At 40.5% G+C, this 144,179-nt stretch overlaps 1 protein-coding gene across 2 annotated transcripts; it reads right to left on the bottom strand.

Annotated features, from left to right (window-relative positions):
• Positions 1 to 25,145: 25,145 nt before the first annotated feature.
• gata4 (GATA binding protein 4) lies at positions 25,146 to 136,157 on the bottom strand. Of its 2 annotated transcripts, XM_041250658.1 has the most exons (8): positions 136,039 to 136,157; positions 134,838 to 135,867; positions 118,748 to 118,858; positions 61,734 to 61,900; positions 48,830 to 48,955; positions 30,047 to 30,131; positions 29,164 to 29,279; positions 25,146 to 27,638 (listed from the first exon to the last, which is right to left on the bottom strand). In XM_041250658.1, the coding sequence occupies exons 2-8, from the start codon at positions 135,373 to 135,375 to the stop codon at positions 27,606 to 27,608; spliced, it is 1,176 nt and encodes a 391-aa protein (XP_041106592.1). In that variant the 5' UTR covers positions 135,376 to 135,867; positions 136,039 to 136,157; the 3' UTR covers positions 25,146 to 27,605. The 2 variants fall into 2 exon arrangements, with proteins under 2 accessions (XP_041106592.1, XP_041106593.1); XM_041250659.1 differs by lacking the exon at positions 118,748 to 118,858.
• Positions 136,158 to 144,179: the final 8,022 nt, after the last annotated feature.

The following is a 144,179-nucleotide window of genomic DNA, read 5'->3' as shown; positions in this document are numbered from 1 at the left end:
ACACAGAACTGGGTCAGCCACCACCGTCCCACCATGCCGTATGCAGCGGTCCGATTGGCTGAAGGGTTTGAGGATGCACTGCCTGCCCATCCAGTAGTTACTACACCTGCTCCTGCCTCCAACCAGCCATGATTGGCGGTACCACCACAGCGTTTCACCCCCGCTACCCACGGACCAGCACTGCAACGTCACCCTATGGGCGGTCTCCCTCTAATACAATGGAGATCGAGGGCAACCCCCAGCTGGTAGAGGGGTGGTTCTTTTTGTTTGTTTAATAAAAACAAAGTCAGCGGGGGCATGGCAAGCAGACATAGCCGCTAGGTATACATTCAATGTGGAAGGTAATCTACCAGCCTCAACCAGATCCTGCAGAAACTTCAAGATGACAGGCATGAGGCATGATATGGGGTCATGGCTTCTAGCCAGACATCCAACCTGGAAATACCTCCACTTATAGGTGTACAAGGACCTAGTGGAGTCTGCCCTAGCAATCTGCAAGGTACCCACGACCGCGTCCGATAGCCCTAAGGCAGACCAGCGGTCCCTTTCAGGGGCCAGACCCACAGCTGGAGCCTGCCCGGTTCCGTGTGCCAAAGTGTGCCTCTTCTGACTGAAGAGATCCAGGTGAAGCAGGATCCACTTGGGGGCCACTACAAGAACTGGCGCTTTCTCTAACCAGACTTTTTCATGAATAGCCGGGAACAGCAGTATAGGCAGGAAAGCATACAAAAATGCTTTGCGCCACTCGTGGGCACACATTTATGTTTATATAGTTACGCATTTATGGACCCCACCAGGGTCTGCGAACTCCTCTACCTGCCCAGACCACCCCCTCCAACCAGAGTTGGGTACATCTGTCATCACCAATTGACAGTTGTGTATCACTCCTATCCTTGCACCTTCGCTCAGGTGAGAGGCTTGCCTCCACCAGCGTAGAGCTTCCCAGCATAGGCGAGACATGGTCAGCCGATGGTGTCTGTCGTGCTTGGGGTGCAGCCAAAGGCACTGAGCCACACTTGGATCGGGCGCTTGTGGAGTAACCTTAGTTGGGTGGGTGATGAAGCCATGGCCATCAGACTGAATAGTTTTTAACACAACACCAATTGTGCTGTGAACCCCTGTTGAACAGGGCCAGAAAGTTGCAAATGTCAGCTACTCTGTCATCCGACAGGTATGTTTGCATTGTAAGGGAATCCAGATGGAGACTCAAGTAGACTGTATTTTGCACTGGTATTAAGTGGCTCTAGCATCGTTGAAGGTGAGACCCAGCCTCAAACAGATGCTGTACTGATGCTCAGGACGCTTCCCTGTAAGGTGGAGCGGAGATACTTCCTGTTAAATAAACAAAAAGAACCACCCCTCTACCAGCAATGGTATCGGGGGGAACATGGCTGGTTTGCAGACCAAAACAAAATAATACTCCAGAATAATCCTCACTCCAACAGTCCCATGTACGAAAGTGTTCTTTTAATCTGCAGGGTGGTGCTGGTGTCGTGTGGTGAGGGTAGTGCTCTGGTGATGCGGGCTGGCTCCGTGGCTGCAGCCGCTGGCTCCGTACTCCTCCTCTCCAACAAAAAAAAATAAACTGCATGTAACAAAAGAAAACACAATACTCCGGCCGGTGATTACGTTCTCAGCGCAAGGCATTGTACCGACGTAGCTGCTTCCCCTTTGTATCCATACACTCCTCTCTGCAAACAACCTGTCGCCATGGTTTCTCCAATAGAGGACTGTCCCACAGCTGCTTGCAATGGAGTCGTTCCTGGTATTTGCAACTACGCGCCCCTCCTAATATAGTCGCCTTCCAGTTTCCAGCTACCATCAAGGCAGTCCATGTAGGACCACTGTCCTAGATTGACTGTCCTATACCACTGTCCTTACACTGCGTCCTTTCTCATTGGGAGGGAGATTTGTAACATCGATTTTTTCTCTCTCTATCACATATCTCACCCCTCAGACTGATGCCGAAGGAACACTCAGCTAATTCTACATTCCCCAAAAAACTTTCCCTTGAAAAAAAATTGCATTGGGATGTTCCTTACCCACACGATGTTTCACAGTATAGTAGAAGGGTTGCAGTGCCAGATACCACCAAGTTATCCTGGCGTTATTGTCCTTCATTGTGTGTAACCACCTTAAAGGAGCATGATCAGTGATAAGAGAGAAAGAACGCCCCAACCAGTAATAGCGAAGAGCGTGAGTAGCTCATTTGATGGCTAAACACTCCTTCTCAATGACAGAGTAAGTAATCTCCCTAGGAGCCATTTTCTTGCTCCTAGATAAATAATATGGTGTTCTACCCCATAAACTTGCTGGGACAGGACTGCCCCCAGACCAATGTGGGAGGCATCAGTCTGAAGGATGAACTCTTTGCTGAAATCTGGTGAAATCAGAGCGAGGGCTTGACAAAGTCACTTCTTAATCATATCAAATGCCTCCTAACACTGCCCTGTCCATTTAACTAATTTTGAAGCAGTCTTTCAAGTGAATTCTACCAGGGGGTTGACTGTGGTGGCATACTCTGGGATAAAACGGCAAGAATAGCCGGCTAACCCCAATAGTGATCTTACCTGTGACTTGGTTCTTGGGATTGCCATCTCCACCAGCGCCTGGACTTTGGAGGTGTTCGGCTTTACCCAACCATTACCCATAATGTAGCCAAGATATTGGGGCTCTTGTTTTCCAAATACACACTTGCCCATCTTGGCTGTTAACCCTGCCTCCCTTAGGGACTGTAGGATGGCTGAAAGTCTAATAATATGCTCCTCCCAGGTGGAGCTAAAAATCACCACATCATCAATATACGTGGCTGCGTACTGATGATGGGGAGCTAAGACCTGGTCCATCAGTCTCTGAAAGGTGGCAGGAGCTCCATGCAACCCGAAGGTAATGGAACAAGCCATCTAGGGAAGAGAAACAGTTTTCTCTCGAGCTCTGAGTGAGCGGAATCTGCCAGTATCCCTTCGTCAGATCCAGGGTCAAGATTAAACGCGCCTTACCCAGACAGTCGAGGAGTTCATCCACTCGGGGTATTGGATACACATCGAACTTGGGATGGCATGAGCCTTTTGAAAGTCCACACAGAACCTTGTGGTGTAATAATATCATATGAAATAACATTGGTTCTGCTGGGCAAGTCAGAAAAAACATCATTAAACCTTTGTGATCCGGAAGTAACTGTTCCCCCATCGGAATATTAGTTGTAGCCGGTGGATTGACAGTGGGACCAAAATCACCAGCTACAAATATGGCCCCCCTTTCATTCCAGGATTTTAGCAAATTAATTTGATAAATTTGGGTTTTATTTCGGCGATCAGGTTGTCTGATTTCATAATTTACATTACCAATTCCCTGTATCACCTCATATGGCCCCTGCCACTTAGCATACAACTTAGATTCCGAAGTGGGAAGTATCAACAGTGCTTTATCACCTGGCCGAAAAGTCTGAATTCGTGCTTGTTTGTTGCACTGTTGTTCCTGGCAATGCTGAACTAGTTTTAAATTTTCTTGTGCCAAACGATCAACCAATTCCAGGCAGTATCTTTACATAATTACATACTTGACTATGTTTTCAGAAGTTTTTGTTTGCTTCTCCCACCCTTCTTTCACAACATTAAGGATACCTTGGGGTTGCCGCCCATACAGCAGCTCAAAGGGAGAGAACCCGGTCAAGCTCTGAGGCACCTCTCTCACTGCAAACATCAGGTAGGGGAGGAGTTTAGCCCAATATTTCTGCTCTTGGTTGACAAATCGCTTCAGCATCTGTTTTAAAGTCTGATTAAAATGTTCCACCAAACCGTCCGTTTGCAGGTGATAAACAGAGGTTTGAATGGACTTAATTTGCAACAATTTATATAATTATTTTAAACACTGTATAATTGACATAAAGTTTGATCCGTGATCAGTGAGGATTTCTTTTGGAATCCCTACTCTCACTGTAACATGTACTAGGTTTCGAGCAATTGCTGCAGCACTAGTGGATCTCAATGGTACTGCCTCTGGATATCTGGTCGCGTAGTCCACCACTACTACAATATGCGTATATCCAGAGTCAGACTGATTCAATGGACCCACTATATCCACAGCAATGCTTTCAAAGGGAACTGAGATCAGGGGAAGTGGGACCAGCGGGGCTGGGAGAACCCACCCCAGCACTACTTGCTGGCATTCTGGACTCCACATATCGCATCACCTCACTAAAAACTCCCATCCAATAAAACCGAGCCAATATTCGTTCCAGAGTCTTATCGCTACCTAAATGGCCCAAACATTGGACATCGTGATCCAACCGCATGATCTTACGTTGAAAAGACTGGGGAACAAGTAATTGTGTTACAATATGACTTGTGCTCGTGGCTTGGGATACTCTGTACAGTAAGTGCCCGACAATAATGTGGTGAGGATATGTCAGTGGCCGGTTATCCTCTACATCCTTCCCCTCGATAGATCGAACCTGCCCCCAGATGTGTGCCAGCGAAGGGTCGTTCTTTTACTCCAACGCTAGGTCCACATCTCGGTCCCAGAATTTCGGGATATCGAGCGGATCTAAAGTAGCTTCAGCACTGGGGGCCTCAGTAACCCACCCCTGCAGGTCACACTGAATCCCGATCACCTTTCCCTTACATTTGACCGACTCTGAAGTTTCCCCCACCAAACCCCAGCCTTGTTTTATTAACATTCCTTCCCATTTTTCAACCCTTCGCTCTCTTTTTGTTTTTCTTCAGCAAAATCGGAAATGGAACAAATCAGTGTGCAGCGGTGCATTGCTGGTCCGTGGGTAGTGGGGGTGAGGCGTTGGGGTGGTCCCGCCAGTCGGGGCTTGTTGGAGGCAGGAGCAGATGTGGCAACCACTGGAGGGGTGGGCAGGGCATCCTCGAACCCTTCAGCCAATCTGACAGCTGCATTCAGCATGGTTGGACAGTGATGGCTGACCCAGTTCTGGGTGTCTGGCCCCAGCACCTTTATAAACTGTTCAATTGCTATTAGCTCTGTGATTTTCTCGGCTTTGTTGATGCCGGGGCAGAGCCACCGGGTCATGTGGTCCACGAGTTGTTGCGCCACCACACAAGGTCGCAGTCCTGGGGGTTGCTGGTATTCACGGAATCGGCAACGGTGTGTCTCCTCCGTGTTGACTAGTCGCTGGAGCATGGCCTGCTTCACCTGGTCATAATCGAGAGTGTCTTCGTTGGTCAGGGCTTGGTAGGCTGCTTGAGCTTCCCTGATCAAATTGGGTCCCAGCTGGATAGTCCACCACTCCTGAAGCCACTGTGCTGCAGTTGCCTGCCTCGCAAAGGCTACCAAATAGACCTCGGGATCATCCTCCAGCGACATTTTTACCACCTTTACCTTCAGAAAGGGCACCGTTGGTTTCCCTTCCTCGATTGGCTTTTAGGAATATGTGTGCATCCGCTCCATCGTGGTCACCATCCCCTCCTGGTGTCTTCACTCCTGTGCCTCCAACATCGATCCCAATGTGGCCGAGTCCATCCTGGATCCCATTTCTAAAACCAACTGTGATATGTGCGAGTGGTGTGGTGAATAAAGCAATTGTCCAAACAGTTACGTTCCCAAAAATATCTGTGGTTTTAATAAATAAACAAAAAGAATCACCCCTCTACCAGCAGTGGTATCGGGGGGAACACGGCTGGTTTGCAGACCAAAACAAAATAACACTCCAGAATAATCCCCAGTTCAACAGTCCCGTGCAAGTGTGCTTTTAATCCGCAGGGTGGTGCTGTTGTCGTGTGGTGAGGGTAGTGCTCTGGTGATGCGGGCTGGCTCCGTGGCTGCAGCCTCTGGCTGCGTACTCCTCCTCTGCAACAAAAAAACAAACAGCACGTAACAAAAGAAAACAAAATACTCCGGCCGGTGATTACATTCTCAGCGCAAGGCAGCGTACCGACGTAGCTGCTTCCCCTTTGTAGCCATACACTCCTCCCTGCAAACAACCCGTCACATGGTTTCTCCAATAGAGGGCCGTCCCGCAGCTGCTTCAAATGGAGTCGTTCATATACTGGGGTGGATACACAGGCTCGAGTGGCTGCTGTAGGCAATCAGGAGAGCATTACAGAAGTGCGCATGGTGCTGCAGCATGGTGCAGAGCGGAAATAACCTGGTCCTGGACCGTGTGCAGTCACACAACGTGGCAGCACATAACGTATGCCAGAGTGGAGCACAGACTCAAGGATGTTAGACAGGAATAAAAGTGTACTGCTTTTTTTTTTTTATTGCAAAGGCAGTAATAGGAAAAAATACAAGTTTATACACATTCAGCTGTGGAAGAAACACATTCACCATGCCAGGCAGGTGACCAAGCACACCAAGTAGGCGGGCTAAAATAAGCCTGCTGATTCAACTCAACAGCGGGACCCTGCATAGCTGGGTCAAGCTGCTATTACTTTTTAAACTGCAAGGCAGTAAAGAAAAACACATACACACACACACACACAACATCAAATTTTGAGGGTAAAATAGCAGTCACAACAGCAGCCCATGTGACTGTTTTTTTTTTTTTTTTCAAACAGCGCACCCAGTAGGCGGGCTGAAACAAGCCGGCAGTTTCAACTCAACAACGGGACACAGCAGAGCTGGGTTCCCGTGGAAGAATCACGCTTAATATTTACTTATTTCTAACTGCAAGGCAGTAACAAAACAAATAGACACACACACACACACACCACAGCAAGCTGTGCCGGTAAAAAGTCACCACGATGTAACACAACAGCGGGGAGCAGCAGAGCTGGGTCCCGGTGGAAATCAGACTACATGTTATTTTTAAACTGCAAGGCAGTAAAGAAAAACACATGAACACACACACACACGCACAACAGCAAGGTTGTGAGAGTAAAATAGCAGTCATCATGGCAGCGCGTGTAACTGTTTTTTTTTTTTGTTGTTTTTAACAGCGTGCCGAGTAGGTGTGCTAAAACAAGCCTCAACAGCGGAGCCAGCAGAGCTGGGTCGCGGTGGAAGAATCACGCTTGTATTATTTTTATTTCTAAACTGCAAAGCAATAAAGAAACGAATACATACACACTCCACAGCAAGCTGTGCGGGTAAAAATAACAGTTACTACGGCAACGCGGGTAAATTATTTTGTTTTGTTTTTACCAGCCCACCTAGTAAGCGGGCTGAAACAAGCCGGCATAAGAAACTCAACAGCGGGGTGCCGCAGAGCTGTGAGGGTAATACAACAGACACCATGGCAATGCCAGTGAACTGAAATTTCTAAGCGCACCGAGAGGAGAGGGCGGGCTAAGGCATTCCAGCAGAGTCAACTCCACAGCGGGGTCCGGTGGAGTATCACGCGTCTCTTTTTCTTTTTAAACTGCAATAGCAGAGGAAAACACAAAACGCTGTAAGGTTTTAAGCAGACTGCAATCGCAAAGCGATGTAGGCTGTTACACAGAAAAAGAGTAAACACAGCTTAGTAACTGGACAGGGGTGTCTATATTGGACTATGTGCAGTCACACGACCGGGGCAGTGCTTAACCTGCAGCGGAGTGGAGCACCGTCTACAGGCAGAGGGCAACGAGGCACCTCGTGCACCAAGCACCCGACGACGCTATGCGTACTGACGTACTAGACACCTGCCTACCGAGCACCCTGTGCACAGAGTACCATAAGTACTACGCGCAGTGTGTACTGTGCAGCACCATGCGCTCTTGCACTAGCTCTGTAGCAGTGAGTACCACTGTGCACAACATGAGCTGTTGCGCTAGGTCTGAAGTAGGGGCCAAGCGCCATGTACACCCCGCGCACCGTGCGACCCGAGTGCCAGTCGCAGTGTGCAGAGTACCATGCACTATGTGCAATGCGTACAGTGCAGCACTTTACATTCCCACACTAGCGCTGTACCAAGTACCATGGTTACCGAGTGCACTAAGCATCGAGCAACGGGTACCGAGTACAGAGTACAGCGAAACGCCGCACACTACCTGTACCAGGTACTGTGAGTCAATGAGCACCATGTGCGCCATTGTACCGAAGTAGCACATGCTGAGCACGTGCCGCGGTATTTAAAAAACACCGGGGGCTGCTATGCAACGGTGCTTACCCTAACTGCATGGTCACCAGCGTGTAGCATACAACAGGGGGACACAAGGGCCGAAGCCGTGTTGGGCGATTGACAGCAATACACTTAATATACAGTTAATATACAGTACAATAAAATACAGATGGGTGAGAGCACACTGTCTGTTTGACTGTAAGGCTCAACACATATGGTTGTGAGCCAACGCAGCTGGCAATTTTTTTTTGTTTTCAACTCAGCAACAGGGCTGGCCTCAGTGAGGAAATACACGGCTGGTTCAAGCTGTAAGCAGCTGTGCTGCAGCTAGTTCTCTGTGCAACCCAACGTGAGGATGTTCAGCAACAATCAAAACACAAGGCCCTGACCGGCGGCACAGCCGCGGTGGAGTAACAGCGCTCTCCCAAGTACAAAGGGTGAAAGGACACACACTCACTCCTTTAAAATCAATACTGCACAGGCAGCCGACTCACAGACGACAGATACTAAAGGCAAAGCAGCCTGCAATGCCAGCGAGCTGGCCGCTTAAAGGTACAGTTAATAGAAAAAGAAGAAAGGTCTATGAGCTACTGATTCCGTGAAAACGGCAAGCCAGCTTTCAGCACAAAGTGCAAGGGAACTAGTAGCAAGCTCTCCGCAGCGCTTTTAAATAATAAAAAGGGCTCAATGCAACACAGATGGTCTTACCTTACCAACTGAGAAGCGAAAAGAGATCAATCCTTCCCTGAGTGACGGTTTTATCCCCTTGGTAGGCGGGACTGAGGAGGTCATCGGGGGAAGGCGGCCTATCAGCAGCTTTGATAGTAAGAGCTCAGTGACACCTACCAATAGGCAGGCGTATATCTCATAAACGATGTTTGGTGGCCATCTCGGTAGGGTAGCACCACTGCAGCTGCTTGAGTACTGGATTGCAACAGAAAAGAAAATACCTTTATGAACAGAGCTTTCAGGATTCTGTGAACATGTCTGGAAATGCAGACAAAGGAAGATTTATCTAGTGGTCAGAATACTAGATACAGCAGCAGCAGCAGGATCGAGTACTGTACCGCTACGGCTGATATGGAAGGTCTGCATTGAGCATTGAGCGGAGTTGAAGAGTCGCTATGTTGGTAGGATAAAACAGAATACTGGGTGGATTTCTTTAGCCATTTCATGTACTGGATTTGGATAGAGGGGACGGCATCATCAGAGATTTGTTGATTCTTGAAAGGTAATTGCTGCGGGTGAGTTTTCTTCAGTATTCCAAATAATCGATTTAGATGTGGGTCTGTAGTGTTACAAGAAACGAAAAAATTCAGGACAACTACGTGTAGGTGGCTAAGCATCAAATAGAGTAGAATTAATTGAAGGAAGAAGAGGATAGGGCACAGCTAGCCTAGCTCCGCCCCCGAACCAGACTAACATTATTTATGTGAATTTATTCAGATTTATTCGAATTTATTCTTACACACCCCAACATAACTTAGAACACATTTCTTAACATCACCCCCCCTCAACACATTGAATAAGTGTTGATCTGCCTCCACCCATTTGACAGCATGTGAATCACTTCAATTCCTTTCCCCCAGTGTGAAGATTTATATAGTGATTACTGGCGCACATCCACAACAACGGAATCGACTGAAACTGCATGGTGTTTGCAGCAGAACACTAGACCATGCTGTTTACTCTCAACAACCCCCCCCCCCCCCCCCCCAAAAAAAAAAAAAAAAACAAACCTTCAATTTAATTTACAGAGGTTTTAAAACAGCTACCTGTTACAGTTTCCAGACTCGCACTTTTACATCTGTCGCTGCACCTCAAAACCAACCAACTCCATTAGAGACATTTTATTCAGCTGTCAACAATCAATTCTCCATTATGCCCTTATGTTTCCATGTCAAAGTACATTTCCGTCAAGATCCCTTTCTCCCATCAGATTCGCTGTTCATAGACTCCTCCCGCTCAATCATATCGCAACATTGGTTTTCATCATACTTAGCCACTTTTGTTTCCAGAGCAGGTCTTTTGCCACAATTCTATACCCTCCATTCTCCAGAATCTGCATAGCCACTTCAACAACCAGTGCTAACATCAATATCCATCTAATAAAAAATATGGGGCGCTGGACCTGATCAGCATTTGACACTTATATTTGCTCATCTCCTACTGACCTTGCTACAGCCCATCAAAAAAATGCCCCGCAAATTTCATTGATTTATCAGTGTGATGGCTAATCATTTTCAGACAGTTTGAAAAAATGGTCAAACCAAGATGAGGAAAATAACAAATTACTTTCATGTGATTGGAGAGGTTTCAAAAGAAAACCGTGATAAAAAAAAAATCAGATGTGTGTCTTTACAAAAAATGAGCAATGAAGGTATGTCATTCGAGAATGGAAATGGTGTTAGTAGCAAAAGAACATACAAATAAAACCAGCAGTGGCTAAGTGATTTTCCCTGGCATGAGTATGCAGGGGAACTGGTGGTAGGCAAAATTGCATTTTTAACAGGGAGCCAAACGTGAAAATATATTAACACAGTGCTTCAAAACGCCATGCAATGTGCAGAGAGGCATACATCCAGAAACGTCAGCCAGACCATCTCACTACCATAAACAGGCAAGATTATGATTACCATTACATGAGAGTAGATGTTGAACTTCATGCTGATTTGAACTCGGCTCTCGCCAAGATAAGCACCAACTAAAACGTAGCTTTGCAGTAAACTAATGTGATCCATCCACATCTCCATCCATTTGCGTTGCTTTCCATCTGATGATGTAGATATCCTTCTGTCTGGTGTTGATTGCTGAAATGTAATGCTAGCTCCAGGGATCAGCTCATTTTGCCTACCCAGCGCATCAGCACACACAACGGCTACGATGCTGGCTCCGGGGATCAACCCAGTGCGGTCTCCCCAGCACATCAGCATGACAACCGTCTGGATTGAGCCAAGTAGGGTACATCTCTGGGGTCTTCAAGTAGGCACCTTCCATCCTCTGTGTTTCGTTGACTAGCCCACGACACCTCAAGAGGGCTCAACAGTGATTCTGGCCTCTCAGCATCACCCCCCTCCACCCCCCCACTCAGCTCAGCCCAGCTTACTTACCTGTACATCAGCGTTGCTTTCTTTCTATTGTGCTTGAGATCCCCAATCCACAATCCGTCTCAACCACAGCCAATTGCTGCTCCTTTCTGCTGTTTCAGATAAGTTCTTCATTGTGCAGCGCAACTCTTGGCCACTGAACCCGACATCTCTGAGAAACCGGGTTGTAGAGTGTGCCACAAATCCTCGACAACCAACCGCCACTGGGTAAACTCGGACTCTCCATCCTTGCTATTCCGCTTCAGCATCTAGTTGAGTATACCAAAGTTTCTTCCTCTCATACGCCTCATCCACAGCATCTCTACCAGATAAACAAGGCATGCTGATCACATTCTGAGGAAGATGCTACCAGGCAGTTAAAAATCATTCAAGTTGGGAAAAAAAGTTGTTCATTATAATTTTGTTGATGCATCAGTATTGAACTGCACACGTGTTATGTAAGAAAAGTAGGGAAAAAAAACTGTAGATATTCAACAAAAAATTTGAGCAAAATTGTATTTTTTTTTTTGTGTGCCCCTACATTTTTCAGTGTGTGCCTACATTTGTTAACTTAGGCGCCTAAAAAAGTTAGTGTAGAGCCATGCCTACAGTTTTCAAGACTCAGATAAAAAATGCTGGTAAGTTTCAGTTTTATAATTACCTATGCTTACCATTAAAAATGCTTTGACTGCGCGTTTGTTACGTTTGTGTGGTTGTTTAATTTTATTATGGCTATCATACATATTGGACACTATTCTAAATCCCGTTAAAAATTGTTAGTCATAGCTTACTGGTGGATCATGGAGCCCATTCAGATCCACCAAAATGGATCTCAGTGTTTGGTGGTATTGGCCACCATTGCCATATCATATCCCTTATCTAATAGAAATAACACATTACACCAAATCCACATTAAATAATACTACTTGTAATAACTCAATCATTTTGAAAACAAAAAATTATACATGGAAAAAAAAAATGGGTGTGTGGGTGGGATCTCTGCTCCCCCCCCAAAAGTCCAAAAGTCCAGCACAAAGTCCTGGGCCAGGACCAGAGGCTTCAAGGGCCCACAGGTCGTGAGGCTGTCAGCAGCAATGCTGACAGCGGGGTGGCATACTCCTGCCAGGGTAGTCCTGGCAGCGGAAAGGCTCCTGACCTCCTGACCGCCCCCCTTCTTCGGAGCCGGCAGCTCCCCTTGGTGGGGCTTCGACCGCAGTAAAATTGCCAAAATGGTTTAATAGATCAATTAAAAAAAATATTCAGCGAAAAAAGGCACTTTACAGAGAATTAAAAAAGGACCAAAAAGAAAGTACGCAGAAAGAGTACACAAAACTGTAAACGCAAGTCAAAAAGAAAGTTATAAAGGCCAAGAGAGAACTAGAAATGAACATTGCTAAGGGAGCTAAAACCAATTCCAAAATGTTTTTCCAATATTACAACAGCAAGCGAACATTCAAAGAGGAGATTAAATGTTTAAGAGATACAAATGGCAAAATCGTAGATGAAGAAAAAAAAAATCAAACATATTAAATGATTACTTTTCACAAGTTTTTACAAAGGAAGATACTGACAACATGCCCCACATGTCATCCAGTTCCTATCCAGTTTTAAATAACTTTAGCATAACTGAGGCAGAAGTGTTAAAGGGACTAGGAGCTCTTAAAATAAACAAATCCCCTGGGCCGGATGAGATACTCCCAGTAGTACTCAAAGAAATGAAAGAAGTAATTTACAAACCGCTAACCAAGATCATGCAGCAGTCTCTTGACACAGGGGTGGTACCGACAGACTGGAAAATTGCAAACGTAATACCGATCCACAAAAAGGGAAACACAACTGAACCAGGTAACTACAGACCAGTAAGCCTGACTTCTATTATATGCAAACTTATGGAAACTATAATAAGATCCAAAATGGAAAATTACCTATATGGTAACAGGGTCCTGGGAGACAGTCAACATGGTTTTAGGAAAGGGAGATCGTGTCTAACTAACTTGCTTGATTTTTTTGAGGATGCAACATCGATAATGGATAATTGCAAAGCATATGACATGGTTTATTTAGATTTCCAGAAAGCTTTTGACAAAGTCCCGCACAAAAGATTAATTCTCAAACTGAACGCAGTTGGGATTCAAGGAAACACATGTACATGGATTAGGGAGTGGTTAACATGTAGAAAACAGAAAGTACTGATTAGAGGAAAAACCTCAGAATGGAGTGTGGTAACCAGTGGTGTACCACAAGGATCAGTATTAGGTCCTCTGCTATTCCTAATCTACATTAATGATTTAGATTCTGGTATAGTAAGCAAACTTGTTAAATTTGCAGATGATACAAAAGCAGGAGGAGTGGCAAACACTGTTGCAGCAGCAAAGGTCATTCAAAATGATCTAGACAAGATTCAGAACTGGGCAGACACATGGCAAATGACATTTAATAGAGAAAAGTGTAAGGTACTGCACGCAGGAAATAAAAATGTACATTATAAATATCATATGGGAGATACTGAAATTGGAGAAGGAATCTATGAAAAAGACCTAGGAGTTTTTGTTGACTCAGAAATGTCTTCATCTAGACAATGTGGGGAAGCTAGAAAAAAGGCTAACAAGATGCTCGGATACATTGTGAAAAGTGTTGAATTTAAATCAAGGGAAGTAATGTTAAAACTGTACAATGCACTAGTAAGACCTCATCTTGAATATTGTGTGCAGTTCTGGTCACCTCGCTATAAAAAAGATATTGCTGCTCTAGAAAGAGTGCAAAGAAGAGCGACCAGAATTATTCCGGGCTTAAAAGGCATGTCATATGCAGACAGGCTAAAAGAATTGAATCTGTTCAGTCTTGAACAAAGAAGACTACGTGGCGACCTAATTCAAGCATTCAAAATTCTAAAAGGTATTGACAGTGTCGACTCAAGGGACTTTTTCAGCCTGAAAAAAGAAACAAGGACCAGGGGTCACAAATGGAGTTTAGACAAAGGGGCATTCAGAACAGAAAATAGGAGGCACTTTTTTACACAGAGAACTGTGAGGGTCTGGAATCAACTCCCCAGTAATGTTGTTGAAGCTGACACCCTGGGATCCTTCAAGAAGCTGCTTGATGAGATTCTGGGATCAATAAGCTACTAACAACCAAACGAGCAAGATGGGCCGAATGGCCTCCTCTCGGTTGTAAACTTTCTTATGTTCGTATGTTCTTACTTCCGGCAGCAAAGAAACTGCAGTGGGAGAGGATCTACTGACCTCCCCCACGATCTCCAGCAGCGAAACTGCTGCAGTGGGAGCAGGTCTCCAGACCTCCCCCCCGATCTCCGGCAGCGAAACTGCTGCTGGGGTTGGTGGTCTCCAGACCTCCTCCCCCTTCTTCATGGCCGGCAGCGCCCCTTTGTGGGGATGCGGAGCAACAGGCAGCCGCAGGCGATGAGGAGCGGCTGACAACCCCAGGCGAAGCAGTCCCAGCGACCCCACGCGATGCAGAGCGGCGGGCAACCCCAGGCGATGCCAGGCAGGCATCCTTGGGCGAAGCGAGGCAGGCATCCTTGGGCGAAGCGAGGCAGGGAGTCAGGACAAGCTGATGTGCTGGCCCTCTTCGTAGCCGCTGCGGCCGGGCCATTTTTCCCCGTGCTCCCCTCAACAGACTATGCAGTGACTGCTGAGGAATGCCTGCATCAAGTCCTGGTACTGTTTCTTGTACAGGGAGAGGCAGCTCCCGCTACTCTCCCCCTGATGGTGATGGAGGCAGAGGCAGCTCCAGCTCCTCTCCTCTTGAGGGTGGGAGAAGTGATACCAGCAGGCATTCACCCTCTGCGGGTGGACGGGGACCCAGCAGGCATTCACCCTCTGCTGGTGGACGGGGACCCAGCAGGTATTCACCCTCTGCTGGTGGATGGGGACCCAGCAGGCATTCACCTTCTGCTGGTGGGCGGGAACCCAGCAGGCATTCACCTTCGCTGGTGAACAGGGACCCAGCAGGCTTTCACCTTCTGCTGGTGGAGGAAGCAGAGGCAGCTCCTGCTGCTCCTCTCCTGTCGATGGAGGTGGCAGAGGCATGTAGTCTCCTGTCGTTAAAGGTGGCGGAGGCGTGTAGTCGCCTGGCGGTGGAGGTGGGAGCGGCGTGTAGTCTCCTGGCGGCGGAGGTGGGAGTTGCGTGTAGTCTCCTGGCGGTGGAGTTGGGAGTGACGTGTAGTCTACCCTTATTATTACAGGGGACTGGTGCGGCTCTGCCTTTCTTGCAGGGGACTGGTGCGGCGCTGGAGAGAGCGGTGGGACCTCTCCCTCTGGCGCTGGAGACGGCTCCTCTCCCTCTGGAGGCAACACCAGCAGGCATTCTTCCCCTGCTGGTGGAGACTGAGGCGATGGATGCTCTGCTTTCCTCTTCCCCTTTCCTCTTCTCTGCCTTCCCCTCACCTTCCTCTCCTGGGCCAGTTCCTCCTCTCCATACTGCGTAGGGCATATGGCTAACATGTGCCCATATGCCCCACAGCCCGGACATAACTCTGCTGCGAGGTTCTTTAAAAAAACCTCCCAGCTGATGGTGGGGGAAGACTGAGGCGACCCCTGCTCTTCCTTCTCCTGATGGACAGGGCAGCAGACCACGTAGTGCTCACCTCCACAGATGGGGCATAGTTGGGGTAGCTGTCCAAGGGGGTACCGGGGGCAGTTGGTGCTAGATTGCCCCGGCTCAGCGCAGCAGTAACACCCGGGCTGTTTTCCTCCAGCAGGTGTTGTGGTTGCTGCCTTCTGTCGTCCTTTTCCATGTTTGTCTTTTTTTTTTTTTCCCCACAAAAACACCTCTCCTGGTCTGACGCTTGGAGGTGCTGTTATCCCACGCAGGACACCAAGTGTCACAGAGATGGTCGAAGTGGGCGGCGTCAGAACCAGGAAAAGGAATACACACAGACAGGACGGATGAAATGAAATGATGATGATGCCTGCTGGCGCCGGTTTATTGAAAAAGAAACAGTTTAAACAAACAGAAACAGAACACGGCACTCCACGCCAAAATAAATAGATACACAAAAATGGACTATACAGACAAACACGATGCACGGACAGACACACTAACAAACACGATGAGCAGATAAATAATCAAGTATCGTGCTGGTCCCACCAGCACGCAATAGCAATTGTTGACAAATTCTTTCTCCATCTCTCTCTCCCGTTCTACACTCACCGAACACCCAACCCCGAGTGAGTAAAACGTGCATCTGTATATACTGTTGTGCTGGGATTCAATTACTAATTAATTATTCACTTGAATCCCAGCACATGAATTAATTATGTGCAACCTCGTGCTCACATATTAACTACTTTAAATGTACATGAAGTGATGTACAATCCCTTACTTAAATACAAATATACATTTTAAACACTCGTGTTACACAGACCCATTTATATCCCACGTACCAATGACTATACACCAACATTTAACAAACCACACGCAACATAACAGACAGGGGCGGGCAGTTTGTCACAGTCAGGTAAACCGCTATTCTGCAAGTTAGTCAGAGACCTGCTTATGTTTAGTAAGCGCTTGGAAGAGCTAGGTGTTATTTTTGTTTTGTTTGATTTTGGTGTATTGTAACAAAAGTGCGCAATAAGCGCTGGAAACTAATTAAGTCTCTGGGTCACATTTTTATAGGGGCATGAGCCCAAAATACGGGTGTCTTGTTCACAATATATATAACAAGCTGGAACCAAATCACTCCCCCACTCCCCCCCTCCCCCCTCAGTTTCTGTTCGGTAACACACTACAATAAAGAGCTTGACCCTGTGCTTCGTACTTTGTTCCAAATCTTTTTTTCATTGCAATTGTTACTAAATTAGTACTGAGACAGTTTCGTACTAGCCAATCCGCAACTTAATACGCAGCCTGTACTAAATCTACAAGTTCTTGCAAATTAACCCAATGGGCCCAGATTTCACTAACAAGATGTAACATACTGTTAGGAATGATCATAAACATCTCAAAGCTGTAATAAAAGCAAAAGGACACATGAAACGCTAAAAGTTTGTGTGTACTGCAGAGATGCATGTGTTTCCAGCCGCTGGCAAAAACAACATTGAAATGGATAAGTGAATTACAGTTAATTTAATAGTTTAAATTGTTAATTGCTAAGGTAACCAGACTGCACTTAAAAAGAGTAATTTAGATTTCCTTTGTGTGCTGGGCTGTGTTGAATTGGGAGGCTGATTAGAAATGTGTGTAAAGTATAGGCCTCCAGGCCTACAGGATAGTATAAATTGGCAATCAGTGTCTTAGAATGCCAGCCGTCTAAAGGCCACACGTCCAAGGGCAGTCTGAGCTGTTGTAGTCTAAGGGCCACATGTCCAAGGGCAGTCTGAGCTGTTGCAGTCTAAGGGCCACATGTCCAAGGGCAGTTTGAGATGTGACAGTCAGAGCAAGGACAGATGGAGTGAAGACCTTTTTAAAATCCCTCCCAATGGCTACTAGAGGCCTCATTCCTACTTCCTAACGTCTGGATCACCTGGACACAGAGGGCTCACTAGTTCGCCACTCCCAGAATGAACACTGTTAAGTACCTGCCTCACATACTAACTCCTCCCCCTTCACTGCCTGCTACAAACTTGAAAATCTGCTTTTTCAATTGTTGCTCTCTGACTAACAAATCTCTGCTTCTAAGCGAACTTATAACTGATACCAATCTTGATTTTCTCTGTCTAGCTGAAACCTGGCACTCTGTAAATAACATACACTCACTGCATCTAGCCACCCCATAGGGCTATTCCCTTTTTGACCAAACTCGCCTCACTGGCAGAGGTGGGGGCACTGCTGCTATTGCGAATTCTGTGCTAGCTTCCTCAGTTCTTTTTTTGCCTGCATTTTCTTCATTTGAACATCTCACCATCAAGCTCCCCTCTCCAATGTCCCTCACCCTTGCTGTTATCTACTGTCCACCTAAGAGCAACTTTGCTTTTATTGCTGAGTTTTCAGAATTCCTCTCCCTCGTATGCACTTCTACTGACAAAATCCTATTCCTAGATGACTTCATTCTTGTTGACTTGCCTTCCTCTCCCCCTAGTGACTAACTTTAACACACTTCTGGACTGTCTTGGACTCTCTCAATTGGTCAACGTCCCCACTCCCACCCGAGGACATACCCAAGATCTGCTCATCACCAGGGGCCTTGATATTTCTCTGTCTGACCATTTCTTAATCAATGCTTATACTAATCTCCCTGCTCCTTCCTCCTCTACTGATACTGTTATCTCCTTCCATCCAAAGAATCTGCTGAATCCTCTGAAACTCTCAGAATGTGTCTCTCCATCCCCTCTAACTGGTACTCTCCCGTCCTCAGTTGATGATGCGGTGACCCTCTACAACACCACCCTTACTCATATCATCAACACTGTTGCCCTGCTTACAACCAGAACCATCAAGAAAGATCTTAACCTCCCATGGTACACCCTCGAACTTTGAGTTTTTAAGTCTGCCTGCCGCAAGCTTGAGTATAAGTGGAGGTCACCTGGACTAGTGGTTCAGAGAGATCTGAACCGAACATCTTGCAAGCTACAGGCATGCACTCGCTGTGGCCAGGGTGAAGTACTTCTCTGAAATCAACTATGGAACATGGTAAACCCAACGTTCTCTTTAAGACCATTGACCAAATCCTACATCCAGCCACTGACAGATACAGCTCCTCTTCTCTTACCTGTCATGATTCCTCCTCTTTCTTTTGGAACAAAATTGACACCATCTATTCTACACTCTCCCACCACAAACCCAGTTTACTACTTGAGCACTTTCGGTTGCACCTCCTGCCCTCTCCTTCTTCTCTCTCCATTGTTGATGTTTCTGGCTTACTGTTGAAATTAACTACTGACACGTGCCCTCTGGACCCCAACTAACCCTGTATTTATCTGTGCTTCTAATCTTGCTCCTTCCATTATGCACACTCTCAACCTGTCACTGGACTCTCACTTGGATCCTATTGCCCTTAAGCTTGCCCGAGTAATGCCAGTACTCAAAAATCCCTCCCTCAACCCAGCTGACTTACTTAACTTCTGTCCCATCTCCAATCTCCCTTTTCTCTCCAAAATTCTCGAAAGGGGTGTAGCCAGTCAGCAGATGAAACATCTCACGGATAACAATGTGTTGAATCTCTGTAGTCTGGCTTCTGGCCACATCACCGTACCAAAACTGTTCTACTCTGGGTTGTGAATGATCTCCTGCTTAATGCTGATGCTGGTGCTCCCTCTGTGTTTGTCCTCCTTGACCTAACAGCCGCTTTTAACACCATAGATCATGATATTCTTCTTGACCACTTTTAGAAGTATGCTGTGATCTCTGGAACCTGTCTCTCCTGGATGTCCTCTTACCTGTCCGGACACATGTAGTCTGTTTTCTATGTTGGATGCAGTAGTGTCGCAAACCCTTGAGCCCCGTCTCTTCAATATCTACATGCTTCCCTTGGGTCACCTCATCCGCCAACACAACCTCATGTTTCACTCCTATGCTGATGACACCCAGCTCTACTTAAAACTTGACCCTGGATGACCTTCTGCCATGGTCCAGCTCTCTATTGCATTCTAGACATCGAGGCCTGGAAGTCTGCCAATTTTCTTGAACACTAGCAAATCTAAACTGCTAGTAGGATCTAAAACATAACTTAAGAATCTCAATATAGCTGCTCTGAACCTCGGAAACTGTCTGCTACTGCCTTCCCTACAGTACGAAGCCTTGGTGTACTTCTTGACAGCAACCTCTCCTTTTGATGCCCACATCTACTCCATGGTCAAATTTTCCTTCTAACATCTCCAAAGTCCATCCCTACCTTGTCATACATTTGTCTCCTCTCGACTCGATTACTGCAACTTTCTATATGGTGGTCTCCCGGCATGCACCATAAACTGACTGCAGTTAGTTTAGAATGCCACTACCAGGATCCTTACCAGATGTAAAAAAAGTGATCACATCACCCTCTGTCTTGCCCAGCTGTTCTGGCTACCTATAAAGTTCAGGATTACTTTTAAAACTCTCCTGCTCACTTATAATGCCCTTCATCACATAGGTCCTGATTACCTCCTCAACTTGCTGAGCCACTATGTCCCTGCCTGCAAGCTGAGTTCCTCCAACTCTGGCCTGCTTGTAATCCCCAAAGCAAAAGTGCAGCACACTTGAAGAACTCTCGTTTAGCTTCATGGCTCCGACTCTTTGGAACTTTCTCCCATCTTTGGTGCGTGATGCTCCCACCGTCTCTGACTTTAAATCAGCTCTCAAGACCCATCTGTTCTCTCTTGCTTTCCATGCTCTTTAAGCCTGATATCTGCTAATAGCTGCTGTATAGCTGCTACTATTTCATGTGTTATGCCACTGTATAGAAAATATGGTGATCAGTCAATCAGCATGCATGTGTCAAGACAACAAGGCAATAAATATGAGTACCACAACTTTGTCTCTTCTCAGTCTTGCATAGTGTGCTACTTTGTGGAAAGACAGAAAACATTTAAGCTGTTGTAAGGAATTGTGTAATAGTTTTTGTAATATAACTGATTATATAATATGTTATTTTCTGTTGCAAATTGAACAAAGAAGCTGAGAGTGGTATTTTGTGTTTTTGAGTTCAGGACTGTAAGGAAATGTGATAGCCCAAACTCATTGTTAGAATATTTGGAATGTATAGTACTCTCAATGGAGAGATATTGAGCACAGAGTTATAGTTGGGTAGTTGACAAAACTAATATTGTTTATCAGTTTCATTATTTCTTACAGTGGCAAGCAAGCCAGGAGACGAGAATTGAAAATGCGAGCAAACTTTCAGTACTTCATAGAGGGAGTAGTAGGCCATGTGGTGAGGAGAGATACCATCAGGAGTCAGTTGTTTTCTACTTCTGAAAAATACTATTAATGGTGAGTATATTTAAAAGTGTTTTTCTGGTTTACAAAAGGAGAGAAATCAGGATGGCCCCGTATTAAGCAAACAAATCCACATGTCTACGTCAATTGTAAGACAAAGGAAAGTTAGTTAGGCAGATTTATTTTTGTTAAAAGAACTCGGAATCTAGGAGTTAATGAAACCATAGACAAGACTGAACGAGGCTGATCACCTCCAATATGGCTGAATTGAATAGAATAATTAGAGATTGATAATACTCTTGAATTGCAGTGTACATTGAGTGAGATGGATTGTAATCATTTGTTATGGATGTTGCATTTTATTTTCTTGCCTCATTTTTTTTAATCGAGCAGTTATTTTGTGGGTATAAATGATGTTTGTAGACTAAACCAGACGGTAGGTTGGAACGGCTGGAAAGTTGATTTTTAATTTACTGTAACCTCAGATGAAATTGGGTATTTGTGCAGAATTGTTTTCTTTTTGAACGAAACCAGGCTTGGTAGAACTGGATCATTATTTTTGTTTCCTACAAATCCCTAACATAATTGGGTAAGGCAAGACTAGTCTTGTTTCTCTATTTTTTTTAAATTTTTATTAAGCAGCCATTAGTTTAGGGAGTCGCTGTAACAAAAAATACTATTGTGAACTACTAGATGTTGTAATCAGAGTGGAAAAGGGAAGGGAGGTTTCAGTCGTACTTGCTTTGGTAACTGGGATGGGGCTTCTGTAAGTCTGTATTTTGGGGAAAAGAAAATGAAGTTTTTGCCATTCTTGATATAACTAGACTATAATCATTGTTACCTTTTTTTAAGTCTTGGTTCAAGGTTATGAGCGTTAAATGTGTAATTTAACAAATATTAGTCAAGGACATCGATGATAAGTACAGTTGTGAACACCTGAGAGAATGCTGTAGTTAGAGTGTTTAAAATGGATGAACTTGTGAAGAAGTTGATTGCAAAGCATGGACCGAGAGAAGACACCTTTGAAGGTATAGGAAAGCAGAAATACCCTATTACATGGGGCAAAAAATAGTTTGAAACTAGTGAAAGGGTACCCAAATAAAAAAAGCAGATTGACTACTATTTCATAAGGACAATAGGCTATAGGTCTGATGAACTTAAACAACGTGTTTGCTATAGGTAGGAAATAGCATTGGCTTTCATCAACCCATGATTTAAATGCATAGAATGCATGCAGTTTAAACAATTAGCTACACAGGGCAAAACACAGAACATATTGCAGGTGTAATATTTGGTTTCTAAAAGTGCAGAGTTTAAACAATGTTTTATTTTTAAGGAGCCTGTTTATTAATGATTGTTTAGTTCATGTTGAATTAAACAGGGAGATTACATTTTCTTTGAATGGAAAACACTTAGTTTAATAAAGCACCAATGTTGTTAGTATTAACTGGTTTTATTCTGATGTTGTTGTTTTATTCTGATAGAGTACACTACCACACACGAGTAGAAAAAAAAAAGTTGAATTGTTATGCATTGTGGCAGAGCAAAGCTCTGCCCTTTAAATTGGCAGGGATGGGGTTAACTTCCCCTACCTGCCTGGGTTTATTATGTTCAGGTGGCTGGGGTTGATTAGTTGATTAGGTTGATTAACGATCAATCAGCGCCCAGCCACCTGATATAAAAGGAGGCCTCTGCTTCTCATTTGGGGGAGAGGGAGCTGAGGAAGCAGGTTGGTGTTTGTTTTGTGGTTTTTGAATTTTCTAAATCCAGTGAAGGCATTGCCCAGCCTGGAAACTTTATTTTTGTGAGTTTTGTTTTTGCTTTATTTGTGTTTGAGTATCTGTTATTTTGCCCTTGTGCACTTTATTTTTGTTTATTTATAATAAAGAGTTATTTTTTTGAACTGCAGTCTGTCTCTGGGCCTCTATCCACTCGCCAGCCTGCCACATGCATAAACATAAAAATACAATTCAAATGGGAAAACTGGCCACATGATCGACATCAGAGTGATGGATTTCAACTCTGCTGAGGCATCACAATCCAGTGACGCAGAAAAGACAAAAGCAGTGTCCCTCAGAGCTATACGAGTGATGTGAAATGGGATGTTTGCACACATATGATATGTTTTGTTTATGTTGGTTACAAATAATATTTTACGGAGCTTCTTGCAGGAGAGGTGATCATAACTAGATTAATGTGATCATTGAAACATTAATAAATCGCGAATGACATGGGATTATTAATGGTGCAGTGGTGAACTGCATGTAAGGCAACTGTTTGTGTGAATAGAGTACGGAACTTTATTGTGGGAGTTTAGTGTATAATGGAGTGGACTAAAATATATTTAAACATCGTACAGAAAGGTTTTTATGCACAGCTGAAAACATTAGGTTATTACCATAACCCTGGTTCCCTGAAAGAGAATGACAACCATTACCGAATGGGAAGAGCCCTCTCTGACCGTCAATTACTGAGCATATATAAAAAAGCAGCCCTATCAGGGCCCTGCTGTGAGGGGGAAGGCCTTCCCACCTCCTGCTGAAGAGGGACGTCCTCACAGTAACATAATGTCATTTTCTTTCGAAATCAGAGGTCAACTGGGGACACAGCCTCGAAGGGGAATTTCAATGGAATGACAACCATTACCGAATGGGAAGCTGTACCAAAGCTGTCGTGGTTCCAGATTACCAACAGTACAGCCTCACGGCGATAGCCACAGAGCCCAAATGATGCCCAAGGGCATGCCGCCTGCAACACCCTAGAGCCCAGAGAGGTGGTAAAAACGCGCAAATATCTGACTACCTGTCCATGTAGCAGCATTGCATAGCTCATCTAAGGAGGTGCCATGAAGGAAAGCCCACCAAGTTGCCTGGCCTATGGTAAAATGGGCTATAATGTCCCCCAGTAAGGGGGAGTCTGTTTGTTCATATACCAAGCATATAGCTTCTGCCACCCAGTGCGCTAGACATTACTTCGATAGGGCCTGACCTCTAAGCGGGACACATAGCAGACAAACAGTTGGTTGGACTGTCTCCAGGATGCCATCCTATCTGCCATCCGCAGAGCCTGAACTGGGCAGAGTGTGTGCTGTCTATGGTCCTCTTCTGACTCGTGCGGGGGAGGTCTGAAAGTTTCCAAAACCACTGGTTGGTTAATATGGAATGGAGATACCACCTTTGGCAAAAAGGCTGGATTTGTTTTCATTCTTCTGTTCTCCCATATACAGTCTATTTAGTAATTAAAACAGCTGGGGGAGTTTAGTCCTTACAAAGAACTTATTAAGCAGCTTCATGATTTGAAGGAGTAGATTATTAAATTAGAGGGCAATGAGCCATCTGAAGGGGGGGGGGGGGCGTTCTGCATAACATATGGAAGATACTATTACACTTGAAGGGTTCAATGGTAAAGTATTTTGGGCAACAAAAATGCTGTTATAGTTTCAAATTGGCAATGATAATTTTAAAGAGATATGGATGGGTTCCACAAAAGATGGTAGGAGCATATTTGGTTGCAGTCTGAAATTGCATGTTGTGTCAACAACCAAAAGGAGGGAGTAATATGACTTTTGAAAATTAACTTTTGAGCTAATATATTGTATGTTTTGGTTGCTTGACAATTGTTTGGTGTGCTTACAAATTAAACTTTCATTAGTTTAGACAACTGGAAGAGCATTAGGAGTTTTTGTATTGTAAAATATTAATATATGGATTGCTATGGAGATGCAGTGGGATTAAAGTTTAGCTCATAAACAGATAAGGAGGAGATGTGTTGTGGGAGAGATTAAAAGCAACTGTGGGAGACAAGGATAATTGTTCAGCTGCAGAGAGGGTTAATAAATGTTAGAGAAAAAAATATGGAGGGTGTGATTGGACCAGGGTAATGAGAATAAGTGAAAGAGAATATTGTTACAGCAGAAATGCATCAATGGATTATGGAAAGGAAAAATGGTGCTGTAGTAGCTGTTGGGACACATACCTCTCTCTTGCTTATATTGGAATCCATGAGAACATTCCTTTGGTAAAGTTTGTGAACAAAGGCATAATACATGGTCTAAGTGGCTTGTGACTAATTGCTTCAGTGTTTGTTCTGAGTACTGAGTTCAGTGTAAGGGAACACAAGACACAATAGTACAGGGCTAATGAGTATTACATCATAGGAGAACCAGCTAACATGGTAAATACCTTGTAGCGAGGTGTGGAAGGGTGATGGACAATTCACTGACACGGACACAGGACTTTATTCGTAATGCCGCTCAGGCACACGGATTTATTTCAACCCACAGAGTGCGCTGTTGTCCGTGGCTTGAGTACCGGCAACGGTAAACAAGACCATGACTATACCAATACAGATACACAATACAATGCATGTGCACTTGCAGGTGCTCTGGAAATACAAATCATAAAGGACAAAAGGCGAAAGAAAAAGGAAAAATAAAACAGAGTAGTAAAACTACAAAATAAAGGTGCTGAACTCGGCAGGGTTACCCCGACTGTCGCTATCCTCACGGCCCAGGTCTCTGTCCTACACTGCGGTGTTCCCTCCACCTATACACACTCAGTGTCTGCCCAAAGATTCCCCGATCTCTATAATCTTTGTCTTTTCTTTTGGTTGTTTGTTTTTCCTTTCTCTTTTTAATTAATGATTTGTTTTGTTTTCTTTCTTTCATCCAGCCATGCTCGGTCCGGCGGTAGAGCTTCTGCCAAGTGGCTGGCTCGTTTCGACTCAGGGGTGTCAGACCTGAGGGAACCCCAGAGCATCATTTTATCGGTGCAGCAACCCCCCCAAAGCCAGCCCCTCAGCCACTCAGAGAGAGGGAAAGCCCACACACCGTCTTTCCCACCTGTCTGTGTCAATGCCGTGACTGACAGGCAGATATTGTAGGGCTGCTGCCCTCTCCCTGCAGCACTATCAATGCGCCTGGAGAGTCAGCGCAGGTCACCCCTGTTACACAAGGGTACATAGGGAATTGGTAAATGCTGTGTATACAATACATGTTATACACTGTCACTCAGTGGTGGTTCTTGGAACTGCAGGAAAAGCATTGTCAATTGTAGTTTAATGGGTGATGTTTTAATTACAGTAAGATATGTGTTTGTGTTGAGACAAAGGGAGGATCTGCACTTTATATGTTTCAATAGAGATCTTGCAAATTAATAATCATAATTATTACAATGAAACAAATCGTTGAAATAAAAGAAGCAACTATATTTCTGCATCATGTAGGCAGACATCACCAGGTGAAGCTAAAAGAGAATTCAAAGAGTGAATGACCCCATTGAAGGTTGAAATTAAAATCAGATGTTATCAAAAGAATTAATACTGCACTTCATTTTCTTCTAGGTTCTGGAAGTGGTTACCGATTCTGATGGACATGTTGGGGACACGGGTGGAGATAACAATGAAACAGAACTGATTTGTTTAATAAAAACTTCTGTTAAAGGATTTATGGAAATATTTTGTTAGCTACAACAATTTACTAGGCAATAATCCTGTATCATGATTGGCTGAAAAGTGCCCAAGGTTCCATTAGGTTTATAGTATTTTAAACCCTATAAAATGTCTGAGGTTCCCAACATTCTAATGATTATATCTGAACCCTCTCCCCTCCATGCACAATAAAAACAACCACAAAAATCAAATATATCCAAAATGATGAGACTGGTTGCAAAATGTTGTGTGTGACCGCTGTCAAACTAAATTAAAACTAGGTAGTCACATGAAAATGTAACAATTGTGCAACAGTGTATTCATTACAGTTTATGTTGAAACCTAAACCCTGTTCACAGTCAGCTGTGTATGATGGCGTTGATTCACGAAGAACTATGAACGCAATTGCTAATTTAAAATCAAAACATCATCACACAAATAAAAGGAATAAGGAAAACACTGATTCAACTGCATTTTTACTGTTAAACTTCCCAACTCTGCTGGAAGAATGAAGTCTGTTCATAAAGAAAAATATTGACCAGTTATAATGGACACAGAGGGTGAGAGACTGAGACCTCCCTCATGTTCTAGTCTGAACACCTCCAGGGATATCTGAACATCCCTGCACTGGTGAAAGTTGTATACCAAGGGGTCACTTGCAAGCTAGAAATCACCAGTCCTGAGACATACATCCCTACCCCAGAGAGGGCATCACAATGCACCCCAATCACTGCAATGCAGGTACAGAACCAGTACTCATGTCTGCTCTATGCAGAAAGTAAAGTAGTAAAGGGTAGGAAGGGGCTAGAGATTTGGGGAGAGGTTGAGGACTCACAGCAGATGGTTACGGTTAGGGTTATAAACACAAATCCACAAATCTATTGAAGATCTTTGCCGTGATGAAGAGACTGGAAAGGGTTGGTCTTTGTGAGGGGTTGAGAGCATTAAGAATACACAGAGAACTTTGGTGAGATGAAGACTTGGAAAGAAAATATGGAGACTTTTGGAACAGATCTAACTTTGATCCAGGCCAGTCCTGTGCTGTGCACTGCTCTGTTAGTTCAGGTGGGTGGCTATGATGGGACTCCTCTGCTTGTCAACAGTCAAGGTGCTTGCTGGGCTCAGTTACTTTGATCCGGTTTGGTCTGGAAAGTCAAACAAGGTTCTGGGATCTTCTACACCAGGACTATGTTGCTCCAAGGCTCAGGTTTGGAGTTGGGGGTCCCAGCATGGTTACCCGTTGCCAGTTTGTGAGAAGTGGGGCTGCGCTAGATAGTCATGTGACCAGGGTGAGAAGACGTCTGCAGGAGAGTAAAGTACACAAGAATACCAAACTATTATTCTTAGATACTATTTCACGGTCATTTTGCAGCATATCATGTTATTGTACATACTATACATTTCCTAAACTTTTGCATGGTTTACCATTTATTTACTTGCTTGCTGTTGCCATTCTTTCAATACTTTCATTTACATCGCCATACAGCCAGACTTTCATTTTTTTATGGAAAACTTTTTGGAAGAAGAATCCACCCACTAATCAACACATCATATCCAAGCGCCATAAAAGTGCTGGGTAGCTTTGTAGCAGGGCGGTAGGAAAGCCCTGCTTAAATGTTCAGATTTATTTTTAGAACGGGGTCTCCTCCTTGGCCCCCTGTGTTATTTTGGGGATTCTCCTTACTAAAAAAAGGAAGGTCAAATATATATTTTTACAGGGTTCGTTTTTCTTAGTTTTATTCACAAATAGCACTATCCCATAGCATAGCACCCCGCTATCACCAATTCAACTGAATAATGAACTTAAAAGTGCAATAACTCTGGCTTTACATTGTAGTTCCTTTTGTTGTTTAATTCTTCATACATCTTTTCAGACTATTTTGTACCATGATCACAACATCTAAGTAAATTCTACTTGCCACAACTTTAAGCTAGATTTTAAAACACAGACAACTGCAAAATTAACATTTAAACCACACTGAAAAATGTATTTACTCGACACAAGTAAGGTAGGACTCAGTCTGAGCTTTGTGCTTCAAAGGAAATTATGTTGGATTATACCATCACTAGGCTGGGGCAGACAAATCGGTAGTCTGGGCACCCGGGCACTGAAGCTAAACTGGACTCCTAAGGCCCCCACCATAATGCCGGGCCTGGGTAATATCTGGTAAATTAATGCAAATGATGCTGTCAAACATAACTCCTTACATTTTATATAACAAAACTATTAGCTTGACATTGTTTGGTAGAAACATTAACAAAAACTAGGTTGTTAGCAAACTTTGGCAGTATCTGGTTATTTATGGTAAAAAAAAAACAAAAGAAACAAACAAACAAACAAAACATGTTTTATTAGTGGCCCTCAGAAGTGATGTCGGATTTCTTTTTTTAACCTCACCACATTACAATTGTATCTGTCTACATTTGTTTAATGGTGAGTAGCGTTAAGTAACGTTTTGGTAGCCCATCGGTCTGCCACACGTAATAATGAGTTCTCCACCCCTGCTAGGTGACATCACATAACATAACACACACAATAGCATTGTACATCCATCACACCTACAGTGCAGTGGCAGGACATGGGCTTCACCAAAGTGATACCAAAGATATTTTTTTCCCCACATGGGATAAACACCAGTGCATACCATTGTATGGATATCACGTAATATGATAGAAAGAACAGGTTTATGAATTGTAGGTATTCAGATAAAATATAAAATGTAATTACCCACCACCCATATGTCTTTGTCTTGTCTGTATATTAATGTATCTATAGTAATGATGTACCCCTCCTCCCCCCAGCAAGCCTCTCTCTCTCCTTGGTACCTGCGATAGAGTGCTGTGCTGTGTATATTGGGGTGCGATGTCAGGCTCTGTTTTGATTTGCCGAAGCTCCTCGCTGCTGGGGTTGGGAGTGGTGCTGCAAGTGAGGCTGCCTGAGCCTGTCAATGAGAGTAACACCTGTTAGCACTGAGCACTATCACCCCTGTATCACCCTCCTCTCCACCCCACAATAACCCCATTTACATTAGCCCACTATATCACCTCTCAGTCCACTCATTCACTCTCATCCCCATGCCACTCATCGCTGCTCACCCCCTCCAGTTCTCTTGAATTTGAAGGTACAATACAATGAGCTGCCCTCTCACCCATGCTAATTTGGGTGCCTCGGAACCTATGTCCAACATTGCTTTCAGTATCTCTTTGCCCCGTAAAGAAAGCATGGGAGAATCCAGTACAGTTAGTGCAGATTGTGTGGTCCCATCAGGGAGTCTTAAACTTAAGTGTAGGTGTATTACAAATTAATATTGCACGATTGATAATGGTACTGAAGTGAATTAAAAAGATAGGGTAGGAAAATGGGTTTAAAAAAAAACTGCAAAATCACTTAAGAAACAGGAACATAAGATCCCTCAATTTTACTGTGTTTCTCAATGTGCCAAATGAAAAGGTACATCAATATTACTTTGCTAAAGAAAAGGTAGTAACTGTGTGCAATGAATGTCTATGCTATTTCTGGTTTAATCTAGTTGTGTCCACCGGACCATCATGAGAAGTTATTCAGTTACAGTAGCAGATTTAAAAGATATGGTAGATGCAGGTATTTTAGATCTTTTTTACAATATAGCATGTTATATACACAGTTGTAATTGCTGAGGATTTCACAGTGCTGTCTCTTATACTGAAGATGCAATAATACAGAAGCTACCTGCGAGTTTGGGTTTATTTAGGTTCTTGGGTTTCCTTTTGCGAGTCTGGATCCCTTCCTTTTTCATTGCTAGTGGTCGAGGTACCTGGATACACACAGTGGTTAATGTTATGTTATAAAGTAGACAAGCAGCAACAAAAGGTCCACGACTGAGTTAATCCCACTTTCATTCACAAAGGCACATCATACCTCAATTAAAGATTAGGGTTTTAGGTGTTGTGGTGGTCAAAAGTGGTGTTAGTATTTAGTAGTGGCATCTGAACAAGGCAACATTCTATCAGCTGACTTTGGAATTGGAAAAGTTAATATTTTGATTATCTTACAAAATATTTATCAAATGTATAACATTTACATAATACTGTATTCCTATTATGTTGCCTGATATGAATGGGCGTAAATAATTGGACAGCCATAAAATGACAAAGGTCTTCACTCTTCAGAATACTATACAATAAAAAATGTAAACAAAAACATGTTTATATTACCTAACAATACTTTGTTTTAGATTTTTTTTTGGATACAATTTCTATTTTCACTTCAGACATTATTACATCATACAAACCCAGACATGTACTTTAACGCATATGAGCCCGCAACCATACACACTGTGCATATCTTTGATTTGCAAAATGTTGTCTTCATAAGAGAACTCACATGCAGTAGGTACCTGCCGTTTTTACACATTAAAAAAAAAAAAAAAAATCCCAAATACGCAATCAATTTTAATTTAATGCGTAAAAATGCGCATAGCAATTCTGCTGTACAGCTCATCTGCCTCCCCTAAAACTTCCATTACAACTACATCACCCAGAATACAGTGTCTTCAGTTACTAGAAACTGCACAATAAAAATCCGCCCAGTAAAACATTATCCAATCTCTGGCTAGCCGTGTTGTCAACAATAAGAACGATTCGAAGCTACACAGGTTGAACAACCGCTAAAACAAGGTGCCTGTAATATTAAATTAACTGTTTTATAACTTATTCATGCATTTCGTTGTTTTATTTATCTGTATGGCTAACAAGTGTAAGTCGCCCTGGATATGGGAGTCTTTAAGAAATAAATAATTTAATGTTAAATAAAGAAAAGAAAGACACGCGTATATATCTATATATATTATATACTATATTAATAATATATATATATATATATATATATATATATATATATATATAATTATAATATATAGATTTGTGCATCAAATAAACACTGGATAGTTTTGAAACCTGACGACCAGATTTTACTGCTGGTAATAAAGCTTTTTTTAATGCTACTGACGAAAACAGACATGTTTTTTGAAAATCAGGAAAATACTGCCACAAAAAAACAAAAAAACAAAACACGTTGAGGGATATAAACTTACTAAAACTTTCAGTAAAAGCATAACTAGAAGAAAATAGGAAAATTACAGCAACTTGACAACATTACAGTATTCTGGGAAGGCAGGTATTTAACGTGACACAGATATGAAAGTTAAGTTTACTACGGTAACCAAACAGAGAAAAAGTTTAGTGGAAAACGAAAGCATTACAAAAAACAAGGGAAGGGAAATGGCCATATTTGCTACTTTTTCAAGCTACTGTAAATGGTTACAACTAAATTAGAACAACTAAAGTACATCAAAGTGTGCCACCAGAGTTTAATCTTTATATTATTATTAGGCTTCCTGGCCAGAATGGCTGGGAGGCCTATTGTTGTTGTAAGGACTTTTTATTATTACTATTTTTTTTTTTTTTTTTCCACCAACATTTTATTAAAATATTTCTGAAGCAGCCATTTTTCACTGGAGAACAGTTTCACTAACTCATGTAACATAAAACACAGTAATTACAGTGGAAAGGCTGATTTTACACATACACACAGTACAGTATACAAACGACACATACTGTAAATTCAGAAAACATTTTTGAAGCCCTGTTACAGCAGTATAGCATCCATAAGAAAAAAAAAAAACTGCATGATGCTTTTTAAACTAGAACACAATTGAAACAATAAAATGTACAATACATGAGCTTTACAAGTCACACGAGTAGTTTGTTTAAAAATCAGAATTAAGTTATGTTTACGAATGAACTGTGTTAAAACAACAATCACAGATCCTGAATGTGTTGAACTAATTATTTTAGATAATGAAAAGTATAGACAAAAGTAGTCACAATCACTTGCTCTATGAAATACAATTGTAACGGTGAACATCGCACAGTTATTTTTGTATAATTGGAGCTCAATGAAAAGCTTTTCTGTCGTGATGTTTCTCTTAACTGTGTGATCTCGGACTGTACAGAAAGAGTTTAACGCTGTTGCAGTTCAACAGAAGCCACTCAAAAATACTGCATCATGCTTTTTAAAACAGAAGACAATCGAAACAATACAATGAATACATGAGCTGTACAAGTCACATGAATACAATTTGTCAGTCAGCCTAGCTCTATCATAACTGCAGCTGTAATACAGTTTAACACAATAACACTAGATCTCGGTACAAAGTACAAGTAACTATGATAAGGAGTAACGCTGAAGTAAATCAATGCAATTTCTGAAGTGATGATCTTGTCTACATTTTTTTTTTTTTTTTTTTTTACAAATAACTTCTGAGCCTGAAAAGGCTGTTTAAATATTAACAGATGTTATTAATAGATGTTAAATACAATGGCACTATTAGTTGTGTGTCTGCAAAAAAAACCAAAATGAGTCAAAATGTACTCAAATTTGATTTGGGTTCTTCAATGTTACTAATGGATACCCCTAAATACGCAATGTTTACACATACATGCACGCATATATGTGGTTTAATTACCACTATATATCGTAACCCATATTTTACTGTAAAGGTTACACTGGCTCTCAAAAGTATTCATCCCCCTTGCACTTTTCCACATTTTATTGTGTTACAACATGGAATTAAAATGAATTTAATTAGGAGTTTTTGCCACACGTGAAAAATAAAATTCTAAATTAATTACAAATACAAAACAGAAAATAATTGATTGCATAAGTATCACCCCCTTCAGTCAATATTTGGTAGAAGCACCTTTGGCAGCAATTACAGCCATCAAAATGATCTAGACAAGATTCAGAACTGGGCAGACACATAGCAAATTATATTTAATAGAGAAAAGTGTAAGGTACTGCACGCAGGAAATAAAAATGTACATTATAAATATCATATGGGAGATATTGAAATTGGAGAAGGAATCTATGAAAAAGACCTAGGAGTTTTTGTTGACTCAGAAATGTCTTCATCTAGACAATGTGGGGAAGCTAGAAAAAAGGCTAACAAGATGCTCGGATACATTGTGAAAAGTGTTGAATTTAAATCAAGGGAAGTAATGTTAAAACTGTACAATGCACTAGTAAGACCTCATCTTGAATATTGTGTGCAGTTCTGGTCACCTCGCTATAAAAAAGATATTGCTGCTCTAGAAAGAGTGCAAAGAAGAGCGACCAGAATTATTCCGGGCTTAAAGGCATGTCATATGCAGACAGGCTAAAAGAATTGAATCTGTTCAGTCTTGAACAAAGAAGACTACGTGGCGACCTAATTCAAGCATTCAAAATTCTAAAAGGTATTGACAGTGTCGACCCAAGGGACTTTTTCAGCCTGAAAAAAGAAACAAGGACCAGGGGTCACAAATGGAGATTAGACAAAGGGGCATTCAGAACAGAAAATAGGAGGCACTTTTTTACACAGAGAATTGTGAGGGTCTGGAATCAACTCCCCAGTAATGTTGTTGAAGCTGACACCCTGGGATCCTTCAAGAAGCTGCTTGATGAGATTCTGGGATCAATAAGCTACTAACAACCAAACGAGCAAGATGGGCCGAATGGCCTCCTCTCATTTGTAAACTTTCTTATGTTCTTATGACTCTAATTGGATATGTCTCTACCAGCTTTGCACATCTGGACACTGCAATTTTTGCCCATTCTTCTTTGCAAAATTGCTCAAGCTCCATCAAGTTGGATGGGGACCTTTGGTGAACAGCAATTTTCCACATATTCTCAATTGGATTGAGGTCCGGGCTTTGACTGGGCCATAAGCCTCTTGGTGGCCTCCCTGACTAGTACCCTTCTTGCCCGAATACTCCATTTTTGAGGATGGCCTGTTCTAGACAGATTCACAGTTGTGCCATACATTCTCTGTTTTTTAATAATGGACTTTACTGTGCTCTGGGGAATATTCAATGCCAAAGTTCTTATATACTACCACGGATTGGTGCTTTTAAAGAACCTTATTCTGGATTTGCTATGAATGTTTCTTCGTCTTCATGATGTAGTTTTTGTCAGAGACAGGTGTATTTAACCTGAAATCTTGTGAAACACCTTAATTGAACACAGGTGAACTCCATTCAACTAATTATGTGACTTCTAAGGACAATTGGTCGCAACAGAGCTTATTTAGGTGTGTCATAACAAAGGAGGTGAATACTTATGCAATCAATTATTTTCTGTTTTATATTTGTAATTAGTTTAGAACAATTTGTAGATTTCATCACTTTGACATTATGGACTTTACATTTATAAAATACTGTTATCCTAAAAAAAGCACACACTATAAAATTATGCTTTCCAGTTAACAAAATGTTTGTATGATTTCCATATTCACAAGTCTGAAACCATATCTTATTTGCTGTGAATGCCTGGAAGCCTTAAAGTTGCTTGCAACTTCTAGTTATTATTGAGGTTTTATTATTTGAACTGCCTTTGTCGCGTGTTTATATACCATGCTTAGGGGATGGGTAATGATTAGTTTCAGTGATTGTGAGAAAAAAATGATTAGAAATGGAACTAGCATAAAATATTTGTGAGCTGATTTCCCCCCTAGTTTAAGTTTGTATTTCATATAGGGTTATTTGTAACTTTCATTGTAGTTGTGGACTATTTGTCTGTCACTGTAGTAGTTGCTGTCCTGTCTCGATGGCAGTGCACTGTGTTTTCATTTTTAGAAAGGGAAACTGATTGGCTGAAACACTTTACAGCATGTTGATGCAGAGTCGCTATCAGCATGAGACGGGATGTTGGTGTGGTTCAGTTGTGAGTACCATGTGAAATATTTCTGGCGGCGCTCCTGCTTTAAAGTAGATAACGAAATATTTTTTTCTCTGCCTTTTAATTTTTTTCTCCAGGAAACATGCTATACTTGAGATTCCTGGGTAATTTCATTTCAGTGTCTTCTGGGTCAAAGCATGTCAGTCAGGAGAAGAAGCAGCAGGTTTATTATTGACAGGAAAGAAACCATTTATCCTCCTGGGTGAAATGACCAATACAGTGCAACCCTATCTATAAGCACTGACATCAAACAGAGGGTTAGCAGCAGATACATGTTTTAAAAAAAAAAAAAAAAAAAAGGCAATTATATATATACTCAGTTGTGTCTGATGAGTTCCTTCAACAGGAAGTAAGTGTGCCCTTTTCATATAGGAAAAGGTGAGATCTAAGAAGCGATTGTAATTAAGCGACAGTGCCGTTGAAGGTTTGGCCACATGGGAGTAGAGCCTTCATCGAGAGGGCACTACCACTATTAAAAAAAAAAAAAAAAAAGATAGAGCCTTCATCAAGAGGGCACTGTCACTATTTAAAAAAAAAAAGATAGAGCCTTCATCAAGAGGGCACTGTCACTATTAAAAAAAAAAAAAAAAAAGATAGAGCCTTCATCGAGAGGGCACTATCACTGTTAAAAAAAAAAAAAAAAAAAAAAGATAGAGCCTTCGAGAGGGCACTACTACTATTAAAAAAAAAAAAAAAGATAGAGCCTTCATCGAGAGGGCACTATCACTATTTAAAAAAAAAAAGATAGAGCCTTCATCGAGAGGGCACTATCACTATTAAAAAAAAAAAAAAAGATAGAGCCTTCATCGAGAGGGCACTACCACTATTAAAAAAAAAAAAGATAGAGCCTTCATCAAGAGGGCACTATCACTATTAAAAAAAAAAAAAAAGATAGAGCCTTCATCGAGAGGGCACTATCACTATTTAAAAAAAAAGGGATCTAATTTTCTTTATTAAAAAAAAAAAAAAAAAACAATAATTTCAAAACCTACTTTTAACTTATGATTCGTCAAGTAACCTTATGCTGCGAGGTTTTAGGAAAATACTCCCAAAAAATGTTCATAAACAAATCACACACACAAAAATAAAAATAAATAAATAAATAAGCTATTACACAAATAATTGTCATGTCAGAGCTGCTTATAGTTTATTTGAACAGTGTCAGATATCTAAATGGAGATATATTACGTTGTCTCTGTTGTTGATAGATGCTGTCTGAGCGCCAGTCAAGCTGACAAACTGATTGGCAGTTGCAGGTATAGGATTGGTTGCTTTCATTGGTTGAAAGTAGTGGTTGGCTGGTTTTGGTGGATAACAAAATATGTTTGGACCAGTTGTGTCTTTGTTTAGTATTTACTATCCAATAGATGTGAACTAAGCTTAACAGTCAATCATAATAGTCATATCATACTGTGGTGCAAGCAAATATAGGCATTTATTCTATAGGCTCAAGTTTAACTAAGTTATTATTTTCACTGTAAAATGCTCAGTTGTTTTTTTTTTTATGTTATGGGGAAGTGGGTACAAACACTTTTATTGATACAGAGAATACTGTTTTTGACGTTTAATCAAGTCTACGTGTGGGAATATCTAAACCTGTTTTAATATATACAGAAAATGTATGAGTTTGTATTGAAAGATGGTGTTTTATGAGATATATAGATCGATCATTTGAGAAACGCACAAAACAATTGGCTTCTTATTCATATTTTCAGTAGTTCGGGACAAACAGCAATCATAAAATGTTTTAGTACTACTTTTTATTGTGGAGAATGTGGAGTATGCAATTTTACAGAGAATTATGTTGTATATACGCTTTCATTTGGCATTAAAACTAACTTGGTTTGTGGGCTCGCTGCCTAGCCAAATAGATGAGGCAGAGACCCCCAAAAAGAACAAGCCGGCCTCAATGCCACGAGTGGTAATGAATATAGCCCACTTGAAGGTTAAGCCAACCTTTAACAAATGATCATCAGCACGCAGAAGAGAAAAACAAAACCCATTTTTGGGAAATAGTCCTCTGGGAATCCATGTCTGATTCAATTGCCCTTCCTCCGGGCAGGCTACTAACACTCAAGAGTACTGTTAGGATGTGCCAAGTGGCCAAAGATGGTATTGCAGGGAAGCACACGGACAACAGAAGTTTTGTTTGCAAATTCTCTTTTTTTTCCTTTTAATTTTTCTAAGTTCCAGGAACTGAACAGAATGAAAGCATAACAAAACAATTAAGAAGAAAAAAAAACACTTTACAAAACAAAAGAAAAATAAATCCTAAGTGCAGGATGGTTAAACTTTTTTGGCAGGGAAATAGTAAAAAGGTATTTCTATAGTTTTGCTACAACTAGCCAGGACACTCAAACAGCACCCATCTCTCTAAACCCTATCTTCTTACTCTAAGCACAGCCTCCCTTTTATACCCAGTCTGAAATCACTCCTCCCCTTGGAAGAAACCAAAAATCAAACAATTAAATTTAAAATCCATTTTCATACCGTTAGCAGCTATTATATAAATATATCAAAGTTATATAAAATCACTAGGTTTTATATTACAATTCCATGTGAAACCATTTTCAATAAATGTGCAGTTGTATCTGCTCTTCAGTACACACCGGTAACAATTAATTTTGCTTGCGCATTGCAAATAGGCTTTACTATACAACTGAGGTATGATCTGCCCCTCACAAACATGGCGCCTCCTTGGCGCCTGGGTTGCACAAACATGGCGCCGCCCATGCACCACACATATGCTAACTAACGCCACTTACAAACAAAAAAGTATTTGCTTTTAATCTCTATTTTAATTTAGTTTTACTTGTATAAACAATTTAGGTTACCAAATAACAAACTACGTACTTCCCTGCGAATGTGCACCTTCACAGGGGAACACGCACTGAGCATTCAGCACCGCTTTAAAACTAACTTATTTGTGTTTGTCTTTCTTTTATTCTATCCTGGCATTCACCTGCGGTCTCCTCCAACCCCACAGGTAAGTGCAATACTTCATTCTGTATATACTTTAGTGCAATTGCTAAATTAAAACAATTCATATACATTTAAATAAACACAGTATCCAATATTATTGTTTTCATTGCAGTTATTAATAAGGAACAGTCCCGAGTCATTATACAAATGCGGTGGCACATGCTGTCACTCACCTTTATAGTAATTCAATTCAGATAAAAATGGCAAATAATCACATAATACCAAAATACTTAGTTCAAGGTCTTTTTCTATTTTCTACTCTTTTATCTGCAAAAGTTTAATTTATTTTACATTTCAAAGTCAGTGAGAGCATGAAAATTGGCCCTTCAATCATATTATGAGCAGAGATGTTATGACATTTTTCTAGAGTAAAAAATAAATTTTGATAGTTTTTAAACCTCATTTGTAAACAATTGTATTTAATTATGTGTTTAGATATATGGAGAAGTAGTAATCTTAAATAGTTATTTAAATATGTTTCATTAAAATTTGTCACGCAATTTAACATCAGTGGTGTTACCACAATGAAAATTCTCCATCACAATGAAATAAAAAGGCCTCAAGAAGTCCTTACTGTTGCATTGGAGGCGGGGCTTGTGTGATGAGCTCATGGTGAGTGAGGACACCCTTGCACTTTTCCATTAATTTGATAAAATATTAGATTATTTTGTGTGTCACACTTTAAAAGCATCAGTGGTGTTACCTCCTTTTATTGGTGGGAAAATGTAATTTCAGCAAAAATATCAAATACACTTAATACTTAACTGGTACATAAAGGGTAGATTAACTTTTTTTCTGGGAGGCTATAGTCTCCATCTTGGAAAATCTCTCATTCCTCAACTTGGTCAGTGGTGTTACCGGTCTTCCTGGTAACACCACTGACACTGGGGAACATCACTGGCTATTTGCGTCTTTTTAAGACATTATCCAGCTCCTAAACACATTATCCAGCTCCTAAACAAATGTTAAACATAAAAAGTATTTATTTTATTTATTTAATATTTATTACAGTGCCTTTAACCAAGGCGCTTTACAAGTTTTTAGAATTTGTATAATCTGAAAAAATGGGTAAAGAGGATAAGATTATTGGGGTAAGGTGATTAATAGCTATACGAAAGCAAGGGCCAGAGGCTAGGTCAGGATCGGGCAGGCAAAGTCATAACAGGAGGTCGGGGGCCAGGAGTAAGGGTAGGATTGGCTAGAGAAAAAGATGAGTTTTAGGAGGAGCAAAAACTGCGTAAAGTGGGTGACCTGTTTTATGATGAATGGAAGTTTATTCCAATGAAGGGGAGCAAGAAATGAGAAGGAACGGAAACGGGATTGAGCAAAGGGCGAGGGTGGGACAGAGAGGGACAGTAGTGATTGGGAGTTAAGGGACGAGGAGGAATATAATAGGAAGTAAGCACAGCCAGATAAGTTGGGGCAAGGCCATGGAGAGATTTATATATTAGTGTAAGGAATTTGAACAGGCAACGGTGGTAAACAGGGAGCCAGTGTAGCTGGAGGAAGAGAGGGGAAATGTGGAAGGAGTGGGGGAGGTTAAATATAATATGAGCAGCAGCATTTTGAATTTGTTGAAGTGGTGTAAAGACGTAGGAGGGGAGACCAAGGAGGAGGGAGTTACAATAATCAAGCTGGGTGAAAATGAGAGAGTGGACCAGGAGTTTGGTAGCAGAGAAGGAGATGGAGGGTTGTATTTTGCGGATGCTGAATAGGTGAAAATGGCAGGTGCGTGTTATGGCCAAGATATGGTCAAAAAGGGAGATGGTGGAATCGAATATGACCCCAAGGTTATGAGCAGAGAGGGTTGGAATGAGGGACAAGGGGGGAATGAAATGGTGGGGCAGGGTGGTGGAGACGAGGGGGAGGGGAAGAAAAGGATTCCGACCAGACAGGCTGATATACGGCGACCAGGTCAGGGGTAAAAGAGGGGAATGAAAAGAAAATCTGGGTGTCATCAGCAAAGAAATGGTGGGGGGAAGTTAAATGAGGAAATGATAGCTTCTAGGGGTGAGGTGTACAAGGAGAATAGTAAGGGTCCGAGGACTGAGCCCTGGGGGACACCAACAGTCAGGGGGAGGGGGGGGGGGGTATTGAAGGCAACGGCAGAGGTGCAGAAAAAATAGACATAACTGTAGCTAGGCAAGAGGTGTGCCAGAGATGCCAAGGCTAGAGAGTGGAGAGGAGGATGGGGTGGTTGACAGTGTCAAAAACAGAGGAAAGATCGAGAGGTATGAGGATAGAGAAAAGTCCAGCATGGGAGGAGTTGGCCAGAAGGTTGAGTAATATATATTTTCATTACTGTACTGCAATATCATAACCATATCTTATCACTTGACTTGTCAGGTATGGCGAAATTAAGTGCAGCAGAGAAACAAAAAAGATACAGGCAGAGTTGTTCCTTTAGAAAATGTATTCAAAATATATTAAATGATTGAGTTGTTAGAATAAAACATCTTTATTGATCATTTTCAATGTATTTTAAACTAATGTCAGCTTTCAAAATTTGATATATTTCTTAACAGTTCATAAATTAGTTAAAGTTAAAAAGTTTGTTGATATAACAATGTATCATTGTCATTGGTATTACACTGTGTCAGAGGTGTTACTGCAGGGAGGATTGATGTTCTGGTAACAAGACTGCCACAACCTAAATATTCATCATTTCAACATGCCTACTTGTAACGTTACTTGAAAGGCAACATGTTAAGGACATAGTTATGCAAGTTTGATGAAACATATTCAATTATTGTTTAAGTTAGAGGAAAAATGGGCCAGCTCAAATCAATAAATAGCATGCAAGGCAATTTTACACTTTTTTTTTAAAATTATAAAAATCATATTTTACAATTGTTAGAAGAGATTCCTTTCTTAAACATGTTGAGCAAAAAAATAAATAACAAATAAGATTGTGGTTAACCAATATTTGCATTTTATGTATGAGTAACACCACTGACAAAAGAGCAGCTTAACCACTATTTGATTAAAAATATTAAAATAACTGAAATTCATTAAGCTCTAAAATTACTTGTATAAGATAAGATGTTCACAAATGCATTACACAACTTTTTCTTAATGAATGGGGAGTTTCATTTCTAAGAAATTTTCAGATTCAAAAGCCACGCATTTGTAGAATGACCCTCCCGCTTTATTCCAGAATTCCTTTAAAACACGTTAGCTTGTTAAAAGTTACTGTTTATTTTATAAGGGATGGGACGTGAACCATCACAAGTACATTTTTGTAAAAGTATTTTTAGGATCCATAATTTGTTCTAATGTAAACTTGGTAAGCACTGAATGACCAACAACCTAACCATTTGATAAGGGAGCCTGGAACTCCGTGGCAAGACGCTGTGAATTTGGACCTGGAAAGAATCTGGCGAAGGTGAAAGAACTACCAATGGCGGGTGACTGTTGTTCCATTTTCGTTAATAAACAGCGGGTCTGTGGGTGATGCACCCTGAGAAAGACGGAGATGGATAAAAGAGAAAGGGGTCATATGGGCTAACATGGGAGTTTTATTTATAAATGAAATAGAAAGGGTACCCTAATCTTCCTGGACAGTTTTACTTCTTTTGAGCAAGGAGGAAAAGGTATCAGATGAGATAATTGTGAGGTCAGAGATACAGGGGTGAATTTGGTGGTTGAGTTTGAGAGAGATGTAGACTCTGGAGCACCTGAACCCAAGAAGGCTATGAGAAAAGGGCTTCAAGGTTTATCTAAGAACTGGGAGGATTAGCCGGAGCGGATGAGAGGCACCAAGAGAGTATGTTGATGGTGATAGGTAAGCAAGCAGTGGGAGAAAGAGATTCTGGTCATTGAAGCCCTTTCATGATTAGAGAAATGTGTGAGTTGCTGAGTGTAGAGCTGGGATGCCGAAAATGAGTTTGTAGAAAAACTAGATGCCGGAAATAGGAATATTGATGGAGGAAACTCTTATAGCTCCATTTTTAAGGGACATAATATAGGATGATACTACAGGAATTGAAAATGAAAGGAACGGAATGCAATTCCAAGATGACCAGTAAATTTGCAGTGAGCGGGGAGTGATGCTGAGAAGAGTTGTTTCTTGAGCCTGCAGAAATAGGGAATGCAGCGGGTGGCTCACATGAATATCGGGTCTGAAAAGGGAGGAAACTGAGTTGGCAGGAGGTTGTCTTCAGGAGCTAATGCTCTGAATCTCTGCACTTGGAAAGGAGAAAGAGAATCAGTGATTACATTCAGGTGGCCAAGAATGTGATGAACTCTGAAAATGAACTGATGAGTTAAAGGCAACCAAATAATCCTTCTGAATATTATCATTATATGGTGGGAGGATGAACTACCTTTGTTAATTTGGACTGTAGCTGAATTATCTGAGTGGAGAAGAATGGATATTTGGGCCCAGGAAGACCCCCAAAAGGAATGCGTCTACAGCAACTGGATACATTTCTTACAATGACGAGGAGTGATCTGGAATAGGAATGCTGATGAATTCTTTGGGCCATGGAGCAGAAAACCATTTTTCCTTGTCGTATCATTGTTTGGTAGGAGGGCGAATAGACAGAAAAGTGGAAATAGAAACTCTAAAAATAATGATTTGAGGATTGTTATTTTCTGGGCAGGGGAAGCATGTGAAAAATCAAATTGAAGAAAATCATCCAGGAGAGTCAGCACAAAAGGAATGTGGTAGTTATTAAGGAGGATCCAGCACAGCGCTTCTGACAGGGGATTGTCTGTGGACTGTCTATGGGCTGTTTTTGCAGCCAAATGTCAGGCGAACAGAAAAATAAAATTTGAAAAGCCATTGTACTCAGAAGATGTGCCTGAGGGCAGGCTCAATGGGCATGATTAAAAAATGTTTGATATATCGGCTTTAAACCTGTGGCTGGCTTTCCCAGCAATTCTGATTACGACTATGGGGTGGTAGATTTTTGCATATTGCAGGGAGAAATCTTCGAGAGGGGTGTGAAAGGGGTGTGGGTAATTCACTGACCAGGAGACAGACAGGTGTATTCGGGAAACACCACACAGGTGCCCAGTTTTATTTTAGACCGGTTATTTTTTTCTCTCCGGCAGAGGGCACTGTTGACCGTGGGCTGCCTATCAACGATGATAGACAGCACCACGGAAATACCACAGCTGGTACACGAACCGCAAATGCACTTGCAGGTGCTCAAAGAAATAATAATGAAAACAGAAGGCGAAAAGAACAAGGGAAAATAAAACAGTAATAAAACTACAAATAAAAGGTGCTGCACTCGGCAGCGTTATCCCGGTCGCCGCTACCCGCACGACCCGGATCACCGTCCTACTCTCTCGGCTATCTAGCCTGCTCTTTCACAATACGCCGGGGTCTGCCCAAGGGTTCCCCGCTCTCTCTCTCTCTGTCTCGCTGATTCCCGGTCCCGAATCAAAGCGTCCGCACCCTTAGCGCGTCTAAGTGGGCAGACCTGAGGAAACAACAGAGCGTTATTTTATAGGACCGACAATCACCCAAGACCCGCCTCTCGGCCATTCAGAGAGGGGGAAAGTCCACACTCACACTTTCCCACCTCCCCGTGTCACTGCCATGACTCACAGGCGGTTGTTGGGCGACTGCCGCCCTCTTCCTGCAGCCCGTGAACACGCCAGCAGAGTCAGCACAGATCTCTCCCTGTTACAAGGGGTTAAAACTATTGATGCTGGGTGTGGTGGAGTTATGGTGAGCGGAAATGAAGGAAGTTACAGGCGGAATAGTACAGGTTCCTTTGTCAAAGTTATTACAAATCTGACAGCCTCCAGAACATGCAGTATTGTAGACCTGATCGTCCTTTGATCTGGAGGGGATGAAAAGATGAAGAGGATTGCGAGGGAGGGACATGAGGGGACGGGGTGGAGGGTCAGTGGGGTGACCAGTTTAACCGCATGCAGAACATACAAGAAGCTGAAGACCTGTGAAAAACAGGAGAATATGTATTGGTCCAGTGCGCCCCAGTAGATGCTCTGGTTCCATTGTTGGAGATGGGCAGCGGCTTTGGCAGAAAATACTTTGTAGTATTCAAAGAAATGGGAACCTCCAAATCTAACTGAGAAGTCTACAATGATCACCATACAATTAACCAACTTGCACTGGCGACTGGGATAGAACTTGCATATGATGTCCCTGAAATGGTCGAGAGCTGGAATGAACTCAGAAATGTTAAGTGTTTTGAATAACTGCTGATGAGCTGAAAGAAAAAAAAAAGCATCTCACAGAGAAGGAGCCGCTGCAGTGAGGGGAGAGAAGCTGAAAGGTTATAGTTGGAGGAAAAGGGACCACCATGGGAGCCTGCTGGACACCTGCAGTGAGGAGGAACAGAAGGAAAAGCATTTAATGGAGAAAGGACCACCATGGGGGCCTGTTGGACGCCCATAATGGCCAAAGAGGTCACTGCGGGGGCCTGCTGGACGCCTGCAGTGAGGGGAGGTAACCTGAAAGGTTGTAGTTGGAACCAGAATGCTCAGTAACTGCTGAATGAGCCTTTGATTGACAGGCGCTGTGGTCCCGCCTTCAGAGTTTTCAGGATGTAGACGCACTTTGTGGAGAAGCAATCGTTGCAGGGCTAGGTGTTTCAAGTCCGCTTATGCGGAATTGGACTTGTTTCTTGAGTCACGGGTTGGAATTTGTAGAAACACCCATACTGGCATGGGTTGGGCTTGTTTTGTTGTGAGACTTGGCAACACTGGGAGCGAGCTGTAAAGCAACGATCTGTGCTTACATCGTAGCACCCGCGACGGGAATGATGCTGCAGATTGGAGAGAAGTAAATAAATTCTCCATATGTGCTGTAGATTTAAAAGTGATATTGTTGCTACCAAGAGAATGCTGGAGTCTGGGGATTGTCCAGTCTCTGATGTCAGGAGTTGCGGATGAACGAGTGGCCAGGCGGGAGCCACTGTACAATCGAAATATAACTGAGAGGAAAGTGAAGAGGGTATTTATAGCGCTAACAATCTTAATTAACTAATGTGTAAATTGAATGATTCAATTTGTGTCGCAAAGATTGGTGTCCCCCCCTCCCAAACTATAATTAAAAATATAAATTCATACGATCATACGAAGAAACACACGCAGACTTCATATACATGGACATGTATATACACACACCTGTACTAGTTTTAGATTTTGCGCCTTTTTTGGGGTGGGCCTGGGCAGTATGCATTATAGAGGGGAGGGGTTTATGACTTGACAGCTGTAATCTAATTGCACATAAAAATAAATCTTAATGCTTAATTGTTTCTGATATGTCGTAACCAATATACAGAATATCATATTTATCTCTCTTTAGGTAATATTTGTACTAAGAAACCCTATAATGTAAATATCCAGTTATTACAAACTTAAAATGACAACTCTGATGATGGTTTAAACTGGGAATGTTCAATAATAGATATTGTCATATTATTTAAAAAGTGTTATTATAACGATTTAACACAAATATAATTGCACAAAAATAATTTGCACGACCATGTCTTTGTAGTAGCTTAAAGGTAGCCACTATTAAATAAAATACAACATGATACAACAGTGTTATTAATATTATAATAGTGTGTTTTCGATTTTAACCACATATAACGTAGCTTTAATAAAGATCCTGACAACATTTTTAAAAGTAAAACAATTTTCTGAATTAAAGCTTACTGACAGAAAATGGAGACGGCTTAACCTTGCCCTTAACTTCTAAAATTTGAGCGTGCGCAGAAAGGCTCAAAAAGGCAAACGCTAACTTATTTCACGGCTAACTTATTTCCCGTGACACCGGTCACGGTACTTGCTGGATTGATTTTAAATTCCTTTCACAGATGATGATGTACCAGCGGCCAATAACTGTATCAATGCTGATGATATTGAATCGTTTTCCAATACATATTATTTTGATACTTTAAGATCAGCTTCATCTACTGTATTTATAGGGCTTAAAGTTTCCGGTTTTAACCATGAAAACCTATTTAGAATTGTTTTATTTAATTTTTTAAACCGATAAACTTGGGTTGTGGCAATATATTTTAAATAATGTCAATCATTCACTGCTCATTCAACATAAAGAAAACAGCTTTCAGAAGGTGGGCAGTGTGCAATGACATGGTTTCTGACAGTCAATTTTGTGGCCCTACGTATTATGCTAGGAAAGTCAATGCATCATTTGCTTAGCAACGGGCTTAATGACCACAAACCTGGTTGTAAACAAATCAGCAACATGGCATCGCAAGTAAGTTTTTATGGTGTATTTATTCACTGGTGAATCCAAAAATTTATTGTAAATATAAAACTGCTGTACAGGTATGCTTCTACCAATGCATATTAGTTTTTCTTGTGTATAACTGCCTAATGGTTATTATGATTAACATTATTTGATTTAGCTAAATCAGAGTACCATGAATGTTAATCTTATGAAAAAATGTAAATAACTTATTGTATGATGCCTGAGATTAATTACTACTGTATGCTACATTCATGCTGTGGTGGGCTGAAAAAACAAACAAACTAATCTGTAGTGTGATAGATACGCAAGTGGCAATGGGGTATAAAAGCTGTTACTTCTAACAATTTTGGGATTAAAAATACATCCAGAGTTATGCATTGCCTGAATACTAAATGGGAACATCCTCACTTTAACACAATAAGTTAACCTTTGTATAAGTGTGTGACAGAATACAATGATTCTTGGTGGTAAATCTCCCTCCTGATCTGTGAGGGCACCAAGCAGCGAGAACAGAGTACCTTGGACAGGTTGGCCTGACAGTTCTTTCCCAGGGTTAAAGGGAAGTTGGACAACTAAAAAGGGGGTGTAACTCCGATGCATTAACTCACTGACCCGGAAGGGAAATGATGTGGCAGTTGCGAATTGGAGGGGAGGCTGCACTCGTTTACCAAGGGGTCATGTGTGACGGCATAAAAGGGGATGGAGAGATGCAATCTGTTCTTTTGCTTTGATTTACGAATAGGAGCTGGAAAGACCTGTGAGAGAATCAGTGATAAAGCATTGTGAGTATTTGTTTGTTTTTGTCACTAACTATTGTTATTGTTATTAGTAGATGGCTAAATACCTTCCGGAGCTGTCGCCAAGGGCCAGCACAAAACCCGGAACAGCATTGCACTATTGTCACATATAAACCTGTATCGCCCACCACAAGCACTACTGCACGCACCCAGGACTGTTGACTGTGTTAATAAGAACATAAGAACATAAGAAAGTTTACAAACGAGAGGAGGCCATTCGGCCCATCTTGCTCGTTTGGTTGTTAGTAGCTTATTGATCCCAAAATCTCATCAAGCAGCTTCTTGAAGGATCCCAAGGTGTCAGCTTCAACCACATTAACCACATTCTCTGTGTAAAAAAGTGCCTCCTATTTTCTGTTCTGAATGCACCTTTGTCTAATCTCAATTTGTGACCCCTGGTCCTTGTTTCTTTTTTCAGGCTGAAAAAGTCCCTTGGGTCGACACTGTCAATACCTTTTAGATTTTTGAATGCTTGAATTAGGTCGCCACGTAGTCTTCTTTGTTCAAGACTGAACAGATTCAATTCTTTTAGCCTGTCTGCATATGACATGCCTTTTAAGCCCGGAATAATTCTGGTTGCTCTTCTTTGCACTCTTTCTAGAGCAGCAATATCTTTTTTATAGCGAGGTGACCAGAACTGCACACAATATTTAAGATGAGGTCTTACTGTGCATTGTACAGTTTTAACATTACTTCCCTTGATTTAAATTCAACACCACAATGAATCCGAGCATCTTGTTAGCCTTTTTTATAGCTTCCCCACATTGTCTAGATGAAGACATTTCTGAGTCAACAAAAACTCCTAGGTCTTTTTCATAGATTCCTTCTCCAATTTCAGTATCTCCCATATGATATTTATAATGTACATTTTTATTTCCTGCGTGCAGTACCTTAGACTTTTCTCTATTAAATGTCATTTGCCATGTGTCTGCCCAGTTCTAAATCTTGTCTAGATCATTTTGAATGACCTTTGCTGCTACAACAGTGTTTGCCACTCCTCCTACTTTTGTGTCGTCTGCAAATTTAACAAGTTTGCTTACTATACCAGAATCTAAATCATTAATGTAGATTAGGAATAGCAGAGGACCTAATACTGATCCCTGTGGTACACCACTGGTTACCACACTCCATTCTGAGGTTTTTCCTCTAATAAGTACTTTCTGTTTTCTACATGTTAACCACTCCCTAATCCATGTACATGTGTTTCCTTGAATCCCAACTGCATTCAGTTTGAGAATTAATTTTTTGTGCGGGACATTGTGTAGTACATTGTGTTGTACATTGTGGGGAAGGATACGCTCTTTATTATTTGGGATTGCAACCCAGTTATTTACTCTGTGCACTACACATTGTTGTTTATTGCCAGGAATTAATATTTGGTCACCAGACCTGGATTAAAAAAATAAACCGTTTTCCAACTGGATTATAACCTCTCTGTTGATTACTCACCGCATCACTCCTGCACAGTACACAATAAACAACTTTGCCACAAAGTGAAACTTCCATGAAATTTATTATACAAACTGAAAATGCATGCGTTTGAGTGGTGTTTATTTTTAATACCCGATTTTGTCAAATAATAAAACACAAATGATCAAAAGGTATACATATTTTTCCTTACAGTAACCAAACTTATTTAAAGATCCTTTGTAAGAGTCTTTGGTTATCAGTGGCATGGGCACATTCCATCCTGAATGCGATGATTTCCTTCAATTTCAATTAGAGGGGTAGTGTGGTGAGATAAGAGTCTCTTACCCCATGGAGCTTCATGTAGAGGCCACAGGCGTTACAGACGGGCTCCCCCTCTGCATTACGGCGCCACAGTGTGGTGGTGGTGGTGTGGCAGTTGGTACAAGACAGACCCACCCTCCGAGAGGCAGACTGAGGGAGAGAGCAAGAGAGAAACACTAACTAAAATCAAGCCTACTGTTAATTTGTATTTATCTTTTTTCAACATTGGTATTTTTGTCTTGCTTTATTTAAGAGCAGTTTAATACATTAGCCAATTGGCAGATTTGCAAATATTTTCATATCTTTGTTCATGGTTATTTCTAGTAACATATTGTATGTGTGGCTGCTGGAGGAAGTTTATTTCCAAAGATGTTTACCTGCCTTTGTAATTTTATATAACTTCATACTAAACCTATGCATAGCAGGAAGCAGAGAAGCTTTTTAATACAAATGTGTAAACATTACGTATGGGATAGGCTTGCCCATTGGGTATTGATGAGCTTTCTATACCAGAGCTGCCGATAGGCCCCTTCCTGGAATGATGCACTCAGTCTTGCCCACCAAGGGGATAAAACTCATCCAAAGTAAGCCATTTTTCTTTCCTTCAAACCTGTGAGGGTGACCGATATGACCTTTCATTTGGTGGTTGTCTTCTTTCAGGGAACCAGGGTTATGACAAGTAACCCAACGTTCCCTTTCAGTTCCAAGAAAACTTACATATGGGATAATAATGTATACCAGAGCCATCACAAGGAAGAAGGAACAGCAGTATATGAGGTACGCACAAACACGGTCTAACCCAGAGGTTAGCGGTGTGAACTCACACCCTCAAGGACCCTTGTGCCTAATGAACCTGGAGAATGTACGCGGCATAGCCCAGCTAGCTGCAGTACAAATATCAGACATCAGGGCACCTCTGAAGTGTAGTGTGCAGCTACCCTACCAGGTGGGGGCAAGCCAGCACCATTATATGCAGTCGAGACTATATCCACAACCCAGTGTGACAGACTCTACTTAGAGAGGGGCTGTCCTAGGGTCTGTGTCCTGTGACAGACGAAGAGCTCTTCTCCTATGCACGTACCATCTCAATGGGAGAACAGTCCTCTAGGAAGGCGTAATCGCGAGCGCCTTTAAGCAGCCAGGTAGCCAAAAAATGTGTGCCCAGAGACAATGAATCTACAGGGGCATGGCAAGCAGAGATAGCTGCTAAATACACATTCAAAGTAGAAGGTGACCTACCAGCAACAAGCAGTTCTTGCAGAAACTGTAAGATGTGTGGCATAGGGCATGATATGGGGTCGTGGCTTCTAGCCAGACACCCAGCCTGAAAATACCTCCACTTCTAGGTGTACAAGGACCTAGTGGAGTCTGTCCAAGCGCTCTGCAAAGTACTCACAACCGCATCCAATAGCCCTAGGGCTAGCCAGCGGTCCCTTTCAGGGGCCAGACCCATAGCCGGAACCTGCCCGGTTCCAGATGCCAAAGAAAGCCTTTCGTCTGACTGACTTTCGTCCATGTGTAGTGGAAAATCTCAGGGCAGGTCATCTAACATCTGGCACAGGGTCGAAAACCAGATTCTCCTGGGCCACTTGGGGGCCACTAGGAGAACTAAGGCTTCCTCTAACCAGACCTTTGAGAAATGTGGTTTAGGCGGGAAAGAGTACAAAAATGCTTTGGGCCACTCGTGGGCTGCTCTCAGCTCCCACGGATTTTTGTGCAGGGATGTCCAGCGATCCGACCAGGGTCTGCAAACTCCTCTGCCTGCCCAGACCGTCCTCTAACCAGAATTGGGTGCGTCTGTCATCAACAATTGATGATTGTTTATCATTCATATCCTTACATCTTTGCTCAGGTGAGAGGCTTGCCTCCACCAGTGTAGACCGTTCCACCACAGACGAGACACGGTCAGCCGATGGCATCTGTTGCTCTTGGGGTGCAGCCAAAGGCACTGAGCCACACTTGGATGAGGCTTATGTGGAGTAACCCTAGTTGGGTGGATGATGAAGCTGTGGCCAACAGACCCAATAGTTTTTAACACAACACCAATTGTACTGTGAACCCTTGTTGAACAGGGCCAGACAGTTGCGAATGGCAGATACTCTGTCATCTGACAGGTAGGCTTGCATTGCATGGGAATCCAGCCGGAAACTCAAGTAGACCGTATTTTACACAGGTATTAATTGGCTCTGGCATAATTTTGAGGGCAAGACCCAGCCTAAATAGATGCTTCATCACAAATCGCTGTGTGGGCCACTGCTCCTTCTGGGGCAGATCAAGCAGTCGTCCAGGTAGTTCATCACCCTGATCCCTTGCAGCTGCAAGGGAGCTAGGATGGCATCCATGCAGTTTGAAAACGTGTGGGTAGCTAAGGAGAGGCCGAATCACTGCACGAAAAACTCAAGGACGCTCCCATGTCAGGTGTAGTGGAGATGGACGAATAGGAACGTGGAATCCGCATTCTTTCGATCCAGTATGATAAATCCTTCACCCGGCCGGACAGACAGGTGAGTACGCCGGATGCCAGTATTTTGTTCTCTTCCTGCTGAGACACCTTGCATTCTTGGTCAGAGCGCTGCAGCATTTCCTCAACCACTAGTCCAAAGGAATGGTCAGAGGAGGTAGAAGGTTGCAGAAGTCAACACAGCAGTGAGTCCCGGTGGAAAAATCAAGCTTACTTATTTATTTCTAGTTGCAAGGCAGTAAAGAAACGAATACACACACATCACAGCAAGCTGCAATGGTAAAAATAAGTCACTATGGCAACACAGGTAACTGATTTTGTTTTGTTTTTACCAGCCCACCAAGTAGGCAGGTTGAAACAAGCCAGCGTATGCAACTCGCAGCAGTGCTGGGTCCTGATGGAGGAATCACGCTTGTATATTGGTTACTCTGTCACACACACACACACACACACACACACACACATATATACATATATATATATATATATATATATATATATATATATATATATATATATATATATATATATATATATATATTGTAAGGTACCAGGGAGGGGGTTAAAATCCTTCCCTGCTAAAAACCTTGTGAGAATGCACATTTGGGTGTTATGGGGTTTAATTGTAATTGTTTTAATGATTTAGTTAATCCTCGGCACCTGATCGTAATTATAAATTAGAGACAGGTGCAGGGTATTTGGGGGAGGCAGCCAGACTGATCGGGGCTGCTGAGTGAAGAGCCCGACTGCGTGTGTGTCCAGTCGTATTGAAGAGAGTGTTGAGAGAAGCCCGTTTGTGTTTTGGTGTTTGTCAGGTAAACGGCTTAGCCGTCCTGTGTGTGAGTCAGGGATCGGCTGGTGTATAGTGAGAGCTCCAAAACGGAGTTAGGTGTTTATTTCTGTTTTGTTTTATGTTTATTAAAAGTGCGCGTCAGCGCTAAAGCAATTTCGTTTCTGTGTCCTGGGTCTATTTTAAAGGGGCAACGAACTCCGTGAGTGCGAGGATCGTTTACAATATATATATATATATATATATATATATATATATATATATATATAGTGGCTCTCAAAAGTATTCACCCCCCTGGACTTTTCCACATTTTATTGTGTTACGACATGGAATCAAAATGGATTTAATTAGGAGTTTTTGCCACTGATCAACACAAAAAAGTCCATACTGTCAAAGTGAAAAATAAAATCTACAAATTGTTCTAAATTAATTACAAATATAAAAACAGAGAAATAAAGTTGGATGGGGACCTTTGGTGAACAGCAATTTTCAACTCTTTCCACATATTCTCAATTGGATTGAGGTCTGGGCTTTGATTGGGCTACTACAGGACATTGACCTTTTTGTTTTTAAGCCACTCCAGTGTGGCCTTGGCTGTATGTTTGGGGTCATTGTCCTGCTGGAAGATGAATCGTCTCCCAAGTCCTAGGTCTCTTGCAGACTTCAGCAGGTTTTCTCTCCAGAATTTCTCTGTACTTTGCTGCATCTATTTTGCCCTCTATTTTCACAAGCTTTCCAGGCCCTGACACAGAGAAGCATCTCCATAGCATGATGCTGCCACCACCATGCTTCATGATAGGGATGGTGTTCTCAGGATGATGTGCAGTGTTAGGCTTGCACCAAGCATAGTGCTTAGCGTGAGGCCAAAAAGCTCTATTTTGGTCTCATCAGACCATAGAATCTTCTTCCACTTGGTCTCAGAGTCTCCCAAATGCCTTCTGGCAAACTCCCAAATGCCTTCTGGCCGAGATTTTTCAACAATGTCTTTCTTTTTGCCACTCTCCCATAAAGGCCAGTTTTATGAAGCACCCGTCTATTGTTGCCGTATGCACAATGTCTCCCAGCTCAGCCGTGGAAGACTGTAACTCCTTTAGAGTTGCCATAGGCCTCTTAGTGGCCTCCCTGACTAGTGCCCTTCTCGCCCGGATACTCAGGTTTTGAGGACGGCCTGTACTAGACAGATTCACAGTTGTGCCATATTCTCTCCATTTCTTAATAATGGACTTTACTGTGCTCCGGGGGATATTCAATGCCTTGGAAATGTTCTTATTTCCTACACCTGAGTGGTGCTTTTGAAGAACCTAATTCCGGATTTGCTTTGAATGTTCCCTCATTTTCATGATGTAGTTTTTGTTAGGAAATGTACTAACCAACTGTGGGACCTCCCAGAGACAGGTATATTTAACCTGAAATCATGTGAAACACAGTAATTGCACACAGGAGGACTCCACTCAACTAATTATTGACTTCTAAAGACAATTGGTTGCACCACAGCTTATTTAGGTGTGTCATAGCAAAGGGGGTGAATACTTATGCAATCAATTATTTTCTGTTTTATATTTGTAATTCATTTAGAACAATTTGTAGAATTTATTTTTCATTTGTGGCAAAAACTCTTAATTAAGCTCATTTTGATTCCATGTTGTAAACAATAAAATGTGGAAAAGTCCAAGGGGGGGGGGGGGGGGGGGGAATACTTTTGAGAGCCAATTTATATATATATATATATATATATATATATATATATATATATATATATATATGAGGGATGAGGGTATTATGTGACAGCAGACACCATGGCACCGTGGGTGAACTGGAATTTTTAAGCGCACGCAGAGGGCAGTCTGAGACAATCCAGCAGTCAACTCCACACCGAAGCGCGGCAGAGCCCGGGTCCGGTGGAGGATAATGCGTCTTTTTTTTTATTTTTTAAACTGCAATAGCAGAGGACAACACAAAACAACGAACGCTGTAAGGTCAGAAAGCTGACTGTAATCGTAATGTGGTGTAGGCTTGTGCAAGGGTGTGGGTATTCACTGACACGGTGGACAGAAAAGTATATTTGGGAAACACCTCACAGGTGTCCAGTTTTATTTATTCCGTTTTTTTCGTAATGATTTCAGCCTCTACAGGAATACCAACACGGGTAGACAGTTCAGTGCTGGTACACTCACAGGCGCTCAAAAGAATAATGAAAACCAAAGGCAAAAGAGAAAGGGAAAATAAAACACAGTAATAAACCTAAAAAACAAAAGTGCTGCTTAGGCAGTGCCCCCACTGCCACTATGCCTGTCAGCTTGGGTCTCCGTCCTACACTTCGCTGTGCACTATACACTGGGGTGGCCAAGGTTTCCCTATTTCTACACATGTCCCCTTGGGTAGGTAATACTTTGTCTAAATTGTTATTTTATTTTTTTAAGGCGGGCTGCCTTCCTCAGCCGTGCTTGCCTGTTTTTGGTCGTTCGTTCCAACCACTGGCCTTCTCTGCTGGCGTCTCTGTGTATTCTCAATCACGGTAACCCGAATGCCTAACCAAGCGCAGCACTTATGAGCCGGGCAATCTCCCAAGGCCTGCCTCTCAGCCACTTCTGAGAATAACCTGCTAGTCCCAAGAGCGCACCTGGGTTTTGGTCGTAGGGACCAGTCAGTCATTGTTGCCAAGGCTTTTTTTTTCAGCCGATTCTTGATCATCAGTGGTTCAATCACAATAACCAGATACCGACCAATGACCCAAATGGTTTATGATAAGAACATAAGAACATAAGAAAGTTTACAAACTTCGGCCCATCTTGCTCGTTTGGTTGTTAGTAGCTTATTGATCCCACAATCTCATCAAGCAGCTTCTTGAAACAACATTACTGGGGAGTTGATTCCAGACCCTCACAATTCTCTGTGTAAAAAAGTGTCTCCTATTTTCTGTTCTGAATGCCCCTTTTTCTAAACTCCATTTGTGACCCCTGGTCCTTGTTTCTTTTTTCAGGCTGAAAAAGTCCCTTGGGTCGACACTGTCAATACCTTTTAGCCGCCACGTCTCTTCTTTGTTCAAGACTGAACAGATTCAATTCTTTTAGCCTGTCTGCATATGACATGCCTTTTAAACCCGGAATAATTCTGTGCACTCTTTCTAGAGCAGCAATATCTTTTTTATAGCAACCAGAACTGAACACAATATTCAAGATGAGGTCTTACAAATGCATTGTACAGTTTTAACATTACTCCCTTGATTTAAATTCAACACTTTTCACAATGTATCCGAGTATCTTGTTAGCCTTTTTTATAGCTTCCCCACATTGTCTAGATGAAGACATTTCTGAGTCAACAAAAACTCCTAGGTCTTTTTCATAGATTCCTTCTCCAATTTCAGTATCTCCCATATGATATTTATAATGTACATTTTTATTTCCTGCGTGCAGTACCTTACACTTTTCTCTATTAAATGTCATTTGCCAAGTATCTGCCCAGTTCTGAATCTTGTCTAGATCATTTTGAATGACCTTTGCTGCTGCAACAGTGTTTGCCACTCCTCCTATTTTTGTGTCGTCTGCAAATTTAACAAGTTTGCTTACTATACCAGAATCTAAATCATTAATGTAGATTAGGAATAGCAGAGGACCTAATACTGATCCCTGTGGTACACCGCTGGTTACCACACTCCATTCTGAGGTTTTTCCTCTAATCAGTACTTTTTGTTTTCTACATGTTAACCACTCCCTAATCCATGTACATGTGTTTCATTAATCCCAACTGCGTTCAGTTTGAGAATTAATCTTTTGTGCGGGACTTTGTCAAAAGCTTTCTGGAAATCTAAATAAACCATGTCATATACCAAATACTCCGACTTACTCTTCCCAATGCCACATTTCTTTGGGTTAGCAGTGAGCCCTGCCTCTCGCAAGTATTGCAGCACCGCCACTACCTTACACAGATGACTCGGCCAATCCTGTGGATAACCACATCATCTATGTAAGCAGTGGCGTGCTGCTGATGGGGTCGCAAAATGCGATCCATCATCTGCTGGAAAGTGGCTGGTGCTCCATGCAACCCAAAGGGTATGGTCCTAAATTGGTACAACCTGCAGGGAGCTGAAAACGTCGTCCTCTCTCTGGCTTCTGGGGTCAGGGGTATCTGCCAGTACCCCTTCGTTAAATCCAGTGTCGTCATAAAATGAGCGGTGCCTAGACACTCCAGCAACTCATTTATCCGGGGCATAGGATAGTGTCAAACTTCGATTTTTCAGTAACTCACCTGAAGTCAATGCAAAATCAAGTTGACCCGTCCCGCTTATTTACTAAAACTATAGGACTGATCCAGTCACTTTGGGACTCCTCTATTACACCTAGTCTGAGAATCTTGTCAATCTCCACCTTTACTACCTGCCTTTTGCGCACAGGTATACAGTACGGCCTCTGGCGAACGGACGCCCCCAGCTCAGTCTCAGTGTGATGGTGGGCTACTGGAGTTTGCCACAGGACGGGAGAAAACACATCACGAAACTGCGCTACCAGCACCCGAGCCTGACATTTCTGCGTTGGTGTCAGATTGTATTTGTATGCAGGCGGATGAAGCCGTCTGTGCTAATCATTATTATTGTGTTAATGTGAGGGTGGTCGAGCACCGTCCGTCTTATTATTCACGGTCTTGTAATGTGTAGTCAGTGGGGATGGGGTTAAAACCCCTTCTTTGGAAGAGATCAGCCAGCAAGCCAAAAAAAGCATGTTAAACACTACACTTTTTTAAAAAAAATATGCTCTAAAAGTGCACTCTTGTTATTTTTCACAAAAGCAAGTACGTTCAATTAGATTTTTTTTTTGTGTAACTAAAAAAAAAAATCTGTCCTTATTGCTTCAGCTCTCAGAAGTGTTCCAGAGGAGGGAGGAAGGAGATTCATAGGGAGTTTCAGAGGAGGGTGATTCGGAGGAGGGAGCACATAATGACTATTTTTTCTGTGATGTACTGAGATGTCCTAATAGGACACCGTACAAAACAAATCCTCAGCACTGAACACTCCGGGGTTCAAGTTGCAGGTTACTGTTCAAGTTGTTGTTTATTGTTGCTTCCCATTTCTTGCCAAGTCTTGAAATTAAGAAACAGCTGCGTCTTTTCTCCGTACCTTTCACCAGTGGCATTTGTGCTCAAATCTACTGAGATTTTGGTTGACAGGGCCTGGTATGCTTCTGTGTTGGAAAGTGATCAGCAGTAGAAGACTCCAGTATTTTCTAAGTGTTACTTAAAGCTTCAAAGTTTTCAATGATAAATATTACCTTGGTGCACACAACCTGACAGTTTGGTTGCTCACCAGTTGGCCCTGAGTGCAAAACACAAATTGAAAAACAGAAATATAAATCGAAAAACAAATATAAAAAGCCCACAATGCAACGTAAGTAATGATGGAGGCCACTCCCCCAGATACCCCAGCTCAGTCTCCACCTGTTTCTAAAGAAGCTGAAGCTGTTTAGAAAGCACAAGTTGAGTCTTTAGTAACTTAGTTGGCTGTTGTAAATTTCTGTCAGTGTTATAACTGGTATCGCAACAGTAAGCTATGCCCTCTCACTTTGACAAAGGAAACGTGTGCACAGCGGGGGAAAAGGTGCTTGTATTATAGCACACAGGCGCAGGAACAACTGGCACTAGAGGTGCTGCAGCAACTAGAGACCCCAAAATAATGCTTCTTCAGGTTTCAAAATGTGTTAGATCATGACTGCAATTGGACTACTTGAGAGGGATTATACATCACCCAGTTCAGTGGCAAATACTTAGACAGACTGCCTTTCAGTTTTCAGAGCCTTTACCTTTTGCTGTGAGAGAAGATTTTTTTTCAGCGCTTGAAATAGATTACTTTTAAGGCAGGAAATATAGAGAACTTGGATAATTAAAGAATGGAAAAAGGAACACTTTAGAAGGTGATAATATTGTGGATTAGGCAGCGAAAATCTATTTCACTGCCACCAAAAAATATAATAAAACAAGGCAACATAATAAATTATTCCTGCAGGAACCACTCTGCACAGCAAAGCAAAAACACTGACAACTTCAAAACGCAGTTTTTGATAAGTATACACAAAGACATAACACTGCGTATGCTTAAAATATTGCCGTTTAATATTCTTTATCAATGTAAATTCTATAGTCTTTGTTTTACACTTTAAAAATGTAATTTGTTTTAAAGTAAACGACTCACGTAACATTCACATAACAAGCTCATTATTAGTCATAGTCAGTCAGTCATTCATAGTAGTGTTTTTGTTGCAAACTTTAACCAGTAGACATATATATATATATATATACACACATATATAAAATTACTTTTTTTTCTTTTTTTTTTAAACGAAGTATGTAGCTTTTCCATGATGGTATGTTATTGTATTAGAGAAAATAAAAGGTATGACAACAAGACAAAGGTATGGCTATTATTCTGTATTATTCTAACAGCAGCTGTTAACTGAACCTTATGGAAGTACAAGCTCGGTCTCTTGCATTTTGTGATAATTCTGTATTATAAAATGTATGAAGTAGACTGTTAGTATTACATCAAGTAATAGTATTACACCTGTGAATTTCTAGCTTACCCTATGTGACAGAGAGCGAATCAACAGTCAACAATCTCCCTCCCGACCCATGAGGGTATTGTGCAACAGAAACAGTGTGCCCTGGACTGGATGGTTTGACAGTTAATTCCAGGGTCAGTTAGAAGTCGGCAATCCAGGAAGGGGGCTGAGCCACAATACCAGAAGTCATCGCCCTAATACGGTAGGCGGTGTGTCAGTCATGGATTGGAGGAGACGTGATTGCATTCGCTACCGAAGGGGGTGTGACTGAAGATATATCAGGGGATGTGGCGAAGCAATCAGTTCCTCTGTTATGGTTATGATATGACCTGGAGGAGTAAAGCAAAACCATAAGTGTTTAGTGTTGTACTGCCTGTCTATTAAATATTATTGTTTGTCATTGTAGACGGCTAAAATCCGGGAGCCGTCACTATTAAGCCAGTATCACACCCGAACTGCACTGCACCATTGTGTTCACTGTTTATATAATACCAATTGCACCTGGAGCACTCACTGTTGGAGTGGTGAACATGTAGGTGTAAGTGTGTGTATTATTATTTTGGGACTACACCCTGTGGTTTTACTGACTTTACACATTGCTGTGTATAGTCAGTATTATTATTTAAAGCAATTAATAAAGCTTCATTTTCACCATTGAATTGTTGTTTCTAATCTCTGAATCACCTCTCCACCTGTGCTCTACAAACCACTTTGCCACACCTTAATATATACACCAGTGGTATATGTATTTGTGTTTTGCAGTTCAGGGCCATTGTAGGATACTGAATCAGAATTTCTGGGAACGGTTCTTCCTAGTGCTATTTATGTTATTTTATTGGAACGCAACTTCGTTTAATTGGGATACAATATTTTAAAATGATGAACGGAGATTGCTTTTCAGAGCAAGACAGGTTTGCATAGTGCAGTGATTACGGGAGTACGTGATTATGCTGTGACTTGCCTAAATTGCGTAAACCATGTTGAACTCTTGAAGGAGCTGGAGCCTCCTGTGGTTTCTCAGGCTGCTGTGGCAAAGAAAGTTGCTGTGTCAGCATCGCAGGTGTCTCGCCTTGTAATAAGATGTGATTTCACTATTTTTCATTTCATGTAGAAATAAAAAAACAGCAATTCATTTTGGTTAGGAATAAAAAAAAAAAAAAAAAAACTTTTTAAATGGATGTATTTAACATTTATTCACAATGTGATTTCATTCTGTTTCTTTTCATTTAGAAATAAAGTCAAAATACTTCTCTCTTTGTAAATTATGAATGTACATGTGACAAGTCCCCTTAAATGCCTTTCGTTTAATTAGGACAGACGCTTATTCAGGATATTTTTACATCTCCGGAGGTGTCTCGATAAAGCGGTGCCAAATGTATAAGTTTATCCAGAGATGCAGCACAACAGGGACAGGTAACCTGCACTCAATTTTGCAGCCGTCTCACAATTTCCAAAAATCTACCCTTCAGCCTGTTGCATGCTTGAAAACAGCCCCGAATCCAATAATTAAAGGTCTGACGTCACTCATTTCTTCCAGTCCAGTAGCAGCCGTTACAGCAGCGTGAATCAGATGAGCCGGGCAAGTGACGCACAGCAGTTCTGGTTTCTGATTAAGTTTGTCCCTAGCAAATGTTGCCATATAGGAAGCATAACTTGTACAAGTCGACGCCACATTTTCTCCCATGTTAGCTGGTACTTTGCAAACGTTTGGGCAATCACTGTGCTGACAGCGCTGCAGAAGGTATGAACGTGACATCACAAAAAACAGAAACGCGGGTTTGTTCGCCTTGAAATCAGGGTTCGATTTGATATGGGGGGGGGGGGGGGGGGGGGGGGGGGGGGGGGGGGGGGGGGGGGGGGGGGATTGGGGGGACTGGGGGGGGGGGGGGGGGGGGGGGGGGGGGGGGGGGGGGGGGGGGGGGGGGGGGGATGGGGGGGGGCTTGCTTTGCTTTTTTATTTTTTTTATCCCTGGGACTGCACTTTCAGTTTAATTAATAAGGGACAAGAGGTTACATACTTGTCATGAGTGCGTTTTAACATTATTTTAGTTGCTGTAAGCATAGGTAATTTGTTATGGCCTTTTTAAACCGTATCCATAAAAAATAATAACGCATTTATCCTGCATGATGGCAGATTTAGCAAATGTGTGATTCTTAAAGATTTTTTAGCAGTTGATTTGGTTTAAATAAGTAACCTTGTGATTCTCTTAACTGTTTAAATTGTGTACTAGAGATGAATCAATGCTTGCAATGATATTTTGTCTATTTTATCCCCCAAAGGACATTTGACTGGACAGAACTGGACTCATCAAAAATCACACTGGACACAATATTTCCACCAACGTGTTCCGTAAAGCATCATAACTTTGTGTCAAATATTTACGAGCCAGTGTTTTAGCCGATGGACAGACAACACTGTCGCACGTAGTCAGGAAAATGCCCCTCTGTAATAAACAGTGGCTGTCCAGCAAAGCACAGCGCTCCGACAAACTCATTAAACAGCCATCCTACAATCTTTCTTTTATTAAAGCGCATATAAAAGCCACGGAAATGGATTGCTTGTCTCAGTTCACCTTCTTGTTTTAGTTTAATGTGTCACTTCACTATGTTTTTTTGTTCTGTTTACCTCAATGCAGCAGGATTTGCAATGGTATGCATCCTCGGCCTCATCTGGTCCACTACTGCTATTTGGCTTTGTGTACTTCGAAACATTCTTTTGAATATTTATAAGCTGATTTACGTTCTCCCCTTTCCTCATCCACTCAATATTATATTTTCGTGATAGTATTTCAATTTAGTTTTTGATCAATCTAGTCATTACACCCAGCACTTTCCACAAGAATCGGACTTTGATTAGCCAACAGAATCAGGTGATAGTATTTGTGAAGCATCTAAACGTACCTGTAACCTAGGATACAGGGCTGCTTATTACATCAGAGTCAAAATAAAACATTTTAATCAAAATATTTTGTATTTCCTAGAAAATAGTACCAGAAATACTGAATAGCAGATACATTGGGTATAAATCAGTAAAAAGAATGTTTAAAAAATACATTAATTAAAAAAAAACTAAAACAAACAGGAAATGCAGAACGCTAGTAATGTGTCAGGAGTGCATCCCCCCTCTCTCACCAGGCGGCGCTGAGGTTTGATGAGTGGACGGTTGATGCCGTTCATCTTGTGGTAGAGTCCGCAGGCGTTGCACAGGTAGTGCCCGGTTCCATCTCGCCTCCAGAGTGGAGTGGACATTGCGCCACAGTTCACACATTCCCGCCCCTCTGCAAAGTCATCAAACAGCTCTGTGTGTGAGAGAGAAGGGGAGTTGAGGGGACTTGTCTGCTACTGAAAACTTTTTTTCCTCATTCAATGTAGAAAGACAGAAAAGAGAGAAATGAAGTTTAATCTAGAAGCTTTTGTACAAAACATCACAACTGCATTATATATTTAACATACTTCTACTGTGCTGCACCAAAATGTTTACAAAATACCCAGCTGTAACATTGAAATCTGATTATTAATATCAGATCTGTATATTATGATTTAATACACTGTAGAACCACATGTTCAAGAATTAAACACTATTTCTTTTGACAGGATGGAAGACAGAAATAGAATACTTTTACAAGTCTGGTTACTAGGTGCTGCTGCTGCTGTTAGAATGTTAACGGACTAGAATTTCTTAAATATAACATTTTATTTGAGACTGCAGACATGCATTACCTTGAATGTGAGTGCAAAGATGCATCAAAAACAATCTAATCTCCTTGACTATATTTAAGTTACTGTAAAGTAGGTCATTACATTTATTAGCGAAATAAAATAAAACGTTTTTAGTAATTAAAATACCACTTATCTGCAGTATTTTTAAATCCTGATTGTCTGTTTGTTCAGCGGTTTGGTCAAAGTGTATGTAGTCCAGCAACATTTTTGGGTGGAATTGTGCACTTTGCTACAGGCATGAGACTTGGTACTCCATTAAGACCCCCTCAATGGTTTGGCTATGGAGGCACGCCAGAATTAGAGTTTTTTTTTTTTTAGGTGGACCCCCCCCCTCCCCCCGATGCAGTGTTCTGCCATTTCAGACATATTCCTGATTACAGCTATCCCATATGCCATAATTGAGATTACTTCTTACCCCAATAGTAGAAAAGGGGCTTAAAGTATATAGTGACGTATACAAATATAGTATCTGTAGGTTCCTGTGCCAAACCAGGGTGCGCTTGCCACATGCAGTACTGTCTTCACTTGCCTTTTTGTGTAAAAAGGGACAGCACTCCAAAAACACAGGTAGATTTTTAAACAGGGCAGGCCTACGTTCATTTTATACACAAAACAAAATAAACAAAACCAAAACCTTTCAGGAGTGATAACTAAACATTTCAGTTATAAACTATACCGGACAGCTAAGCTGTTCACCAGTCACAAATACCCATATACTTTTACAAATGGCTCAAAACACTATACCTTCCCATTGTTCACACTCCCTGGTAGTCTCTCCTTAATGGAACTTCTGGTTCTCTTTTTATAGCATGTGGCTGTTCCTAATTAGCACCAATTATTCCATTTTGGAACAGCTACATTCTCATATGTATTTGGCAGGGACAGGAATTAACCCCATCTCCGCCAACCACTACCAAAACACATACAAACACCAGCACTGTTTACAGGCAGGGCTCCTTCTCTGCCACAGCTCCTAAGACTTGCAGAAGATGAATGGCATGCTAAGATGGTTGTTTGACTCCCATCAATACTTGCCAAAACAGCAGGTGTAGGGCCTCTTGTGCTAAACCGTGGTAAATGTCCAGAATTAACGTCTGGCAGGGGGAGGTCACACCCTGTGCAAAAATGAAGCGGCACTCATTCTATTCACTAAGTTAATTATATGCACAAATAAAGCACGCTAAATGATTCATTTGCAAGTTGTCACATCACGCTAAATTAAGCACAAGGTTTACACACACTTTATTATAGTATATAAAGAAAAGGTAAGTACTGTTCAGCGTTTGTCACAATGAGCGTGGTGGGGGGGGTGGGTGTCTTGCTTGACCCAAAGACTCACAGCGCCCTGCGAACCACTTGGAAGTTAATTACTTATTCCCAGTTCCTTATTAGCAGTATAGCAGCACGTCCTTTTTATGTGTGTATTAACTTACTTACACATCTTGCTCAATTAATATATTGCTACCATTTAAAGGATAATCGCTCCTTCTTTCAAGAAAAACCAAAATATTAATAAAAAATCTGTATCAGCAGCATAGTGGTACCCCATAGATTACCCGCTTCTTTTGCCCCATTTACTCCCTTAGACGATTTGGTCACTGAATATCGAGGTATCCATAGATAGGTTATTGTCTCCATTTTGCAAAAATACAAAATATTTTAATGAGCAAGCCGTACCCTCCAAGCTGCAGCACTCCAGTGTAACCATTAAAAATGCATAAGAATCCCTTTGCTCTTACTTGTTGATAAACATGGTCCAAAGTATGATGCTGAAGTTGGCTTCTTATTCGCCAGCTTCTTATTCTCATTCCAGCTTCTGTTCGCATCCCACAAATGGGATCCCTCCTATTTTCTGTTCTGAATGCCCCTTTGTCTAATCTCCATTTGTGACCCCTGGTCCTTGTTTCTTTTTTCAGGCTGAAAAAGTCCCTTGTCAATACCTTTTAGAATTTTGAATGCTTGAATTAGGTCACCACGTAGTCTTCTTTGTTCAAGACTGAACAGATTCAATTCTTTTAGCCTGTCTGCATATGACGTGCCTTTTAAGCCCGGAATAATTCTGGTCGCTCTTCTTTGCACTCTTTCCAGAGCAGCAATATCTTTTTTATAGCGAGGTGACCAGAACTGCACACAATATTCAAGATGAGGTCTTACTAGTGCATTGTACAGTTTTAACATTACTTCCCTTGATTTAAATTAAACACTTTTCACAATGTATCCGAGCATCTTGTTAGCCTTTTTTATAGCTTCCCCACATTGTCTAGATGAAGACATTTCTGAGTCAACAAAAACTCCTAGGTCTTTTTCATAGATTCCTTCTCCAATTTCAGTATCTCCCATATGATATTTATAATGTACATTTTTATTTCCTGTGTGCAGTACCTTACACTTTTCTCTATTAAATGTCATTTACCATGTGTCTGCCCAGGCCTCATCTACAATACAAAATATCATAATACAAACAAATACAAAACAACACAGGAGCGGAGGGGGAGACCCTGTTCTAAAACCTGTTACATGAAGTCAAAGAGTTTCACGCTTTCTTTCAACTAAAACTTTTCCTCACCTCGGTTTAATAATATTGTATGCGCATAGAGAATCTAGAAGAGCCACTGAGAGCTCTAGCTGTTGTTTCTGCACTTTATTCAAAATATCTGTTCCCTTTCAGTTGAATGACAACCATTACCGAATGGGGAGAAAGAGCCTTCTCTGACCGTCAATTACTAAGCATATATAAAAAAGCTGCCCTATCAGGGCCCTGCTGTGAGGGGGAACTCCTTCCCATCTCCTATTGAACAGGGACGTCCTCACAGTAACATATCGCTTTTCTCTCTCACTCCACTGAGACAGGTCACAGATTGCTTTGCTTTCTTGTACCGAATTTGGCTGATTTGTTGGGTTTTTACCGACAAATTTATTTAACTCCACGGTAAACTCACGCTCTTGAGCGTTAAGAGTGCTTTCGCCTAATAGTCAGTTTACTGACTAGAATTGATTTCGACCCCTCTTGAGAGATTGGTGAGCGGCCATTACTCTTTATCACTACACGAGGCCTTGTGTAGTTGATATACCGTGGGGGGGGAGCTGTTGTGGTGCTGTAAGGAGACCCCGCGGGCTCGCGGCATCGTCCTCTATGCTGATTTAATCGGTCACAGCGACCTAAAAAAAACCAGCTCAGTCCTAGTGCCCCTCTCAAGCTTTGGGCTTTCCTAGCACAGCTGCACTTGTCCTCGGCGACCATGGCAACTGAATCGGCTGCATACCCAGGCATCGACCGCTGGTTTCCTGACGACTTGCAAGATTGACTAAAACAGGGCCTACCCAGCCCCGATTGATAGCCGTCTACAGCCCGGCACTGACTACACATCGGCACGGACCCCTCGGCATCGACAGTGCTCTCCACGGCACCGTTCCCGACACAGACTGATTCTAGGGGTGGGAATTTCAAATAATTAGGTATTTGAGTATTCAATTACAAAAATTTTTTAATATTCATATATTCGACCTCTAATTAGAATGACAGGTCTATTACAAGCAATCAATCTGTTATGCAATACATAATGTACTGGAACAGGAAAATAAATATTAGAAAATCAAGTGTCACACTACAACTTTAATTAAAAAAAAAAAACTTGACAACCATTACCGAATAGGGAAAGAGCCTTCTCTGACCGTCAATCACTAAGCATATATAAAAAAGCTGAGTAATCAAATTTTTATTTAAGTATTCGAATAATAATTTTAATTCAGATATTAAAATACTTAAATATTAGGTCTCATCCCTAATTGATTCGGGACCAGAGAACCTCTTTGGAGTCGTCTACAGCACAGCACTGACCACGCTACACACCGGCACCGACTGATTCGGCACTGAACGCACTACTATCGACATCGAGTGCAGCAGCTTTGCCTGCAAAGCCATGTCGATTCAGTGGACTGGGTCCTCCACTGGGTTCCACCATTGTGACCAGTGCACGGCGAAGCTGCTCAGGCAGGACGAGCACCGGTCCTGCGCCAGATGCCTAAAAGCACTAGCAGGTGAGTTGGACTGCTCTCACTGTAAGAAGTTCGAGGAAAACTAAGCGACGGAGAGCAGCCCTATCCCCAGCAGAGTCTATTTCCTTGAGCCATGGGAGAATGAGGTCAGTGGTCCAAGAGCCTCCGCAGAGGTCCTCTAGGACCCCCCTTGTTACATTGAACAGGGAGCTGTCCCGCACACTTGGGTCACCCTCCCCTTCCCCACCACCAGTACAGAGGCGCAGACACCTCTCAGGGGAGGCGAGATGGTCACTGCTCCTCTTGCTCACACAGGCGTAGACGATCCCCATCACAGTCGCCTTGAAGGTGCCCAAGCTTGGCTGTGCAGCGCTTCGTGGATCAGGCAGAGACTGTAAGGTCTCAGCAGACCATGCTGAAAACCCTACTGAAATTACAGGGCAGTCCCAGCCCCCACAATATCGTTCCCCATCCCCACTACCTAACCTCCTAGCCCAGACGAGCTATGCTTCACGGCGTCCAGATCAAACGTCTCGGACCCAGCCACTTCCATCCGGCAGGCCACGGTGGGGGGCTCCTTACCGCCCTTGCCACATGTGTCGTATAGGGAAGAGTTCCAGGCACTAATGCAGTGTGCAGCTGCAGCCATGGACATTCCTTGGCCGACAGAACAGGAGGGAAAGGGGAACCGCTTCCTCCAGCAGAAAGGGTGCCCACAACATGGCGGCAATGGTGGCCGCTTGTTGGCATTTGTGGCTGATGCAAGCCAAGGTCGTGAAGACTGAGAAGGTGGCGTTACTGGATGCCCCCATTACACCGGGGCAGACATTTGGGGCGACCACTGATGTGAGCCTTGAGTGGTCTCATAAGGCCACGAAGGTTGCTTCCGCGCCATCCGGCTTACCGTCAGCGCCCAAAGTGGCATTCACAGCCTGCTGGGGTAAAAGGGTCTGAACACCGCCCTCCACCCCAGAGTAGACAAGCAGGCAGAGGCAGAGCCAGCGGCAAGGGACCACCGCAGGCCAGGGATAACCGGTTCTCCAGCTGGAGACCGAGGCTGGGGCCTAAGAAAGACCCGCCCCCCTCCCTAGCCCAAGGGAGACCGCCCCTGAGGGGCCCAGGCTGCCACCAATCCCCCCCACAACCGGACTGACCAACGGCAACGAGGACTGCTGGGTGCTATCGACAATGAGACACGGATACACTCTACAATTAAGCATAGGTCTGCCATCCTTCAAGGATGTGCTCCTCACCACAGTTGAACCAGAGAGAGCGATTCTCCTTCACAGAAGAATGCTGTATGCCTGGTAAGTCCAAGCGATGCCCTCAGCGGCTTTTATTCCAGGTACTTCCTGATGCCCAAAAGGGTCGGTGGTTTCAGACCAATTCTGGACCTCAGGGTCCTCAACTTGTTCCTCAAACAGAGGAAGTTCAACATGTTGACAGCACAGGATATCCTCCAATCCGTCCAACCAGGCGACTGGTTCAGATTGACTGACCTGCAAGACTGCTACTTTCACATCCCGATCCGTCCTGCGCACAGAAAATATCTGCGCTTTGCCTTTCAAGGCAACTTGTACGAATTCTGCGTGCTGCCATTTGACCTCTCGCTGGGGCCCCACACATTTTGTGCATGGATGCAACACTGGCTCCACTCAGGCTGCGGGGTATTTGGATCCTAAACTATCTGGATGATTGGTTAGTTTGCGCACATTCCAAAGCACGCGCAGAGGCACACACGAAACAGGTCACAGATCATGTGATGAAGTTAGGGCTCTTGATACATCAACAGAAGAGCAACCTTGTACCGTCTCAGTCCATAGTGTTCCTGGGAATCAAACTGAACTCTGTGAGCATGCTTGCCTCACTTTCGGAAGACAGGATTTGGTCATTGGAGGCTACACTCTCCCTATTCAGAGAGGATGCTCTCCTACAGGTCAAAGTATATCAAAGGTTATTGGGGCTGATGGCAGCCGCCTCAGGAATCCTTCCAGTAGGGCTGCTGAGAATGCGCCTGCTTCAGGCCTGGGTAAATATGCTCAAGGTACTGGCTGGCGCGAGTGTCCCGACAATGCCAGAAGACACTGGAGTGGTGGCTCTGTCCCAGCAATCTGCGCCTCGGATCTCCCCTCGGATCCCCCCACAGAAGGGAAGTGGTCACTACAGACGCCTTTAGCCTGGGCTGGGGAGCATTCTGGAATGGGAGAGGAATAAGAGGTCATTGTAAGTGACATTGGCAGCAAGCGCACATAAATGCCCAAGAGCTGCAAGCAGTAAGCCTGGCATTATCCTATTTTTGCCAGCAATTAGCGCACAGACATGTGCTGGTCCAGACAGACAATACCACAGTGGTAGCCTACATAAACCACCAAGGGGGCCTGAGCTCGCCTGAAACTTACGTTCCATCAGGGCAGTTCACCTCCCTGGTGTGGACAACAAGGCAGCAGACCTCCTGTCCAGAAGAGCTCCAGACAGCTCGGAGTGGAGGTTGCATCCTCAAGTGGTGAAACAGATTTGGGAGAGGTTTCGACCTCTTTGCCACAGCCGAGTCCACTCCATTTTTTTAATAGCCATTACATCTGCCAGACGAGTAAGTGAACTTCATGCGCTGTCCATTGATGACACATACAAGGCTTTTACGGGAAATTACTCGCGGGTAACATTAAAAACAAATCCATCCTTTTTGCCAAAGGTGGTATCCTCATTCCATATTAAGCAACCAGTGGTTTTGGAAACTTTCAGACCTCCCCCACAAGAGTCAGAGGAGGACCGTAGACAGCACACACTATGCCCGGTTCAGGCTCTGCGTTGTTACCTGGATAGGACAGCGTCTTGGAGACAGTCCAACCAGCTGTTTGTCTGCTATGGGTCCCACTCTAGAGGTCAGGCCCTATCGAAGCAATGTCTAGCGCACTAGGTGGAAGATGCGATACGCTTGGCGTTTGAACAGACGGACTCCCCGTTACCGAGGGACATTACGGCCCATTCTACCAGGGACCAGGCAACTTCGCGGGCTTTCCTTTATGGCGCCTCTTTAGATGAGTTGTGCAATGCTGCTAGATGGACAGGTAGTCAGACATTTGCGCGGTTTTACTGCCTTGGTGTTGCAAACCGAGCGAGACACTCTCTGGGCTCTACGGTGTTGCAGGCGGCATGCCCTTAGGTGTCATGTGGGCTCTGTTGCTATCGCCGTGGGGCTGTACTGTCGGTAATCTGGAGCCACGACAGCTTTGGTACAGCTTCCCATTAGGTAATGGTTGTCATTCAACTGAAAGAGAACGTTAGGTTATTACCATAACCCTGGTTCCCTGAAAGAGAATGACAACCATTACCCTTCGAGGTCGTGTCCCCAGCTGACATCTGTTTTTCAAAGAAAATGGCGATATGTTACTGTGAGGACGTCCCTCTTCAACAGGAGGTGGGAGGGACTTCCCCCTCACAGCAAGGCCCTGATAGGGCAGCTTTTTTAAATATGCTCAGTGATTGATGGGCAAAGAGTACTCTTTCCCCTTTCGGTAATGGTTGTCATTCTCTTTTAGGGAACCAGGGTTATGGCAATAACCTAATGATCTCCCATATGAAATACCTAATATTTAGGTAAAATACCTAATCAGCTTTGACTAAACATGAGGGACACCAGGACATGCTACCTAAAAAGAGGGCTGTCCTTTGAAAATCAGGACGGTTGGTATAGTAGCATTACACTACCAGTAGCCTACTACTACTGCGACTACTACTAATAATAGTAATACTATTATAATAATAATAACAACAACTTGTTAAGTATTTTTGTATATTGTATTTTCTATTGTAATACTTGTAAGTCACCTTAGATAAGTGTCAGCTAAATTAATATATAATAATAATAATAATAATAATAATAATAATAATCATCAAATGTCTTCTCAGTTCATGACAATTAGTAATGTGTTATAATTAAATCTAATTCTGGACTTTAAGTCATATATTTTCATATGGTCATATAGATATATCATATGTTTTGAGTTCACACCTCTTACTGCAGATTGGATGAGCGCTAAAACTCTTACTGAGTTACAGTCTTTGCAAATGATGACATCCTTATTATTGTATGATTTTTGCTGTTTTTACATCAAAATCTGTTTTGGGCCGGGATAAATACATATGGGTGTGTAACAGGGCGAGCAGCCCTGTACAGTATTTATTTTTAGAACAGGGTTTCCCCCTCCACCCCTGTACAGTTTATTTTGGGTTTTGTATTATGATTTATTTATTGTATATATATATATATATATATATATATATATATATATATATAATATATATATATATATATATATATATAACACACACACACAGTACTGTGCAAAAGTTTTAGGCAGGTGTGAAAAAATGCTGTAAAGTAAGAATGCTTTCAAAAATAGACATGTTAATAGTTTATATTTATCAATTAACAAAATGCAAAGTTAGAACAGAAGCAAAATCTAAATCAAATCCATATTTGGTGTGACCACCCTTTGCCTTCAAAACAGCATCAATTCTTCTAGGTACACTTGCACACAGTTTTTGAAGGAACTCGGCAGGTAGGTTGGCCCAAACATCTTGGAGAACTAACCACAGTTCTTCTGTGGATTTAGGCAGCCTCAGCTGCTTCTCTCTCTTCATGTAATCCCAGACAGACTCGATGATGTTGAGATCAGGGTTCTGTGGGGGCCATACCATCACTTTCAGGACTCCTTGTTCTTCTTTACGCTGAAGATAGTTCTTAATGACTTTCGCTGTATGTTTGAGGTCGTTGCCATGCTGCAGAACAAATTTGGGGCCAATCAGAAGCCTCCCTGATGGTATTGCATAATGGATAAGTATCTGCCTGTACTTCTCAGCATTGAGGAGACCATTAATTCTGACCAAATCCCCAACGCCATTTGCAGAAATGCAGCCCCAAACTTGCAAGGAACCTCCACCATGTTTCACTGTTGCCTGCAGACACTCATTCGCGTACCGCTCTCCAGCCCTTCAGCAAACAAACTGCCTTCTGCTACAGCCAAATATTTCAAATTATGACTCATCAGTCCAGAGCACCTGCTGCCATTTTTCTGCACCCCAGTTCCTGTGTTTTCGTGCATAGTTGAGTCGCTTGGCCTTGTTTCCACGTCGTAGGTATGGCTTTTTGGCCGCAAGTCTTCCATGAAGGCCACTTCTGACCAGACTTCTCCAGACAGTAGATGGGTGTACCAGGGTCCCGGGATTTATTTTCGTATCCCTGGGCCGGGATAAATACATAAAGGTGACAAAGGGTTATCTCCTGTGTGAGAATTCCTACTAATATGTAGAATGTTTTTTATGAAGTTTTAAAACCACAGTTACTGTCGAATTATTAGTAAATTATATAACATCATATGTGCCACTGAAGCCTATCAACCTAAAAAAAAATATTTTAATAAAAAAAAAAATTAAAAAATCTTATACGACTAAGCATAGACTGTTACATTGTCTATTATTACAAAGGCAGAAACACAGACTACGACTGTTGTGTGGTTAGTCAAGATGCAGCGTATCTACGAAGTAAGCAGTAAGTTCCTCTGAAGGCAGTTGTAAAGCTCTTTGGTATGACAATAATGTACAAAATACAGTTGCCTTGATAACCAGTGTCCTCAAGTCGCATACAACGCAAACAGACTCAGAATCATCCATTTTGCCCAGGGCTCTACGTTTAGATTTTTAACTGCTGGCCCCTCAGGCCACTGAGCTAGTGTTTTTACTGGCCCGGATGCAATTTTATCTGGCCCAATATACTTATATATTTTTTCATGATGGTTTTTATTTTCAGTATGTTTCGACCTGTGTATGGTAACCAAAGACAGCCCACATCTCAAAGAAAGCGGCTAAACAAAGCATTTCAATATATATTACTTCAGCCATTTAATATGTATATAGCAAGTGCTATAAGAAGTAATCCAAACTTGGGTAACATTGAAATTAGAAAGGTAATTTAACATTATGATGAATATAAAGACATACTAAATGATGAGCACAACAACGCAGTAACTATAAGAAAAGGCAAGATACTTGGAGTTGGTAAGGAGTTATTTTTATTATTAACTCTGGTCTGCAGTTCAATGTAAAACATCTACTGTTGACTTTCTCTGAATGAATGGAGCAACGGCAACATTTGCACTGACCATTAAAAGCACAACCAGGTATCCTTGTTTTGAATTATTTACAGGTTACTGAATAAACAAAGTAACTTGACTTAGATTCATCTGATGTCAGTACTTGATGGCTAGTTGTAATTAGTAATGTTAAACTATTGTAATGTTGGAATGTATTTTCTATTTTGGCCAGGTTACAATATTTACACTAAGATTATTTTATAAATATTATTTGTTAGAATTAAACAGATGTAGAATATTTACGTTGCTATATGATAGGTGTTATTTTATACTGAATACAATACAGCAAAACTTATTTGGTGGTCTGCGCAATATTGTGCCACTGTTGCTTTAATTGGAAGAGATATTCGCAGTGACGTTGCTGCTGCTCATTGAGTTCTGTGTATTTTAATTCAGTAAACAAAAGAAAAAAACTTGTGCCTAAGGAAATAGGGTACAGAGCGAATAAATCTCGTCTTTGACATTGTTTGAACACTTTGTGAACCGGCTAAACTTTACCGTCTTACACTTATACTGTCTGCTTTTGCACCCGCATTTGCCTTTTACTAGTCTTGGTAGCTTAACGGACCAGAGTTCGGGTAATCATACACAAAAAGGTTGCACCCTGTGTATTCAAAAAATAAACTACTCGAAATTCCCACCCCTAATCCTAATTCTAAACACATTAAAACAATGTTCATAATACAAAATAATAGCAATCCTATATAGCGTATTGTCGCTTGTGTAGCCTCTCCCAAGTCAGCGACAGTCTTGCTGAGTGATACCAACGAGTCCTGGAAAGATTCTGAATGGCATTTTAACCTGAACACATCGGATCCCAAATCAAAAAGTGACAATTCACGTATCTAGGTATCCACCGGGACATCATATTAAGAACATAAGAACATAAGAAAGTTTACAAACGAGAGGAGGCCATTCGGCCCATCTTGCTCGTTTGGTTGTTAGTAGCTTATTGATCCCAAAATCTCATCAAGCAGCTTCTTGAAGGATCCCAGGGTGTCAGCTTCAACAACATTACTGGGGAGTTGATTCCAGACCCTCACAATTCTCTGTGTAAAAAAGTGTCTCCTATTTTCTGTTCTGAATGCCCCTTTTTCTAAACTCCATTTGTGACCCCTGGTCCTTGTTTCTTTTTTCAGGCTGAAAAAGTCCCTTGGGTCGACACTGTCAATACCTTTTAGAATTTTGAATGCTTGAATTAGGTCGCCACGTAGTCTTCTTTGTTCAAGACTGAACAGATTCAATTCTTTTAGCCTGTCTGCATATGACATGCCTTTTAAGCCCGGAATAATTCTGGTCGCTCTTCTTTGCACTCTTTCTAGAGCAGCAATATCTTTTTTATAGCGAGGTGACCAGAACTGCACACAATATTCAAGATGAGGTCTTACTAGTGCATTGTACAGTTTTAACATTACTTCCCTTGATTTAAATTCAACACTTTTCACAATGTATCCGAGCATCTTGTTAGCCTTTTTTATAGCTTCCCCACTTTGCCTAGATGAAGACATTTCTGAGTCAACAAAAACTCCTAGGTCTTTTTCATAGATTCCTTCTCCAATTTCAATATCTCCCATATGATATTTATAATGTACATTTTTATTTCCTGCGTGCAGTACCTTACACTTTTCTCTATTAAATGTCATTTGCCATGTGTCTGCCCAGTTCTGAATCTTGTCTAGATCATTTTGAATGACCTTTGCTGCTGCAACAGTGTTTGCCACTCCTCCTACTTTTGTGTCGTCTGCAAATTTAACAAGTTTGCTTACTATACCAGAATCTAAATCATTAATGTAGATTAGGAATAGCAGAGGACCTAATACTGATCCCTGTGGTACACCGCTGGTTACCACACTCCATTCTGAGGTTTTTCCTCTAATCAGTACTTTCTGTTTTCTACATGTTAACCACTCCCTAATCCATGTACATGTGTTTCCTTGAATCCCAACGGCGTTCAGTTTGAGAATTAATCTTTTGTGCGGGACTTTGTCAAAAGCTTTCTGGAAATCTAAATAAACCATGTCATATGCTTTGCAATTATCCATTATGGATGTTGCATCCTCAAAAAAATCAAGCAAGTTAGTTAGGCACGATCTCCCTTTCCTAAAACCATGTTGACTGTCTCCCAGTACCCTGTTACCATATAGGTAATTTTCCATTTTGGATCTTATTATAGTTTCCATAAGTTTGCATATAATAGAAGTCAGGCTTATTGGTCTGTAGTTACCTGGTTCAGTTTTGTTTCCCTTTTTGTGGATCGGTATTACGTTTGCAATTTTCCAGTCTGTCGGTACCACCCCTGTGTCAAGAGACTGCTGCATGATCTTGGTTAGCGGTTTGTAAATTACTTCTTTCATTTCTTTGAGTACTACTGGGAGGATCTCATCCGGCCCAGGGGATTTGTTTATTTTAAGAGCTCCTAGTCCCTTTAACACTTCTGCCTCAGTTATGCTAAAGTTATTTAAAACTGGATAGGAACTGGATGACATGTGGGGCATGTTGTCAGTATCTTCCTTTGTAAAAACTTGTGAAAAGTAATCATTTAACATATTTGCTATTTTTTTTTCTTCATCTACGATTTTGCCATTTGTATCTCTTAAACATTTAATCTCCTCTTTGAATGTTCTCTTGCTGTTGTAATATTGGAAAAACATTTTTGAATTTGTTTTAGCTCCCTTAGCAATGTTTATTTCTATTTCTCTCTTGGCCTTTCTAACTTCCTTTTTGACTTGCGTTTGCAGTTCTGTGTACTCTTTCTGCGTACTTTCTTTTTGGTCCTTTTTTAATGCTCTGTAAAGTGCCTTTTTTCGCTGAATATTTTTATTAATTGATCTATTAAACCATTTTGGCAATTTAGTTTTACATTTAGATTTGTCTACTTTAGGGATGTAATTGTTTTGCGCCTCTAGTACTACATTTTTGAAGAACAGCCATCCTTTTTCTGTGGGTGTTTTCTCTATTTTACTCCAATCTACTTCTGTTAGTCTCTGTTTCATACCTTCATAGTTTGCTTTTCTAAAATTGTAAACGTTAGCTTTAGTCATTTCTTTTGGGGATTTAAAAAACACTTCAAATGAGACCATGTTGTGGTCTGAGTTTGCCAGTGGTTCTCTGACCTCTGTTTTAGTTATTCTATCTTCGTTATTTGAAAAGACTAAATCAAGGCATGCCTCCCCTCTAGTGGGTGCCTTCACAAATTGTGTTAGGAAGCAGTCATTTGTCATTTCCACCATAACAAACAGACAGCTACAGTGCAAAAAGACACGTGGTGCACAAAAACAAAACACTTGCTCACAGAGCACGAAAATAAATAATTAAATCAAACAAAATCTCAAACACAAAATAACAACTAAAACTAAGGTCAGCCTGGGCACTCGCCTTCACTGATCCTTTAACTTTCGTGGAAGCAACAGCGTGGGAGAAGTACAGGCGTGGAAAAGTGCAGAGCAGTTTAGAAGCAGTAAGGATAAATTACATCTTTAATTGCTTTAAGCAGAACAAACAGGACATTAGGCAAACACTGCAGCTCAAAGTCAAACAGCCGCATGTATTTTTCTGATAACAAACAAGCTGAAATTCGGAGCAGCTGATTCAAATTTAGCGCCGATCTGAGACACGGGAGAGGGGAGGAGCCAACAGCACAGCAGAACAACACAGCTATAAACGAGTCAGTCTTCCCAGCGACAGCGAGTGGAAGCGACAGCGTGGGAGAACTACAGGTGTGGAAAAGTACAGAGCAGTTTAGAAGCAGTTTGAAAGCAGACTGACGGCTTGAGAAGAAACTTTAAAAAAAAAAAAAAAAAAAATCAACATGGACTTCAAGCCAGTTATCTGTGACACCTGCTTGATGTTGGAAATCCGAGAAAACCCAGCAGAGCTAAAACAAGTGTGCGTAAAGTGCAGTGCGATCCTGGACTTGTATAAACTAGTAACTATGCTAGAAATGAAGCTGGAAGAAATGAGACAGCAACAGGATCTTGAGGAGCTGGCACACCCACAATTCATCGAAGTTTGCACCACCTCTAACAGAAAAAAAAAACTTCATCAAACACAACCACCAGAAATCAAAACAACCAACAAATTTGAGTCACTTCAAAGTTTTGATGAGCAAAACCAACAACAAGAGAACAAAAGGAACAACATCCAGGACCCTATTGACAGTGGTGACCAGACAGCAAAAAAGGGAGGTCATGATTGTTGGGGACTCCATATTGAGAAACACAGCAAGTTCAAGTCGCAGTTTGGACCCACGTACTACAACAGTGTGCTGCCTTCCGGGAGCCTCGGTCAAGCACATCACGGAGAACGTGGACAGGCTCCTAGAACGAACAGGAGACGACCCGGTAGTAGTCGTCCACATCGGTACAAACAACATTGGAAGAGACAGACCAAAATCCCTGCAAAAATAAATTCAGAGAGCTAGGAAGGAAATTAAAAGAAAAGACCAAAACTGTGGTATTTTCTGGTATACTACCGGCACCTTGCAAAGGACCTTATGGACAGCTGGAAATAATTAATCAAAACGCATGGCTGAAGATGTGGTGCACACGGGAAGGCTTCACCTACCTTGATCATTGGACCACATTCTACAACGAGGACTATCTGTATAAATGGGACGGACTGCACTTAAATAACAAGGGAACAAGTCTACTTGAAAGATCCTCAAGCAGGTTCACAAGCATTTAAACTAGAAAGGAAGTGGGGAGAAATCAACAAAAAAACAGAAGGGAGACCGCATCAAAACAAGGACAACAACTCAGGTAAGACAACCATTAAATGTATATATCTGAATGCTAGAAGTATCAGAAACAAAATTTTATAACTTGAAGCTACTGCACTAACAAGTAACTATGATGTGATAAGTGTTACAGAAACTTGGTTGTCTGAGAGTGATGGGGACGAATATAATATTTGTGGGTATACACTGTATAGGAAAGACAGGCAGGACAGAAGAGGAGGAGGGGTAGCGCTATACATAAGAAACAGTCTTGAAGCCCAGGTGTTAAACCTGGACAAAGAAAAGAAAGCCGAATCAATATGGGTCAGAATAACGGACAAAAATTCAAAGGGCATAATAATAGGAGCATGCTATAGACCGCCAGATTCAGACGGTGAGCAAAATAATCTGTTATCCAATGACATTAGAAATGCGTGTAGCAAAGGAGAAGCCAAACTAATGGGGGATTTCAACTTCCCCCATATAAAATGGGAAAACCTGGTGGGGAGCACGACGGATGAAATTGAAATGGTGGAAATGACAAATGACTGCTGGGAGGCATGCCTTAACTTAGTCTTTTCAAATAACGAAGACAGAATAACTAAAAGAGAGGTCAGAGAACCACTAGCAAACTCAGACCACAACATGGTCTCATTTGAAGTGTTTTTTAAAACCCCAAAAGTAATGACTAAAGCTAAGATTTACAATTTTAGAAAAGCAAACTATGAAGGTATGAAACAGAGACTAACAGAAGTAGATTGGAGTAAAATAGAGAAAACATCCACAGAAAAAGGATGGCTTTTCTTCAAAAATGTAGTACTAGAGGCGCAAAACAATTACATCCCTAAAGTAGACAAATCTAAATGTAAAACTAAATTGCCAAAATGGTTTAATAGATCAATTAAAAATAATACTCAGCGAAAAAAAAACACTTTACAGAGTATTAAAAAAGGACCAAAAAGAAAGTACGCAGGAAGAATACACGGAACTGCAAACGCAAGTCAAAAAGGAAGTAAGAAAGGCCAAGACAGAAATAGAAATGAACATTGCTAAGGGAGCTAAAACCAATTCCAAAATGTTTTTCCAATATTATAACAACAAGAGAACATTCAAAGAGGAGGTTAAATGTCTAAGAGAAACAAATGGCAAAATCATAGATGAAGAAAAAAAATAGCAAATATATTAAATGATTACTTTTCACAAGTTTTTACAAAGGAGGATACAGACAAAGTGCTCCACATGTCATCCAGTTCCTATCCAGTTTTAAATAACTTTAGCATAACCGAGGCAGAAGTGTTAAAGGGACTAGGAGCTCTTAAAATAAACAAAACCCCTGGGCCGGATCAGATCCTCCCAATAGTACTCAAAGAAATGAAAGAAGTTATTTATAAAATGCTAACCAAGATCATGCAACAGTCTCTTGACACAGGGGTGGTACCGACAGACTGGAAAATTGCAAACGTAATACCGATCCACAAAAAGGGAAACAAAACTGAACCAGGTAACTACAGACCAGTAAGCCTGACTTATTATATGCAAACTCATGGAAACTATAATAAGATCCAATATGGAAAAGTACCTATATGGTAACAGGGTCCTGGGAGACAGTCAACATGGTTTTAGGAAAGGGAGATCGTGTCTAACTAACTTGCTTGATTTTGTTGAGGATGCAACTTCGGTAATGGATAATTGCAGAGCGTATGACATGGTTTATTTAGATTTTCAGAAAGCTTTTGACAAAGTCCCGCACAAAAGATTAATTCTCAAACTGAACGCAGTAGGGATTCAAGGAAACATATGTACATGGATTAGGGAGTGGTTAACATGTAGAAAACAGAAAGTACTGATTAGAGGAGAAACCTCAGAATGGAGTGTGGTAACCACTGGAGTACCACAGGGATCAGTATTAGGTCCTCTGCTATTCCTAATCTACATTAATGATTTAGATTCTGGTTAGTAAGCAAACTTGTTAAATTTGCAGACGACACAAAAATAGGAGGAGTGGCAAACACTGTTGCAGCAGCAAAGGTCATTCAAAATGATCTAGACAAGATTCAGAACTGGGCAGACACATGGCAAATGACATTTTATAGAGAAAAGTGTAAGGTACTGCATGGAGGAAATAAAAATGTGCATTATAAATATAATTTGGGAGATACTGAAATTGGAGAAGGTATTTATGAAAAAGACCTAGGAGTTTTTGTTGACTCAGAAATGTCTTCATCTAGACAATGTGGGGAAGCTATAAAAAAGGCCAACAAGATGCTTGGCTACATTGTGAAAAGTGTTGAATTTAAATCAAGGGAAGTAATGTTAAAACTGTACAATGCACTAGTAAGACCTCATCTTGAATATTGTGTGCAGTTCTGGTCACCTCGCTATAAAAAAGATATTGCTGCTCTAGAAAGAGTGCAAAGAAGAGCGACCAGAATTATTCCGGGTTTAAAAGGCATGTCATATGCAGACAGGCTAAAAGAATTGAATCTATTCAGTTTTGAACAAAGAAGACTACGCGGCGACCTAATTCAAGCATTCAAAATTCTAAAAGGTACTAACAATGTCGACCCAAGGGACTTTTTTGACCTGAAAAAAGAAACAAGGACCAGGGGTCACAAATGGAGATTAGACAAAGGGGCATTCAGAACAGAAAATAGGAGGCACTTTTTACACAGAGAATTGTGAGGGTCTGGAATCAACTCCCCAGTAATGTTGTTGAAGCTGACACCCTGGGATCCTTCAAGAAGCTGTTTGATAAGATTCTGGAATCAATAAGCTTCTAACAACCAAACGAGCAAGATGGGCCGAATGGCCTCCTCTCGTTTGTAAACTTTCCTTTGTTCTTAAATCTCCTCTCGCTCTCCCGTTTCTCCCTCTTGGGCTGTGGACGCACAGAGTTCTCCCACTCCAGGTCCATTTCCCCTCTCCAGCAGCTGTAAGACCACTCTTCTTCGGAGTGGGGGCAATTAATGCCCCCACTCCCCACAGTTGCAGCAAACAGTAGGTCTTGCCTATGTTGTGGAGGAGGCTTCCCAGCTGATCTCCTTTTGTGCCTACTGTTGCTGCTGCAGTTGCAGCAGCTGCTGCTGTCTCCTTCCAATCCTCCCATCCTCTCTTACTCCACACATAATAAAAAAATTGTTAAAAAACCCTGAAAAATCTGCAGTACCCTTATCCGAAGTAACTCTTCTGGCCTCAGTCCAGGAGGCGCTGGTGATCCCACGCTGTACACCACGTGTGACAGGAAATGGCAATGCGGTGATGTCAGGCCAGCGGCCGGAAAAATAACAAACAGGCAGCTGCAGTGCAAAATGACATGTGGTGTGCCATTTATTAAACAAAAATAAATGCTATATTTAAACAAAAACAAAAAACACTTACTCACAGAGCACGAAAATAAATAATTAAATCAAACAAAATCTCGAACACAAAATAATAACTAAAACTAAAGGTCAGGCTGGGCAATCGCCTTCACTGATCCTTTAACTTTCGTGGAAGCGACAGCGTGGGAGAAGTACAGGCGTGGAAAAGTGCAGAGCAGTTTAGAAGCAGTAAGGATAAATTACATCTTTAATTGCTTTAATTGCTACACCGTCAAAACAATAACCAGTCTTGGAAAACTTTACATTTGTATGAGTACTGGGCTCTAGTGCTCTGCGCTCTAGCAGACTGTAGTGTTTCTACTACTACATCTGGCAAACTCGACGGAATAGAGGGCTGCATTCAAAGGCCAGACCCAGAGTTGGAGCTGGGCTGGATTTGAATGCTATAACAGCCCCTCCCCTTGGGTCAGGAGGTCCTTACACAGTGGGAGCTGCCACGGTTGACCCAACAACATGTCGGAGATGACAGCAAACCAAGGGTGCTCTCTCCATCCTGATCTTCTCTAGTGTCAGGGGTATTAATGGTAGTGGAAGGAACACATACAAAAGTCCCTGTGGCCAGGGATGAGCTAGTGCCTCTACTCCCAGGGGGCCTAGGTCTCTCTCCATGGAGAACCATAGGGGGCAGTGAGTGGACTTGGCTGTGGCAAAGAGGTTGACTCGTGCAGTATGAAAACTCTCCCAAATTTGTTTTCACCACTTGAGAATGAGGTCTCCATTCCGAGTTGTCTGGAGCTCCTCTGGACAGTAGGTCTGCTGCTCTGTTGTCCACACTGGGGAGGTGAACTGCTCTGATGGAACACAAGTTTCTGTGCATCCATGACAGGAGTGTGCGCTGCGTGGTGAAGGCCTGGTGAGCGCAGACCAACTTGGTGGTTTATGTAGGCTACCACTGTAGTATTGTCCTTCCAGCACATGTGTGTGCACTAACTGCTGGCGAAAATGAGATAACGCCAGGTTCACTGCTTGAAGCTCTTGGACATGTATGTGCGCTTGCTGCCAATGTCCCCCATTGACCTCTTATTCCTCTCCCATTCCAGACCGCTCCCCAGCCCAGGTTGGAGGCATCTGTAGTGACCACTTCTCTTCTGTGAGGGGATCCGAGGGGAGATCCAAGACGCAAATTGCCAGGACGGAGCCAGCACTCCAGTGTCTTCAGTATGACTTCTTTAGCATCGCGTCTGTATTCTGCACTGCTTGGAAGGACAGGTAGGGTCTTTGTCCCCTTTGGTAAGGGTGGACCCCTGCACCAGTAATGTGACTGTGTCCCCGATGGTGAGGAATGTGCCTAGACCTGCTTCTTGGGTTCCTGCGGTGTGTAGCAGGGCCTCTTCATGAGGAGGAAGATGCTGAGTTGCTCCAGGATGAGTGCACCAGCTCAAGAAAGTCCTGGCACAAGGGGAGGGCATGCTGTGGATGTCCCTTCTCTTTTATGAAGCGTTTCCCCTTTCCCTCTTGCTCTGTTGGTCAGGGAACGTCCGTGGCAGCAGCTGCACGCTGCATCAAGGCCCAGAACTCTCTGTGATACATGCGGAAGGGGCTATAGAGCCCCCCACTGTGGCCTGCCCAACTGACGTGGCAGGTTCGGACACGTCTGACCTTGAGGCTGTGAAAGACAGCTTGTCTGGGCTCAGAGGTCTGTGTGCTGGAGATGCAGATTGGGACTGGGGTGGTTGGGGCTGCCCGGTGGTATGGGGCAATCTGCCTTGAGATTTTAACAGGGTCTCCAGCATGGTCTGCTGAGCCCTCACTGTCTCCGCCACCTCCTGGAAATGCCGCTCAGCTGGCAATGGCATTTCTGTGGTGCCCCCGATGGGGAGCGCCTGCGCCTACATGGGGAAGGAGAGCGGTACCTCCTGGGTGATCGCCTACCTCCTGGGTAATGTCCCCTTGAGTGGTGTCACCTGGACAGCGACCATCTTGCCTCTATCGATGGATATCTGCGTCTTTGCACCGGTAGCGGAGAAGGTGATAGTGATGCAGGAGTGTCCCTGGTCACTGTGGCAGGCGGGGTTCTTGAGGACCTTTGGCTGGGGCCCTGAACCACCGATCTCATTCTCCCTTGCTCTGGGGGGAGAGACTCTGCGTCTGTGTCGGCGTCAAGGATGCATCAATTGGTGTCGGTGCTCAGAGAGTGCGGACAAAGCCGGGCTGATAATAAACGTTGAATATATTGGCTTCAGCATCTAGAACACGAGGTCGGTGCCGAGTCTATCTGTGCCGAGTCTATCGCCGTCGAGGTCGGCACTGCGCAGAGCGAGGTCAGTGCCGAGGACAATGTTCTGATCGGTGGCGAGTTCAATTGGCGTCAGAAGCGGCGCTGAAGACGTTTTCCACTGGTGCTCATCGGTGAGAGCGCGGTCGATGCCGTGCTGATGTAGCCGAGTCAATCGGCATCGGTGTTGACAGTAAGCGCAGCCGCACTTAGGAAAGCCCGAGGCTTGGGAGTGGTACAGGCCCGAGCTGCAAGTAGTTGAGACCGAGTAAATCGTCGTAGGGAACGGCGTCGCGAACCTGTGGGGTCACCCTACAACAACAGCTCAAAACACGGTCGAAAAAACTACATGAGGTAGTGGAACAGAGAGTAATGGCTGCTTGCCAATCTCAAAAGAGGGGTCGAAACCAGATCTAGTCAGTAAACTGATGTGAGAATAAGGCAGAAGCACTTTCAACTAACGCTCGAAAGCGTAATATTACTGCGTAAAAAAATAATTTGAAGGTTTAAAACCAACAAATCAGCCAAATTCGGACGAGGCAATCTGTGACCTATCTCAGTGAAGTGAGAGAGAAAATAGTGATATGCTACTGTGAGGACGTCCTTCTTCAGCAGGAGGTGGGAGGGACTTCCCCCTCACAGCAGGGCACTGATAGGGCAGCTTTTGTATATATGCTCAGTGATTGACGGTCAGAGAGGACTCTTCCCACTCGGTAATGGTTGTCATTCCATTGAAAGGGAACTTTAATTGATCAACTTAAAACTCTATATCTGACTGATAAAGTGCTGATTGGGGGAGATTTTAATGTACCGATCACCATTATAATGACTCGATATCAAATTTCTGCAGCTTACTAGCACTCTTAGATATATGGCGAATTTTAATTCCTATAGTAAAACAATATTTGTGGTTCAAAACAAACTCCCCACTACCTGATAGCTGCTCCTCTAATAAAGGCTACTGGACATTTAATGCAGATCTTCTAAATAATGGTACATTCTGTCAAAAAAAATAAAAGTATGAAATCTGGAATTAAAAACAAAACAGATTTAATTTATTTTTACAAGAGTTGGGAATATTTAAAATTCAAAACTTGAGTGTTCTATTGAATTTAGTAAAAATTAAACAAAAACAAGAAAACATTACTACAAGAAATAAAAATAACCTTTTAGTTCTATATTCTAAACTTGATCAAATGTGCTTTTATGAGATCTAGAGCAAAATGGAGAAGGAGAAAAACAACTCCTTTTGTAGATTAGAAAAACAATGTCAAGAAAAAAAGTACTATTAAAGAACTGATTATTAATGACGACACAACAACCAGTAATTCAAGTGTAATTTCCAAGGAAATTTACACATTTTATACAGCTATACTCGTCACATTATTCTTCACAACACAACACAGATGCCTTTTCGATAAAAAAAATTTTTGGTCAGATATTAAAGAACTGTTGTTTTCTACTTTCACTGAATGCATTGCAAATAATAATCTTACCGCTACAATGAAACAAGGTATAATTACTTTATTAGCTATAGCTGGACAATGTATAAAAAGTACTGATAATTGGAGGCCTATCACACTTTTAAACAGTGACTACAAAATGTTTGCTTATGTATATACTACTAAATTAAAATCTGGTATCTCCTATAACTGACACACTGTCTGGCTTCTTAAAGAAGCAGATCTATTCATAATAATATTTGTTTAGTCTTAGATGTCTTAAAACATGGTGATCTTATTGAAGATGATGGATTCATTCTACTTGTGGATTTTTACAAAGCCTTTCATATGGTTGAACATCCCTTTTTATTTCAAACTCTTCAACAATTTGGCAATACATTAACATAATAAGAATATTATATCATAATATTAATAGTTCAGTCTCCTTACCTCATGGTACATTTCCACGTTTTAATATTAGCCGAGGAATTAGACAAGGTTGCCCAATTTCTCCCTTTCCATTTATAATTGCTGTTGAAATGTTAGCTATATTCATAAAACACTGTGTGCAGTAATATTCAGTTTAAGTAAAAGTTTAGGATGTTCAAGGTAACCCTATTATTATAAGTCAGCTTGCAGATGACACAACACTGTTCCTCAAAAATAAACAGCAAATTTCCTTAGCAAATAAAAAGACTGACTTTTTCTCCAAAGCATCAGGCCTACACCTAAATTTGAAAAAAAAATGTGAACTCATGTCTATTCATAATCATCCATGAGTTAGTAAATGATATACCTGTTAAATCTCAGGTTAAATATATTGGCATCTTTGTTACTAAAGACATTGCATTAATAGATAAAACCAATTTTTCAAACAGACTTGAAAAAACCCAAAATATACTTCACAGCTGGTTGCAAAGAGATGTCTTGATATTTGGCCATATTTTATTAACAAAAATGAAGAGCCTCTCAGCTATCTCAACTAAGTTAATTAAAGCTACAAACCAAATGAACTTTAATTATATTTGGAGAAAAAAAAGACACATTATATCAGGAAAGGACACATTGTAAAACATTATGAAGATGGTGGTCTTAATGCAGTTGATTCTGACTGTATGAACGGCACGTTGGAACTTAATTGGATATGTTCCACTTTAATACTATATAATATTCGAATCGCTAGGTTTTCTCTTCAAATGTGATTTTAAAATCTAAAAATTATCAATAAAATGATCTGCCTTTCATCAACCAGTCCTGCTTTACCTGACACCTGTTTATAATCATAATTTTACTCCCACAATACTCCAATCTGGATCAAGAGATGTGTTCTTTATAGAAAAAAATAAAATACATTTCTACAGCGATTGCCTAAATAATAATATTTGGTCAATAATAGACTTAATGGATGACAATGGCAATTTGTTAGATTACAAAAACTGTGTAACTAAATACAAATTACCTTTTACCCCAAAACAATACTGTATAATTTTTAATGCTATACCGTCTGCCCTTGTTTCAATGATAAAGGGTACCCTAGGTTACTGTTCTCTCACGCCATCATAATCTTTCATTTGGGGAGGCTATTCCATGCTTTTCCTCCAACGATGTACAGTAAGATGCACACACACACACACATTATATATATATATATATATATATGCCTAAGCCTGTTACCTTGTCACCAAAACCAAATCGTAATCCAAATACCTTTCCAATAGTTTGTTGTCCCGTTTCCACAACACTCACAATAACCAGCTTACTCTCCAACTCTCCCAACCAAACTCCTACCATCACCCACACTGAAACACACACACTCACCCCCTTTTAAAGATAATTAATTGGTCCACTAATTACTCTATTGACTAAACCTGGTTGTTTACATTGTCTTTTATGTGTTTTAACTGACCAATATATATATATATATATATATATATATATATATATATATATATATATATATATATATATATATATATATATATATTATATACTGACGGACACAAATAAAAGCTGTAAACCGGACTCATTCTCCTGCATCTCTTTTGAACTTTGTACCAGATCCAAATTGTTCGTGTTTTTAGCAAAAATTATGGATAAAGTCATGTACATTGGTTACAGGGATGCTACATATAAATTTGACATTGTTTTTTCTCCAACATAAGATGGTCAAATAAATGAAGTTTAACAAAGCACTAGCTTGTACTTTAAAACATGTTATGCCTATTTAAGTAAATTAGAAAAACAGTAAGGATAACAAGCTGCACTGTTTTTTAAAACCTTTAAATCTGTTAACCTTTTCTGCAGTCCTACAATACACACAACAATTTCGAATACCATTCCCATCACTTCACACCAATTTAAATCAATTATTAATACAGACTATTAAGCTTTGAAACACACACTTACTATTGTACTTATAATCAAGGGGCATTCAATGTATTTCATAAGGTATATTTGCAAAAAAAATAACTGCTCTCTAACTGTAAACTTTCGAATATCTATATGTGGCTCAGATCAGCGAGAAGAATGGACATTAAACCAGCCAAGCATTGTCTCCTCCAATGACATTGAAATGCACCTAAATCCTGTATCTCTACTACAGTGTTGTTTTTGATATCCCAGCTGCCCTAGCGGTCTGGCGGTTGCGCAGTAGAAAAACAAGAAATATGTTTGTTAGACCTGCATTGCGCGCCTTTGGGAAAAAAACAAAATTGATCTTCTCTTAAAAATATTTTTTATGTTGGTCAGAACAATTTCTTGTGAGGGTTTGGGCTGCATACATGCCGCATATGTACGCCATTTTTACCTTTATTTAATATTGATAAATATATATTTTTTTTTTATAAAAAAATGTAACAGCAAACACTTATGCACAGTTCTAACCAAAGAACTTTATCTTCAATATTAAATATTTAGTCTTACAAAATTTTGATAAAGCCTCTATTAAAAGATAAGATCAGGTTATCTTTCCCTCCCTGTCCCTCCTAAAATAAAGCACATTTTTTAATTCTTGGTGATATTGAAGATATTGTTGTAGTGTAGTTCTAAAGGACAGAAACTTGTGTTTTATTCAAGTGTAAATTCTTAAACACCCATCTTATATTTGTTTCTTTTAAGAATGACATTTCCTTATATATTAGATCTTTAAAAATATGCAAATCTAAATATGCGTGTGGTAAAGTGGTTAACAGTGTGCAGGTGCAGGTGATCAATAATCGGACAAACAATGATAATCCTGGTGCAATGAAGGTTAATTGTATAATCCAATGCTAATGGTTAATAGCAGTAAACAATAACAATGTTAATGAAGCAATACAGGGGCATGTATTGCTAATTTATAATCCATGGGTTTGCCCTGAAATAATAACAGTCCCGTTTCAGTTCACCCACATGTAACACATAAACAAAAACCAACACCAGTCCACAGTGCGTGCTGTAGTCCCTGTAGTGAATACCGTTCTATCGTGACAACAAAGTGCAGTGATGTTGATCCGGGTTTAGTGCTGGCCTTTGGCGACAGCTCCATATTGTGTTAGCCGTCCAGATAATAATACAACAGTATATTAATAATGACAAACAAGACACTCACGTATCACAACACAGGTTCTCCTTTTGTTGTTCGATTTAACCATTCACAAGGGACAGATCCCCTTCGACGTCCCCTTTTTATACCATCAACGATGACCCCTTGGTTAACGAGCGCACCCGCTCCTCCAATCCACGGATGCCACACTGTTAACCTTCTGTGTCAATGATATAGTGTATCGTAGCTCAGTCCCCTTTCTAGATGGCTGACTTCCATCTAACACTGGGAATGAACTGTCGGGCCATCTATTCCAGGGTACTCTGATCCCTTTACTCAGCACCCTCACAGGTCGGGAAGGAGATCTAACATGAAGAATCAATTGATCTCTGTCATGATTTCCATTACATGAGAGTAGATGTTAAACTTCATGCTGATTTGAACTCGGCTCTCGCCAAGATAAGCACCAACTAAGACGTAGCTTTATAGTAAACTAATGTGATCCATCTGTATCTCCATCCATTTGCGCAGCTTTCTATCTGATGATGAAGATATCCTTCTGTCTGGTGTTGACTGCTGAAGTGTAAAGCTGGCTCCAGGGATCAGCTTATTTGCCTGCCCAGCATATCAGCACACACAACGGCTGCGATGCTGGCTCGGGGGATCAACTGAGTGTGGTCTCCCCAGCACATCAGCATAACAACCGTCTGGATTGAGCTAAATAGGGTACATCAAGTGGGCACCTTCCATCCTCTGTATTTCGTTGACTAGCCCACGACACCTCAAGAGAAGGAATCTATGAAAAAGACCTAGGAGTTTTTGTTGACTCAGAAATGTCTTCATCTAGGCAATGTGGGGAAGCTATAAAAAAGGCTAACAAGATGCTCGGATACATTGTGAAAAGTGTTGAATTTAAATCAAGGGAAGTAATGTTAAAACTGTACAATGCACTTGTAAGACCTCATCTTGAATATTGTGTGCAGTTCTGGTCACCTCGCTATAAAAAGATATTGCTGCTCTAGAAAGAGTGCAAAGAAGAGCAACCAGAATTATTCCGGGCTTAAAAGGCATGTCATATGCAGACAGGCTAAAAGAATTGAATCTGTTCAGTCTTGAACAAAGAAGACTACGTGGCGACCTAATTCAAGCATTCAAAATTCTAAAAAGTATTGACAGTGTCGACCCAAGGGACTTTTTCAGCCTGAAAAAAGAAACAAGGACCAGGGGTCACAAATGGAGTTTAGAAAAAGGGGCATTCAAAATAGAAAATAGGAGACACTTTTTTACACAGAGAATTGTGAGGGTCTGGAATCAACTCCCCAGTAATGTTGTTGAAGCTGACACCCTGGGATCCTTCAAGAAGCTGCTTGATGAGATTTTGGGATCAATAAGCTACTAACAACCAAACGAGCAAGATGGGCCGAATGGCCTCCTCTCGTTTGTAAACTTTCTTATGTTCTTCTTATGTTCTTAAGAGGGCTCAACAGTGACAGTGGCATCCCAGCATCATCCCCCACTCAGCTCTGTCCAGCTTACATACCCATACATCAGCGTTGCTTTCTTTCTATTGTGCTTGAGATCCCCGTCCAGAATCTTTCTTTCTCAACCACAGCCAGTTACTGCTCCTTTCTGCTGCTTCAGATAAGTTCTTCACTGTGTGACGCAACTCTTGGCCACTGAACCCAACATCTCTGAGAAACTGGGTTGTAGATTGTGCCACAAATCCTCGACAACCCACCTCCATTGGGAAAACTCAAACTCTCCATCCTCGCTGTTCCGCTTCAGCAGCTAGTTGAGCATACTGGTTTCTTCCTCTCATTCGCCTCATCCACAGCATCCTCCCATGGCACTGTTAACTGATGAACAAGGCGTGCTGATCCAGACCACAAGACAATGTCTGGTCTAAGGTTGGTGGTGCCAATCTCAGGTGGAAAAATAAGCCGTTGACCAACATCTGCCAGCATCTTCCAGTCTCTATCAGCTTCCAGTGTCCTGGGCGAGGCTTGTTTTTAACATCTTTTCTTGGTAGTTGCTCTCCTGGATGGAGGAATATTGTCTTTTGTGTGTAATGCTTTGATTGAACTGGTGGCAACTTATTGGTCAGGTTACGCTTTTGTTTTTAACACCTTTTCTTGGTGGTTGCTCTCCTGGATGGAGGAATATAGTATTTTGTGTGTAATGCTTTGATAGACCAACATCTGCCAGCATCTTCCAGTCTCTATCAGCTTCCAGTTGGCTCCTCCCCTCGCCCGTGTCCTGGGCGAGGCTTGTTTTTAACACACGCAGCTTTGACTTTGAGTTGCTTGGTTCCCCAATGTCCTGTGTTTTCTGATCAAAACCTTGTACACAGTCAGTGGCCACAGCAGTTGGCAGTAGACCAAACTGAGAGCACCAGAGTTTGTTTGCCCGGTAAAGCGCTGCTGTCTATGCTCTTCAACCGTTCCACTGCTTGTTGTCTAACATCTCCCTCACGATCTGTGTCCTTTATATCCCCGTTGTGCCATCTCCCTAGACTTTTCACTGGCTTCTCGGACACTGTTGGTATTGCCTCACCATTAATCAATAAACATAGTCTCTGCACCATAGAGATAACATGGACAAAAACAAAGGAGATAGCTGCTGCCGCATCCAGTATGTTGGGGGCGGCAGTAGCCTTTACCATAAAGTTCCACTCTGCTGAGGTAGTGTGGAACTCTCAACCATTTCCTGACAGAATATCACAGACATTTGCAAAGCTTTTTGAGATGTTATAGTAATAAAATAATGACTTGGATTGCATTACTGAGGAGTTTGGTGATAAAACGAGTGATCAGGAGAGGATTTATCAGTATGCACGTCTATAAGGAGGTATGTGAAAAATACAGCGAACAAGGGGTGGTTCTTGGCTAGAGTTGTAGTACTGATGTCCTTTTGCTATGCAGGGCCTGTTAAACCTGTTTTAAAAAATATATATTTTAAAATTAATTAGACCTAAAAAATAAATTAGAAAGTACTGTTGTTCTGCTTCTTCTTGATAAAAGTATGACATGATCAGGGGAGGTGAAGAGTAATGTAAAATACTGTAAGGAAAATAAAATGCATATTTTTCACAGGAGGCAGTCAAATACACATTTTCTGTGAAATTCGTGATATCATGAATTTTCTGGGGCCCTACATAATAAGGCTAGTTTGATCTGTGCTCATTCTGTATCTAGTTATTACCTCCTCCTCACACAGTAACGTCTACCTGGTCCGAAATACTCTCTCCCTGACTCTTTCTCGCTCTCCTGTGCATTACTTCTGCTGGTTCTGTGACTCCACCTGGTTTCAATAAGCGGTACTTTTAACACATGCTGAGGCACCTAGTGAAGTTAGCACCCTTAAGTGAATGTAGTTTGCATATCAAATACCTCTCTTGTGGTATTTTGTGATGTAATTTGCATACATTTCCATTTATTAACATTATTCGTTATATTTAAATGACTTGAACGCAGTATCTTTTCCACAAGCTTTTTTCAATGCTCTAGGTAGACTGCAACTGGTTAGTGAATACGGCAGGTGTACAAAGCACACAGTAAAGGGGCTTACTGCATACAAAAACATTACCACCGGACCAGTAGTCAGATATTTTACTTTGTGTTATACAATAGTGTGGGTCTCATTGGCAGTACATTTTGGAGTTAAAGTGCCAATAATAATAATAATAATAATAATAATAATAATAATAATAATAATAATAATAATACTGTGCTATATATCCCGTTAATAAGTTTAGATCAGTTGCGTACACCTTCTAAGGGAGAGATGTGAATATGTTATCAATTAAAATTGTATATTTAGTAAGGAGATAAGTAATTTAGCTAATGCAATTACATTGTTTTTTCATAAGGTATTTGTAAATATTTCTTGTATACACATAAATATTTTGTTCTCCACTAAGATGGAACATAAGCATTTTGACTTGGAAATAAACTGTTTATTTTGAAATTAATTCCTGGTGTTGAATTTTCTTATTGATACAAAATAACTAAGTATGTGTTTGAACTGATGCTTAGGTACTAATGAGCACTAATGTCTGAAAATAGTAAAAGAAAAATATACATGTTATATTCAAGAACAAATCCCTCAAATCTTTTCACATTTGAGAATCACAATTATACTACTTAGGATATCTTCCTATTATTATTATTATTATTATTATTATTATTATTATTATTATTATTATTATTATTATTATTATTATTATTATTATTATTATTTATTATATATTATACAATCAGTACCACATATATTTTCTAATAAAATCATTATGTTAACCAGAAAAAAAACTTCTGGCAAACTGTCTGTCAGAAGTTTGCTAAAGGTTAGCCACTAGCGGCAAACAGTTGCAAACTTCTGGCAAACATGCTAATTATTTAGTTTACTGCAAGTTTGCCGCAAATTTACTGCAGATTGAAGTTTTAGAGGGCCTACGTGCATTAACACATGTGGCTGAAAAGGAAGCCTAAATTGTGGCGAAGTGCTTGTCAAGAATGCAAACACTGCATTCCCGGAAGTTAACATAAAACAGTGAGCTGGGAAATTCGCAAATGTAAAGATGGCCATCTTATTTTTTGCAACACTGTTGGTACTGTACTTATTGCATAAGATACGTGTGTTGACAGTGCAGTCAGTTACTGTGGAAAGAAGCGATCGTGTTGGATCATGCATAAATGAAGAATACATGGCAAACAAGGCCACGTACATTTAATTAATCACAACATAACAAGGATTATTAAATTAATGGTGACTGAATATGCAACGTCGTATGCATTATTTATCAATATTGAAATTTACAATATGAAATTATATATACACACACACACACACACACACACACACACACACACACACAGTGCCTATAGAAACCCCCTTGACTTTTTTCACATTTTGTTGTGTCAGTGCCTCGGAGTTTCATATATTTAATTGAGGATTTTTTTCCACTTATCTACACACCATACTCCATACTGTTAAGGGGAAAAAAGTTTTTATTGAGAAAAAAATTAGATATTAAAAATACAAAACTGAAAGATCATAATTGGATAAGTTTGATAGGAAGCATTGATGGACAGCAATCTTCAAGTCATGCTACAAATTTTCGATTGGATTTAGGTCGGGGCTCTGACAGGGCCACTCAATGACATTTACCTCTTTGTTCCTTAGCCACTCCAGTGTAGCTTTGGCTGTGTGCTTTGGGTCATTGTCATGCTTAAAGGTGAACTTCCATCCCAGTTTCAGCTTTCTTGCAGAGGGCAGCAGGTTTTCCTCAAGGACTTCTCTGTACATTGCTCCATTAATTTTCCCTTCTATCCTGCCCCAGTCCCTGCCGATGAGAAACATCCCCATAACATGATGCTGCCACCACCATGCTTCACAGTAGGAATGGTGTTCTTTGGGTGATACACTGTGTTGCGTTTGCACCAAACATAACGCTTTGCATTTAGACCAAAAAGTTACATTTTTGTTTCATCAGACCACAAAACTTTTTGCCACATGGCCACTTGTTGTCACATGCACACTTTGACCATAAAAGACTGTAGCTCTGCAAAGTTGCCATTGGTCTCTTGGTAGCCTCTCTGATCAGTCTCCTTCTTGCTGGGTCATCCAGTTTGTTGGGACGGCCTGATCTAGGCAGGGTCTTGGTGGTGCCATACACCTTCCTCTTCTTAATAACCGTCTCGACTGTGCTCCAAGGGATATTCAAGGCCTTTGATATTTTTTTATACCCATCCCCTGATCTGTGCCTTTCAACAACTTTGTCCCAGAGTTCTCGGCCTTGGTGCTCATGGTTGAGTCTTTGCTTTGAAATGCACTACACAGCAGAGGGAACCTACAGGAACTGATGAATTTACCCTGGTGTGTGATTTTGAAGGTGATTAGTTATACCTGAGCTTATTTAACATTGCTATTACAAGGGAGGTGGACACTTATCCAACCAAGCTATTTGAGTTTTTATTTTTAATTAATTTACAACAAATTTCTAGAATATTTGTTTTTTTCACTTTGATGTTGTGGGGTAGGATGTGTAGTTAAATGGAAAAAAAAACTTTTAATGCATTTTAATTCCAGGCTATAAGGCAACAAAAGGTGAAAATTTTGAAAGGTGGTGTAGACTTTCTATAGGCAATATTATATATATATATATATATATATATATATATATATATATATATATATATATATATATATATATATATATATATATATACAGTTATAAATAAATCACTTGTCTGAAAAAGTATACTTTTGAATCTATTAAAAATAAACACAAAGCATTCAAGTTAAGTAGCTCGATCACGCACCCAAAGCCAAACCTATTGTTTTTACTATGACAGTCAAAATGACAGCTCCACTAGTTCTAGGTATAATGTATTGTAACAATCGGTGCATTTGTATTGTACTGTACTTCTGCTGTGTATGTGTGTTTACATGCTGTGTCTGTCTTATGTTGTTCCCATTGTTTTTAATTGTGTTCCCTTCCCCCTCTGTATTTCCCACCATTGTTTAACTCTGTCTCTGTTGCTGTGTGACCCTAGCCTGCGTGCGGGGGCATGTTTTGTGTCTACTCTGTGATTGGCCCTGTCCTATTGTATCAGTTGTGTAGTGCATGGTCTGTGCATGGTCCCCTGTGATTGGACCCGTGAGTAATTGTGTGCTCACATGTTCACTGTGTTCCCATTGGCCTGAAGTGTGCAGCTGAGGACCAATGGGATGTGTAAGCTGGGGCTATAAGAAGGCACTGCACTGCCATTTGTTGTTGTTGTGTTGTGGTTGCCATGGTTCCTGAGTAGCTGACAGACAGCTGTGGACTGTGAGTATGAGGGAAACCCATGCTGAATAAAGCTTTTGGAACAAGGAACAAGCATGTCTGTCTCTCCTGTTTTCTGGCTGCCCTGTGAAATGCTCCAGTATTGGAACCTTGGTGATTGAAGGCTGGTCTTGATGACCCCTGAGACCTGGAAAACATAAAATGTCAGTCCCTTTCTCATCGGAGAGCTGCAGTGACGACTTGGATGTGGATGCAACCCAGAGGGGGAAGAGGATAGATGACCCGTCCCAGCAGGCAGAATGGACTCACGATTGTGCCCTTGAAAAGGAAAAGAATGGATATAGAGAGACCCGACGTTTAGGGTGGCATCGGCTTTAGGGGTACCCTGAATAGGAAATATGTATTGTTAGTATACGGTTATATAAATAAGACTGGAAAGACAGGTAATGACAAGCTGAATAAAAGCATTATAGAGCATGAGCTGCTACAGCTATGTCTCCCCTGGCTAGAGAGCCTGACGCTGAATGGAGGCTAGAGGGAAGTGTGATCACTATTCCCCCCCCGGTCCCCCCACTAGAAAGCCCACACCTGTGACAGGTACGAAGACTGCACCCTGATGACATTCTAGGATGAAACACAAACAAGACATAGCGGAATAACTTTAGACAACCTAAAGGAAAGCCATCCGTGCTGTGGAGAGGAAAAAACACTTTTCTTTTTTCTTTCTTTGGGTGAAACCCTCACAGAGAGAGTGTCCACACTCCGGGCAAGCTAGCAAGGGATTGTTGGGAAGCGACAGTGTCCGAGGGAACTGTTAGAATACATTATTCGACTGCTGATGATATCCAGCGACCTTGAGATTTTATAGTATGCTGGTTAAGGCCTGCTCTTCAGGCGGAAGTTGTCGCTCCGATTCTGAAGGAGTTTGGAGTGAAGAATTGCTGTGGCAGGCCTGTTTTAGCTATGAGGACGGACAGATAGGAAGAGAACCAGTTTCTTGTAATGATGGTCTTTGCACAGTCAGAGAACAGAGGGTCTGATTGACTGGGGTTCTTGAGTGCTAGGAGTTTTGCTAGAGAGCTGTAGGGACATAAAGGAGAGTTAATCTTAGACAGTTGAATACAGTGACCACAGCAATGTTTTTAATGATCTCAGGAATAGCACGAAGTGCTGATCTTGCATCCAGCAGAGGTCTCTAGCTCAACCTCCTAATGATGGGAAGTTGGAGGGGGACGATACCATGAATTCATCGCATCTTAGGAATCTGAAGAATGCTGTTATGCAGATAGCTTCCATCACTATGTCATCCGAGGGACTGAAGCATCCTCATCAAAGGATGGAGACCACTTTGAAGAGTATGTCCAACATGATTGGCAACCTCTTGGGAGATACAGCAGGGAGGGATTTCTCCATTCCTCTGAGGGTCACACAGACAGTAGGCAAGGAGAGGAGGGTGGGCACCGGGAAGCACTGAAGATGGTAGTGGTGTGGTATTCTGGACAAATAAGAATGAAAGGATAAAGGAGAAAGATGGTTATTGTCTCCGAGGTAAACAATGAATGTCAGGATCCCAGTTTCGTTGAACTGCACCGGGATTATCTGCTGCTTATCACAGAATTGAGAGTATGCATTCCATGCAGTAAAATATGATGAATTGGTAGCAGGAGCCAGTGCTGCAGACATATAATCCTGGGCAGATTGTAGCAGTCTAGAAAGGGATGCATTTAATCCATTATTAAATGGTAGAACAGAGGAGGTTGCAGAAGGTGAGAGACTGCAGCTGCCATGAAATGGTGGAATCTGGAGACCCTCAATGATTTTGACGTCTTAGTTGGGGTGATACGGAATGGCGTCTGATGGCTGTTATGGGCCGAGCTGTAGTGGAAGCTGAGGCTAGATTGTACTGAGGAGCTTCAGCCTCCGCTGGCTGAAAAGTGCTTAAAGTGCTGGGGACAGGAGGGGCTGCTGCTGCAGCGGGCCGCTTGTCTAGAGCATCAAGATATGAGGGAGGCTAGATAAGTAGTGAACCAGTGTCTTGTTATGATTGCTCGGGAAGAATCGACGAATAGAGGGTCTGCCAGAAGGAAAGGGCTCTAGCAAGAAATGTACTTGAGCATGGAAGAATAGGGACATATTGGAAATTGATTTTTTTTTTATATATTTGGATGAACCTTGATCAATTTTCAAGGAACGTCGAAGGTAAATGTAATGAGAATCATGGAACAAGGATAGATTGCTGGAACGTATACCTGAGGAGGGAAAGCTGGAGGATAATGAGACTATAAAGTGAGACAGAATGGCTGGTGCTTGTGAGCACTGCTAGATGCTTTGCTGTGCTGGAGGCCGCTTCATAGGTGGGGCAGAGTCACGAACTAGGCCTCTGGTAGAGGGAATTAGGAATGGATGCTGAGACTAGCTGGGAGCTTGACGTGAATGCTGAGGCTAGCTGGGAGTTTACCGTGAATGCTGAGGCTAGCTGGTAGCCTGACCTGAATGCTGAGGCTAGCTGGGAGCCTGACATGACTGCTGAGGCTGGCTGGGAGCCTAATGTGAATGATAAGGCTAGCTGGGAGCCTAATATTGAATGCTGAGGCTAGCTGGGATCCTGACGTGAATGCTGAGGCTAGCTGGAAGCCTAATATTGAATGCTGAGGCTAGCTGGGAGCCTGACGTGAATGCTGAGGCTAGCTTGGAGGCTGTCATGACTGCTGAGGCTAGCTTGGAGCTTAATGTGAATGCTGAGGCTAGCTGGAGCCTGACGTGAATGCTAAGGCTAGCTGGGAGCCTGACATGCATGAAAATCCAATTGATATTTACCAAGGGTTAAACAGCAAAAACTAGCAACAGATTGAAAGCACTTAGCTGGTATGGCAGCGAGATGTAATATAATGACAAGGTACTGTATAGCACTGAATTGAAAACACTTAGCTTTGATCAGCAGCTGGTTGCCATGGAGCCGTCGCTAGAGTGCATGACATCACCGAGAGAAAAGCAGAAGCATAGAATCTGATGAAGCAGGATGAGCTGCTTTTCGTGCGTTAAGCATGATGTTGATGGTTGAGACGGCCTCGACCAGTGGCTGCAGTTAGCCATTGTTGACAAAGAATAAGTACGTGTAGGCTGGCAAGCAGGGCGGAGGCGTCCTTGGGGACGAGCGGGTCATCAAAGCGCTCAGAGGCAAAGGGCTGGGCTGGGGCCTGTGAGGCAGACTCTGCAGCGCTGGGGTGCCAAGACGAGCGGGTCCGGGCAGCTGGAGGTGGAGGGAAGATTGGCTCGGCGGACATGGCTTTTCATAGCAACAGGAACATTGCGCTCCTATCAGACCCGACTGGTATTGCCATGTCCTTATTGAACAGCACTTTCAAGAGATTGCTTGTAGGCCAATCCTTGTAATACAAGCGCTCTGCTGGTATCGGAGAATGCGAAGGGCTGTCTTCCAAGTCAGATGGAAGGAAAGCCTCGATCGGCAACTCCATATCCGAGCAAACAAGCAAGAGGCAAGGGAGATCCGAAGTGCGAGAGTCATCAGCCAAAAACAAAAAAGCGAAATGGTCAAACCAGGTTATAGTAATAACAGTAAAGAACTGGCAAAAAGAGACCATGTAGAAAAGGAGTGTTTTATAGCAGGCAGTAGATTGCATGAAAGGTCAATGAGATCAGGTTACAGATCTGGTTACTGTACTTCAAGGGAACGTGTCATGAGCTGACAGTGAGATCACATTACAGTGAATCTCACAAATGCTCCCTGAAATTAACCAAAGTTAACACATATTTAGCACAGAGCCTAGCTGCCATAATTGGAGCAAGAGTGTCAACTTCTTCACTGTTTAGGCGTAACTACTAGTAAGTTGGGTGCAGATTCAGGATTGGATCAACATTGTGGATCAGTGGAGCATGACCCAGATCCTCATAGTAAAACACCATCTTATGATCCAGCTCCAGTGATCCTGGATCTGATCATATTTTTCTTCCCATTGACTTTTATACTGACTAGTGATTATACCAATACATTCTCATAAAATAAAAGTTTTAGTACTCTCGCAATGTGAGAGGGCCAAAAGTGAGGGGAGTAAATCGGAGTCTCATGAATGGTACAGATCGTTAGCACGTGTGGTGTCAACTGGATTAAAATAAGGTCAGTAGTATATTCATTTGTAAACCTACCGCATGCACATATTTACCCCCAGACACTTAGTACAAACATATTTTAATAGCTGAAGAAAATTGCTTAACTATTACTGATAGTCTTGGATTATCAAAACCTATTTTAATATGAAGGAGGGGCCAAAAAGTATAAGAAACTATTTGCCATGGTGTATATTCTGTATATTTGGTTTGTATATATACCGCATGCACATATTTACCCCAGACACTTAGTACACAAACATATTTTATAGCTGAAGAAAAAAATTGCCCTAAATATTTATATAATATATATATATTATATAATTTAATCCTATAATAAATAATGTCATGTAAATAAATAATACATTACTATCAACTTCAATATTATATTTTGGTAGTGTGTGTGTATGTTTGGGAAACATCTATGCATACAACAATGTTCAAATTAAGCATGTAAGGTGGCGGTGAGACAAATACTTTAATGATCCCTAAATAATAAATGCACATGCGCCACACATCACAGTAATGTCAATGACACATATGATCCCACTGCACTGTTAAAAATAATACACATCTATGCAACAACAAATGATTAATTATTAGCCAATTAAGCTAGCAAATGAAAAACCAAAAAACTAAAAAAAAAAACAGTGAAACACAGGAATCACAAAATTTTATTTCTATCAGTTATAAACCTCATTTTTTATGATAATCTTATTCCTATAATGTTGATTTGACGGTACTCTTCGTTAACTATGTATAAATATATTCGGTATAATACGTTTCCCAACCATGCACACCACGAACCAAATATATAAAGAACTCCACAGTAATGATCTATTAGTTTACAAAATATATATATATTTATATATATATATATATATTATATATATAATCTATATATATATATCTATTATATACTTAAGCGATGTTTTCATCTGTTTAAAAAACGTTTGTACTAACTATGCCGGTCTGTCACAGCCTGGGGGTAAATTGTGCGCGGCGGTATCCAAAGGTTTAATATACTACTGGCCTTAAATAAATTCAGTTGACGCCACACGTGCTAATGATATTCAGCTGAACTGTTCATGAGCCTCCAGTCTGCAGACATACACTAAATAGGAAAAACAGTGACATCACGAAAGCATAAACAGCCTTTGGCAGACTATCGATTGTAGACACCCCGTCGTGAGATTGACAATGTTCAAACATTGGCAAACAGCTCATTTACGATTTAACTTAAGAATTGACAAATTAACTTACAAATGAATGTATACATTTAAGAATTAATTTATAAATTTAAAAATGAATTTATAACTATAAGAATTAATTTCCGAATTAACTTATGAATTGACAAATTAATTAACAAATTAACTATTTCATTTTTACTTTTATAATGCTCCGTACATCTGTCCTTTCTACCACTTACTAAAGAGTATCACTATTTACCGCAAACAGTAAAAAATAAAGCAAAAGTACAGTAAAATACGACAAAGATAAAATTATACCACAAAAGAAGAACAACTGGCAAAACAACCAAAAGCAAGTGTTTTTGAAGATATAACAGTTTTCTGTGAACATGGTATTGTTGCTTTCATAAAGTTCTGAAAACCAGTGGTAACCATTGCATTTAGGAAAAGCTGCTTGATCAGTAAATACCGACAACAGGAACCTTGTATTTGCCATGTACAGGTAGTGGACAAAAAATGGAAACACCAGTGTAAATTCACTTAATAGGGCGTTGGATCACCACGTGCGGCCATTACGGCCTGTATGCGCCATGACATAGGGTCTACCAGCCTCTAGAATTCTGCAGAAGGGATGCGGCACCATTCTTCCACAACAAAGTCAATCAACTCATGGCTGGTTAATGGAGGTGGAAAACACTGTCTCAGGCATCATTCCAGAAAATCCGATAAATGCTCGATTGGGTGCAGATCTGGTGACTGAGAAGGCCATGACATATGGATAACGTCAGTGTCATGCTCATCAAACCACTGGGCGACCACACATGCTCTGTGGATGGGGGCATTGTCATCCTGGAAGACACCCCCCCCCCCCCCCCAGATTAGCGATTAGCATTGACTTTGCCTTCTAAGGGAATGAGTGCACCCAAACCATGCCAGGAACCCTTCCCTGCCCTTTGCTGATGATGTCTTTCCCTCGGAGTTCCATGCCGACATCACCTTAAGACACTGTTGCTCGTGAAACAACAGCAAGTTGAGCTGTTTTGGTCACTGAAGCTCCAGCCAAACGTGCCCCAACAATCACCCCTCTTTCAAAGTCACTGAGGTCTCCTCTTGCAGTCATGCTGGCTATAATTGTAGGCAACCAAGCCTGTCCAGCATTTTTACACATGACCCTAAGCATGCTGGCATGTTATATGCTTAATTAACGCATGAGCCACACCTGTGTGAAAGCCCTTTCTTCCAATATACTTGGTGTCCCTCATTTACCTAGGTGTTTCCATTTTTTTTGTCCACTGCCTGTAAATCATGATTTGCTTGTGTTCTTAGTACTATTATGTCAGCTTCAAAGAAGATGGCAAGAAAAGGACAGCCAAAGTAGTTTCTACAGTTAAAGAAGCAAATTACATTTTTTTTAGAATTCCATAGCAGTCCAATAGGGGCACACTGTGGGATTCAAAAAAACATGTAATTCCATATCCCAGTGTTATTAATGGCCTGCTATGAATGTTGACATCGGTAAATGGGTAAAAGTATTAAAAGTATTAAGGCCTATGTATGTGTTTTACAAATTAAAAGTAAATATTTTAAAACAGTACAAACAAGTTTGCCTTACACATTGTCATAATGTTTACATTATAATTTTAAAGCATGTTTGACAAGTATTAATGCCTGCTGCAGGAGATACTCTTAAGTTTAGCACAAACCTCAAGAATGGCATTTGCCAAAATCATTTTCTTTTTGTTTTTGTAAAGGTTAAAGAACCATGGGTGCTTCTAGGGATGGACATAATTGGCAAGCTGGCCAAAACCTCAAGAACACATGAATATATCTGTACAGTAACAGATTATTTTACTAAATGGACTGAAGGCTTCCCACTCAAATCCAAATGAGCCTCAGAGATAGCTGAATGCATTGTTAAGCTATTTTATCAGTCTAGAGCTCCCAAACGCATTCTGACAGTACAACAAGGTAAAAGAAAATATATTTAGAAAAAAAAGTATATATTATATATAATATCCTTTTTTTTTTTTTTTTTTTAACTTAACTGTGTACTTTTTAAACCTTTTTTAACATTATGTATAATATAGCCTTATCTTTTCCTTTCTATTAGTAAATGTGCTTTATCAAAAGAGGAAAAAATATATTGTTGGACCTCTATAGAGCCCTGTGGCAGGGCGAGGTCTGTGCTGGCTATCTGACGCATGCACGATCCTACAGGGAGGTCAGGAGCCCTGTGAAATCCGCCTGTCAATGACAGAGAGGTTGGGTGAGGGTGTATTGTTCTATTCTATATTCCTGTTTATTCTAGTATAATAGCAGAAAAATGTTATTAGTGAATATGTAAGGTCTGTAAAGAGAGCTACTTGTATCAAAAGGTCAGGCCGACCTGCTGAAAGTTCCAAACCTCTCTTAAATATGCCTCTGGGCAAAAGCATATTTTTTAATTAGACTCAGAACCTCAAACATTACGATCCAGAACAGAATGGCAAACTCTATTAAGCACAGTTAATGTGCCAGAAACAATGCAACTAAAATAGGTTTGTGGTTCTACTATAGTAAGAAAAAATGAAAATATTTAAATAAATAAGAAACTTCATATGATAACTTTAGTAAATGCATAAGGATGTTAGTCTGTATAGCAGTCCTAAGTTTAAATATTCAAAGTTGTATGTGCTACCAAGCAAGTGCTTAATTTAAACCCTTAAAGTGATCTTGTGGACCACAGGATACACCCTCCTTAAAAAAACACTCTCAGTCATGTTTCTTTGTTTGAACAAACTGGGCATTAGATCCCACAAGATACATTGCATTTAGCATCCATGCAAAATCTCTAGCATCTGCTTCTCAGTTATCTCATTGGTAAATGTCATGTCTGCTTCCCGTCCATGTGGGGACAACAGAGTGAGAAGTTGAAATGTTTTTACATATTTTTTCACATCACAAAAGTGTAACACATTTCAGTTTCTATTTTTAATCAATCAATGAGTAGACAGGGTAATGTTAAAGCCAATAAAAAATATGCTTATTTATTTAGTTTATATCAAGTTTAATTGTACGTATTGGATACACCGCACGTGAAAGACCAGAAGGCAAACCACAGTCTGGCGTGAAAAATGCCATGTGTGGCTGTGCATTGTAACTGGTACCAAGCCACGTAACTGCTTCAGAAACTTCCACTTACAATAAAATTGTAAAATTATATTGATGCATTCTGCATTACAAATTGAAAGTGTTAATGATGTAAATAACAAAACCAAACTGACATCTAAAGAAGTAAAAAAAAAAAAAAAAACTTGTGAAAAAAGCAGGATTTTGTCTTCGTACGGCTTTGTTTGTTTCAGAAAAGTGTTATTTTAAAGCTAAATAGGCTACTTAGGAGGTCTACAAGCAAAAACAAATGTAATGTTTATTTCAGATTTCTTACTTAAAGATCTTTTTTTTTTAAATATATGAAATTTACAGAATTTGAGCTGGGATGCGTTTTAGGGCAATGTGCACTGGAAGATACAATTCACGAGGCGTGAGCTGGGGGGTAGAGATAGGGGAGAAGAAGCAGAAGGGAGCGGTAAGTAGGACAGAGTGCTGGCTAGAAAGGACCGGACCTAGGATAGAAGAGCAGGCGAGGCCCACTCTAGTAGCAGACCAGCGAAGCTGGACATGGAAGCTAGGATAGAAAGTGGTCACTGACTGAGAGCGGCGATGCCGACACAAGCCCAGGGGCGAAGGACCCAGCAACCGAAGACAGGATACAGAAAGTGGTCACTGACTGAGGGCGGCGATGCCGACACGAGCCCAGGGCCGAAGGACCTAGCAACCAAAGACAGGATACAGAAAGCAGTCACTGACTGAAGGTGGCACTGCCGACACGAACCCAGGGCCGCAGAACCTAGCAACCGAAAACATATATGAGGGTTATGACTTGGGGAGCCGCCCCTCAGAGGAAGACGGTCCCAGAAGACCGGGACACAAAAGCAGATAGAGAGGGAGAGGTACCCAGTGTCTCAGACTTCTGTAGAGGGGCGCTCGTTAAACCTCCAATTGGCCGAGACTTCACGCTGCCTGGGACCCGAGATAAGAACAAGGCATAGAGGTTAGTATGGGACTCGAGCATGAGTAGCCACATCCCGAACAGAGACAGAGTATAGAACAGCCGTGAGTGAGGCAAGATAAGCGCAGGAGCTGCGAAAGAACAGAGTGTGGCCGGGGGTCCGCTCTGACTCACATGGTGATAACCCCCCTGAAGGTCAAGGGAGGCTGAAGCCTGCCGAGGTCGGGGAAGTGATGATCACTTGCCCCCCAGAAGGATGGACTCCCGGCTCTTCACCAAATCTCCCACACCGTGAGGCAAACAAAAGAGAGTACATGACAGCGCATAACATAAACAAAAGACTAGAAAGACAAATGGGACAAATAGGAGGATGGTTAGTAAATTTAGTAGGATATGACTGTGTATACCTGCTGCTCAGTGGAGAGGAAGAAACCCCTGAATCTAATTAGGGGAAAATCTCTAGTGGCTCCGACAGACAGGCAGCCCCCCACTTCGGGCATACCAGCAATTTTGGAATGGGCTGTGATTATGTCGGAGGGAGATGAATGAACATAAGAATCCACTGCAGAAGAGGACCAGCGCCCCATGGTGTTGATCAGGCTCTGATTGAAGCTGGCCCTTGCAGCGGAGGTGGCTGCACTGATACGGAATGAATGGGGTGAATAAAGCTGAGGAGGGAGGCCTGTACTGAAGAGGAGGGTGGAGAGGTGGGTTGAGAACCAGAGACGAGTGACGATAGATCGGTAAGAATTCATGAATAGAGGGTCCAGAGGGGGGGGGGGGTCAGGGTTTCCTGCATGAGAGATACCTTGACATTGCTGAAAAAGGGCAGATAGCAGACTTGGTCCTTGAAAGCTGAATGAACTGACCGCGCTGGAGTTGGTCTGTCTTTGAAGTGCACAGCCAAAGAAGGAAATAGGAGTTAGAAATAGAAGAGAGGTCACATAAACGAATACCCACCGAGGGGAAGCAAGAAGCTGAGGGAACTGTGAATTCGGAGCGTCTGAGAAAGCTGAAGAAAGCTGTGAGGCAGATGGTCTCCATGAGTAGATGCTCATAGGGAGAGAAGCAGCCTTTCCAAAGAGTAGAGATGAGTGAATGGAGAATGTCTGTTGATATAGGCAGGCATGAAGGTACGGCAGGGGGAAACTTTTGAGGATTCCGCAGAGGGTCAGACGAACTGCTGGTATAGAGAGGATGGAGGGAGAAGGCACGGACATGATGTGGTAGTGATATTGTATTCCTGAAATGTAAGATTTAATGGAAGCTGGGGAGAGATGCAGAGATTCCCTAGCATGGATGATGAAGGCCAAATTCCAGTCTTGATTCAAAGGAATAGGATAGACGTGATTATGAGCGCAGAAGGTTAGGAATGCTGACCACACTGTAGAATAAGAAGCTCTTGAAGAAGGGACGAGGACTGCAGACATGTAGTGTTGGGCGGATTGTAGAAGGTTGCTGAGGGTAGGGTTCAGTCTAGTAACAGCTGATGAAACTGAGGGATTGGAGAGGGGCTGGGGAAGCAGTTGGGACCAGATGACGGAACTTGGATACCTTCAATTACTTGCTTCCGACTTTTTGGAGAAATAGAATGGTTGGCAATAGTACGAGGAGAAGAGGAGCTTGATACAGTGGCTGAGGCAAGGTTCTCCAATTCGTCAAGACGAGCGCTGAGAAATAGCTGAGAGTTTGTCAAGACGAGCACTGAGAGATAGCTGAGAGTCTATGAGAGGCTGGAGCAAAGTTTGCAGCTGATTAAACATGTCATGAGAGGAATCGCTGGTTGAGGGGACGGGCAAAGCGCATAACTGCTGTTGCAGAAGCTGTGGCTGCGCTGGCTGTACTGGCTGCACTGGCTGAACTGCTTGCACAGGCAGGGGGAGCTGGACTGCGTGAGCAGGGACTTGCACATGCGCAGTCAGGATGGGAGCTGCGAGAATAGTGGAAGGGGAGGGCCTGACGGCCGAAGATTGCAGGTGGGGTGGAAAAATTGGCTCGGCTGATAAGGCTTCGCAATAAGCAAGAAACAGGGACATATGGTCTCCGCCGACGGGGATAGGGATAGCCTTCTTGAAGAGAACTTTCAGCAGTTTAGGTGTCGTCCAATCTTTATAATGAAGCTGAGGCTGGGGCTGGCTGGTAGAGCCGCGCTTGGAGCTGCGCGGTTGTCTGGCTGAAGACTGGGTGGAAACAAGGTGGGCTGGCGACGTTGGTGCAGTCAGAAGCCGGGAAGAGGAGGGACGGGAGGTCGAACAGAGACAGACCAGTGGAGGCAGGTAAGCTTGCGAATAAGTATATATTTGAAGCTGATCTTCGTAGAAAAAGGGGAAAAAATAAATAAATAAATTATATATATTTTTTATTAGTTTTTAAGCAGAGTAACGCGTACCTCTACCGGTCAGGATTCAAAACGAAACGTTAGACAGCAAAGGTGTAAGTGATCAGGGCTTAAATAGAAAATAGGTACTAATTGACAGGAAATTGGAAGCCCCCTGCTGCATGCCTCCTGAATTAATATATGTTAAAAAAAGTTAAACTATTACACAAATAATTACTATTGTTGAAATAACATATTACAGTTAAAAATTGTAAACTTGGTTGCTTTTCTGCAAAGGACGTTTCCGCCCAAAACACAACTATGTCATACAGGCAAGTCGCATAAAAAGCTTGTGTTACAAATAAGAAAGTACAGCGAATTTTGTTTTGGGTGACGAGTACAGTAACGGGTGTTGACTGCTTAGAGCCTGGAGGAAGGGCTGCCCTCAGCCACGGATTACCTGAAGTTTCCCCCTAAAAAATAAAAAATATGTGAGTAGAGTGCTGAGCGGTTCGTACTTAGTTTTGGGGGGTGAGTGGAGAGGCTGAGCGGTTCGTATTTAGTTCTGCGGAGTGAATGGTCTGGCTGAGCGGTTCGTATTTAGATCTGCAGGGTGAGTGGTCAGGCTGAAAGGTTCACATTTAGTTCTGCGGAGTGAGTGGTCTGGCTGAGCGGTTCGTATTTAGTTCTGCCCACAGTGAGTCAAGCATAAATAAAGTCCCACTCACCAGTCCGACTCGCCAAGCAGGTTATAACTCTTTGTTATTTAGCGGTTCCATATTGAGAAACACTAAACGAGCGAATGTTCAATTCGCAGTTTGGACCCCCCTTACTACAACAGCCTTTTGGGAGCCTCTGTCAAGCACATCACTAAGAACGTGTACAGGTTCCTAGAACGAACAGGAGACGACCCGGTAGTAGTCGTCCGCATCGGTACAAACAACATTGGAAGAGACAGACCAAAATCCCTGCAAAACAAATTCAGAGAGCTAGGAAGGAAATTAAAAGACAAGACCAAAACTTTGGTAATTTCTGGTATACTGCCGGCACCTTGCAAAGGACCATATGGACACCTGGAAATAATTAATCTAAACACTTGGCTGAAGACGTGGTGCACACGGGAAGGCTTCACTTATCTTGATCATAGGACCACATTCTACAACGAGGACTATCTGCATAGACGGGACGGACTGTACTTAAATAAAAAGGGAACCAGTCTACTTGGAGAAAAGATCCTCGAGCAGGTTCAGAAGCATTTAAACTAGAAAGGAAGGGAGGAAAAATCAACAAAAAAACAGAAGGGAGACCATATCAAAACAAGGACAACAACTCAGGTACGACAACCATTAAATGTATTTAACTAAACGCTAGAAGTATCAGAAACTAAATTTTAGAACTTGAAGCTACTGCACTAACAAGTAACTATGATGTGATAGGTGTTACAGAAACTTGATTGTCTGAGAGTGATGGGGACGAATATAATATTTGTGGGTATACACTTGTGACGGAAAGATGAGTTCTGGTGATGAATCTTCCTCCCGACCTGTGAGGGCGCTAAAGAACGAGAGGAGAAGTATCTGGAAGGGCTGGCCTGACAGTTCGTTTCCGGGTCAGGGAAGTGGGTCAGCCTGGAAAGAAGCGCGACTCTGTTGTAAGACTGTATTGATTTGAAAGGTAAACGAGAGGCACCTGCAAGTAATAAGGCAGCTGCAACCGTTTACCTAGATATCATGCGGGATTACATATAGGGGCCAGGGTAACGCTGATCTTTTCCTTCGTTTGGGTAACGTGAGGAGAGAAGGACTGAGAGAGGAGCTCTCAGAGTGTATTGCGTGTTGTGTGTTGTCTTTGTTTGTTTATAATTGTCTGTCTTTTTCGCACCACTAGACAGTTAACGCACACCTCCGGAGCTATCGCCACGTAAAGCACTATCCGGAGCACCACTGCACAGAGCACCTGCACGTTTGAATATCACCCAGGACTGGTGACTGTGCCTTTGTTTGTGTGTGAGACTGTACTGTGTTCACCATCCCCGCGCTTTACATATTGCTGTGTACAGCCAGGGATTTATTATTTGACGGTCACCAGACCTGGAAACAGCACAAATAAACACTTGTTCACTGAATCACTGTTGTCTGTTCATCACTCCTGCATTGCTTCACCGCTACATCTGTTCCCCTTACCAACCACTTTGCTACAACACTGTATAGGAAAGACAGGCAGGACAGCAGAGGAGGAGGGGTAGCGCCATATATAAGAAACAGTCTTGAAGCCCAGGTGTTAAACCTGGACAAAGAAAATAAAGCTGAATCAATATGGGTCAGAATAACGGACAAAAATTCAAAGGGTATAATAATAGGAGCATGCTATAGACCGCCAGATTCAGACGGTGAGCAAAATAATCTGTTATACAATGACATTAGAAATGCGTGTAGCAAAGGAGAAGCCAAACTAATGGGGGATTTCAACTTCCCCCATATAAAATGGGAAAACCTGGTGGGGAGCACGATGGATGAAATTGAAATGGTAGAAATGACAAATGACTGCTTCCTAACACAATTTGTCAAGGCACCGACTAGAGGGGAGGCATGCCTTGATTTAGTCTTTTCAAATAACGAAGACAGAATAACTAAAACAGAGGTCTGAGAACCAAAGGCAAAGTCAGACCACAATATGGTCTCATTTGAATTGATTTTTAAAACCCCAAAAGTAATGACTGAAGCTAAGGTTTACAATTTTAGAAAAGCAAACTATGAAGGTATGTGTAGCAGGGAGGTAGGAAAGCCCTGCTATTTAATTGTATTGTTTGTTTATTTTTAGAACGGGGTCTCCCCCTCCGCCCTCTGTATTTATTGTTTTATATTTATGTTTTTATCGATGACGGCAAACTGCCATGCGTTTTGTTTGTTTATTATTTTGTATGACAGCGTAGCTGTGCTTTAGTTTTGTTATTGTTTTGTAGCGTTGATGGGAAGCCCCATCCACATTATAAAACTTGTGCAGAAGGTGGCCATCTCCCGAATTAGTTAAGTGACTATTTTGTTACTAATCGGGAGATGGTCACCTGTATAAATACCTGCAGCTCTCTGCACTCTGGGTGGGTGTTCAGAGAAGGAATGAGAGCGAGCGAGCGAGGAGTGAGAGAGGAGAAACTAAATTTAAGACTATAAAGATCTGTGAAGGCTACTGTCCAGCCAGACCTTAATTCATTATTTGTGTTCGAGATTTATTTTGTTTAATTGTTTTATTTCTGCTCTGCGAGCAAATGTTTATTTTTGTTTAAATATTTTATTTATTTTTTGTTCGCTTTAAATAAAACTGCGCATACGCCACTGCAATGTACCTTTTGTTTTTGGTTTTGCTTTCTTCTGGTCTGAGTCACCACAACGCCATTTCCTGCCACAGTATGAAACAAATACTAACAGAAGTAGATTGGAGTAAAATAGAGAAAACACCCACAGAAAAACGATGGCTGTTCTTCAAAAATGTAGTACTAGAGGTGCAAAACAATTACATCCCTAAAGTAGACTAATCTAAATGTAAAACTAAATTGACAAAATGGTTTAATAGAGCAATTAAAAAAAATATTCAGCGAAAAAAGACACTTTACAGAGCATTAAAAAAGGACCAAAAAGAAAGTACGCAGAAAGAGTACACAGAACTGCAAACGCAAGTCAAAAAGGAAGTTAGAAAGGCCAAGAGAGAAATAGAAATGAACTTTGCTAAGGGGGCTAAAACCAATTCCAAAATGTTTTTCCAATATTACAACAGCAAGAGAACATTCAAAGAGGAGGTTAAATGTCTAAGAGATATAAATGGCAAAATCACAGATGAAGAAAAAAAATAGCAAATATATTAAATGATTACTTTTCACAAGTTTTTACAAAGGAGGATACGGACAACATGCCCCACATGTCAATCAGTTCCTATCCAGTTTTAAATAACTTTAGCATAACCGAGGCAGAAGTGTTAACGGGACAAGAAGCTCTTAAAATAAACAAATCCCCTGGGCTGGATGAGATCCTCCAAATAGTACTCAAAGAAATGAAAGAAGTTATTTACAAACCACTAACCAAGATTATGCAACAGTCTCTTGACACAGGGGCTGTACCGACAGACTGGAAAATTGCAAACGTAATACCGATCCACAAAACTGAAACAGGTAACTACAGACCAATAAGCCTGACTTCTATTATATGCAAACTTAAGGAAACTATAATAAGATCCAAAATGGAAAATTACCTATATGGTAACAGGGTCCTGGGAGACAGTCAACATGGTTTTAGGAAAGGGAGATCGTGTCTAACTAACTTGCTTGATTTTTTTGAGGATGCAACATCGATAATGGATAATTGCAAAGCATATGACATGGTTTATTTAGATTTCCAGAAAGCTTTTGACAAAGTCTCGCACAAAAGTTTAATTCTCAATCTGAACGCAGTAGGGATTAAAGGAAACACATGTACATGGATTAGGGAGTGGTTAACATGTAGAAAACAGAAAGTACTTATTAGAGGAAAAACCTCAGAATGGAGTGTGGTAACCAATGGGGTAACACAGGGATCAGTATTAGGTCCTCTGCTATTCCTAATCTACATTAATGATTTAGATTCTGGTTTCATAAGCAAACTTGTTAAATTTGCAGACGACACAAAAGTAGGAGGAGTGGCAAACACTGTTGCAGCAGCAAAGGTCATTCAAAATGATCTAGACAAGATTCAGAACTGGGCAGACACATGGCAAATGACATTTAATAGAGAAAAGTGTAAGGTACTGCACGCAGGAAATAAAAATGTGCATTATAAATATCATATGGGAGATACTGAAATTGGAGAAGGAATCTATGAAAAAGACCTAGGAGTTTTTGTTGACTAGACAATTTGGGGATGCTATAAAAAAAGGCCAACAAGATGCTTGGATACATTGTGAAAAGTGTTGAATTTAAATCAAGGGAAGCAATGTTAAAACTTTCCAACTAAAATTTTCCAAATGCATAAAAAGCTTATTTCTCTCAAATTTTGTGCACAAATTTGTTTACATCCCTGTTGATGAGCATTTCTCCGTTGCCAAGATAATCAATCTACCTGACAGGTATGGCATATCAACAAACTGATTTAACAGCATGATCATTACACAGGTGCACCTTGTGCTGTGGACAATAAAAGGCCACTCTAAAATGTGCAGTTTTGTCACACAACATCAATGCCACAGATGTCTCAAGTTTTGAGGGAGCGTGCAATTGGCTGTTCATTTCTCTACCATAAGCCGCCTCCAACGTCGTTTTAAAGAATTTGGCAGTATGTCCAACCGGCCTCACAACCGCAGACCACGTGTAACCACACCAGCCCAGGACCTCCACATCCAGCTTCTTCACCTGCGAGATCGTCTGAGACCAGCCACCCGGACAACTGATGAAATTATGGGTTTGCACAACCAAAGAATTTCTGCACAAACTGTCAGAAACCGTCTCAGGGAAGCTCATCTGTATGTTCGTCATCCTCACCAAGGTCTTGACCTGACTGCAATTTGGAGTCGTAACCGACTTCAGTGGGTAAATGCTCACCTTCTATGGCCACTGGCACGCTGGATAAGTGTGCTCTTCACGGATGACTCCCGGTTTCAACTGTACCGGGCAGATGGCAGACAGAGTGTATGGCGTCGTGTGCGCAAGCGGTTTGCTGATGTCAACGTTGTGAACAGAGTGCCCCATGGTGGCGGTGGGGTTATGGTATGGGCAGGCATAAGCTACGGACAACAAACACAATAGCATTATCGATGGCAATTGGAATGCACAGTGATCATCCGCCGCCATTCTTCCATGGCCTGCATACTTACCAGACATGTCACCCACTGAGCATGTTTGGGATGCTCTGGATCGATGTGTACAACAGCGTATTCCAGTTCCTGCCAATATCCAGCAACTTCGCACAGCCATTGAAGAGGAGTGGGACAACATTCCACAGGCCACAATCAACAGCCTGATCAACTCTATGCGAAGGAGATGTGTTGCACTGCATGAGGCAAATGGTGGTCACACCAGATACTGACTGGTTTTCTGATCCACGCCCCTAACTTTTTTTTTTTTTTTTTTTTTTTAAGGTGTCTGTGACCAACAGATGCATATCTGTATTCCCAGTCATGTGAAATCCATAGGTTAGGGCCTAATGAATTTATTTCAATTGACTGATTTCCTAATATGAATTGTAACTGTAAAATCTTTGAAATTGTTGCACGTTGCATTTATATTTTTGTTCAGTGTATATACAGTACAGTTTCATATCAATTAAAAAACTAGGCAGGTAAATGGGGTGTCTGAAACCTGTTTGAACCAGGGTTTTTGTAGACACAGAGAGAGGTCAGGCTTAGTCTTACAATGGTACAGTTAATATGAGACTATTTTATTTAACATGTTCATTATAGCCTGAATTTTAAAGAAAATAACTGGACTGGCCACTGTATGCTTAGTGGTTTTATTCAAAGGCTCAGTGTTAAACCCCTACAGTCTTTCTCCAATATTTTGTTAAAACACATCTACACATGAAGCAAATCCAAGCTATTGAGGGAAATAAATTTTACATCCGGGTTGGAATGATTAAACAGAGTGGGTGTTATTGGAAAATACCTCTCTACATGTATTTTTCTCTCTCTCTCTCTCTCTCTCTCTCTCTCTCTCTCTCTCTCTCTCTCTCTCTCTCTCTCTATATATATATATATATATATATATATATATATATATATATATATATATATATATATATACACACACACACAGAGCCTTGCAAAAGAATTCAGACCCCTGTCCAATTTTCTCATATTACCGAATTACAAATGGTACATTGAAATTTCGTTCTGTTTGATATTTTATTTTTAAACACTGAAACTCAGAATCAATTATTGTAAGGTGACATTGGTTTTATGTTTGGAAAATTTTTTAAGAAAAATTAAACATTTAAATATCTTGCTTGCATAAGTATTCAACCCCTGTCCTGTGGAAGCTTCCAGTTTGCACCGATGAAAGAAATTGCTCTACCAAGGACACAATTACCTTACCATTGGCCCCCACCTGTGAACCATTAAAGTTGCTGTGACATTTTCTGGATAAAAACCCCACTGTTGAAGGACCATTGGTAAGGATGTGAATCTGAAGGAAAATGAAGACCAAAGAGCATTCTACAGAAGTTAGAGATAAAGTAATGTCAACATTGCAGGCTGCTGGTGGTGGTGTGATGGTGTGGGGTGTGTTTTCATGGCACACATTGGACCCCTTGATAAAACTGGAGCAAAGTTTGAATGCCACAGGATATCTGAACATGTTTAAAAATTCTGGACAGGCCTGGTTGCCTATAATTACAGCTAGCGTGGCTGCAAGAGGACACCTCAGTGACTTTGAAAGAGGCTGATTGTTGGGGCGAGTTTGGCAGAAGCTTCAGTGACCAAGACTCAACTTGCTGATGTTTCACGAGCAATGGTGTCTAAGGTGAGGTCAGACTAGAACTCCGAGGGAAAGACACCAACAGCAAAGGGCAACAGTGGGAGGAAGCGCATACTCCAGGATCGTGATATCCATGCATTAATTTGAAGTGCAAGGCAAAACAGGCGAGCAACTGCAGATCAACTGACTGCAAATTTCAAGCTGGGGCGCGAGAAGCCAGTTTCATCAAAAACAGTCCGCTGAGAACTCCACAGAGTGGGACACCATAGTCAGGTTTCAGTGCACCCCATGTTGCAGCATTTCTTTCCTGTCGGGGGGGGGGGTCTTCAAGGATGACAATGCCCTCATCCACAGAGCATGTGTTGTCGCTCAGTGGTTTGATGAGCATGACACGGATGTTATCCATATGTCATGTCCTTCTCAGTCACCAGATCTGAACCCAATCGAGCATTTATGCGATATTTTGGAATGACGCCTGAGACAGCATTTTCCACCTCCATCAACCAGGTGTGAATTGATTGACTTTCTCGTGGAATGGTGCCTCATGCCTCCTGCAGAATTCCAGAGGCTGGTAGATTCTATGCCATGTCACATATAGGCCGTACTGGCAGCACTTGGTGGCTCAACACCCTATTTAGTGACTTTACACTGGTGTTTAATTTTTTTTTTTTGTCCACTACCTGTATGTATGTGTGTGTGTGTGTGTGTGTGTGTGTGTGTGTGTATATATATATATATATATATATATATATATATATATATATATATATATATATATATATATATATATATATATATATATATGCACACACACACACACACTACCAGTCAAAAGTTTGAGTACACTTGCTGGAAACTAGGTTTTTTTCATAACTGAAAATGTTTTCGTCGTATACGTTTCTGTAAATACTTGAAAATGAAAACACATGTTACAATATACAAAACATAAGGAGTATCAAAGCAATGCTCAAGAAAATTGAAAATTGTCTCTAAATCTTGGAATGGCATGCCTCTGAAGTATGCTATGATAGCCATGCTGGTTGAGCTTGCTATGGACTTGGTAAAGATCACCAACTCTGTCACAAACAAAGCAACCCCAGACCATGACACTGCCTCCTCCATGCTTGACAGTGGGAACCACACATGCAGAACTCATGCACTCACCCTCTCTGCGTCTTACAAATGCTCAGCGGTTGGACACAAATATTTCAAATTATGACTCATCGGTCCATATGACCGACTTCCACTCCTCAAACGTCCAGTTTCTGTATTTATGGCCCAGTCAAGTCTCTTCCTTTTATTCTGCATGCTTAACAATGGTTTCTTTGCAGCAATTCTTCCAGTTAGGCCAGCTTCACGCAATCTCATATATACACATATATCTGTATTGTACTTGGTAGAAAGGAGCCTGTGAACTTCAGTTCATCAAATTTTTAAGGAAAGGAGGGGTGGAAGGTAGTGAACCATGAGCTTACATTAAATTAATTTTGAAAAAGGACTCACCAGTACTTTTCAGACATATTTTTGACTTAAAGATAGAAGCTGTCAAAACAGAGCAAATAATTTGATTTAATTGGGTCTTCTGATGTATTAAATGGAGAAAAAGCTCTATAAAAGCTGAGGTAAAACCCCAGTCAAGTATCACTCAATGTGGCACTACAAGCTGAGGTAATCCCTGCTCTGAAGATCTCTGAAAGGCTGATTGCTGTTTGATCGTGTTTAGAAGTATCTGCCTTTTGAAGACAGCTCTTGTTTTTATGTTAAATGCTACAACTACATTTCCACATATCGGAAGTTATGAACCATTTTGAATTTATATCTCATTTATTGCTATGAGGTATAGAAAGTATGTTATAGCTTTGGAGAATGATATATTGAATGTTTTAGTATTTAGCTGTGGGCGCTTTAGCTTTTTGCATGGCTAGCCTAAGGGTTAAACATATGATAACCATACCTGTATTAGTGTACTGAAGTATTAACCCTTAGCGGTCCATTTATTCAGCGCCTATCAGGCGCGTCAGGTACAATTTATTTTCATACACACTCTTTATTTTAGACACGATGTTTAAAAGTTTGTTTTTTTTCCACAGTGAAACAGGTTTAAAAGGCACTGCATATCAAAAGGACACTCAGTACTGCATCTCCAGCCAAGCCCCACTCACTGTATTTTTCACATACCTCTTCATAGTCGTGCATACTAATAAATCATTTCCTGATCACTCGTTTTATCACCAAACTCCTCAATAACACGTCCCAAGTCATTATTTTATTACTATAACATCTCAAAAAGCTCTGCAAATGTCTGTGATATTCTTTGAGCACTGGGTGCGGAAGCATCTATCCTGTTTGTTTATGTCCATGTTATCAATGTGGTGCAGGGGCTATGTGTATTGCTCAGATCCGCCCCCTTCTTTTCAGCTTCTCTTGGCTCCTATCGGTCTCACTCGGCCATTGAAAGGTTTTCTCTGCTTTTTCCAGAGAAAAAATGACTAGAGACCTGTGCTTGACGTTTTTTTGATGATGTCGGACAGGGTCCAACATTGGACTGGAAAGGGAAAATTACAATGTCGGACCTGGTCCGACATAGGAGTGCAAGGGGTTAATGCTGTTAAACCTGTAAAGGCACTGGAAACACCCAGACTGACTATTACTTGGGGTTAGCTTTGGCCTGCAACCACCCAATCCACTTTTAAGCATTTAATAAACTGAAGGAGCACTATTACTGATCTGCTTCATTCAAACTTCAAATTAAATTAGTCTGTGTGATTTTCTTGATTATTAAAAAGTTGTCTGGACATATAGTAAGCCTAGTGCACAAACAATCCACTTACAGGAGTTTAAAACATCTATGTCCTCCTTAAACATCTCCCGAGTTTAAGAGTGTGCTCAGAACAATAAAAGAAGTACCTGCAAATCTGATAGCCCATCCTCTCACATGTGGTGTCAGTAGTAGGATTCACTAGTTCTGCTTAGACGTGGCATTGCAATACTAGGAGCAGAATGGATCACAAGCAGTTTGCCGCTATGATGGACCTCTTGCACCAAACGATGATGGTGGCTGTGCAGGAAGGTGCAAGGGCTGTTGGACAAGACCCTGGATTACAACGGCCCACCAAGATGACGGCCGAGTACCGTCCAGAGGCTTATCTGGACGTGTTCGAGGCCATGGAAATATCGGCTCAGTGGCCGCAGGAAAAGTTGGCTAGCTACCTCCTGCCTCAGCTGACGGGGGAGGCTTAGGCGGTGGCGAGAACTTTGTCCCCGGCCAGGATGATGGACTACCCCACTCTAAAGGTGGTTATCCTCCCTCAAGTGGGGGCTACTCCGGAGGGCTCCTGACGAAAATTCTGGTAGGAGATCTTTGTGACGGACGAACATCCCAGGACCACTGCCCATCATCTGAAGGATTATGCCATGGGATGACTGAATCCGGATGCAACCACCACCACCAAAGACTGGTGGAGCTCATCATGGTCAAGCGGTTTTTAGAATGCTTGGCTTGGGATATTCAAGGCCTTTGATATATTTTTTTATACCCATCCCCTGATCTGTGCCTTTCAACAACTTTGTCCCGGAGTACTTTTGAAAGCGCCTTGGTGCTCGTGGTTGAGTCTTTGCGTTGAAATGCACTACCCAGCACAGGGAACCTACAGGAACTGCTGAATTTATCCTGAAATCATGTGAATCACTACAATATAACACAGGTGGAGGCCACTTAACTTGGTGTGTGATTTTGAAGGTAATTGGTTATACCTGAGCTAATTTAGGATTGCTATTACAAGGGGGGTAAGTTTTTATTTTTAATAAATTTTCTACAAATTTTTAGAATACGTTTTTGACTTGGTACATAAGAACATAAGAAAGTTTACAAACGAGAGGTGTAATATGTGTAGATAAATGAAATAAAGCTATTTTAATGCATTTTAATTCCAGGCTATAAGGCAACAAAAGGTGAACATTTTGAAAGGGGAAAGTGTAGACTTTCTATAGGCACTGTATATATACTGTTGTGCTAGGATACAATTACCAATTACAAATTACTAAATACAACTATATATTTTAAATCACTCATATCCCGTGCACCAATACCTATACACCAACATTAACACGCCACACGGAACATATAACACAAAAATACACACAGGGACGGGGCACATTGCCAAACATACACATAAGGGTGCAGAGTTAAGGTTGCGTGGCTACCTTAACTTGCAATTTCCTAACCTTTTGGATGTTTGCAACCAAACATTAACGTTACTTTAACAAAGTTTATGCTTAGCACAGAAGAAAGAGACATGCACCAAGTATGTAAAGTTTTTTTTTTTTTTTTTAAAAGCCAGATTTACTGAAGCCAAATCAAATGTGATAAATTGTTAATCCCTGCTGGAGAGGTGGAGACAGCAAATGGCTGCCCCTGAGACTGGAGAGGTGGGGTCAAATTTGAACAGTAGTGCTGAGGGCAGTTATTCTTCATGTTGTATGGCTTTGTCCACTCTCTCTAGAAAGATCATGCAAGAATCATGCATGTTTTTAGGCAGTCTGGTGTGTTGAGTGCATTGCGTATCATTACATTGAAACCATTGCTCATCTTTTTGTTTTCAAAAAGGTTCCAAAAAAAGTGGTGGAATGCCATTCCGGTGCATTCTGCCAGGACTCGGGCACTGTATAATATAGTGCTGGGACGAACACAGGATTTTCATGTTCAGATATTCGTTCAGAATTTAAATATCCGTTAGAATATTTGTTCGTTTTTCAAAAAAATAATAAAAACTATTGTATTGCTCTGTACGCAGGCAGAGACAGCATAGCCGCAGGGGGCGGGCCGTAGCCTTGAGTGTGCGCCTTTATTTTACAAGAAGACCTTACAATATGTAACTGTCATGGGAGCCTTCGCCTTGTGTCTATTTATTTATTTATGCGTATATTATTTGTTATTAGTAGTATTATTATTATGATTATTATTATTGTATATGTGAGTGTGGACAGACACTAGCGAAAAGCTGGTCTCGTAAAGTGTAGCAAGCAGAGATGTGGTTAAATCCCTTGTCCTGCACCGTCCAAGGCTGCTGAGTCTGCTTCGTTTGGGGTTGCCAGCTCTGCCTCACCTGTGGTCGCTGGCTGTACTTCCCCTGTGGCCGCTGGCTCTGCCTCGCCTGGGCTCACCGTCGCCTGGGGACATCTGTCGTCGGAATGTCGTCTGCGTTGAGCCATGTGTGCTGCGAACAAGGGGGGTCAAGTGTGATGGTTAGCCCTTGCCTTGTGCCTATTTATTTATTTATTTATTTATTTATTATAGTTATTAGTAGTATTATTGTATATGTGTGTGCGGACGACAAAAGCCGTCCGACGTTATTGGCTAAAAGCTGGTCTCGTAAAGTGTAGCTGGCAGGGATGGGGTTAAATCCCCATCCCAGTAAGCCTGTGGGAATGTGGCCGGAGCCTTAATAAGGTAATTGTCTAATGGGTAATTAAGGCTCCACCGACAGTACAAAAGATCCACTCTGGGCTCAGACAAACAGAAAGTATTCGAGAGTGTTAAGGAATAAGAGCGTATGCTACCAGCCACAGAACAAGGTACTCATTTTTTCTAGTAAGAATTATTTGTTAGTGTTTATTTTTACTTTGGTCAGTATGCCCCTTGTTTTTGTGTTTTGTATAAAGTGTTTGTTTATGTTTTGTTTATTAATAAAATACTGTGCCGTAGTGCTTCAGTTTCACCTGTACTTCCTGTGTTTTTGGTTTTCACTTGCTGGTCTGATTTCACCACCTACACGCCACACAAAGCCATCTGTGACAGTAACACGTTAAAATAGAAAAATATCCCAGGAGTAAATATTAAGTTGTGTACGACTTAATGTACCCAAGTAAATTAACTACAAAACAAAGAATGCCAAATAGCAGTTCAAGTTAAATGTTGTTTTGTTTATTCCCAAAATAAATAATACATAAATAAAATGCGTTGTCAACTTTATTTTTTTCCTTCCATGCTATTGTCTTTTCTTCACAGTAAACAGTGGCCATCAACATGTTTTCATAAAGTATTAACTTGAGGTTTACTTGTGCTTTTGTAGCTGAACAAGCAAACGAAAACTGAAATGTAACTTTAACACTTCAAATAAAACAAACGTGGAAATGGCGTTGTAAAGACAGTGATTTAAAAAAAAAAAAAAAGTGCCACAGTATCATTGAATCCTGCATTGTATGACTGTATAAATGATAAGGTTACAACCTTAGCTGTTTTGAAAATGAAAGCTAATTCCACCACAGTACCGCTACATTTAACATTCAATGTGTTATAATACTAGTTTGTTTGTTTGTTTATAAATATGCATGCTCGCACCCTGCCTTTTCATTGCATTTTTAAATGCTGAACAATTTTGAAGAAATTATAAGAAGTAATAATAGAAAAAGGGATACCAAAAAAAAAAAAAAAACAAACAAAAAAAAAACACGCTGGGTTTGTTTTATTAAATAGTGGCATTAGTTAGCCATCTGTGTTTATATATAACATTTTGTGTTAAAGCACAAGTTTCACTAGTTAAACAGAGAACTACACAAGGTAGTGATAATCTGTTAGAAAAAGAAAACAGATAGAGATATATTAATGCAACTCAAGACTGTACTTCTCTATTATTTGTATTGATAAAACAAGGAAGATGTTACTGGATCATGGTAATGTTATAGCTATTTGATAATGTTTTTTTTTTTTGTTTCGTAGTCAGAAATGATAACTACCTATTATGAGTTGATTTTTAGTGTGGGTGAAACCAGGGTTAAAATTATAACAAAATAATTTCCATGACAGCATTTTATGACACTGAATAAACTTAACATCTTGTTAGGTCATTGTCTGTTACCTTATAAAATTGTAAAGTTTTTAACAACAGTTTACATTTTAGTTTTTGTCTATAAAATAAATTTTATACATTTAAATTGTATCCACATTGTTTTGTACTGTAAAAATGTACATTATAAATATCATATGGGAGATACTGAAATTGGAGAAGGAATCTATGAAAAAGACCTAGGAGTTTTTGTTGACTCAGAAATGTCTTCATCTAGACAATGTGGGGAAGCTATAAAAAAGGCTAACAAGATGCTCGGATACATTGTGAAAAGTGTTGAATTTAAATCAAGGGAAGTAATGTTAAAACTGTACAATGCACTAGTAAGACCTCATCTTGAATATTGTGTTCAGTTCTGGTCACCTCGCTATAAAAAAGATATTGCTGCTCTAGAAAGAGTGCAAAGAAGAGCGACCAGAATTATTCCGGGCTTAAAAGGCATGTCATATGCAGACAGGCTAAAAGAATTGAATCTGTTCAGTCTTGAACAAAGAAGACTACGTGGCGACCTAATTCAAGCATTCAAAATTCTAAAAGGTATTGACAGTGTCGACCCAAGGGACTTTTTCAGCCTGAAAAAAGAAACAAGGACCAGGGGTCACAAATGGAGTTTAGAAAAAGGGGCATTCAGAACAGAAAATAGGAGACACTTTTTTACACAGAGAATTGTGAGGGTCTGGAATCAACTCCCCAGTAATGTTGTTGAAGCTGACACCCTGGGATCCTTCAAGAAGCTGCTTGATGAGATTTTGGGATCAATAAGCTACTAACAACCAAACGAGCAAGATGGGCCGAATGGCCTCCTCTCGTTTGTAAACTTTCTTATGTTCTTATGTTCTTATGATGTGATAGGTGTTACAGAAACTTGGTTGTCTGAGAGTGATGGGGACGAATATAATATTTGTGGGTATACACTGTATAGGAAAGACAGGCAGGACAGAAGAGGAGGAGGGGTAGCGCTATACATAAGAAACAGTCTTGAAGCCCAGGTGTTAAACCTGGACAAAGAAAATAAAGCCGAATCAATATGGGTCAGAATAACGGACAAAAATTCAAAGGGCATAATAATAGGAGCATGCTATAGACCGCCAGATTCAGACGGTGAGCACAATAATCTGTTATACAATGACATTAGAAATGCGTGTAGCAAAGGAGAAGCCATACTAATGGGGGATTTCAACTTCCCCCAAATAAAATGGGAAAACCCGATGGGTAGCGCGAAGGATGAAATAGAAATGGTGGAAATGACAAATGACTGCTTCCTAACACAATTTGTCAAGGCACCGACTAGAGGGGAGGCATGCCTTGATTTAGTCTTTTCAAATAACGAAGATAGAATAACTAAAACAGAGGTCAGAGAACCACTGGCAAACTCAGACCACAACATGGTCTCATTTGAAGTGTTTTTTAAATCCCCAAAAGTAATGACTAAAGCTAAGGTTTACAATTTTAGAAAAGCAAACTATGAAGGTATGAAACAGAGACTTACAGAAGTAGATTAGAGAAAAATAGTAAAATAGAGAAAACACCCACAGAAGAAGGATGGTTGTTCTTCAAAAATGTAGTACTAGAGGCGCAAAACAATTATATCCCTAAAGTAGACAAATCTAAATGTAAAACTAAATTGCCAAAATGGTTTAATAGATCAATTAAAAAAAATATTCAGCGACAAAAGGCACTTTACAGAGCATTAAAAAAGAACCAAAAAGAAAGTACACAGAAAGAGTACACAGAACTGCAAACGCAAGTCAAAAAGGAAGTTAGAAAGGCCAAGAGAGAAATAGAAATGAACATTGCTAAGGGAGCTAAAACCAATTCCAAAATGTTTTTCCAATATTACAACAGCAAGCGAACATTCAAAGAGGAGATTAAATGTTTAAGAGACACAAATGGCAAAATCGTAGATGAAGAAAAAAAAATAGCAAATATATTAAATGATTACTTTTCACAAGTTTTTACAAAGGAAGATACTGACAACATGCCCCACATGTCATCCAGTTCCTATCCAGTTTTAAATAACTTTAGCATAACTGAGGCAGAAGTATCCTCCCAGTAGTACTCAAAGAAATGAAAGAAGTAATTTACAAACCGCTAACCAAGATCATACAGCAGTCTCTTGACACAGGGGTGGTACCGACAGACTGGAAAATTGCAAACGTAATACCGATCCACAAAAAGGGAAACAAAACTGAACCAGGTAACTACAGACCAATAAGCCTGACTTCTATTATATGCAAACTTATGGAAACTATAATAAGATCCAAAATGGAAAATTACCTATATGGTAACAGGGTCCTGGGAGACAGTCAACGTGGTTTTGGGAAAGGGAGCTCGTGTCTAACTAACTTGCTTGATTTTTTTGAGGATGCAACATCGATAATGGATAATTGCAAAGCATATGACATGGTTTATTTAGATTTCCAGAAAACTTTTGACAAAGTCCCGTACAAAAGATTAATTCTCAAACTGAACGCAGTTGGGATTCAAGGAAACACAAGCACATGGATTAGGCAGTGGTTAACATGTAGAAAACAGAAAGTACTGATTAGAGGAAAAACCTCAGAATGGAGTGTGGTAACCAGCGGTGTACCACAGGGATCAGTATTAGCTCCTCTGCTATTCCTAATCTACATTAATGATTTAGATTCTGGTATAGTAAGCATGTTGCACGGTTCGAGTCTAATTCGAGTCTCTCCTTCCTGTCTTTCAGCAGCCTCCTCGCTTGCATTGTAGGCTGCTCTGCTTTTTACTGTCTGTCATGTCTGAGCGACTGCTTGTGCAACCACCTCGTGACTCTATAACTTTCTGTTGCTTTGCACTTCCTGTATACACTTGTGATTTCTTCCTTCATTTTTGTTTTGCAAGTAAGAAATGCATCCATTTCAACCCATAATTTACGTCGTGCTTCATTCAACTTCAACTCCCCACTACGTGACCATAAACAGGGTGCGGGAGGAGGAGAACACTTCCTCACCCTGTGAAAATTAATTGGTGGTCCACGTCCAAAGCCCCACGAACCTTAGGGTTACTGTTAGATTATTGTTATGTGTATTTAAAGTTACGGACAATACCCTACAAACCTTCGGTTTACGGTTAGGTTATTGTTTTAAAATAAACATAGCTTTAGTACCTACATTCATCACCCGTATCCTGTACTGTGAAAAGTGTTGAATTTAAATCAAGGGAAGTAATGTTAAAACTGTACAATGCACTAGTAAGACCTCATCTTGAATATTGTGTTCAGTTCTGGTCACCTCGCTATAAAAAAGATATTGCTGCTCTAGAAAGAGTGCAAAGAAGAGCGACCAGAATTATTCCGGGCTTAAAAGGCATGTCATATGCAGACAGGCTAAAAGAATTGAATCTGTTCAGTCTTGAACAAAGAAGACTACGTGGCGACCTAATTCAAGCATTCAAAATTCTAAAAGGTATTGACAGTGTCGACCCAAGGGACTTTTTCAGCCTGAAAAAAGAAACAAGGACCAGGGGTCACAAATGGGGTTTAGAAAAAGGGGCATTCAGAACAGAAAATAGGAGACACTTTTTTACACAGAGAATTGTGAGGGTCTGGAATCAACTCCCCAGTAATGTTGTTGAAGCTGACACCCTGGGATCCTTCAAGAAGCTGCTTGATGAGATTTGGGGATCAATAAGCTACTAACAACCAAACGAGCAAGATGGGCCGAATGGCCTCCTCTCGTTTGTAAACTTTCTTATGTTCTTATGTTCTTATCATGTGATTGGGCTGTAGAGTATAATAAGTATGCTGTCTATTACGAGATGCGCACGTTGCAATACACGGTGTGAGCTGCGGTAGAGAGGATGTGTTTAATTGTTGTTTAAACTTTGACTTGTTCCGGTAATACATTAAAATCACAAATATTACGTGAATTATTGATTTAAAAAAAAAAAAAAAAAAAAAAAAAAAAAAAAAAAGTGTGTCTTTTGATGGTTAAAACCACAGAATAAGGGTGTAATAATATATCGAGAAGTAAATTCAGACCGCTAATGAACAGCTTAGGAGACAAACTTTTTTTTTTTTTTTTTTTAAACCCGCAGGAATTAATATTGTCATATTAATACATAAAATAAATACATATCTACTGTACACACATACATGCAGTCGATTATATCAACGCTACTCACATGATTGGCATTTTTTAAAATGTGTTTTTGTTTTTTGATAGGCATGAATACCAATAACAATTTGTAATGAGGTATAACTACTGTAGCTATAAAAAGGTTATATGTGTATGATCATTACTAATATAGCGGGTTGGGGTTCTCCAAAAAGGTTATATTACCTTATAATAATAATACTAATTTGTTTATGTGGCTGACGCTTTTATCCAAAGCGATTTACAGGGGTAGAATTAATTATTTATAAATAAAAATTCAGGTACCCGTTTGTACAGGTGGGTTTTTACTAGAGCAATCAAACCTTGCTCAAGGGTACAGCAGCAGTGACCCTTCTGGGATATAACAGCCTCAACATTTGTGTAACTTTACATTGGAAATGATGAGGTTAAATATTCTAAAGAGCTGTATTTTTAAGAAAAAAAGAGCTATATTAGATTTTAATGAGAACGTATAAGGTACAGAAAAGTAGAATATGAAAATAGTTGTATCTTGCATAAACTAACAATTACAACATTAAGGATTTTTTTGTTGTAACTTGTCCTTGACACCTTTAATCCTCCTTACTTTTTTCTGATCAAAGAACATAACATTAAAATCTACAAGTCAAGTAGATGACTTGTCCTGATGTAAAATTGCACAAGATAATAGGGAGTAACTTTACATAAGCTTTATGACAACCTTTACAGATTAAATTAGGTATTACATAGGTATTGCCCTCTTCTCTTTCTCTCCTCTCTGCATCGCTGATGTCTTCGGCTTGCTGTTGAAATCAACTACTGCCACATACTCACTGGACCCCTGGCCGACTAACCTTGACCGTCTCTGTGCTTCTGATCTTGCTCCTTCCATTATGCACACTCGCAACCTGTCCCTGGACTCTGGCTCGGTTCCTGCTGCCCTTAAGCTTGCCCAAGTTACACCAGTACTCAAAAAACCCTCCCTTGACCCATCCCATCTCCAATCTCCCTTTTCTCTCCAAAACTCCAGAAAGGGCTGTAGCCAGTTAGCTGATGAAACATCTCACGGACAATAATCTGCTTGAATCTCTACATTCTGGCTTCTGGACGCATCAGAGTAATGAAACTGCTCTGCTCCGGATTGTGAATGATCTCCTGCTTAATGCTGGTGCTCCCTCTGTGCTTGTCCTCCTTGACCTAATAGTCGCTTTTGACACCATAGATCATGGCATTCTTTTTGACCGCCTTCAGAAGTATGCTGGAATCTCTGAAACCTCTCCTTTGATGCCCACATATCCTCCATGGTCAAAGCTTTCTTCTCCATCTTCGAAACATCTCCAAAGTCCATGCCCACCTTTCTCTCCCAGATGCGGAGATACTTTATCATGCATTGTCTCCTCTCATAAGAACATAAGAAAGTTTACAAACGAGAGGAGGCCATTCGGCCCATCTTGCTTGTTTGATTGTTAGTGGCTTATTGATCACAAAATCTCATCAAGCAGCTTCTTGAAGGATCCCAGGGTGTCAGCTTCAACAACATTACTGGGGAGTTGATTCCAGACCCTCACAATTGTGTAAAAAAGTGCCTCCTATTTTCTGTTCTGAATGCCCCATCGAAAAAGTCCCTTGGGTCGACATTGTCAATACCTTTTAGAATTTTGAATGCTTGAATTAGGTCGCCACATAGTCTTCTTTGTTCAAGACTAAACAGATTCAATTCTTTTAGCCTGTCTGCATATGACATGCCTTTTAAGCCCGGAATAATTCTGGTCGCTCTTCTTTGCACTCTTTCTAGAGCAGCAATATCTTTTTTATAGCGAGGTGACCAGAACTGCACACAATATTCAAGATGAGGTCTTACTAGTGCATTGTACAGTTTTAACATTACTTCCCTTGATTTAAATTCAACACTTTTCACAATGTATCCGAGCATCTTGTTAGCCTTTTTTATAGCTTCCCCACATTGTCTAGATGAAGACATTTCTGAGTCAACAAAAACTCCTAGGTCTTTTTCATAGATTCCTTCTTAGATTTTTATTTCCTGCGTGCAGTACCTTACACTTTTCTCTATTAAATGTCATTTGCCATGTGTCTGCCCAGTTCTGAATCTTGTCTAGATCATTTTGAATGACCTTTGCTGCTGCAACAGTGTTTGCCACTCCTCCTACTTTTGTGTTGTCTGCAAATTTAACAAGTTTGCTTACTATACCAGAATCTAAATCATTAATGTAGATTAGGAATAGCAGAGGACCTAATACTGATCCCTGTGGTACACCGCTGGTTACCACACTCCATTCTGAGGTTTCTCCTCTAATCAGTACTTTCTGTTTTCTACATGTTAACCACTCCATAATCCACGTACATGCGTTTCCTTGAATCCCAACTGCGTTCAGTTTGAGAATTAATCTTTTGTGCGGGACTTTGTCAAAAGCTTTCTGGAAATCTAAATAAACCATGTCATATGCTTTGCAGTTATCCATTATCGATGTTGCATCCTCAAAAAAATCAAGCAAGTTAGTTAGACATGATCTCCCTTTCCTAAAACCATGTTGACTATCTCCCAGGACCCTGTTACCATATAGGTAATTTTCCATTTTGGATCTTATTATAGTTTCCATAAACTTGCATATAATAGAAGTCAGGCTTATTGGTCTGTAGTTACCTGGTTCAGTTTTGTTTCCCTTTTTGTGGATCGGTATTACGTTTGCAATTTTCCAGTCTGTTGGTACCACCCCTGTGTCAAGAGACTGCTGCATGATCTTGGTTAGCGGTTTGTAAATTACTTCTTTCATTTCTTTGAGTACTACTGGGAGGATCTCATCCGGCCCAGGGGATTTGTTTATTTTAAGAGCTCCTAGTCCCTTTAACACTTCTGCCTCAGTTATGCTAAAGTTATTTAAAACTGGATAGGAACTGGATGACATGTGGGGCATGTTGTCAGTATCTGGTATAGAGAGCTCAGCAATACCTACCCAGTGGGCAGGCTTATAAAATGGCTGTGATAAATTAAGTGCTGTGATTGACTGAACAAAATCACATGACCGTGCAGTAATAATTGTCTTACCGCATGTATGACATCATAGACCAACTTACTTTCCTGATCTGTTAATATTACTACACTTTAATAGTAACAATTATCTAAACAGTGTTTCTTTAGATAAAAAAAATGTCAACATACACCTGATACAGCATTTAAATCACTCAATAATCGTTTTTCTTTTTCATCTATGTCACTAAGAATTACAGAAAAAATGGGAAATATACTGTGGTATTTATTTAGTCAGAGAACAAAGAAAACTCCGAGGCAAGCAGTATCAGTAACAATATCACTGTGTAACACAGTTTCTGTTCCGGGTAGTAAGAGTTATTTCCTAATTGCTTATGCCTCAAAAGTATAGAAAATGGTTATTATTCCCCACAAACTTTGCTCTTTTGTGTCTTTTCGTTTTACCTGTCCTGGTCATAAAAGCAAAGTTTATGGGGAATAATAGCCATTTTCTATACTTTTGAGGCATAAGCAGTTAGGAAATAACACTTACTACCCAGGAACCAAAAAAAAAAAAAAAAAAAAAAAAATTGTTACACGGTGTATTCAAAAGCCATCTGACAAAAAAAAAAAGTCACGTTTGTACTAGGGTGACAAGAGATAGCAAGAGTGAAAAATCGGGACACGTTGGTGTGGGGAGGAAACTAACCTTGTTTAAATGAACTAATACACACCCAAGCGACGGAGATGGAGGCTTTTTTATTTCTTCTTCTTCATGTGTGCATTGCACTTAGGCAAAACAAAAACATAGATAAATATAATTTAAAAAAAAAATACAAAGCAGTTAACTTTCTTGTTTAATGTTCAGATTTGCTAAAATCTTGTTTTTAGCATTGGACATAAAATACCACAGATTGACAACAAAGCAAAACAAGCAAAGTATATTTCAGCTGAGGATCGTGACAAGACATTTCCCAAAGAAACTTCATGCAGGTGGAAGTAATTGTATCGATATCTATGCTTCAGAATCACACATAAAAGACTACTAGAGAGGCTGCTAAACAGAACATAAAACAAACAACAGATTTCAGAAAACAAACTGGAAAGTCAGTGCAGACAAAAAGGTATTCATGTGTTGGTTGTACCCAAGTTAAATCAGCACTACAGGTACAATCAAGCACAGCTACCTTGGTTCAAACAACCTGCTGTTTACTTTTTAAACAGTTAGAATTAGACCCGAATAGGCACGTTTTCTTGTTTTGACTGTATGGGTAAAATAAATTCCTGGATGGGACAAATAACATGACAACAAACGTGCTGCATGTATGGCCTTTATTAAAGAATGCTAGATACCTTTGTGTAACCGAGTTTTGGGAATGTTTCTAATTGGCAAAGCCTTGCCTTACACTTCCAACCAATTCAGTGGATGCAGACGTGCAGTAATGTGTGGGCAAATCCACACCAGGCAGAGAATGTCGGCAGTAACTGTTGGGAGATGTTGGATGCTTGCCTTTAACAAATGACAGCACTCTCTTTTAGTAATGAAGCAAGTACCACCATTTTTAGGCTTTTATAGTGCTAAGAAATATTATCTAGGTGTTTTTAATGTTTAAACAAGTCCGCAAAATGTCTGTGAAATCCTAATTATAACCATAATACTAACTGGATGTCTTCGCCAAGCGCATGACATCCTTTTTGCCGACGACATAACTGTGGAACTCCTTGCAGCGCATGCTGAAATCCGTTTTTACTTTTGAGCTTCGATTACTCGCTCAAGCTGCAATTCAGTCACAATAATAATAACAATAATAATAATAATAATAATAATAATAATATAATAATAATCTGTATACTAATAATTACTAGGTCACACCGACGTGATGCTGGCTAGTGGAGGTTAGTGAGCGATGGTGCACACTAGTCTTTTTTTTTTTTTTTTTTTTTTTTTTACACAATTTACACAATGGGATTGAATCCAGTTTATTTTTTCCCCACTGCATTCGGTACTTGCACTGTGTGTTTTGCTTTTTAGTGATAGGCTCGTCAACACCAGCCCCCATTACACTTCGCCAGTAAAACCAGACGCACCAAGTAAAAGACATGACGCATAGCGCACCATATGATTGCAGGTTAACGTGGTTGGACAGCCGCATAGATGCAATGCAACCAACTCACTCTAAACCAGTATGCTGTTGCATCGCGATACAGTACAGTAGCTACATATACGAAATTTCCAAACGCATGGGTTTTCAACGCTTACTCTAAAAATCGGGACAAATGGCGCCCCGACAATACCTCAGTCGGGACACGGATCAAAGCCCCTAGTATCAAGACTATCCTGATTTTATCGGGACGTCTGGTCAGCCTATTTGTAACCCAAAATATATTACATTAGCGTAGCTGGGAATTCATTGCCAGCGATGAAAATGACTCTCAGGATTAATAAATAATAATAATAGAAAAGTTAATTTACGGTATGCCTACATGTAATGCATATTTGTTTGATGCAGTTATTACGTTATTAAAAGTTTTGATAATTTTAAGCGTGCTGAAAGTAGGTCAGATACAAACCTCTTGGTGTATTTTAACGTGTTTTGTTGTATTAACATTATACAAGTTTGAGATTAAACAATACAATATTTCTAACAATGACACTTATTGATTTTACTGTTCATTAAAAAAAAAAAAAACATTTTAGAATTTTATATTATTATTATTATTATTATTATTATTATTATTATTATTATTATTATTATTATTAATATTAATACAAAAAATTTATGTTTAAGCATGAAGAACGAACAAGTAAAAGGTTGCAAAAACGTACGGCATAGGAACAATTGGTCACGTATATTCTTCTGGTATTATCATTAAATTATATGAAACTCCACAAATCATCCGGATGTTAGTCAACACAATTTGTTTTGACAATGAATCAAAGGGTGTCTGTGTATTGAAAAATTGTTTCAACGACCTTACAAAAGCTAACACAATCTACACATCGCCGAAGAGTGATTAGCGTTAGCGGCTTCTCAATAACTGATCTAATATAAACGGCGGTCTCAAATAATCGCCGGTCTCCAATAAGCGCCGGGTCTGCGGGGAAATATTGAAGTAAATTTTTTGATACGGTTGAATACAAGCAACATAACCAAGGTACTCCAACATACCTGTACTTAAAAAAAGAAATAACGTGCCCTTGTTTTTACTTACAGGCATTCATGTTTTTTGTTGGTAATTAAAACAAATCGTGTCGTTATAATATCTAAATCTGATTTACCGTTGGTTTCATAGTTTGTCATTGGTTTAATAACCAATAATATGTTGACATTCAAAATAATGTAACTATTGGATTTTCTCTTACAGTTTAAAACAAATGTTGGTAAATTAAAAATACACGTTGTGCAACAGACTTTTTTGTTTGTTTGTTTGTTTGTTTTTTAAATAGGTTATAAGTTGGATGCAAAACGGTTCTTCTTTAATAGTGCCACTCATTTTTGGCAGTGGTTTTGTAACTAATAACAAATAAAATGGCAGTTTGTCATGGAATTTAAAATGTAGTGGTGCGTAGTGATTTATGCAAGTCATGGTATACGCTATATATACGCACGGTCATGTGATGCTGTTTAACTAATTGACCACATACGTATAATTCCGCATTTTTCCTCAATCATGATTAAATAAATTGAAATAAAATATATTATTATATATAAATAGGTTTGGTATATAATATAAATAAAGAAATATATATATATATATATATCTATATATATATATATATATATATATATATATATATATATATATATATATATATATATATATATATGTTATTGAACATGTGTTTAAATCTGTTGCATATGTTTTATGTTGAAACATTTAATTTACAATGGAGAAAAAGAGCGTACTGTATCATTTAACAACAAACCTCAATTTTCATGAAAAGTTAACTCTGTACTTCTACTACTCCTACTAATTAAGATGACATATTCAGTTATTGGAATATAATCGGCATTAATAAGCTACATGTATGTTTTGCTCGTAAAAACTATAATTAAATGTGTTTACCGATTTATCTTATTTAAAAAAAAAAGATATAAATACACAGGTTAGAAAATTATTTTCTTTTTCACAATTCATGAAATAAGGAAGTTTGTGACTCCGTTATTTCTAAATGGAAAAATATTCACATATGGCGTTGCCTTAAAAATGGATATTTTATACCAAACATTATGGTTTTCTGATGAGTAAAAAATAAATTATTTAAAATATCAATTCACAGGTGCTTAAAACTGGAAGAATATACATGTTGTGTGTGTGTGTGTGTGTGTGTGTGTGTGTGTGTGTATACACACACACACACACACACACATTTATTGAGGTTTCATTAGAGAACAGGGGTCGTTTCTATCTGGACTTATGCTATTGTATCTGGCAAGTACGATGTCCGGAGCAGAATATAAGGTAGAAGTATTTCTATAAAACGTCGCACACTCTACCTGATTGTATTACTTGTTTTATTCTATCCATACCAACTTACTTGGTGTATAAATAGGTATAAACAGGTAGATCTCACGATCATGTTCCTGTTTTGAACCGGAAACATGCTGCTCTAACATATGTAGTGTATTGAAGGATAAACAGAAATATTTTCGTCAGTACCGTTAAAGAGGGGGATATCCATAGTTTATACTTTTTTTTTTTAATCCAGCATGTGTTATTTTATTTTATTGTATTTTTCTAATTCAAGGCGGGCTTTATCTGTAGTAGTTATTTCAGAATTGCAGTTGCATTCATTCAGTGCAGATTGGCGTCTTGAGGAGTGCAGAATAAAGAGACCGAGAGGTATGCGGTTCTTAGGAATCATCTTCCTCTTCTGTAAGAGGGACACAACTCTAGATATACCAATCAAGAATAAAATGATATTGTGATTCAATGTATTGTGCTGCGCGATTAATGAATTTTCAACTAATAGGCTATGGCACTGCTAGCCAACCTGTTGTTTAGAAACACGACACCGACACCAATTCGGGTGGTTTATAGAAACTGGTGATAACCTATCGAGTTGGCAGGTGATAAGTGGTGGAAAGACCAGTCGTATTTGAACTTACGATCTCACAATATAGAAACGACCCCCTGGAATTTAGAAGCTTAAGACAAACAGACCTATTGTTGTCAGCTTGGTTAAATATACCACTCCACGCAATGAAACATGATTTTCGGGAGAAAAAAAAAAACTCACACTTTTATGGAATATTAATTAACAAAGTAATGCCAGTAATAAACAGAAATATAATATTTTAAAATATAAACAAATCTGCAAAGTAATTAATTTGCAAGGATGAAGAATAGCCTAGGCTGTACAGTCGAAGACAAAAGTATTAGCACCCGCTTACTATATCATAATTCAAGGTAACAGACTAGGACAATAATTTAGTAAACTTTAACAACTTTTTAATAAAACAAAACACAAAATACACATTTTCTAGTAATTTAACAACTAATATTTACGACAAACAGACTTATTTAATTTAAAGTATTCGTTAATGACAAAGGTATTGGCACCCCTGCTTTACTATTTTGTGTGCCCTCCATTTACTTTTATTACGGTTTCAGACGATTATGATCATTCTTCAGCCAACATTTTACATCTTGCTGGTGAAATCTGGGCTCATTCTGTCTTACTGGATACACAATGCTTAACTACAGCTTGCTTCGCGTCAGTCCAAAGCATTTCTATTGGATTAGATCTGGTGATTCCAGAGGACATTCCAGAATTTTTATCTTAGTTTTCTTCAAGAATTTCAGAGTTCACTTAGCGATACTTCGGTTTTTTGTGTTGGAAGATAAACGGTCTGTCATTCAACCTACGAGCAAGATGGTATCACTGTATTTTGTAGAATGTTTTGATACATGGTTGTATTCATTCGATCTTCAATCACATGTAAATCTCCAGTCCCTGAACCTCTAAAACACCCTGTAGGTGCACGGTTTTCTTCATTGAAGGCTTTCTTTTTTTTCTACAAACATTGGTCCTTTTTGTGTGAAAAGTTATATTTGAATCTTAATGTTTCAGATTTCTGTTCATATTTCTTGGCAAATGTTTGGTGGTTTGTTTTATTAGTTCTCCTTAAAAGTAGTTTGTAGCGAGGTCTGGGTGCAGATGCTTTTGTACAGTTCTTTCGTGCACTATTAGGCTTGATTCTAAATCTGGATTTATTTTTGAGTTCTCAGACGATTCTGCTACCTGCTGTAACGGTATTTTTTTTGGACGTCCACGTCTTTTAAGCGTTTCAGTTGAATTTGTTCTGTGGTACTTCTTGATTACTGCTCTGATTACTGAAATTATTACCTCTTTTCTGACTATTGACTTTATAATGCGATTGAATTACTGTGTAATGATTTTCAATCAATTAATATATTTTTAAATGAGTTCTATTACATTTTTACAGAGTTTTGATCTAAAGGTATCGATACTTTTGTCATTAACAAATATTTTAAATTGCTTACATTTTTTTTTTTTTTTAAATAAAGCCTTTTTTAAAAAAAAATAAAGCCTGTTTATTCAACTACCAGAAATTATGTATTTTGGTCTTTGTTATAGTCATTAGTGGCAGGGGGAACCCCGAAAACTCACAATTTAGTTTCCTGGGATTTCTGCAAACTGACGTTTGCGATTTCCTCCAGAACTTTTTTATTATGATTTTAACATATAGTAAAGCGAATCTCAAACTGAAGGATGTCAAGTTTTTTTTTTTTTTTTTTTTTTCCAGAAAAAATAATTTAACACGAAGGAATACTGTAGTTTGCGAGTTTGTTCATACAACCTTATATTTCACTAATGTATAGCCTTACTGTGCAATCTGCCTTTATTTTGCTCGGCCTTTTTAAAATGAGATAGGTACATATTTCAAACATGCTCCCCTGAATACATTTTAAATACTCCATGTAAAAATGCTTTGTGAAAAAAAAAAAATCAAGGGCATTTCTGGCTAAAATTACAATTTAAAAAGTAGGAAATAAAAAAAAGCTCACACACAATTTTAGTAACATGTAAACACATAATGCACGATACGCGTATCTCCAAAAAAGCCCACCAAATAAGTTCATTCTAGAAATAACAAAAGTAAAATGAGAAAATGATATATTGGTCTAAAGCATGGCTAACGTAAGGCGATACATATGCTTGCTAAAGCTGTTATTTTTATACAATTGTTTTTAATATGACGTTATTCAGTGTCAAGAAATAACTAAGGCAAGCGCTTACCTATATTGGAATGTCTGGCTGGCATCGGTTCGTCCCGACCTTGCAGGTGCAGTACAGAGCTGTCAAAGGGGGACGCGATCCAAGCTGCCACCATGTCTGGCCTTACATAGGCGGGGTAGGAGGTGTGGTAGGAACCGCTAAGGCCTCTGTTAACGTACTCACTGGCGTTGGAAGTGATGTTTAGAGAGCTGGTGTAGGCATCTCTTTCTCGAGCTGCTGCTGCAGCTGTTGGCGTTATGTGATTTGTGGAGAGGGTGAAGCGGGAAGGCACCGGAGAATGATGGGAAGAGGAGTCGACTGGGTTGTAGGTAGCAACCGGGTTTGCGCCAGGCTGCGCCCACACAGAGGGGCTGAGGACTGGGATACCTTGCTGTGAAGAGGTGGTAGTCTGGAGGTAGGGTGGCCCGGGTGTCATAGAGGTGACCCGGGTAGTGGGCACATAGAATGGGGATGTGATGGTCCCGTTGTGCATAAAGCTGGCCGAACCCTCATAGGAAGGGGCTCCATGGTTTGCTGCCATTGCGAGGCTTTGGTACATCTCCCTCTCTGGGTTCCCGTATCCCCCAGGTGATACAATCAACCCTACAAATATCTATTTGTCATGTCCATAGAAATCCGTCTTGTATTCCAAACGGTGTAGTATATCTGTTGGTTATTATTGCTTGCTTGCTTGTTCTTATAGATGTTATTCTTTAAATTTAAACATATCCAACACGATTAATGACTTGGAATGAAAGTAAATGAGCACCCAACCAATCTTCTTGACTTACATTTCTCCGTGTCTAGTTTTTGTCGAAAAAAAAATAACAACGGAAATTAGAACGCAGCTGGGATTTATCAAAGGAGGAAAAGAGTAGATAAGCAGGATCTGTGTCCTTGCAGGAAAAGCCACTTTTTTTTTTTTTGTTATTTAGGAGAAGTTGCCAAAATCGTTGATATAGACTATCCCGCTGCCTTCCTCTCTTTTTCTCTCTGCAGATCTGTGTCAGACGAGAATCTTTTCTGTGTCTGTGACACTCCGCCTGTCACTCTGAAAAAAACACATCAGACGATAGAATGTATGAAACACACTTGGTAACTAAACTGGAAAGTACACTGTTCATATCAAAGTTTTTTTTTTTTTTTTTTAAGTCATAGACTTCTCAGGAAAACGGTCTTCAAAAACAATTATAATTAAAATAATAAAAAAACTTAAACTTACATTCAACCACTAAAGACCCCTGGTTAACGTGTCGTGAATCAGCATAGTTGCAAATAATTTGACATGAGACTGACAAAAATATAAAGATAACTAGGATGGATTGATAGAAATAGACAGACCTTGTTATCACACCTATATGCAACAGTAAATTAATTCGATTCCACCTCGTCAGCCTGCTAAGGGTTGGACTGACCGCTGGCCCCCAGCCCAGTGCGCAGTGACAGGCGCCTTGTGACACCTCTTTAAACGAATAAGAAACAACTTTAATATTTGTACTTATATCAGTTATTTATTTTTATTGTCCTGGAGCACAACACATATCACTTCTTGGTGTATATATTTGTAGGCCCTGTCATTATTATTTTAAATGAACATGTGCACATTTTCTATTCAAAACACACTCGTTTCACCCAGGCAGTAATTTCCTTGCAGAACGGTGCTGAAACATGCGAGTTACTACACTTTATAATAAACGAGTCACGTGACATAGATCCTGGAACTCGTTTCTATGGCCCCTATTACAGTGGCGGAAGAAGAGTCAGTGGGGGCAACTGCACAGGGGCCACGCATCCAGAGGGCCCTAGAGGAAGTCTATAAAAAATTTACAGTGATAATATCCTTCACATTTATATTTTCAGATGTACCTTCATATTCATATCATTGTAGCTACCAGTGCCAACACGCCTTTATTCCCTAGTTTCATCAGATAGGCCTAACTGCTATTCTCTGAATCAAGTTATATAAAAAAAAAAAATGTTGAATTGAAATTAGATTCCTAAAAAAAAAAAAAAAAATACATAAAAAAAAAAAAAAAAAAAGTTTATTTTAGAGGTAACTGTCTTTGCATGGAGGTTGGTATGAAGCATTGTTTTATGTTTCGTTGGCGAACTCCGGACCACTTGTACTTGTAGTCTAGCAGCGGTTTCTCAATACTGTAAAACAGTTACTGTGTAGCAGTCTTTTGCAGTTAGGCCTATATTCTGTGAATGATTCATCCTGTAGTTTAGGCAGAAGCTGTTAACGTGTGCGGCTAGGTACCAAAATAACCGAAAGCAAATTAACATGCCTGTATTTCTGACTGGAAAAATAAATTTAAAAAATCTGTAAGAGAAAATGTCTGTGAGTTTCTGCGGAATACTGGAGGGACTGGTGAGCATACGTGTTAGCTTGTGATTAAAAAGAGTATAGTATTGAAAGTAAAGATGCACGCAAAATTGCAATTCAAGTAGGTGAGTAGAAATGCTTCTTATTACATGTACTCGTACACTGTTTCATACATGCTAGCATTCTGGAAATAAAATATTGTTAAATATTGAACACTTGACTTGGCATGTTTTATATTTAAAAAGTATTAAATAAAGGTCGTGCCCACAATAAGGTCCTGCACAGCGTCCGTCTTTCTCTTCCTCCGCCACTACATCGTATTGGTATATAGATACAAGCGCCAGGAATCTTTTGTTTAAGATTAACAAACTCCAACCAACCCCTAACACGTCTTAAACTAACATCTAATTCTCCTCAGCTCCCAAATGATGATGCCGGTAAAAACAAGTCCTTGATGCACAGAATATATATATATATATATATATATATATATATATATATATATATATATATATATATATATAATATATATATATATATAGTCTATTTGTTTGGCCTCAGTATCTTTTCCGTGGCGCCTCTGTATCTGCAAAAGGAATGTGATTTATTCCTGGGATTAAGACCCCACTGTTTCACAGTCACGCATGTCAACATGCACGAAAACTCAAGATCAAATCAAACTATAACATATTTATTTCAAATATATATTTTCAGGAGAATACTGAATGCACAGGATGGAACGCTGGATTATATTCATAAAGCCACTTGCAGTAATCTAGTTCCAAAACTTGCACTCATATGATTTGTTTATAGACTTTATCAGCGTCACAAAAAGATTACTGTAAATCTAATTGTCAATGATCACAACATTTTATACTAACTTTTTAACGCAGTTTTATGGTCTAATATACCATTTCCAGATTTTAGTTGATGCCGTATCTTAAGTACCATACTACCCATTTTGATCATCAGATAATTTCTTCCAAAATAACCAGAGATGAAACTATGTTTTAGCCGGGAATCTTATTGCCTTTCCTTCAGATCAAACCTGGAAATATCCCAAAGCAGGAGAAGCAATGTGTTGGTTAAAAAACCATTTGGCCGTCAATATTATTCATACTCATGACTGTTTAACTCGTGGATATTATTAACATTCAGCGGCCGCACGCCCTTTTCTCTGCATTGCTCTCTGCTCCTCTGGGTCTGCGGGTTACACGGTTGCACGGCCATGCTTTTCAAAGGTGAAAAACTTTTAAGCCTTTGTCACGCGAAATATGGCCACCTCTGGAAAATGGCCCCACCCGACTAATCCCCCCCCCCCCCCCCCCCCCGGATGAATTTTCATACATTAAAAATGAAGACTATAACTTTGCAAATTCGTTTTTTTTTTCGTAAATACGCCTACATATTTATGAGGGGTTTTTTTTGTAAGTACATATTTTTTTAGTTTGTTTGTACAACAGATGTTAGTATACCACCTCAAAATATAATAGGCTACTTGATCCATTTCGTGTTACCGAATTATCCCAAAATACAAACAAACGAGCCTTGTTGTGGCGAAATATAGTCTAAAATCAATCGCTAATAGTTGGAAACACGTCAGAATGTGATATGCATGGTTTAAGTATTTCACGACCGCATCGCATCATAACCCTATACTCTTCGTTTCATCTGCGTTTTATTTAAAAAAAAGTTGTTTTAAAAGCCTAATCAACTACCATTGCTTTTGCCCTGCTGCTGCTAATAACCAACATTGACAAATAATCGTAAGAACACCACCGTGATTATGTATTTAGTTGAATGACTCCAACATGCTCAGGGAAATGCTAAAATGAAGTCTACTGGTGATGGCTGCGATAACAACAGAAAAATAGTCAAACCTCTGTCTCGCTGCCACGTTTATTTATTTATTTATTTATTTATTTATTTACTAGAATTGACAGCATCAACATGGAAAAAATGTTACTATTATTATTATAAAACATAAGCATTTGAATAAAAACGTTTGCACATAATTCTCAGGTGCTTGTAATTGTTTATTTTGACCAATCTAAATACAGTACTCTATCTTTATATTTTCAGTTGATATTTATTTTCTTTGCATTTTACAAACATTTCCCTTTTCAATAAATATGATTTTTCATTATTTTCTTGCATATGCATACATTCCATTAAACCTTCAAAGGGCCAAAAACATTCATTTTTTAAACTTCTTTAATCTGGAAATTTTGAAATTATGCACTGTTCTATAATATGCGTTATCAATTGCTTTTTCAATATGACATGGATCAATTAATCAGTTACATTTATACTATTTATTATAGATCCAGTAAATAAGGATTTCCCAAAACAGACTGATGTCTCAGTAAAGCATTTAAACAACTGTGCAAAGGTGGGGCAGACTCAGGCAGAAGAGGCAGTCGACTGCAAATAGAAAGTGAATGTGAAAATATTGAAAGTGTCCACCCTAACTAGTGAATACTAAAAGTTATTATACAATGTTACATTTTATCACTTAGTAAAAAAGGGCTTCTGTTTTAATATTTTATCTTTTTGAGGTAACAATAGCGAAAAACTCAAAAAAAAAGAAAGTCAGTCATTTTTATTACAGTCTGTAGGTATTCAACAGTTACAAAAGTTACTGAAAAATAGTACACTTTCTTACAGAATAAAAGATACATTATAAACTGAGTTTTCAGCTTCATGTTCTTGAGATATATGGTTGTGCTGCTTTGGTTACTGCAGCAATTCAAAGGAAAAGAGTCAAGTAAACAACACTTTATAGAGAATACAGTGATTCATTTTAAATGAAAAATAAAAAAGAAAATTTTCCAACAAAACATTAACTAACGTTATTTTAAGATGACTGTGAACAAGACAATAATCAATCAGTGTATAAGATTACTCAATTTGATTAAAAACTTGATTTAGTTAATATTGAAACAGAATAGCTTCAAATTTGTTAAAAAAAACATATTAATCATAGGCATCAATTGGAGTTTTAAATTAATGTTATTAAAGTACAAAAAATATGAAAAAGGTTCTTTAAATTTATTTTATATAGTACACATTTTTTTTAAATATCATTTTAAGCACACTCCCTTTTATTGATTTCATATGTATGTATGTATGTAAAGAATAAATACAAATCCTAAAGCAACAGATATTAAATACACTTTATATTATTTATACCATAATGTTTATTTTGGTAACATTTGTTCTTGATAATTCTCAAAATAAATTATGTATTAAAAATCTGTTGCATAAGGTTTATATTTAATTCTGAAACATTGTTTACATAACTATATTTTGCTACATATTACCCTGCATGTGTTGTTTTCAATTATGTTCTGTTAACTGCCTGTTTCTTGTAATGTAGAACTTGTTATAATTATTATTCAGTTGTTTGTGTTTTAAATATTATCGTATATTGATGCAAAAACAATATTTGTAGTGATGCTAAAAACTTGATGATTTCATCTCAGGAGTGCCTACTTATTAAAGGCAGCAGTTTTTACAGTCCTATGGCTGGAATTTATTTGGAAAACTAATTGTATCAGTTTGTCTGGTGTTTCTCACGAGTGTCCCTGAAGTTAGGCAGTAATCTTCCTCCCGGTCAGCTATTGCAGAGCTCAGGATTGTGTACCCCATGAAGGTGATGCAATAGCAGGAATTATCTTCGATTATTTAGACCTGACAAACATCACCAAACCTAGACCAAACCCCTTCAGTGTGAATTCAGAGAGGATAGCCAAAAAAGATAACTGTCATTTAGATAACAGGCGATATAGGCAGAGCCAGAGTACCAACGTGTCACACTCTGGAATCCAGTACAATATTTAATATTCAAACTATCAAAACAACTCTAAAACTAATACAACATTTATGTAGGCCACTATATATTATTAAAAAATACCACACATACGGTATACATATTAGTAATACAGTAGTCTCTGTGTATAGCAACACCTCCTAAGAGAGCACTTTGTCTAAGTGAAACTGATTTTTCTGCTTAAAGGAACAGGAACTTTACTTAAAAGGACACATTTTTGGCACTGCTAGTGATTCGTTCACAACTGATACAGTACTGTTTTGTAACCTGATAACTAATCATCATCAAACTTAGATTCAAATGGTTTATTCAATGTTTTCAAATGTGACTTGTCATCACAAAAGTATCTTGAGGCACCCTGATTGGTTTATTAAATCTTTCCAGAACTGCTGTCCTAGCATTGTTTTGTATTCTGATTTCCACAAGTGCATCTTATCACTACAAAATAGCATGTAAACAAACAACAAAATGTGCTGCTGTTTCACTTGTTACAAAAAGTTGGAAATTGTTTGAGCTCCTGAAAAAAACCTGAAGCAGACACAAATAGCCAAGCAATTTGGTGTTTTCCTTTCTGGTGAGTTGCTTTACCATTCTGTTAAATGTTTTTTTTTTTGCCTGTCTTGAATATTGCTCCTTTACAGATATTCATAATTAATCTAGAGCTGCTGCTGCATTTTTTAACTTGTGTAGGGGTGCTGTGTTAATTTAATTTGACAGTTAGTTTATTAACATTAGTTTGTCTGTTACTTTATTATTATGCTTTATTAACACACACTTGACTATTACTTTTCTCTTATTCTGTTCCTTTCAAATATTGATGCACGTGCATCATGACAAGTAATAAATATTTATTTATTTATTTATTGATTCATATTATGTCTCGTGGTCAACTCTGTCTTAAAGAACACTTCGGCTAAGAGAACACTTCACTTGCTTTCCGAGGGGAGTTAAATAACAAACTATGTCATACATTCATTATTAGCAGCTGAGTACATTTTTAGGTTTGGGAAATAAGCTCTCACGAGCACATTTCATAGGGAATGTGTAACTACATAAGGGCTGTCTAACTGAAAAATGTTCACCTTCCCCAAAACATACATTTACATCCCTGACACACAAACACCACCAAGTCTGCCACTTTCCATGCTTTATCACTATCACCCACCTGCCTTTTAACCAAACTTTGGAAACTTCTCGATATCACAGTAAAACGATGCAGTCCAAAATGCTTCTGCGCTGTATTTTGTTTTGTTTTTTGTCTTTGTAAATGAGACTGTCCTTATCTCTCCAGGTCAGCAGCTCACTGGCAGACTCGGGGGATACCAGTCAGTCAAGGCCTCTGCCTAGCTCACATTGTCTCCCTCACTATCTCTCCCTCCCTCCTTCTCTCTCTCCCCGTCACATATAACACATGTTGGCAAATCTATATTAAACTTAACACCGTACAAGAATGATAAAGTATACATTGCATACACTGTACTGTACTTTATACTTTTCGTTTACAGAAACCTAGTTGGCTGCTCATGAAAAACTAAAAGCACTGATTTGAATGTAATGCAACCCAAATTAGCACTAGTGAGGAGTTGTGCCAGAACATTTTAAAGGAAACGATTCAAAAGAAAAAAATAAGATATTAACACAACATTAATTGCAATTCATTTACCTAGTCTGTAACACAACTAATAAGGGTTTCATTCACTTTCTTTGTCTATTGTTTAAATCATTTACTAATTTTCTGCTTCAAACCAGCGTCCTACCTAATTTTTTTAATGTATTTATTTTTTATATTTTTTATATTTCTTATATTTTTCTGTATCACCATCACGTTGCTATATTTTTAGAGGATCATAATTATTATGATGATAAAATGAATATTAATTCTAACAGTAATGTTTAGAACTAAATGTATCAAATATATCACATTTTAATATCCTAAATATATTCTTTTTCCTATGGGTATATTTTTAAAACTTCTCACCTCAATAAGCTGCATCCAGTACCAAATAATATCTTAATCTAATGGAAAATTACCAAAGTGAATATTGATCTAATTCGAATTTGTTTATGAGGATTATTACATCATCCTGTTGAGTTTGTGTGCAATACAATAATTAAACTAAATATGTCTCTGAAAAGACATGCACTATTTGACCAGCCTGTGAATCAGTCTTGCCTTTTTCCAGACGACTGATTAAAACATATATTAAGTAATAGCCTACCTCTTCAAATTTTCTGTCCACGCCACTCTAATGTGCCAAGGTTAATAGGACAATATTGTTCCACTGAAAAATAAACACTTATTATAACTTCTAGGGCTGATAACACTAATGCAAAGCATGGCAAAGCATGTTTGGTCAAACAAGGGCCATATAAATACATACAGTAATGTGAATGTGACACTCATTTACAGATACACACAAATTCAAAAGCTTAGACAACAGAGTTTCAAAACATATCCTCCAATCTTTATTTTACTTCTAATTTTGAATTCAGGAAAATCAATCCAAAGTTGCAAAATGTAAATTCAATTGTAATCTACTCCCCTCACACCGGTAACTTTACTATACAATTCTCAAATCTGCTGAGCTTATCACCACAAAGGGGCACCTTTGTAAGTGTATATGTTTTCATATAGCTGGGTGAGAGGATTGTTATTGAAAAGGAATGAGAGGATATTCCTTCATAACGTTCCATTCTGTGGGCTAGTGTAAGTGACTCTGCATAATGTTCCATTCAGTTGAGCTATTGTAAGTAGCTCTGCATATGATGCACAGTTCACAGCCTACCTCTGCAAATAACTTTGTGATGGTGGTCCACTATGAAAGGTGCTATATAAAAAATACATTATTATTATTATTATTATTATTATTATTATTATTATTATTATTATTATTATTATTATTATTATTATTATTATATGCGTTGATGGGAAAGCTATAAGGAACCATTTAGTTCTATACAGAACACCCAGGAATGCTGTAGAATGACCAGTCTGGATGCAATATAGCTAAACATTTGGGATATAGACAAGTTTTGATGTGTTAAGATAATAGTATGCAATACAACATTCCATTCTTTATATAACAGAAAAGCACAAACTGCATTCTTAAAATGACTTAATTGGAAAACATACATAAAGACCAAGTAATCATTTGCCAACTTCATTAAATAAATTAATCCAAACAAGGCAGGGGGGGTTGTTCTA

The sequence above is a fragment of the Polyodon spathula genome, chromosome 5 (assembly GCF_017654505.1).
Source record: "Polyodon spathula isolate WHYD16114869_AA chromosome 5, ASM1765450v1, whole genome shotgun sequence".
Lineage (NCBI taxonomy): Eukaryota > Metazoa > Chordata > Actinopteri > Acipenseriformes > Polyodontidae > Polyodon > Polyodon spathula.
This window is presented reverse-complemented; position numbering and strand designations above follow the sequence as displayed.

Excerpts from the sequence above, each read along its gene's own strand:
- gata4 (XM_041250658.1), bottom strand. The coding sequence starts at position 135,375 with ATGTACCAAAGCCTCGCAATGGCAGCAAACCATGGAGCCCCTTCCTAT. Across the intron at positions 48,956-61,733 it reads TCAAACCTCAGCGCCGCCTG|TCTGCCTCTCGGAGGGTGGG; the intron begins GTGAGAGAGGGG and ends TCTCTCCCTCAG. Across the intron at positions 30,132-48,829 it reads TCTACATGAAGCTCCATGGG|GTACCTCGACCACTAGCAAT; the intron begins GTAAGAGACTCT and ends GTGTGTATCCAG.